This window comes from Aotus nancymaae, unplaced genomic scaffold (genome assembly GCF_030222135.1).
Source record: "Aotus nancymaae isolate 86718 unplaced genomic scaffold, 86718_ANA_hifiasm-v0.15.2.pri h1tg000019l, whole genome shotgun sequence".
Classification (NCBI taxonomy): domain Eukaryota; kingdom Metazoa; phylum Chordata; class Mammalia; order Primates; family Aotidae; genus Aotus; species Aotus nancymaae.
In genome coordinates, this window is record NW_026988431.1 from 42,517,884 (window position 1) to 42,639,653 (window position 121,770).

General features: G+C 38.1%; 2 protein-coding genes across 10 annotated transcripts; one reads left to right on the plus strand and one right to left on the minus strand.

Moving 5' to 3' along the window:
- Window positions 1–9,383: 9,383 nt before the first annotated feature.
- On the plus strand, window positions 9,384–45,385 carry GYG1 (glycogenin 1). 3 transcript variants are annotated; one of them, XM_012437118.2, is made up of 8 exons: window positions 9,384–9,467; window positions 11,978–12,113; window positions 13,883–14,057; window positions 14,312–14,474; window positions 26,711–26,837; window positions 41,625–41,844; window positions 44,195–44,245; window positions 44,507–45,385. In XM_012437118.2, exons 1-8 carry the CDS (start codon window positions 9,461–9,463, stop codon window positions 44,678–44,680), a joined length of 1,053 nt encoding a protein of 350 aa, XP_012292541.2. In that variant the 5' UTR covers window positions 9,384–9,460; the 3' UTR covers window positions 44,681–45,385. The 3 variants fall into 3 exon arrangements, with proteins under 3 accessions (XP_012292541.2, XP_012292542.2, XP_012292543.1); XM_012437119.2 differs by lacking the exon at window positions 44,195–44,245; XM_012437120.2 differs by lacking the exons at window positions 41,625–41,844; window positions 44,195–44,245.
- Window positions 45,386–47,846: 2,461 nt separating this feature from the next.
- HLTF (helicase like transcription factor) lies at window positions 47,847–100,238 on the minus strand. Of its 7 annotated transcripts, none has more exons than XM_012437114.2 (26): window positions 100,015–100,238; window positions 98,357–98,564; window positions 89,903–90,069; window positions 88,212–88,345; window positions 87,206–87,303; window positions 85,598–85,672; window positions 85,251–85,442; window positions 81,336–81,431; window positions 77,869–77,944; window positions 76,427–76,520; window positions 74,333–74,412; window positions 74,197–74,241; window positions 73,326–73,415; window positions 71,796–71,893; window positions 67,038–67,181; window positions 65,699–65,837; window positions 64,905–65,040; window positions 62,937–63,116; window positions 59,283–59,407; window positions 58,609–58,787; window positions 56,877–57,002; window positions 56,432–56,544; window positions 55,862–56,042; window positions 52,423–52,503; window positions 49,913–50,084; window positions 47,847–49,070 (listed from the first exon to the last, which is right to left on the minus strand). In XM_012437114.2, exons 1-25 carry the CDS (start codon window positions 100,032–100,034, stop codon window positions 49,932–49,934), a joined length of 3,030 nt encoding a protein of 1,009 aa, XP_012292537.2. In that variant the 5' UTR covers window positions 100,035–100,238; the 3' UTR covers window positions 47,847–49,070; window positions 49,913–49,931. The 7 variants fall into 7 exon arrangements, with proteins under 7 accessions (XP_012292537.2, XP_021525236.2, XP_021525235.2 ...); XM_021669561.2 differs by having other exon boundaries at window positions 58,609–58,799; XM_021669560.2 differs by having other exon boundaries at window positions 47,847–49,109; window positions 58,609–58,799.
- Window positions 100,239–121,770: the final 21,532 nt, after the last annotated feature.

Sequence of the window (121,770 nt, forward strand, 5' to 3'; positions counted from 1 at the left end):
CATTCCACCATGGAAGAAGACAGAGAGAAGGCAACATCTATGGACCAGGAAAGCAGCCCTCACCAAACTATCTCTGTTAATTCTTTAATCTTCAACTTCCCAGCCTCCCGAACTAAGAGAAATAAATTTCTGTTGTTTATAAGCTATTCAGCTTATCATATTTTGTTATAGCAGCATGAACAGACTGAGACACTATTCATGAACATGAAATATCTCTCCATTTAATTATTCTTTGACATCTTTTATCGAGTTTTTTCTGATATAGATCTTGTACATATTTCATTAGATTTAAATCCAAGTATTCTATTTTTGGAGGTGTTAATATAAATGGCACTTTATTTTTTGGACGGCGTTTCACTCTTGTTGCCCAGGCTGGAGTGCAATGGCATGATCTCAGCTCACTGCAACCTCCACCTCCCAGGATTCAAATGATTCTCCTGCTTCAGCCTCCCAAGTAGCTGGGATTACAGGTGCCCACCACCATGCCCAGCTAATTTTGTATTTTTAGTAGAGACAGAGTTGGGATTACAGGCATGAGCCACCATGCCCAGCGGCATTATGTTTTTAATTTCAAATTCTACTTGTTCATTGTTGATATATAGTAAAGCGATTAATTTTTATATATTAGCCTTGTATCCTACAACCTTGCTGTAATTGCTTATTAGTTCTAGGAGACTTTTTTGTCTATTCTTTTAAATTTTCTGTATAGATAATCCTATCATTTTTGAACAAAAACAATTTTACTTATTTCTTCCCAATCTGCATACCTTTCGTTTTCTTGTTTTGTTGCTAGGACTTTCAGGACAATGTTGAAAGGCAGTGTTGAGAGAAAACAGCCTTGCCTTATTTCTGATCATAGCAGTAAAGCTTCCAATTTGTCACTATTAAGTATGATGTTAGCTGTAGGTCTTTTTTGTAGATGTCCTTTGTTGAGTTGAGGAAGTTCCCCTCTATTTCTAGTCTGTCGAGGGTACCTTATTTTTTTCTTTTACAATATAGTTTGGAGAATGTTCTATCATAGACATTAAGAGCAGCCTTATTATTATTATTGTTTTCTACAGATGCATAGCACAGTATTTTATTGCATGGATCTATTACAGTTTATTTAACCTGACCCCTATTGATGGTTATTTAGGTTATTTGCGTATCTTCTATTAGCACAAACAGTGCTGCAAATGTCCATCTTCTGGCAAATGAATAAATACATTGTGATATATGCACACAAAATAATTCTGCTCAGTAATAAAAACGGATAAACCATTGGTACACTCAACAACATGAATAAATCTCAAAAGCATTATGCTGAGTAAAAGAAACCAGGTACAAAGGACTACATACTCTGTGATTACATTTGTATTAAATTCTAGAAAAGGCAAATCTATATGGACAGAAATCAGAGCTATGTTTGCCAGGGGCCAGGGAATGGGATTAACCATAAAGGCAGAGAGGGAAATCTTGGGAATGATTGTGGAGATGGTTGTACCTGTGGTGATAGTTTATATCTATCACAGCTCATTGAATTTTATACCTTTGAAAAGTGACTTTTATTGTATATAAATTTTATTTCAATAAAACTGATTTTAAAGAAAAAATAATTGTCAAATGATTTAACCCATGAACTAAAAGATCACAAATATAATAACCAAAGTTTGAAAGGTGAAATACATTTGAAAATTGAGAGTTAGAGATCCTGGACAATCTTATCCTTCTTTTTCACTACTATCATGCTGTTATTACATTACTGGCAGAATATGTAATAAAAGTAAGATTAAAAGATCAAGCATTCACTATATTTTTCTTATTTTTTTAGAGACAAGGTTTTGCTCTCTGTTGCCCAAGCTAGAGGACAATGGCACTATCTATCATAGCTCACTATAACCTCAAGCTCCTGGGCTCAAAAAAAATCTTCCCACCTCAGCCTCTTCCTAGGAATTACAGGCACCCACCATCACACCACACCACAGCAGCCTATATTTTATTTTTTGTAGAGTCAGGGTCTCGCAGTGTCACCCAGACTGGACTCGAGCAATTCTCCTGCCTTGGTCTCCCAAAGTGCTGGGATTAGAGGTGCGGGCCTATGGGCCCAGCCTAAGATTTTAACTAATTACAGAAGATTATTCCCAAGTCTGGATCAATAACTGTGCCTCTTTAATTTATGAAATATTCATTTTACTGGCAAATCACTACAAAAACCTCCAGAGTCACTGAAATTGAACTAAATTTCATCTTCCCTTTTCTACTCCCACTAGAAACCCTCTTATCATTTAATTATTTACTAATTAATTCCCCATTCCCTCCTACTTCCAAAGTTTCTCAAGAAACTTCATAAATAAGTTAGGCAAGTATAATAATGAAGAAAAAGTTAAAGCACAGATAAATGCAGGGTAGAGAGCCTAAATAATGACAAGAAGTGGCTACAAATTTTGCTCTAAGTTTCTAAGGGACCCCCCCAAAAGGGGAAAACACGTATTCTGTATGTTTGATATATTAAATATAAACAACAAAATTTCTATGAAATAAAGATAAATCTAAGTGTTAAGGAAATCCAACATTCTTTTTGATACCATGATCAGGGTGACAATTTTCCCATGGATCCTTCAATAGAGGAAATTGCATAACATAGTGAATATCTTCAATGGCACATTGGAAAAGCCATAGTAGTGAGCTTTCTGAGGCACCCTTAGAGCCACAGAGAAAAGCCAAGAACAGAATGCCACTCTAGGAAAGAGAACCTGGTGGCTGGAAGACAAAGGTGGCAGGGAAGAGTTACTTAACTGTACACATACCCTTTTGAAGCTTTTAAGCAGTGCACACCCCATACATATTACCAAATAGTGCTTAAGTGTACAGACTGGGGAAGCAGTCTGCCTGGTTCAAATCATAGCTGTACAAACTGCCAACTACAGTATGGTGGGCAAGCTCTGTGCCTTACCTCTGAAGTGGGGATAGCAGAATATCTGCCTCATTCAATTATTGGAAAGGTTAAATGTGTTAATATGTATAAGAACCTTAGTATCAGGTTAAGTGGTAGTTATTACTAATGATAATGCCAAAGTGTAGTTTTGTAAAAGTTGTCTTATGAAGGGCCAAAGCAATGTTACTCCATGTATAAAGCTCCATGATAATCAGATTTTAGATAACAGCATAAATTCAGAATATCTGACAGACATGAAAATCAGTTGTCATGCCTGTGAGGTTTATGCAGATAACAGACCCAGTTTGTTTGGGTTTTGTTACCTGTTTCAAAAGGCAATGCACTACAAAGCATTATTGGAAGAAACTGAAGACTATCTCAGTAAATAAAAAGACATCCCATGTTCATGAATTAGAAGACTTAAGCTGTAAGGCTGGGCACTGTGGCTTACACCTGTAATCCCAGCACTTTGAGAGGCTGAGGCGGGAAGATCACCTGAGGTCAGCAGTTCAAGACCAGCCTGGCCAACCTGGTGAAACCCCGTCTCTACTAAAAATACAAGCATTAGCCAGCATGGTGCCAGGTGCTTCTAATCACAGCCACTTGGGAAGCTGAGGCAGGGAGAATTATTTGAACCTGGGAGGCAGAGGTTGTAGTGAGCCTAGAGAACAAGACTCTGTCTCAAAAAAAAAAGAAGGCTTAAGCTGCTAAGTGGGCAAAACTCCCCAAACTGATCTACAAATTCAATGAAATCCCTATCAAAAGCCCACCTTTCTTTGTTGCAGAAATTTATAAACTAACCCTAAAATTCATATGGAAATGCAAGTTACCCAGAATAGCCAAAATGATCTTGAAAAAGGAGAACAGTTTTTTAAGACTTTTTATTTATTTATTTATTTATCTTGAGATGGAGTCTTGCTCTGTTGCCCAGGCTGGAGTGCAGTGGCACAATCTTAGCTCTCTGTAACTTCCGCCTCCTAGGTTCAAGCCATTTTCCTGCGTCACCCTCCAGAGTTGCCACTACACCCAGCAAATTTTTGTATTTTTAGTAGAGACAGTGTTTCACACCTTTAGCCAGGCTGGTCTCAAACTCCTGATCTCAGGTGATCCACCTGCCTTGGCATCCCAAAGTGCTAGGATTACAGACATGAGCCATCGTCCCTGGCCCTCAGAAGAGCAAAACTGATTCATACTTCCAAATTTCAAAGTTACTAGAAAGCTAAGGAAAACCAAGTAAAATCAAGACAATGTGGAACTAACATTACAATAGACATATAAATCAATGAAATAGAATTGATTCCAGAAATCAAATTTAGTCACATTTATGATCAATTGATTTTTGATAAGGGTGCCAAGACAATTCAGTGAAAAAAGAACAGTCTTTTCAACAAATGGTACTGAGCAACTCAATATTCATATGCAAAAGAAAAAAGCTGGACTCCTACTTCACACCATAAAAAACTTAACAAAAATTAACTCAAAATGGACTCTGGACATAATTTTAAAAGCTAAAACTACAAAACTTCTGAAGAAAACACAGGGATAAATTTTCATGACTTTTGGTTAGGCAATAGTTTCCTAGATAGGACACCAAAAACAGAAGCAACAAAAGAAAAATAAATTGGACTATATCAAAATTTAAAACTTTGATAAACAATACTACCAAGAACATGAAGCGTTAACTCACAGAATGAGAGAATATATTTGCAAATCATATAGCTGCTAAAAGATATGCATCTAGACGAACAAACAACTCAATAACAAAGTAAACGCAATTAAAAAGTGAGCAACAGGTTTGAATAGACATTTCCCCAAAGAAGTTGTACAAATGGTTAGTAAGCACATGAAAAGATGCTCAATATCAAAAGTCACTAGAGAAATGCAAATAAGAATCACAATGAGATATCACTTCAGACAATAACAAATGTTGGCTAAGAAATGAAGAGATTTGAGCCATCATACATTGCTGGTGGAAAAAAAATGATACAGACATTCTGGAAAACAGTCTGGCAGTTCCTGAAACGTTAAAGATAGAATTACCATACGATCTAGCAATTCTACTCTTTGTCTATATCTAGGAGAAAGGAAAACATATGCCAATGCAAAAATTTGGAACAAATGTTCATAGCAGCATTATTCATACCAGCCAGAATGGAAACTACCCAAAAGTCCAGCAACATGTTCATCCATAATGAATGGATAAACAAAATGTGGCATACCTATAATGAAATATTATTTGACAATATAAATGAAATACATTCTTTGGCCGGGCGCGGTGGCTCACGCCTGTAAATCCCAGCACTGAGAGGCTGAGGCGGGTGGATTGCCTGAGCTCAGGATTTGAGACAAGCCTGGGCAACAAGGCGAAACCCCGTCTCTATTAATATACAGAAAATTAGCTGGGCGTGGTGGTGTGCGCCCGTAGTCCCAGCTACTTGGGAGGCTGAGGCAGGAGAATTGCAAGAACCCAGGAGGCGGAGGTTGCAGTGAGCCGAGATCACACCACTGCCCGCCAGCCTGGGCGACATAGCGAGACTCCATCTCAAAAAAAAAAAAAAAAAAAAAAAAAAAAAAACCCAAAACGGAGTCTCACTCTGTCGCCCACACGCTGGAGTGCAACGGCACAATCTTGCCTCACTGCAACCTCTGCCTCCCAGGTTCAAGCTATTCTACCTCAGCCTCCTGAGAAGCTGAGATTACAGGTGCATGCCACCATGCCCAGCTAATTTTTGTATTTTTAGTAGAGATGGTGTTTCACCATGTCGGCCAGGCTGGTCTTGAACTCCTGTCCTCAGGTGATCCGCCTGCCTTGGCCCTCCAGAGTGCTGCGATTATAGACGTGAGCCACTGCGCCCGGCCAAGAAATGAAATATTGAAACGTTTCACAACATGGAAGAACCTTGAAAACATTATGCTAAATGAAAGAAAACAGTTACACGAGACTACATATAGGCAAATCTCAATAGACAAATGTATAGACAGAAAGTAGATTAGTAGTTGCCCAGGATTGAGGGAAGGAAGAAGAGCATAAGGAGTGACTGCTAATGGGTACAGATTTCTTTTGGGGTTGATGAAAATGTTCTAAACTTAGACTGTGGTGATAGTTGTACAACTCTGTGAATACACTAAAAACCATTTAGCTATACACTTTATTTTATAAAATGGGAGGTATATCACAATAAGGATTTTTTTTAAAAAGCTATGTAATTAGTCATTAGGCCTGCAACTTTTGGAATTTAGGACTTCAGCTTTCAAGTGAAGAATGGACTACTTTGGGCCTCCAAGGATATTTCTTAAAACTAAGCTTTTGATTTGATTAGATAAGATTGTGATTACCGACAACAATTCCAGGTATAGATTATGTGTGTTATCAATTAAGGGCAAAATTTTAAGTTAGTTGACTAGTTAGTTCCTGTGTCTGGCCAGATGTGGTATACATATTTCATGTATTGTCCATGGGAACTGTTTGATTCTCAGACAAGTAGATTGCCCTCTGCTCTGGAATATATTTCCAGGTCAGTTGCCCCCACCATCAATTAGTGTGTGTGCTCAAAAGAATGCAAACTGATTTCAGCATTATCTTAAACAAAACATAATTAGGAAGGTAAGTATCCTGCCAAAAAATTACATAATGCATTCCAAAGCCAATTTAAAATGAATTTTGGACCAACCATTCTGAATATATGAATTCAGCATAGGTTTAAATGGTTAATAGTCATGCATACTGACGTAGAGTATAACTTATGTTTTTTAACTTAAACCTTTCTTTTAGGATTCAGTAAATTACTAGTTCAAGTTTCACAGGAAAAATATTAACAAGCTAAAGTCTGAAACATTTGCCTCACTATACAATGTTTATCCACTGCCTCTAAGGCCTTACAGTCTGAAATGTTTGAGCACCTCACTATTCAAAGTGGGTCCACAGCCTGGGGACCACGTGAGAGACCCACCCCCAAACTACTGAATCAGAATCTGCATTTTAAAAACATCCTTGGGCATCTGTGTGCACATTAAAGTTTGAGAGGCCTTGCTCTCACACCAGACTGAAGCTCAATGCAGGATAGCCTCAGGAAAAGTAGGCAGTGGGGTCATTATTAGCTATATTAAGATGATGCATAAGAACAGATTGTAGCAATCTCAAAATGTCCCTATTTGATTCAAAGTGGTAAAAGCTGTAAATTTTCTATTTGTGTAAATATACATGAAAGTTGGGAAGGGAGGCTGTGGTAACTGTTCCTTTTACTTAAATGTCCTGGGGGTTGCAACGGAGAGGAGCTTGTTCCTAAGAGAAGCTTTTTCATTTTTCCAGTTGTCCCCAGTTCTACCTCCTGGCTTTGCCCATTCAGCCCCATCACCACATCTCTGGCTAAGTCCAGCCTGAGATAGTTGGGCTGCAAGCAGTAGATGGTTAAGGGTCACTGATGGCAGGAGAGTTCCAGGGTGAAAGATGGAAATCTCTTCCAAGTTCACCTCTCAGTCTGAAAAAGAGCAATCAGACTGAGAAGCACCTCTGTCTGTTTTCCTACTCCCCACTTAGACACAAAAATATAGCCTTTGTATTCCTTAAAGAGCTCCAACTCTTCTAAGTATATATTTTTTTAATAAGTGGAAACCCATCTATTACCCCTTCCACTTTTCTGTTTCCTGCAAAGGAAGTACATAATGCCAAGTAACTGGGAGGACCTCCCACATGGATCAGTGGTCTCCAGGCCATGGTGGGCGTGCGGAGACTAGAAAGAACTCAAGAGAGGCTCCTGGAAAGTGATATTTAAAATACTGATTTTAAGGTTCTACCCTTAAGATTCTTTGTTTGTTTTGTAACCTGTTTTTCTTCAAATAATATATTTTGAACAGCTTTTTAAAAAAAATTTATTTATTTAATTTTTTTTAAAATTTTTTTTTACTAAGACGGGGTTTCACCACGTTAGTTAGGCTGGTCTTGAACTCCCGACCTCAGGTGATCCGCCTGCCTTGGCCTCCAAAGTGCTTGGATTACAGGTGTGAGCCACTACGCCCGGCCTGAACAGCTTTTTATATTAAAATATGTAATGATTATGCTTACAAAGTATTTCATTACACCATAGAAAATACTTATTATGAAAAAACCATGCATGGATTTCAAAATAATTTTACACCAAAATAAACCTACCCTTAAGATTCTGATTCAGGAGGTCTGGGTTTAGGCCCCAAAATCTACGCTTTAACTAGTGCCCCCAAGTGATTCTGATGTAGGCAATCCAGGCCAACACATGAGGAAACAGTGATATAATTGGTTTGAGGACAGCAGTACCACCTTTGCAAATAAATCAGTTATTCTTAAGTATCTATTTTGCTTTTTGAACTGATGTCAACTTCCTGATTGGTTTCCAAATGGCTTTGCAGTATTCACTCAGCATTTACTGAGCAATTATTGTTTGCAGAGAACTGAACTACCTACGGCTTGTGCTGTGTTTGGGCTGGGGATAGGGAGCAGAGAAGGATGTGATCACATTAAAGCTATTTCTCAACTTCCTAGAAAAATGACAAACGGACCATTTCAAGACTTGTGAAACAGGTTAACCAAAACATTACCTAACCACAGTTACCATAATTTACTAACCTTTTTGGAGCCCCTGTGTACAAGAGGCACCAAGACTTTCTGGGTGGGAAGGTTGATTCTGTAAACAAACTGCCAGGGTTTAAATCATACTTTCTTCACTTATATGACTGTAGAAAAGTTAGCACTTAGGGAGGCTGAGGCTGGCAGATCACTTGAGGACAGGAGTTCGAGACCAGCCTGGCCAACATAGTGAAACCCTGTCTCTACAATAAAAAAAAAAAAAAGAAGAAGAAAAGTAATTTAACTTTTCTGTAAAATGAGTATATTAACACCTCACTGAGTTGGTACAATAATTAAATGAAGCACTTACATGCCTAATTGATGCAGATGGCTCCAAGAATTTAAATAACATTTACCAAAGAGTCACCATATTTTTTAGGTTAAAGCTACAAAACCATTGTGAGTATACTAAAGAATGATTATAAAGGCCGACGGAAATTCTGAAAAGGCGTAATTAAACTTTATTTTTCATTCAAGCAGTTCAGACGCATGATTTTAACAAGAGCGTTTATTTGCTTACTTTTTAAGGTTCCCTAACCCTTGGCTTCTTGGGGAGTTTGATGCCACACTCTTCCCCAAAGTCCCCCTTAAACTCTCAGGCTTAGCGGGGACAGGGGGGCGCGCGGTTGAGGTCAGGAGCCCCGGGGAAGCAGGACCATGGTCGCTGGTGAGCGGCAGCTGCAGCCTAGCCCCGAGGGAGGGAGGAGGGGCCGAGGGGGACTTGGGTGCCGCAGCCCCGCGGGCTACCGCCCCCGTCGGCCGCGCAGCAGGGAGGATGCGGACTGCAGCGAGAGCGTGCGCGGCCACGTGACGGCCGCTATAAGAGCGCACGGGGCAGACGCTCGGCTCCCGCGGTGCCTCCTCGCTGGCCGCGCTACTTCCCGGCGCCGGCTTCTCTGAGCCACCAACCTGCGGCTGCCCCGGCCGCCTGCGCCCCCGGCAGCACCATGACAGGTACCGCCGCGCAGCGCGCCGCCGCCAGCCCCGGGACCCCGGCTCCCCGCCCAGCCGCCGCCTCCCTTCTCCTCCTCCGCCCTCAGCCCCGGGGTGTTCCCGGCTGGACGAGACCGCCGCAAAGTTGCTGGCTAGCTGCAGCCGGGCGTGCTTCTGCCTGCGTCAGCGGCCGCCCCGCCGCCCACAGGGGTGCAGCGATGGGGGCAGCCGGGCGGAGCCCCAGCCCTCGGCCGAAGCCCTCGTTCCTGCTTCCGTCTCCTCGCCCTTCCTCCTGCTCTCACGGCAAAGGGCCGGCGGGCAGAGCAGCTGCGGCAGGGCGGTGTGGGGGTGGGGAGCCGGTTCCACTGGGGGCTCCAGGCGGGAGTCCCGGGGCGCAGCGGCATCGTGGGGAGCCACCCTGGCCTCTGACGGCTCGGAACCCCGGGAAGCGGGGGCCCCAAGGCGGGGATACCGCGGCCTCCGCCCGGCTCCTCAGCCGCCCGCCCCGGCCCCGGCCCCGGCCGCCACGCCGAGCCTATTTTTAGGCCTTTGAGGCCGGGTTGCGGGAAGCCGGGAGTTGGACTAGCGTCCCGGGGTGCGGGCCCCGTCAGGTGGGAGGGAGCAAGCTTTGGCTTCACTTGTTGCGAGGCGTCCGGGCCACTCCACGAGTCAGCCCCAGCACTGGGAAGCTCCGAGTTAGCTGGTCCTTCCGTGTCATTGACACTAAATAGCCAGGGTTATTACAGCAATTGAACTGCCGCAAAGATTGCAGGTGTAACCCAGAGTTCAGCCGTCTTTAGGAAGATTAAACTCCTACCCAGCTGTCATTGGTCTTTCTTGGTCATTTGTAATGTTGGCTAGTCTGGTGTTCTAACCTGTGTGCTAAGCATTTGTTCTGTCCCTTATTTAATTTTGGAAATCATCCATATCCTTGCTTCCTAAAATCCTTGAATCCTGCTCTCCTTATTACATTTTTCTCCATGATCTCCTGGAACCTGGAGTTCCTTTGAGTTAAATGATCATTTATTTTGCCCAGTTTAAGTATCTTTGGTGCAGATTGACTGCAGTGTTACCCATCATAAGATATTATAATGGGCTGAAGATAATAGAAGCAAGTACAGGCAGATGTTGTTGGGCCTGTCAAGGGACAGGTGTCACCATTGTTCAGAGCTTTCCTAGAGTGTGAATGACTGGGAAACCAGTGGCCCTCCGTGGGTTGGGGAACTCGTCTTCCTACAACTTAGTGGTTGGCCTGGCCTGGGAGAGGGCCCCATAAAATGTGTGAAGGTGGCTGTCAAGTCAGCAGCCGAGGGATGCGTTGGTCCACTAGGCAACCCACAACTTCCTCTCACTTCTCAGTGGAATTTCCACCATTTCTAGCCTCCACCTTGGAAAACAGGCAAGGGAGAATGAGGAAATCCAGGACAGAAAGAGAAGGACTTCATGACAAAATGTCCCAAGTCCTGGTAGGCAAATGACTCCTACCAGAGCTTGATCTGAAGTGTCCTAGGCATTTGCTTGCTCACCAACTTGCTAATGTTTCTTGGAGACGGAACGTGGCCCAGAATTGTCCTAGGGAATGACAAGAATCTTGAAGCTTGTCCTAGGGGTCTTAGGAGGGTGGGGACTGTTCAGTAGGAAGAAAAATCCACGTGGCAACTAAGTGATTATTGGAGATTGGGATGCGTGTCAGTTGGGTGGAGGTGGGAAGGGAAAGGGTGCAGAATGGACCTGCACCTTCTTTCTTCTCCAAAGAAAAGCAGGCAATTGGTTAGGAATTCATAGGTGATCTCCAAATCTATCAGTGATTGATCACTATTTACATAGAAGCATCAGGGACGGAAGATCTCTCTGAGGTGCTGATATTTGAGGGGAGAGTCAATGTGATTCTTCAGGGATACTGGGGCAGGGGAGCTTTTGCTCCAGGTTGTGGAAACAGTTATGTATAAGATGTCTGGAATCCGGGTCTGCAGTGAGCTATGATCACACCACTGCACTCCAGCCTGGGTGACAAAAAATAAATGAATGAATAAATAAATAAATGCCTGAAGCATGGCATAAACATAAGCACCAGAATGAAGAATGTACACTCTGCTTTCAGACTGTCTGAATTGAATTTGACAGTTGGTTTTGTGCTTGGCTGAAAACACTGTCTACAGTACCGTGTAGAAGAAACAGAAAATGCATGACTTGATCTCTTCATTACCATCTGTTAACTGCCTGGAGTTCAAACTCTGGGTATTAACCTATTGTTTTGTCTGAGAATTTAGCATGTCAGGACTCTAAATTGGATTTAATTTCAATAGCTTAATCAACCTCTTGAAGGTTGCCATATGTGCCTGCTATGATCTTGAACCATTCTTGAAGTGGGTACTTGGGGTTTTCTTCCAAAGAGGCTACTGCTTTATTCATAGAGAAAGTTGATGTTAGAGGAGCTGGTTTTGCTAAATTACTGTTTGAATGGGTTCCTGGGAAAAAGGCTTTCTCCAGATAATATATTGTGATGAGTGTTTTTTTTTCTTTGTATTAAGATCAGGCCTTTGTGACACTGACCACAAACGATGCCTACGCCAAAGGTGCCCTGGTATTGGGCTCATCTCTGAAACAGCACAGGACCACCAGGAAGCTGGTCGTGCTCGCCACCCCACAGGTCTCAGACTCCATGAGGTGAGGACCTTGCTGCCCCGCCACCATCTACAGGGGCTCTGACATCCTTCTCCCTGTTTCTGGCATCACTGGACATTGAGGCCATGCTCTTTTCAGGAGTTGAGCACTGGGTAGAGAAAAATGAGAGATGCTGAGTGAAGGATTTCTGGACTTGAAACCTCTTCCTATCTTTTGGGAGATACTCCAACTAAATACTTTTCTGGAAGGTGGTGTGCTGGCCCACACTTTCTGATTCCAACTAGGAGTGGAAGGAGTCATCTTCCTTCACTCCATCCTCCCTAGGTGATCTGAAGGACTGTGCCAGGCATTCCTTGCTTATATGCACCTTTATGCAGTCACAATTCATGGACATTCCTTTCCCCAGATGCAGCAGGGGCTGCATTGTTTCATGTTGCAAACTAGGGTAACTCTCAGGTGACTTAGAAAAGTAGCTATTTTCTCCATTGCCAGTTGACATTTGTAAGCTAAAGATCTTTATTTACAATATAATATACTAGAATCTTTACCAAAGGGCTTTCTGAACTAGGTTTTACTAGGGGAACCACACTAAAGGGTATAAACTGCTTCGTGATTGGTTAGTTCACTTTGATCTGATGGAATTAAATTTTGAAGTATCTGGGCTGGGTGCCGTGGCTCACGAGTGGGGCAACAGAGCAAGACTCAGTCTCAGAAAAAAAGAGAGAAAAAAATTGAAGTATCTGAATGAGCTACCTAGTCCCTAGTACTAACTTTAAAAATATCTGGGCACACTAGCAGTTTTGTGATGTGTTTATTTTTGTGGTCTTCTTGCCTCTAGGAAATTGAAAATGCCCCTTTTGTGACTCTTTTTTTTCCAAAAAATGTAAGCACAGGCCAAGGGTCTCTAAAAAGTAGGCATTATATATACATACATGTGTCTTTCACACTAACAACCTTGTTCCTAAATGGTGATTTAGGAAGATGCCAAAAAGGCTGTCTCCTAATGTGTGTACCCTAATTTGTAGTCTATTAGGATATGTCTGAAAAACCAGATCTAGTCTTGCATTTTGCATTTCTCGTCACCACCATCAATTTACTTGGGCCAATGATGCTCCTAACTATTTCTCCTCAAAAATACCAAGTTTACTGTGTGAACTGGAACATATTTTTGCACAGCTTTGGAGACAGAATACAGTATCAGTTTTGTTCCGCATCTGTGATGTTATGCTAAACTTTCAATGATGATACTTTTTCATCCTGTGTTTTTTCTTGTGCTCGACTTAGTGTCTTACCCAAGTCTACTCTACTAATCCACCTGCAAGAACTTTCTAAAATAAAGCCTTACTTAATTGGGACATAGAGAAGTGTTGTACCTCACAAACCAAAGTGAATCTCTCATTATACTTAAACAGAGTGCTCAGCATATAATAAATGCTGGTTATATTGGATTCTATAAAATGGCAACCTAATAAATGGAGCCCTTTACACATTTTTGCAAGCTCTTGCCACAACCTGCCTGCTATTCAGTGATACAGTGAAAAACAATTGCTTCTATAATAATGTTTTAAGACGAGCATTTCATCCTCACCATAAGCAGTTCTTACTACTTTAGTGAAGTTAACTGGACATGCAAATAAACACAATTTGTCCTGGAGTAAAATTAGAGCAGATTTAAGGGTACATATTCTACCAAATCAATACATTCTTCTAGTAATTGATGGAGAGGGTAATAAAGCATCAGTCTTTACACTAGATGGGTCACTTTTTCTGAAAAGATGCTAAGTGCCCTTTTCTGGATTTTGTTTTGACAGAAAAGTTTTAGAGACAGTCTTTGATGAAGTCATCGTGGTAGATGTCTTGGACAGTGGTGATTCTGCTCATCTAACCTTAATGAAGAGGCCAGAGTTGGGTGTCACGCTGACAAAGCTCCACTGCTGGTCACTTACACAGTATTCAAAATGTGTATTCATGGATGCAGATACTCTGGTGAGTGTGGCTTTGAGGGTAGAGAAGGCATATATGGTAATGGAGACCTGTTAGGCATTTGAGGAATGCCGTCAAGACTTGACAGTAAAGTTCAGATAGAACCACTGTCATGAAATGTGTCAGGGGAAGGAGGAGAGGAGGCCCAGCTGCCTTACAGCTGTCATCATCTTTTGTGTTGAATGACATAGGGAGAACTTAAGAAGGGGATGCTCAGCAAAAGCATTTCTCTAATGTTCTGTCTCCCCTTTGATCAGGTCCTAGCAAATATTGATGATCTTTTTGAGAGAGAAGAATTGTCAGCAGCACCAGACCCAGGGTGGCCTGACTGCTTTAATTCCGGAGTTTTCGTTTATCAGCCTTCAGTTGAAACATATAATCAGCTGTTGCATCTTGCTTCTGAGCAAGGTAGTTTTGATGGTATGTATCTGCTATCTTCATATCTGAAAAGCTGCTAATAATTAGTAATTTCTAGGGGCTGTTCTTCTCAGGAATATAATTGCTGTGGTTTCTTCTGCCTGGAAGATACAAGAGGTGGCTCAAGCATTTTAAGTTGTGCTCTTTTGGGAAATTGTGTGTATGTGTATGTGTACATGCATCTTTTTCTATGGATGCATAAGATTAACCTAAACTATGATAGGCAATTTTATAGGATTGCCTTTAAGTTGTCTTCCTGTATCTAATTTGGAGTATGATAAATGTACTATGATGGTTTAAAAATTCAAAAGACTGAAAAACTTTAACATCTATCTTTAAACCTAAGTAAACTTAAGCTCAAGAGAGTTTGACAGCCATTCCAGGAGGATCAAGCATTGTCACTATGGAAACTTGAGGAATAAACCTGATAATTTGGGTCTCATTCTCTCAGGCAACATAAAAATGAAGATAGAAAGTTTATGTGAATAATCTTTGCTTCCAAACTCTCATTCTCTGTAAGGCTGTGTGCCAGAGTGGTATCTGCAAGGCTAAAAAGTAGAATATTGACAAAGTCAGCATCCATTTTATTTAACATATATATGTAATTGTAGTTATATTTATATAACGGTTCTGTCTGTGATATAGGGCCTCACATCTTTTGGAGAAGTTGATCGAATGAAATGCTTTTGTTTAAGGCCAATTGCTGAAATAGTGACAAGCCATGTTTTTAAAAACAAAAACACACAGGACAAAACCAGTAGTTAATATGCAAAAGGAGTTCTTTGAAGAATTATTTTTGATGATTGTTTTGAATAAAGACCCAGAATAGAGAAGAAGAAGGACATTCTCTAAGAAGCCCTCCCAGCAGTGACTTACTATCAGATGTGAACATTGTGGCAGAGCACAGTGCTGTGTGCTATTCACATGGGGATGGGCCAGAGGCCTGAGCTCTGCTGGAGACACAGCGGGGGCTTCTTTCCTCCTCTCCCCTTTCCAAGAGTAGATCTGAGATTTGCAGGAAGTAGATCTTTTGGAAATAGCAGAAACAGATTTTCTCATTTGACAAAAGATTCAGTCCTGGGTGCAGATATGAGGATTCAGTTTCATTAACCAATTAGAAAGTTAAAAATCAAAATGCTAAACTTTAAAAATGAAAACATTAGACCTATACGTTTGTTACCTTGCTGAGGTGAAGATATTGGAAGTTAAAACATTTCAAATTATACATAAAACTGAGATTGGGTCTTCATTGTTGCTATTCACAGAAATTGAATTCTTTTTAGTTATTTGGCTGAGGATTTGGGAATTGTGGCTATTTGAAATGTCATTGAAAATAATAAGGAAATAAGTCTCAGTTTTGTTTTACTATTTAGCTTGTTTATACTCTAAGCTAGTAGTTCTCAAACAAGGGCGATTTTGTCCCCCAAAGTACATTTGGCAATGTCTGGAGACATTTTTGGTTGTTATAACTGAAGTGGGAGGAGGGTGCAAAGGGCATCTGGTGAGTAGAGGCTGGGGTTGCTAAACATCCACAATGCACAAGACGATCTCCTACAACAAAGAATTATCCAGCCCAGCATGTCAGTAGTGCTGAGGCTGCGAAACTCTGCTCTCTACATGCTCTGACACAGAGCAGGAGTATTTGTACCATAATGTATGGCAGCATCTAACAAGAAGCAAAGTCTTGTTTTAAGCAGCCTTAATGTAAGAAAATAATAATATGTTAAATGTTCACCATGGTCCAGGCCAAATGAAACTTCTTCACTTCACTGACATATTTTTAGCTCCTGCTATTTTCCCCTCATAGAAGGAATGAAAGCTTTATTAGTATTTAAGTTCAAAACATGTATTCCTTATTTCTACTGCTTATACTGAAAGTTGCCTTTGCATAAAAGGAAGAGGAGAGTGTTTTTAGCAGAAGTCCATTGTTTGTCTTAACCTTCCAGTGTAGCTCTCTTCACCTCCTCTCCTAATGAAGGAAGTAAGTGTAATCCTGCCAGAAATTCAGTGTAACTCTTCTCAGCTTCAGTAAGTGAATCACATTCTAAAGTACATCTTGTGGCTTGCCAACTGCCTGAAATCCACATGATTTTAATCATGTGAAGAGAATCCAATTTCTAACCTAGAAAACGGTTAGATGTTGTTGAGAGGTAAGACTTTGGATACCAAACAGTAGTGTGCCATGATAAATTATCTAGGTTATAATTTGAGAATATGAAGCTCATTAATTAACCTATTCATTGTTAAAAGAAGCTTGGATGTGTGCAGAGCGCTTGACTAGGAAGCACTTCCTGCTTTTTCAGCCAGAATCTGAAACCACCGTGAGATTCTGTCTGTGCCTCTAGCACATTTCATTATTCAGCAGCAGGTTTCCAGGTGCTGGCCGTCCTCTAAGGTATATTCCATTTACTGGCTCGTTGGTGGTGAAGGACTGAATATTCTGTTAACAGAAATTGAAAGAGTTAAAAAGTCAACTGTGCAGCTGAGAACTTATAATTAGGTCTCAATATGTTGTTTAAATTCAGCAGAAATATAAGTTAGCAGTTCTGAAATCAAAGATTGTTTTCACTTCAAATATGTGTTAAGCTTTACTTAGCAAAGAAAGCTCGCTCTGTACCTCAGGAGCCTGCTTCTCTCTGGAGGGGTTTGCTATCCACTTGAATCAATGTGTGAACCATGTGACATAAAGACATGTTGGACTTATGCTTGATAGCAATAAAATAGTTCTTTATGAACAATGACTTTGTCTAATGGCAGTAACCTTTGCCTCTTGTTTTCAATATGTTGTATAAAAATTATAAATATAGTAAAAGTAAATCTTAAAAATTAAGAATTATATAAAAAATAATTTTGGTTAGGTGTCATGCCATAGGCACTGATGAACATTTTCAGGTGTTTCTTTCACAGTTACCTTCATTTTCTCACAACTGTAGTTTCTCCCTGCACCATCCCATAGTCCGTTTTAAGTCCCAGAATTTTCAGGTCAGACCAGTTTTGTGGACTAACTGTATCTCAGTGTGAATATCTTGCAAGTCCTGCTTTTAACCACTTTCCTGTGTTCAGCAGAAAACTGCTGGGGCCTGGTGTCCACTGACAAGCACACAGGCTGTTGATGGCTGAGCATTTGCAGCTGCTTTTGCAACTCTTCTCATGCAAAAGAATGTGGCTGTCATTCTTCTAATCACCAGCCCTGTACTCATAGCCCCTCCACCTCTCTGCTCTGTGACTCTGGCCAAGAAAATAATCCTAATATGGCAAACTATACTAGATACCTTGACTTCTCTTTCTTCCCCAAATTCTAGAATGTTAGAAGTTAGAACTAGTGACTACATACCTAATTCATGGCTGGTGTCTAATTTTCCATAAAGAAGAATCAATCTTCTATACTGTTGTATTTGTAAACTGTCTTGGCACTTATTTCATCACTATAGTTACATGTTTCACGAAAAGTTAAACAATAGCTGTTGTGAAATAGTTTTACACTAGTATTGTATAGGATGTGACAAGATAAGGTTAGCTTTAGGGCATGTTAGCAGTAAGAGGGGAAGAGAGAGGTCGTAATATTGTAGGCTCTAATCAGCAGTTTTGCTTCTGCCACGTCTGTGAAATGAGGCTGATGAACTTGACTTTTAGTTTGAAGAAATCAACCTGAATGCGAGTTGAGGTTTACTTTCTTTTCTCCCTGTCTATCTTAAGAGTGCATGTGTAGTTGAAGAGTTAAGTGCTTAAAAATTGTTGTCTGTTTCATCTGTACATGTTAGTTTCAAAAACCTAAGTCAGAGGAATTTATATTTTCTAATTTAGAATATCCTTAAAAAAATCTTGTACTCATTTTGATTACTGCAATGTAAATATTCTAAACTTTTGATTGGTGTACTGGAATTTTGGTCTTCAGTGGAATTTCTAGAAAGAAGAGAAAATAGGAAAGAATAAATTAGTGGCAGAATATTAGGTATGGTTTTATTTAAGGAGAATCTGGGATTTGTGTTGAGGTCATTATATTTGTGTGTTCCAAATTCTAAGTGGTCGTTGAGTCCCATAAGCAGAGTACAGTAATGTTTATCAATAATGTTTAACAGAAATGATTTGGTGCTACATTCTATTAAAGTGTAAAATTGACCCCAGATCTACCTTTTAAAATCTTTGTAGTTAATTAGGCTTCATGTTGGACCTGCCCAAAAAAAGAATGAAGGACTGAGACATTTCAAGATAGTACTTGTCCAAACCAAATGAGTTCAGAAATTTTGGTGTGCTTCACTTGGTTCCCTGACTTGATAGGTCAGCCTGGACAGTTATCTTTCCATGGTGACTTCCCCCAGCTCCCCCAGGCACTGGGCTGCTTGTTCTCCTCAGTAATTTATCAGTTGTTTTGGAAATGACTCTGTTCTCTTGCATTTATGTCATTTTGTTGATAGTTTAGATAATAAGTATCTTGAGGAAAAGCAAAAGCCATAACGTAATGGCAAAATTAATGAGCACACGTAAATTTTGTTCTTAAGAGCTATTTTTATCTCATTCTACCTGTGGATATATTTTTTTAACTTAGCCATCTGTCTCCAGCTTTGTAACTATCAGAGATCATGAACACTGTGAAATAGAGGAAGAAGGGACTAATATGTTATGTGTGTGCATGGTCATTTTACCTACTTTTTCACTTATTTCTCAACGGTCCTGTAAGGTAGGCATTCATGCATCCAGTCATATAACAAATATTCATTGAGAGCCTGCTGTGTAGCTAGCACTGGGGACTGCCATTGTTGCAGTTCCGGACAGCAGCTTGCCTGACGCCCCTGAGCTAAGGCAAAGTCAGGTCTGAACCAGGGTCCTTCTTAACTCTGGTTGGGTTATGTGTTGGAACGGGGTGGTGGTGGTGGTGGTTTTTTCCATTCCCAATTCTCTCATATGGCAGCATTCTTGAGTATGTATCTTCAGAATGATAGAGGATGGAGGAAAATCCCTATTACTTTGGCTTTATGACAGATTAATTAAGTCGTTTCTGTGAGTAGACAGAGCAGCTGGTATATTATTCCTCATTTTACAAATGAGGGAATGGAGGCACAATTTTTCTATCTCTATTGCTACTATTCCTCCTGTCTGATCCAGAATACCTAAAAATACATTGTCATTTAAAATCAGCAATATAGTTCATAGTCGTACATTGTTTTATGGAGTCTGGAAGTATTCTTGGAAGTGTTACTCTCACCTATATTTCTGTAGTAGGTCCATTCAATTTTTCAAACATCATTTTAATTTTTAATCTGGACAAAATCCTAAGTTTAAGGGCCAAAAAGAGACTAGTAAAATAATGCAGATTTTATTCCTGCCTCTATAAAATTTATATTGTGAGACGTTGCAGACATTTAACAACTAATACACAGTTATATAATCATGATTCTAGTAAGTTCAGAGTACTAACAGTCCAGACTAGAAGGACCTGCCCTAGACTGAGAAACTGAAATTTAAGCCAAGAATAAATGTTTCCTTGCATGTATGTAATAATTAATAGCTTGATATTTAAAATCTTAAAAACAGTGAAAAACAAAAGCTATAACATGAAATAGTAAAACAATCAGTTGTTCTTGGCTTAAATGGGTTGAGGCCAGTGAGATAGAGTGATGCTGGGGCCCAAGCTCCAAGAGCCTGGATTTCCATAAGCCACCTTGGGTTAATCAAATGATCCTCAGTAAATCTCATAAAAATATCCCCAAGAGCTGGGCTTTCATAAGCTGTAATTTATTAATCCTTAGCATGCTCACTATAGGCAGTAATGATTATATCCGCCAAGCATTTTGTAGGAAGTTAGTTTTACAAAGAAGTGGCCTGGCACAGTGGCTTACGCCTATAATCCCAACACTTTGGGAGGCCGAGGCAGGTGGATCACTTGAGGTCAGGAGTTCCAGACCAGCCTGGCCAACATGGTGAAACCCCGTCTCTACTAAAAATGCAAAAATTAGCTGGTGGTGGCACATGCCTGAAGTCTCAGCTACTTGGGAGGCTGAGGTAGGGGAATCACTTGAACCCTGGAGGCAGAGGTTGCAGTGAGCTGAGGTCATACCACTGCGCTCCAGCCTGGGTGACAGAGCGAGACTCTGTCTCAAACAATAAATAAATAGAAGTGAGTCATGTGTTCGTGTCAGTCCTTGTCTCTAACTCAAATATAATATAAAGCATACTTTGAGGGTTTTGTTGTTGTTGTTACGGAGTTTCACACTTGTTGCCTAGGCTGGAGTGCAATGGTGCGATCTTGGCTCACTGCAGCCTCTGCCTCCTGGGTTCAAGTGATTCTCTTGCCTCATCCTCCCAAGTAGCTGGGATTACGGGCACCCACCACCATGCCCAGCTAATTTTTGCATTTTTAGTAGAGACTGGGTTTCACCATGTTGGCCAGGCTGGTCTCGAACCCCTGGCCTCAGGTGATCCACCCACCTCAGCCTCACAAAGTGCTGGGATTACAGGTGTGAGTCACCACACCTGGTCTTTTACTTTAAATTATTTACTTTATCTGTCCATCTGTCCTTTTTTGGATTTCGAAGCTTTTGAGAGTTGGAACCTATCTTAATCTTCCTATTACGTGAATACCAAATTTATATAATGTTAGACATTTTTTATAGAAATGAGCTACTCAGGAGGCTGAGGCAGGAGAATTGCCTGAACCCAGGAGGCGGAGGTTGCGGTGAGCTGAGATCGCGCCATTGCACTCCAGCCTGGGTAACAAGAGCGAAACTCTGTCTCGGAAAAAAAAAAAAAAGAAATGACATTTTTAAGAGTTGTTATTATCCTTTGTATAATAAAGGAGTCATTCTTAAAAGACTCCAATGCGTCTCGAATTTTAATATGCAAACAAATACCCCAGGGATTAAAATGTGGATTCTGATTATGTAGGTCTGAGGTGGGGCTCAACAGTCGACATTTCTGTCAAGCTCCCAGGTGATGCCGGGGCTGCTGGTACCCGGACCACAGTTTAAGTAGCATTATCATAGGGGGAACATTCCGGCTGAGATGCTGGGGTTCATGTATAAACCAGAATTAAGTCACTGCCCTGTTATCCACAGTAGACAGGCCAGCTGCCAGCAAACTGTGGGAGAGCACGCAAAGTACACAAGCATTGAACAAATGCACAGGTTTCAAAGATACCACTTAACTCTGTTTCTGTCTTAGGAAACAAATAGGTCCCGTTTCTGATAAATACTGTGGTGTGTCCATGGTTACAAGGTATGTGACCCTGCTCAAAAGACCTAGAAACTACCAAGTTTGTAGTTGCAAGGTGATTATGTAGCATTTGGGCAGCTGGGTGGAAGGATGATCCAGAATGAGATACTGGCTTTTGTTCCTTGTTCCGTTTCCTTTCTCCCTGTCTCTCACGTGTGTTACCACACCCTGGCCTACCGGATCACAGCTGCTGGTGATGCCTGCTAATCATGTTTGTTGGTTCTGAGATGAGTGAGATTAAAAGTATCTTAACCTGTCAGATTAAATAAAGCTGCCTCTGGAAGTGTAAAATGTATTGGACAAACATACTAGGGTTTTGTTGTGGAAATTCATCAGTCTTTAGGGCATCCTTATATGTTCTGTCACACAGACGTGCCTAGGTTTGCATTCTGCTTTGAACTGTCCTCTCATTTAAAGATTTTTTTCTAAAGAGAGGGTATTGATAACACCATACATAGATTTTTCTGATGAAGTTAAAACATTTGCCTGATCTTGAAATGTTGAACTGTGCATTTGGGAAAAGGTGGTTATGATTTCCAGACCACCGAATTAAAAAATTCAGCTACGGACTTGTAGATGGCATTTAATTTATTTTTAATCTACAATTTTGGACTAAATGGTAACCCTTTGTCATCATGTGAGGTCAGTGGCCATGGGAGTTTTACGACCTGTGTTGTCCCCTCTGGCGCCAAGGTTCTTGTTGAGTGTTTCAGGGTTTGCCAGTTTAACAGGCACCATTAGTTCACCAGTTCTGCTTCAGTGCTTCTTCTCCTCCTTGCTTGTTTTCTGTACAACAAGTGCTTTCCAGCCTCCCTGTGGCACACAGCTGATGGGCTGATGATGTTTGTCGGGTACCTGAGGGTAAACAGAAACGGCCTTTTGTGGCCAAAGGCAGGCAGCCAGGGACTTTGAGGGATCAGCAGCTCTGACTCCTGTTTCCCAGGCTCACGCAGGTCAGATTTGGAAGTTCTACTTTACAACTACTATTTAGGCCTCCATGGAATGAGATTTCTTTACTGCATTATGGGTAGCTGTTAGTCATTTTAAGTGGAATTGCTTAAGTTAAAGAAAGTTTTATCATGTCCAAGTTCTCAAATTGGATAAATATGTAGAGTTTTTTTATTAATATCCTTTATAACCTACACATATATTTTTCTTTTGGTGTATCATGCTTCATAATAAAAATTAAAAGTGAAGAATATTTAGAAAGAAAAGATCTAAGCACAGTTCTCATTCTTGCCCCCAGTTGTATTACTAATATTTTAGAATAACAAAAATAATATATTAAGAAAAAGGGGGGGAAGGACATCTATTACACCATTCCCCTAATGTAATTACTGTTGTTTTATTTACTCTCTAGTAATATAAATGTTTATTGATGTTTATGTTCTTAGTTATAATCACAATGTAAGTAGCTATATATCTTTATATGACACAGTGTATGGATGTTGTTTTTATAGACAATAGTTTTAATTGCTGAATAATATTTCATGAGTAGTTAGTATTACAATATACTAACTATTCCTATATGTTAAAATATGCAAGTCATTTACATTTTTCTGCTGTTACAGGGTATCTTCAAGATTCTTGCATTCATTCCATAAATAATTTGCCTATGTGTAAGGCATTCTGCTGCATGTTAGCATTGTAATAGTAAGTGAAAAGCCATAATCCCAGTTCTTGTGGAATTTAGCATCTAATTCTGGATTGTATTTTGCACATTAATCGTAAGAGTTTTTTAAAAACCTGTTCATTTTGAGAGAACTGTAGATTTCTATGCAACTGTAAGAAATAATACAGAAAGATCCCATATAAGCTTCATCTGGTTTCCCCCAGTGATAATATCTTATATAATTAAAATGTATCACCTCAACCAGGAGATTAACATTGGAACAATCCACCAACCTTACTCAGATTTGACCAGTATTATATGTATTCTCCTTTCTGTGTGTATATGTGTGTATGCACTTTTGGTTTTCATGCAGCTTTATCACATGTGTAGATTGGTGTGACCACCACCATAGTCGAGATGCAGAATAGTACTATCACACAGATCCCTCATATTCTTTCACAACCACAACTGCATCTCTCATTCTTTCCCTCTCCCCTGGCAGCCATTAATTTGTTTCCTATCTATACTTTTATTATTTGATATTATATAATGAAATTACATAGTGTGTAACTTTGTGAGATCGGAATTTTTCACTTAGTGTAATTACTTTGAGATTGATTCAGGTTGTTGTGTGTGTGTCTAGTTTGTTTTGTCTTATAGCTGAGTAATATTCCACATGGATGTACCACATCCATACACCTGTTGAATGACATTTGAGCTGTTTTCAGTTTGTACAATTATGAATAAAGCTGCTATGAACATTTCCTTGGCCCTTTTTTCTGTTCCCATGGAACTGATTGGCAGTACTTTGATGATTATGTATAAAAGGAAATTAGTTAAGACTTTGGGCCTCTGTATCTCAGCCACTAGTGTCTAGTCCCACATTTGGGGTATCTTTGTAGAATCAAAAATGATCCTTTAATGAATGGCATGATGTTTTGGTTTTGATAGTTTGTGCCTCAAAATACATTGATTTACTTATATAGCTAAAATTGTCTTTTGTTCTCATGTCTGTCTGTTGTCTTAGTCTATTCAGGCTGCTATAATAAAATACCATAGATTAAATGGCTTATAAACAACAGAAATAGATTTCTTACAGTTTTAGAGGCTGGAAATTCCAAGATTAAGGTGCCAGCAGGTTCAGTATCTGGAGAGGTCCCATTTCCTGGGTCATAGACAGCTTTTTTATTTCTGTGTTTTCGTTATAACTGCTGCATGTGGTGGAAGAGGTGAGGGACCTCTCTTGGGCCTCTTTTTTAAGAGCACAAATCCTATGCATGAGGCCAGAGCCCTCATGACCTAATCAGCTTCAAAGGCCCCACTCCAGATACTATCAACTTTGGGGTTAGGATTTCAGTGTAGGAATTTGGGGGTATCTAAACATTCAGTCCATTGCATTTTTGTAACAGTGAAGCATATTCTGTTGCCATCTTTATTGTCCTTTAGAACTTAGAAGAGTGAGACTGATTTTCTGTTGTTCATCCCTTGAGGAATAGAGACCTGTCAGGGGTGCTGTTTAGGGAGGGGTTTCCTCATAGACAATAAGTCAGTGCCTTTGGTTCTTAGAGTTGATTGAAGGTACTTGGAAATGATAGAATACGCAGATGGTGGATAAGGTACACTTGGACCTTAAACCTAAAATACTGACCTTACTGCCTAACTCCAAAAATTAAACATCTCCAGATTTTTGAAGTCTCCTTCAAAACTAAGGAAAACTGAATAGTAGTGACAGCCAACTGGACTTGCTGTATGTTGAGAAAGGAACTTGGTGAGCACCTGTTCTGCTGCTTGGAGACTGTGGTTCTGAGCGTGTTTTTTGAAATCTCATGAGTCTAAAATAAAATAGAAAGCACATGAAATACATGGTAGAATGTGCCTTGAGGTGGTTTAGTGACCTGTTTGGCTACTTATGAGCTTATGATTTATTTCAGACACTTAGCTGTTTAGATTTTTATTGTTTTTATTTCTTTTGAATGAATGGCCATGGTCCCCACTTTCTGAGAAAAATATGAAGTCCAGGAACCCCAGGGGCTGAGCAGACACTTTGTTGTATCATTGTAGCTGATGTTGGCCACAGTTATGACTGACCGGGATCTGCCAGAGACTTTTGGTCAGTGGAAGGGAGTGCACCACAGGGGGAATGTGGCCTTCTGGACCCTCTGTTGATGAGCCAGTAGTTGTGGGTCCTGGAAAACAACTCCATTGTTCCAGTTTGCTCTTTTACTTTTTGCTCCATTACACTCAGGGTAGAGTCTGAAATCTTTAGCTGGAAATAAAGAGTAAAATCTGATCCCCATGTGATCTGGTCCCTGCTGCCCTCTCTGAGACTCACGTGGTGCCTTGCAACTCATTCCTGCTAAGTCCAGTTACACAGGCCACCTACCAGGCCTTCTTTCCATAGCCTCATGCTCCTGCCCGCCAAAGGTCTGTGGCGTGTGCTGTTTTTGTTCTGCTTGGAATGCTGTCTGCCCTCTCTCCCCCATCTGCATTTGTCAGGTGCACCCCTCAGATACTGGCTTAAACACAGCTTCCTCGTGGAAGCCTTGCTTCACCCATCAGATGTAGCTTGAGCCACTTCCACATGTGCTTATAGTGTCATGTAAATTTCCTTCACTGCATTCATCTCCCTCTGTGTGATGTTTGTTGACTCTTGATTTGCTGCTATCAGTGTCTCCCACACAATCCTTGTAAAGACAGTGACCACATCTCTTGTGCACTGTTGACTCTGCAATGCCTAGTACAGTATCTGGTACATAGTAGCTGCTCAATAGATATTTGTTGAATTAATGAGTTACATCAGGAAAATGGCCACTCCCTAAAGTGTTTTTAATATGTCAAGGAACTTATTTAAGAATGGGAGCGGACTGGGTGTGGTGGCTTACGCCTATAATCCCAGCACTTTGGGAGGCTGAGGCAGGCAGATCATGAGGTCAGGAGTTCGAGGCCACCCTGGCCAACACAGTAAAACCCAGTCTATCCTAAAAATACAAAAAAAAAAAAAAAAAAAAAAAAAATGGGGACTGGGTGTGGTGGCTCACGCCTGTAATCCCAGCACTTTGGGAGGCCGAGGCAGGCGGATCTCTTGAGATCAGGAGTTCAAGACCAGCCTGGCCTCACAGTGAAATCCCATCTTTATTAAAAATACAAAAATTAGCCTGGCGTGGTGGCATGTGCCCATAGTCCCAGCTACTTGGGATGCTGAGACAGGAGAATCACTTGAACCTGGGAGGCAGAGGTTGCAGTGAACTGAGATTGTACCACTGCACTCCAGCCTGGGTGACAGAGTGGGACTCCATCTCAAAAAATTAAAATAAAAATGGAATTAGTGTCTATTTTTAAAGCATCAGCATGTGCTCCTTTAAAATTATTAAACTGCCCTAGAGATCTGTTAACTAATTTATATGTTTTTTTCTTTTAGGTGGGGACCAAGGCATACTGAACACATTTTTTAGCAGCTGGGCGACAACAGATATCAGAAAACACCTGCCGTTTATTTATAACCTAAGCAGCATCTCTATATATTCCTACCTCCCAGCATTTAAAGTGTAAGTGCAAATGGTTTAACTGTTGTTGGAGATGTTGAGGGCAGAGAAGCAGGGCATAATATTTTGGGGCTGCCTTATTATCATTCTGAGGGAAATAACAGGTAGAGACTTTGAGGAAAGTTTCTCTTGTAAGAACCGTAGCTGCAAATGGGGAGAGGCCTTCATGTTATCAGTTGCCTCTTGCTTGACACTAGGATACTTCGCCGCCTTTGGGACAAGGTTCCCATCAGTTCCTGGGGCACATGGCCTTCTGGTAAGTTATTCATATGTCATGGTCAAAAACATAGACTCTTAAGCTCTGCACACTTACAACTTGGAGGAGTTGAGTTTAAACTCAACGTCTTCCCCGTACTAGCTGCTGAGCTTTGGTTTCTCTCGCCTGCAAAAAGGTATTAGAAGGTCCCTCATAGTCGTTGTGGAGATTAAGCCAGATTCAGACAGCAGTGTGTTGCTGCAGCTAAGAGTAAGGGCTCTGGAGCTGGATGACATCAGTTCACATCCTGCAGTGACCACTTCCTGGGTGGTAACCTTGGCTTACTTACTGAACTTCTCTCTGCCTCAGCGTCTTCATAGGTTTATTATGGGTAGTAAGGGAGGTAATCATGTAGCATGGTTAGAAGAGGGCCTGGTCTACCCAAGTGCTCAGTACATGTTAGATTGTTAGTCATTTTTGTTTGATAGGCAGTATAGTGCTCAGAGTAATTTCCTAAACCAGAAAGGCAGGGAATGTGTCCTCACTCATTTATCTGCTACATAACTTAAGACTTTGTGCCTCAGTTCCTCCATATGTATAACGAGGAGGAAAATAGTACCTACCTCATAGGGTTGTCAGGAGGATGAAGTGAGTTAATAAACATAAAGTGCTCAGTGGACATTTGTTGTTTTAGGTAATGTGCTTGTTTAGCCCTGTCCCTGGTGTAGTTTCATTTGTTTGTTTGTTTTGAGAAGAAGTCTTGCTCTGATGTCCAGGCTGGAGTGCAGTGGTGTGATCTTGGCTCACTGCAACCTCTACCTCCAGGTTCAAGTGATTCTCCTGCGTCAGCCTCCCTAATAGCTGGGATTACAGGCACGCACCGCTACGCATGGCTAATTTTTGTATTTTTAGTAGAGATGGGGTTTCACCACGTTGGCCAGGCTGGTCTTGAACTCCTGGCCTCAGGTAATCGCTCACTTCACCCTCCCAAAGTGCTGGGATTACAGACTTGAGCCACTGCTCCCAGCCCCTGGTGTACTTCTGATAAACCTTACAGCTAATACATCCATGTTGCAATGTTTATCTCACTGTTAGGGACAGGATCCTATTATTTAGCCTCTGACTCATTTGTGTTTAACTAAGAAGATGATTTAGATTTCTTGAACAGGGGCCTGGCTGTCAGGTTGATCCTGAGATAGTCGTGAGCAGCAAAGCCCTTCACTGAGTTGGGCTTGTCTCTTCAATCTCTGTCCCATACGGACATTCCTGAGTTAGTGGAAAACAAAGGGCCTTTCACTCCTCAAATTTCATTATCCAAAGTCCTTTCCATAAGTCTTGCACCATAGTAATGAGCATGTCTGGCTTTTTGTAGCAGCAGTGTTTCCTTTTCTGTTCTTTTCTGGGAAGACTCTGTCAACATCCCCCAGATAAGTATTAGAAGCATCTCGTGTTCTTTCCTCCCTAACTGTTCTCTTGGCATATGTCTCCAACATACTACATTCTCTCCCCTTTGTACACTAGAAGCAAGCAGACTCTTAAGCACAGCAACTGTGTTTTGAGTACAGCAAACAACAGGATTCACTGTCAAGGGAGGAATAGGAGAGGCATTATTCTCACCTCTCAGTCCTTGGCCTTGTAAAATACAAAACTGTCTCACATGGAAATGTGAACCTGATGCATTTTAATCCTTACTTTTATAACACTGCCAGTTTAAATAGTGTTTCTGCAAACCATGACAGTGTGACCCCTAGAGCTGAATTTGTCTATAATAGGGCATTTGCTTATAGTTTAATTGACTAAATTCAGTTTAGTAAGCAAAAAGATGAGAGTGCAGAGGAGAAAGTGTTTTGAATAGTGTGACCGTTTCACTCAGTCCTGCACAGTTAGCATGTGGTTCTGTTTGACTCCATCTGATTTCTACCTTACCATTATTGAGCATGTTCCTTTCGAGGATAGCCTGGTTTATGCAGCACTGCTTGAAGTACTTTTATTTTAACACACAAGAAGGAGACAGAGCAGAGTTAAGTTTTGGGGAGTAAGACGGACTTAATTTGCTAGAACCTTGGCCCTTTTCTCTCAAGAACCCAGTCAATTTTATATCCTCCAAATGAATTGCCCCCAGAAAACCAGTTTGAGATCTAAATTACTGAAATAGGATTGTTTTCTTTTTCCTGGCTCAGTGAGTGAGTGCTGATTTTGGAAATCCCTTGAGTTTGTTGTAACCATAGAGAATATGACACAATGGGAAAGTTTGGAGCAACTCCGTCCATTAACCAGATCTCAGCTGGCCCCTGGGCTGACGGGAGATGCTGCTGCTTCTGTGCAGCTGGTTCTTAGGTGGGGTCAGCTCTACATTTCTGCGATAAGGCTGCTCAGAGCCATGCTTTGTGACACCCATTGTTGCCTATTGAGGAATGTTGAAAGCAGATCAAAGAACTCATTTTCCCTTGCCTCTGCCAGAAAAATATTTTTGCTTTTCCTGTGGAGACCCATCTCCAGAGACATTTTTCCTTACATTTTTTTTTTTTAATATATTTGGGGAAGGCTGAAAAGGCACAGGTAGTTACGTTTCTTTTTTTATTATAAGTTAATGTAAAATTGTGGTCCAAATATTTTTTAAATGAAAGTAACCCATTACAAGCATTTTGGTCATCATTGCTACTCTCCAAAGATCCCTGTGAATTTGAAGGCCCACCCTTGGGTTCAGAATAACCTTGGTGGTCTCCAGTACTAAGTATAACCCTACAGTATGCTGTCCTTTCCTAGGACAGCATAGGTGGTGGCAGGTGGAATCGGAGACCATGGAGTGGTCTGGAGCAACTTCGGCTTCATGGAAGGAGGAATCGAGTGTTTGTCTCACCAACTCCAGACAAGCATGCACTAGGATGTCCCCAAAGCAGCAGACACCCAGAATCATAGAGACTTAGATATTTAGAACATTGTGGCCTTTGGGCTTATATGAAACTTTAGCTAAAGAATGCCCTAATATAAGCAAACTTAACATGAATTTAAGCCACGAAATAGCCTATCTAGTGCCTTTCTCTCTGTACCATTTGGTTAGAACAAAAGATAAAGGAAACAAACATTAATAGTTTTATCACTTTGAATGACTACTCAAAATATAACTTCTGAAAAACAGAATTAGTAATTTTTTTGTAAGGAAGTTCCTCTTTAACACAGCATAATTTGAAAACTAAAATGCTTGATTTAGTAATTTTTAAGTTAGTTTTTAGTATTGCATTGGAAAACAAGTCATAAATGCATTTCATTTTTTTGAGAGGGGGTTTTGCTCTGTTGCCTAGGCTAGAGGGCAGTGGCACAATCACAGCTCACAATAGTCTCAATCTCCTGAGGCTTAAGAGGTCCTTTTGCCTCAGTCTCCTGATGAGTAGCTGGGACTCCAGGCACGTGCCACCATGCTCTCTGTGTGTGTGTGTGTGTGTGTGTGTGTGTGTGTGTGTTATAGAGAGAGTTTTGCCATGTTGCCCAGACTGGTCTTGAACTCCAAGGTTCAAGTGATCCTCCCACTTCAGTCTCCTAAAGTGCTGGGATTATAGGCATGAGCCACTGCGCCTAGCCCATAAATGCATTTATTAATGAAATAATATTTTTGAAAGTGCCTAGCATAATGTTCGGGATATATAGTAGGTTTCTTAGGCTTTTAATGAGTTAAGTTTTTTTTTCAAAGTTTTCTCTAACTGAAGGTTTTGTTTCATCCAGATAGCATATAGTTTGGTTTGTGCATAGTGCTGCAAAAAATCTTATTAGTCTTTTAAAAATCATTTAGTTCCATTTTTACTTTCTATTATATCCAGTAACTAAAAGCTCTCTAGGCATCTTATGCTATATAAAACACACCTAAAGCAGAGAGGCAGAATTCTCTGGTGTTGCTTCAAACCATTACACAAATTAATTGGCCAAATTGATTGAGTACAAAGCCTCATTGACCAAATACTTTTCATATAAATATTTTGTTTTACCTTTTACTTGAGTTTAAACATGACCAGAGACCTGACTTAGTGAGAATTAATTTTTTTTCCATTTATTTTACTGCTTTAAACTTTTCTGAGGATATTCATATTTCTTTTCTAAGAATCAGACTCATTCACTAAGACCTTGTCAAACCTATTTCAATATTTTCCCCAAAGAAATTCAACCTTTAGTGTAGTGAATTCTGTTGTCCCTGTGTGTTTCTGATTTGGTTATTTTTCTTTGCTCCCTGAGACCCCTTCTTGGCTCTAGCTCTCCACAGAACTATTGTTATTGGAAGCCATAGTCTATTCTCATTTCTTTTCGCACTCGTACACCTTCACTCAACTCTGAGGCTGACTCAAAAAGAGTTTGGGTCTTTCTTTTTTTTTCCAGCCATTTGTTGGCCTGCTGACCATTCATTGGGTTGGCTAACCTGGAGCATGTACCTTGTGCCACACTTTCAGCTCACTCAAGCCCTCAAAGATGAATAAGGGAGCTTGGAGTCTAATCTACTTAGCCGCGGCTTAGGTGTAGAGTTTCTATATGGCGCCTGGCATAGTCTGTCATGGTTCAAGTGTTAAGAAAAAGAATCAAGCAGTGCTTGCATAGATGTCTTGTTCCCCCTTTCTGGGTGATATTGATGCCTGTTGGGGCCCCATTTCTCAGCGTGGCTATCTGGTCATTCTGACCTTATCTTAAGCGTTTATTTCTGTCAGATTATCTGTCCTTAGATCTCACTGCTGCATATTCTGTTGCCCTACCTGAGTCTTCATCACCAAGAGAAAAGCTTCCATATCAGACCCAACCCAGCCTTTAGAGGCTGCTCTGACAATAGGACAAAGGGCACAAGGAGTGAGATCGCATGGGCAGGAGTCAGCGAATGCCATCTCAGTCGAAGACGGAGCTCATGGGAGGTTAAAAGCATGGAGATTGAGTGGAAGAAGATATAACTTCTTTGGGAGGCCAAGGAGGGTGGATCTCTTGAGGCCAGGAGTTTGAGAGCAGCCTGGCTAATATGCTGAAACCCAACTCTACTAAAAGAAAACACACAAAAAAAATAGAAAAATTAGCTGGGCATGGTGGTGCATGCCTGTAATTCCAGCTACTCAGGAGGCTGAGGCACGAGAATGGCTTGAACCAGGGAAGCAGAGGTTGCAGTGAGCTGAGATCACACCCCTACACTCCAGCCTGGGTGACAGAGCAGAACTGTCTCCAAAAACAAAAAGACATAACTTCCTCAGAAGTCTCAAATCTGTGGGCCACAGACTGTATTTATCACATAAGTATATTTTGTTTCTGCTACACAGAAACAAAATTATTTTTTTTAATTGTCAATGCTTTAAAAATTAGGGAATTTCACATAAAATCCAGGTTTCTAATTTGGAAAAATCAGGTATGTTCAATGTACTGTTACAGGTGTGTGGTCTAAGTGACTGGAATGATAGAGTTGCCATTTCCTGAAATGGGAAAGAACATGGGGGAGGCAAGTTTGTGGGGGTAGGAATTTGTCAGAAATGAACGGAATGTATTAGGTTTTAGATACATGAAGTTTGAGGTGCATATTAGCATCCTAGTGAAAATATGAAACAGCTAAGTAGATAGAAAAGTCAAGAGTTCCGGAGAGAAGTCTGGGTAAGACATAACCGTGAGAGTTGTCAGCGTATCAACGATACTCACAGTCACAAGTCAAGATGATGTAGCCAAGGAATTGATTATCAGTCAAAGAGAATTGTAAGGAACCCAAAGGCAGGAAGACAATAGGGACAAGAGAATAGAAGAATAGGAACAAGAGGCAGCAAGGTGAGAGGGAACCCAGGGAAGTGTATTGCAGAAGCCAAGCAAGGAAAATGTTTCAAGGAGGAAGGAGTGATCCGTGTCCGTGTCAGATGCTCACAGATACGAGGACAGATATGAGGTCAGCTGCGAAGACAACTGAGAATTGGCACTGGATGTGGAGTGTGGAGGTTCCTGGTGACTTTGACAAGAGGACATCTGGTGGAGTGGTGGGGGAGAAAGCCTGACTGAAGTGGGTCCAGGAGAATGAAAGAGGAGAATTAGAGGCAATGAATGTAGACAGCTCTTCTGAGGCATCTGCTTTAATGGGGTGGCAGCTGGATGGGGATGTAGGTTCAAGAGAGAGTGGTGGTGATGGTTGTGTAAAGACAGATATCACCACAGCATGTTTTTATATTGCTTAGAATTATGTGGGGTGTTGGGGGTGGTGACATTAACAATGCAGAAAACTCCGGACAGACACTAGAGTGATATCCTTGGATAGGTGAAAGGGGATGGCACCTAGAACACAAGTGGAGAGATTGGCTTCAGATAAATGCCAGGACAATTCATGCTTGGCAGTTTCATTGAAGGAAGGTGAAGTGTGTGGGCACAGATGCTGGTAGGCAGGTGTTATGTTTTGGCTGAATGAATGAATGAGCAGTCAACCAATAGACACTAAGAATGCCATGCTACCTCCACGAGAGTCTCCCTAGTGGCCTGTTGTTGTTAAGTCCTTCCTGACCTTGTCTATGAAGAGAGGCTAGCCTGGAAGATAATGCAGTTGACTAGGTCCTAATCTAGGTTATTAAAGTCTGGGTTTGAATGCTGACATTGTTCTGATTTCCAGGATATTATTGGGAGGATTAGTTTTCAAGGCAAAGAACTTGGGTGGGTGTCCGGTCAGTTGTTTGCTGGGGATAGTACCTATCTTCCAGTGGTGTGATATGCATCCTCTTGTGTTCCACAGGCCCCACCTCAGCAAGTCCACTCCTCCTCCCCATGATTAGCCCCACTCCTTGGTCACTTGGGTTTGTGACTCCTGACTTAGATTGTGAGTGGGTGAGACAGAAGGTGTCCAGTTGGTTGTGGGAGAAGGGCTTGTGTGTGGCTCTGTCCATGTGTGCGAGTGAGTCTGAAAAGGTGCATGAGTGAGTCTCAACAGAGAACATGAGCCACAGAAGTGGGCAAGAGGATGCTTAGCACTGCTGCCATGATTCCCAGAGAAATGTCCCACAAGTCGTGCTGTCTTTCTTGGTATCTGCTTGAACATTGCACGTAAAGAGCTTAGTGAGAACTAAAATTGCTCCTGTGTGTACTGTCATGAATTAGTTCCTTTCCTGTTCTAAACAGTTCTGTAGTCTCATCCACATGTTACTGGCTGTTTCTCAACTACTAAACTAGTCATGAAAATTCTATCTGATCTTTTGGTAACATCAGGTCACAGGGATAATTTTAACGGCTAACATAAGCAGTATTATTGCTGGCTTGTGTTCAAACTATGTCTTGTGATCTGGACGACCCTTTTGAGATTCTATCAAGTTAAAATTAGAACACTTATTTTAAGAAATGTATGCAAGCTGAGACAAATCCCCATTACTAGGTCAGAATGAATGGCTCTCGGTAATTTAGAGACAATTGTGACATGTACTCAACTTTTTTTTTTTTTAATTCCTGGCTGGTAGTTTGGTAAGTCAGGGAGTGAGTCAGTGAACCTTATGGTTATCCTTCCTCTGGGTTGATGTCAGTTCAACGTTATCTTCTGACACCAACATTTTCCCTTCTTATTCATTGGTGAACTGTTTTGCTTTATTTGTTTAATTTATTTATTTTTTTTTTTGGAGACAGAGTCTCACTCTGTTATCTAGACTGAGCACAGTGGTGTAATATTGGCTCACTGCAACCTCTACCTCCCAGGTTCAAGCAATTCTCCTGCCTCAGCCTCCCAAGTAGCTGGGACTATAGGGGCATGCCACCATGCCAGGCTAATTTTTTTTGTATTTTAGTAGAGACGGGGTTTTACCATGTTGCCCAGGGTAGTCTCGAACTCCTGAGCTCAGGCCATCTGCCACCGTTGGCCTCCCAAAGTGCTAGGATTACAGGCATGAGCCACCGTTCCCAGCCCCTATTTTGCTTTTAGCCATGCAGTGTAAATTCTGACTAATACCTGCTTGTTGCCTGTGGTGAGAGAGAGAAAACACTAGAAAAATAGGCTGGGTTACCCCTTTGTAAGATGTTGTCCTAAACTTGCATTTAGGTTAACTTAAGCAAGAAGTAATTTCTCCTTTTACTTACAACATTTGCCCTTACTTCCTTTTGGTATGGTAATTCTGGATTTTCATAAATGACTAAATGGTAAATTGATTATGATAGAAAATGATCTTTTTTTTTTTTTTTTTTTTTTTGAGACGGAGTTTCGCTCTTGTTACCCAGGCTGGAGTGCAATGGTGTGATCTCGGCTCACCGCAACCTCCGCCTTCTGGGTTCAGGCAATTCTCCTGCCTCAGCCTCCTGAGTAGCTGGGATTACAGGCACGCGCCACCATGCCCAGCTAATTTTTTTGTATTTTTAGTAGAGATGGGGTTTCACCATGTTGACCAGGATGGTCTCGATCTCTTGACCTCGTGATCCACCCGCCTCGGCCTCCCAAAGTGCTGGGATTACAGGCGTGAGCCACCGCGCCCAGCCAGAAAATGATCTTTTAAAGCCATTTCTCAGAGAACATGATTGAGACATAAAAATAATTACTTGAAATTCATATCTAGATTGAAACTAGATAGAAAAACAGACTAGCATTCAAGACCTGTTGCTCATCTTTTTTGTGTATGATGTGTCCTATGAAAGCTTATAGAGCAAGCCCTTCAGGTAAATAAGGCTTACACAGTAAGCCTTTGCTGTGTAAATAACTGTTTAGTTGTACAGTTAGGACATAATTGGTGTTAAAAGGACTCCTAAACCGTCATATAAGGTGGCCATTGTTGGTCCAGGCAGAATCCCTCATGTCAAGCCCAGTGCTGCCCTAGATGAGTTCTAAGAACATACTTCTGATATGGCTGCCTTACACAAAATTGCAAAGTCTGGCTTCACTTCCCTCCCACCTTCCTATCCAAGCCCCATTTTTCCTCACTTAACAGCTGCCTTATTTCTCACTTTTCTGCCCTCTTCCCACCCTCAAAGAGCTCTTGGGCTGGCCGAAACCTTCCATGTTCAGTGACTCACCCAGGCCTGCTCTTCTCGTAAAAAGCTGGCCCTCTAAAACCTCCTCCACTCACTACCACTATCCATTTCCATAGATATTAGGTGTGTAGTAGCAGTTTGATTAAAGTAGTGTCAGGCCAGGCACGTAATGTCAGGCTCACACCTGTAATCCCAACACTTTGGGAGGCAGAAGCAGGTGTATCACTTGAGCTTAGGAGTTCAAGACCAACCTGGGCAACACTGTGAAGCCTCATCTCTACAAAACAAACAAACAAAAAAGTACAAAAACTAGCCAGGCATGGTGGCCTGTGCCTATAGTCCCGGATACTTGGGAGGCTGAGGTGGGAGAATTGCTTGAGCTTCGGAGGTTGAAACTGCAGTGACCGGAGATTGCACCACTACACTCCAGCCTGGCGACAGTGTGAGACCTTGTCTTTAAAAAAAAAAAAAAAAAAAAGTAATGTCAATACCTAAAGCATCTAAAAATGTTTTCATTCCTTACTGGACAGAAAGAGGGCTGAGCATAGCGCAAACCCATGATATCTGAATCCTTTGCATGATTTCTGTAAGAAAGATACAGAAATCTTTCTTACCTCCTTTCTCATGCTTCTCTCTGCCTTCACACTTCTGAGTCTGTTTCAAGTTTGCCACTCGATAAACTGGCCCCAACTAATTTTTAAAGAAACCTACTTACATCCTAATATTTTGTGATTTGTTTTGTTGCAGAAATGTGGGTACCTGTTGGTGGCTGCTCACCTCTCATGTCTCTCCCCACTCTCCCCCTGTCTTGCTGGCACTCAAGGAATGTCTTGCCTTAGGGCAGAAAAAGCAGCCTCACCCACATTTAGGACCCCTTAAGATCCCAGTTTCTACTTTAAACAGTCTTACCAAGGGATTTCTTAAAACGAAAACTGCCCTGCCTGTGAAAGGACTATCCAGCAGATACAGTTTTTCACTTTGTTAAGGTAGATTACCTAAAGAAGGTAATTGAGGAAGGAGGATCCTTCCCCTGACCACAGGGAGTAACAGATTTAGAATTAAAGATATATTCAGAGACGTGGATTTGTGAAGGTAGAGATCAGTGCGTGAGCCACGGTGCAATGCAGGGTGTGGACTGTTTCCAAATGGTGTTCCTGTTGACATTCAAGAGGAAGGCCATAGGCCATATGGAGAGGTATTTAACCAGCATGGAGCTGGTATCCAGGAGGGTTGCACAGGCCTCTGAACCAGTTGTGTGGAGGTCCAGAGCTGTGCTGGGATACAGACGGAGGCAGAGGCAGTCTGTGTGCGGTGGGATTGGACCATTGTGTCCTTCCTCTGCATGAGCTCTGACACCCAAGTACAGAGACAGGAGCTGGGAAGACCCTTAAACACTGTCCAGCACAGTCTACTTGTGTGTCACTTGCTGATCCTATGAAAGCACCACCCATTTCTTGTTGTTCTTCCCTTTTTTCCTTAACCTCTATGCAAACTGCATCCTTCTTGAAAGTCTTTCTTCAGTCTTCTTCAATGCTAAGTTGCTTACTTTATAACATGCTTTCCTATTGGTTACTTTCTGTTGCTAGGTCCTTAGCTATACTTGGGGGATTGCCAGGATTCTTAGGCATACCTTTTTCACTTTCAGATTAATTGTCCATAGGCAGGAGTTAATCTGTAAATTAACAAATGTCACTCTCAGACAATGCCCTTATAATTCTGGGAGTGTCTTACAATAGCAGCCTGGTCATGGCTAAGAGCCTTGGCTCTGGAGCCAGACTGCCTGGATGGATTCCCAGCCTTGTCACTCACCACCTATAGGATCCTGGACAAGTTATTTAACTTCTTCATGCCTTGGTTTCCTCACATTGTCATTTTGGAGATTAACTGAGTAAACCAAGCAAATGCTAACCAATGCCTGTGACATATAAATACTTCATGTACTTATAATGAGTATATGAAGTATATTATCACTATTATTATTATTACTGCTCTTATTATTACTATAATAATCATTAGTGAACTGTCATGAGAGCAGGTTAGAAAAGAATACACTATATTCATATTTTAACTTTTTAAAAAATTAGTATCACTATCATGTTATGCCTGTGTTTGACATTTATATTAAGTCTAAGCAAATCATGGGCTGAAGTTTAGCGGTCAATTAATACAAGAGGATCAAACAGTTAATACAAGAGGATCTAAACAGGTGCTATAGCTCCAGGCAGGGAAGTTGAGTCAGGAGGGGTGAATGTCTGAGAAGGTGGAAGGAATACCTCATTCCTAAGGCTGTATTTTAGTCTTAGGCTCATGAGTTTGTATTGCTAGGATGGGGCAATGCCTTCCCTCCACTCTGCCCACAGGTATCAGATCTCTGGGATGGGTGCCCCCCACCCCGCCCCCGCCCCCGCCATCTTACTCTTGCCCATTGTTCTGATGCATTGTCCCTCCCCCAACTTCCTGCACAAAGCCACCTCTGCAAATTCCACCTGCAGTCATTGCTTTGGAATTTCAGTAGCCCTTAATGTCAGTACTGCCCTGATAGCCCCAACTTGTCACCTTGCTTATTTTTATGTAGATGACCCATCTTCCTGTTTGAACAAAAGCCTCTTGGGACCACACACTGAGAATAGTGCCATATGCATAACAGTTGCTTGTTTAATTGATAACTTTATCTGTGCACAAATTTGGGCATTATTATTTTTATCCTTTTAAGGATTAAATAAAGCAAGAGTGTTGTGTGTATTAGATATACTATGTGTACATATAAAGAGTAAGCATGGGGATATCAAATATCCTCTTTGTTTTTCAGAAGAAACAAACCATGAAATGATCAATTAACCTTAAGAGGAAGGAGGTTTACAAATAGACTGTATTTTTCTTGCATGCTTTTAGGAGCAGCAGCAGAGAGGCAAAACCATGACAAATCCCATCTCTGCCACTTAATAGCTGTGTGACCTTGGGCATCTCTCCTCAGTCTCTCATAGCCTCAATTAACACATTAGTAAAATTTACCTTGTAGAAATATTATTCCCAATCTTGTCCTTAAAGAGTTTGTTCTCCAAATATAGTAAACTCTGATGATAGCTTTTTAACCAGTCCCTAACTTTTTTTTTTTCTAATAAACTTTAAGAGTTTCTGTTATTTTGATCAGTATATCACGCTCAAATACCTTGGTTGCCTATAGTATAAATCTATTGAAATCTGACACTTGAGCCCAATACCTGAGGTTCTGTCTTATTTTACTTTTCTTCCTCTACTCAAAGCTTCCTCCTCTTTGCCTCTAGTGGAGGATACTACCTGGTCAAGCACACAGGTGCTCTCACCTGATACCTGGCCATCACCTGGAATTCCCTATGTTATCATCAGCTACCCAGATCACATCTGCTGTATTTAGCTTGAAATCACATCCCACTATCTTAGCACCTCTGCTCCCATTGAAGCTGGATAGAGCCCACCCTGCTGTGGATTCCTGAGCACTCACTCTTCCTGTTTTCCCTTTGGCAGTTGTTACATTCACATTTGTTTTTTGTTTTTAATATACATAGATTTCCTCCCAGCTAGAACAGAATCACACTTTACTCCTCCTCTTTTAAAGATATTCTTTATTGTGAAATGGAGCATCTATACAAAAGAATATATATATTTTTAAAATGCAGTGTTTAAAAATACCACCCAAGTTAAGAAATAGAATACAACCAGTGCCTTAGAAGTCTCTTTTTGTCCCTTCCCAATCATAGCTTCCTCTCTCACCCAGAGGTAACCAGTATCATGAAATTTACATTGATTATAGTTTTCTAATCTTTGAACAGTACCTTTTTTCTTGTTTTGCCTTTTTTTATTTTTTGGACGACGGAGACTCACTGTGTCACCAGGCTGGAGTGCAGTGGCGCGATCTCAGCTCACTGCAACCTCTGACTCACTGGTTCAAGGGATTCTACTGCCTCAGCCTCCTGAGTAGCTGGGATTACAGATGCACCCTCACATAATTTTTGTAGTTTTAGTAGAGATGGGGTTTTGCCATGCTGGCTAGGATGGTTTCGATCTCCTGACCTCATGGACCGCCTGCCTTGGCCTCCCAAAGTGCTAGGATTACAGGTGTGAGCCACCATACCCGGCCTGTTTTGCCTTTATGTAAGTGGAATAATATGTATGTAATTGTTTGACCCGTTGCTTTTTTCAACATAAATATTTTAAAAATTCATCTTTTTACTGCATGATGTGTATAAGTATAGTTCATTCATTTTAGACTGTATTCCATGCTGTGAATATAGCAGAATTTTCCTTTAAAAAAGATTGGAGGCCAGGCATGGTGGCTCACGCCTGTAATCCCAGCACTTTGGGAGGCCGAGGTGGGCGGATCATGAGGTCAGGAGTTTGAGACCAGCGTGACCAACATGGTGAAACCCCGTCTCTACTAAAAAAAAGTATAAAAATTAGCCAGGTATGGTGGGATGTGCCTGTAATCCCAGCTACTCAGGAGGCTGAGGCAGGAAAATTGCTTGAACCTGGGAGGCAGAGGTTGCAAGCCAAGATCGCGCCACTGCACTCCAACCTGGGAGACAGAGCAAGACTGTCTCAAAAAAAAAAAAAAGATTGGATATATAACTATAAAATCTCAGTGATATTCAACAATAAGCAAATATTTCTTATATGTTGGTGAGTTGGCTGGGACAGCTCTGATGATCTCAGCAGGGTTTGGAGCGAGGCTACAGGTTTGGTCCACATCTGTTCCATGTTTTTTTCTGGAACCAGCAAGAACCCAGGGCATGTTCTGCTGGCAGAAGTGTTAATTTCTCAGTGGGTGAACAGAAATAAGCAATGCTTCTGTTAAGGCACACTGTCTTTTCTGCTCACATTGCCTTAATCAAGTCAAGCCACAGGACCATGTCCAACATGAGGTGGGAAAGTGTCCTCCCCCTGAGGAGGCTGGGAGTGATGTGGACTTGCTGAGCAGAAATCTAATATAAAGACATTTGGGTTGTTTTCAGTTTTTGACTATTTCAAACAGTGCTGCTGCTGTAAATATTTTGATTATGTCTCTTGTTGCACATACACAAGAGTTTCTTTAGGGTATGTGCCTAGGAGCCAAGCTGCTGGATTGTACAGCTTGAGCATTTTTAACTTTACTAGGTAATACCAAATACTTTCCAAGTGTTGTGCCTGTTCTGGCCACAATAGATTGGTGCTTCACTGTTGCACTGAACCAATATTACGTTTACATTTTTAATATGTATGTAACACACAACTGAATGAATACTTTTAAAAGTATGTCTCACAATTTCACGGTGAACTCAGTTCGTTTTTGAACCTGTATTGCAGGATGGAAAGTACGCTGTTCAGGCCACAGAACAAGGAGGCCAAGGTGGGAGAAATCACTTCAGGCCAGGAGTTCAAGACCAGGCTGGGTACCTTGTACCCTGTTTCTATTAAAAAAAAAAAAAATTAACATTAGCTAGGTATGGTGGCCTGTGCTACTCAGGAGGCTAAAGTGGGAAGTTCAAGACTGTAGTGAGCTATCATGCTACTGCACTCCAGCCTTGGTGACAGTGAGACCCTGTCTCTTAAAAAAAAGAAAAAAAGCAAGCTACAGAACAAAGTGCTGTTAAGTGCTACTTATCTTTTATTCAGTACTCAGAATCCACTAACTGTTTCAACTTGCGTTCACTTGGCAGGTTTGGTGCAAGTGCGAAAGTTGTGCATTTCCTGGGAAGAGTCAAACCATGGAATTATACTTATGATCCCAAAACAAAAAGTGTCAAAAGTGAGTCCCATGATCCCAACATGACTCATCCAGAGTTTCTTATCTTGTGGTGGAACATCTTTACCACCAACGTTTTACCTCTGCTTCAACAATTTGGCCTTGTCAAAGACACCTGCTCATACGTAAATGTGGTAGGTTCTGTTTCTTTTCTTTAGATCATTTAATGCTGCTTTTAAAACACTTGTTGTATCAATAGAGATGGGGAATATTTAGCAGCATTTTAAACAGAGATAAATAAAATTTTGTGGAAAGAAAACAATAACCGGGAGAAACACTACCAGCAAAGAAGTAGCAGACATAAACTGTGTGGCAGATTTCTTTAGATCTGAGAACATAGTTTTTTAGAATTTTGTATATATACCCATATATTTTAACTCAAAATTCTTAGCCCATTCTCCTCCGAAAAGATTTTGAGATTTATTCCTAAAGTAGTGGTCTATAAAAATAACACCCCATTGGATATTTTAGGAACTGCAAACATTTAGATGTATCTACTTTATATTTGTCATCTGCTTAGAAGAATGTGTTTCCAGTGAAAACCAAAATATGAACATACAGTAAATAACTGTTACATATTAAGATAGAAATAAGAGAACAGAATGGGTGAATTATAATCAGATAATCAGTTAATTATAATCAGATAATCAGTTAATCACCTGACTATAAGAGATTATGTGGGAGATTATTCTCTTCTGTGGTGTAGATTTTAGCCATTTCACTTACGAGCATTTACTAAAATATAGAAAGGAGAAAGTGAGAAAGAACTAACACTTGCATTCTTACTCTGAGTGCTTTATATGGTTCATGACATATTTGTACAGCAGTGGTCCCCAGTGTGTTTTCAGTGAAAACCACAATATGAACATCCAGTAAATAACTGTTAAATATTAAGTAACAGTTTTTTGGCACTTGACACTAGTTTTGTGGAAGACAATTTTTCCATGGGCCAGTGTTGGGGATGGTTTCAGGATAAGGCTGTTCCATCTCAGATCATCGGCATTAGGTTCTCAAAAGGAGCACACAACCTAGATCATTTGCATGCACAGTTCACAATAGGGTTCATGCTTCTATGAGAATCTAATGCCACCACTGATCTGACAAGAGGCAGAGCTCAGGCGGTAATTCTTGCTTGCTTGCCACTCAACTTCTGCTGTGCAGCCCGGTTCCTAACAGGTCATGGACCACTACTGGTCTGTGGCCTGGGGGTTGGACCCCTGTCATACAGTACTTGATACCATCTGGCACATAGTAACCGCTTAATGAAAGTTAGCTATTCTTATTTAATCCTTAAAACCACCATATTAAAGACTATTAGTAAGTACTGTTAAGTATATTAAGTATTAATATTTCCTTTTATAAGTACTGTTAAGTATATTAAGTATTAATTTCTCCTTTTATAGATAAATTAACCGAGGCTTAAAGAAGTTACATAACTTGGCTTAGTTATGTAACAGACTAGTCAAGTAGCAGTATGGGCCTCAAACCCAGGTCTGAGAGACTTATCCTTATGAAAATTTGAGATAGACCATGCTTAAAAGTAGTCATCTACAGCCCAGAATTAAGATAGTACCCTTTATGGCAGGGGAAGGGAGCGTTACACTTTAAATGCTAAACTATTTTAAGTTATGCCCAGTATACTTGGCTTGACCTCAGAGACGTCTCTTTTAGGATGTAAATTCATAGCCCCCCTGTTGTGAACAGAGGACTCTGGAATTGCCTCTCTGTATCATTACTGTTGCCAAGTGCAAGGCAAAGGCAGGACTAATCCAAGGAACGACTTCCTTATGTTGCCTCAACTATAATGCAATCCTGTACCCAAACATCTTAAAGTTCCATTGTATTTAAATACACACCTATATGCTTACATATATATAGTAACAAAAACAGGAAGTCAAAATGTTTTTTCCACCATTTTCTCTGTTAAAAGCAGTACTTGTTTGTATTCATTTACCTTCCTTTTTCTCTGCTAAGATTTCCAGTACCTTTGCACCTTAGCACTTTTTGAAGGATAGCACTGGTATTCTTTTATGGTACATTTGAAGTTGATCACCTATCTTTACGTAATGAGAATCAAATTTAATGTAGGCCAGCTCTGCTCTGTTTGTTGCACATTTACCCTGTTCCTTCTGCAACATGAGGGCTGAGAATGATGAACCAAGGAAAGGTGAAGATGGGAACTGAAAGTTGTTCAAAACTAAGCAAATTAACAGAAGCTACAAGAACAGATGATACTTGGTAATCCAAATGAAAGCTTGAACAAGCAAAGTTTGGTACATAGTCTCAAACCAGTTTAACTTTCCTTATAATGTTACAACTGTATGTGTTGCGGCTCTCTAGTTAGGTTCTTTTTGAAATGTAGCCTGTGGGGTATCATTTTGTTTAAGTTCTCAACCTTTCAGAGCCCACACAGATTGAGAATTTATCTTGAGACTTGTGTTCCCTTGTCCATCCATCTTACACTTTCTAATGAACTGTTTGCAGCTTTCAGACTTGGTCTATACACTGGCTTTCTCTTGTGGCTTCTGTAGAAAGGTATGCAGAACTTAAACATTAACCCTAATTACTTTGTTCTCCCAATGTTTTCACTGAGTCAAGAAGTCTTCATTTCGTTAGGAAAAAATCATATAATCTTTATATTTTTGTGTCTTTTTTGTTTGTTTCATGTAATACTTTTCAGTTTTTGCTACTTTGCATGATGATTCATCCTGGCTTTTCTCACTGTCTTCAATATATTGCATTCTTTAAAATGGTTTGATTTTCAGCTGTCAGAGTCAGTTATGCTTTCCTTTCTAGGAAGATGTCTCAGGAGCCATATCACATCTGTCCCTTGGGGAGATCCCAGCTATGGCACAGCCTTTTGTATCCTCGGAAGAACGGAAGGAGCGGTGGGAACAAGGCCAGGCCGATTATATGGGAGCAGATTCCTTTGACAACATCAAGAGGAAACTTGACACTTACCTCCAGTAGAAACACTGCATTTTCCTATGAACACATCCACTTCACAAGCCTTCTTTCTGATACTTAGTATCTAGAGCTGGGTTGAGAAAAGTCTGTTACAGTTGCTAGAGGTTTTCACTAAAACTTATCAGATGAGAGCTTTTTGTAGGACAGGAGGTGAGAACTGGGCAAAAGTTGTAAAGCAGCAATTCTGTTATATGGACAGTGTTCTGCTTTTTAATCCTATTTAGCTCGTTTCAGAAATTCTTACTTTTGTTGACTGCCAACATACGAAGTAAGGGAAACTCAATATTAAGCTGTTAAGATGGCTATATCATTTCTTAAAATCTGCAGAGCCTGGTTCCAAATCAGTCACTCCCTTCAGAAGCAGACATGGCATCTGTTCCTTGCTTGCTTGTTGGTTGTGCCTACCTTTCACTAGACCTGTATTTTAGAATTGCCCAGTGCTGCCAGAGTGAGTGATTGTAATTCTGCTTTCAGGTAAAGATAGCCTATATTAACACTGCGGAGTGAGTCATAAACTATCAACAAATAGCATTAACCCATTTTATTTCCTGGTCTTAGTGTCTGAAGATGTTCACCAGTTTTCTATGTACAGTAAGGCAGCATGCTAAAATGCTTTTGTTCAGTTCTGTATATTTGAAAATAGCAGTGTGTTCTCTGATGGTTACCTGCAGTGGCACCCCGTACGGAAAATAAAGACTTACAGCCGTATCTTGGTTGTTTAATTAAATTAACAAATCTCACTACACACCCTTGAAAAAACCTATTAGGGAATTTTTCATAATTTTTGGAATTTGTCAGTTTTAAAAAACAGTGTAAAGCTTGACACTGGGATATATGCTTCAAAAACTGGTATCTATGATTTCAATCTAATTGTTTTGCTGTGATGGTGATGGATCTGACAGATCAGAACAAACTTAGATCAAACGTACATAGTGTCATCCATACTGTACCTCCATATTAAATGGGTATTTAGCTATTTAGAATATTTTAACCTTGAAATCATTCATAACTGTCAGAATCAACACTGGGTCCAGTGCCTACTAGTGTTTTATCTATGATTTAAAATGATAGAATGGAAAAGCATATTTATTAATTTATAGACCATTCTAGGTTGTAAGAGATGGCAAGCTAGAGAAGGGTAGGATCCAAGCTGACCTTTTAAAACTAAAACGAGTAGTCAAATGATTCTGTAGAAGAAAAAAAGGACAGTTAACCATGACAGGAAGAAACTTGAGAGGTTTGATTGGGCAGATGATACATAGCTTTTGTGACCTAGCCTTCAAGTTCACCCTCCTTATTCAGACTGATGTGAATTAATACACAACCATATAGACAGCTTAAGTCAAGAATGGTTGGGGCCACCTTGAAGGCTGTTACCATAGGAGCTCAAGAAGAATCTGAGGATTTACCTAGAATTATAGTAAATGAATAAATGATTTCTGAAAATAAACTAGCTAATTGGACTGGTGAAGAATAAGTCACTATTGATCTTCAAGTACAATCAAACATTTACCAAAGATTTAACTGCCTCCATGTGTCAGGTACTGTGGTACAAAGAAGACTTCTCAAAATAATTTTGGCTAGTCAGAAGTCTTTCTGGCTTCCGAGTCCCTGGTTAAGATGAACAGAAACACAGTCTTCAGATAAAAAATGTCTTATTTTTATGGCCATTCAATATGCATTCAACGTTAAGTTTTTTCTATTTACTACTGTTCATTCTCTATTTCTTTTTGGATACAGAGACTCACTCTGTCAGTCACTAGGCTGGCTGGTGTGCAGTGGTGTGATCTCAGCTCACTGCAACCTCTGTCTCCCAGGTTCAAGCGATTCTCCTGCCTCAGCCTCCCTAGTAGCTGAGACTACAGGTGTGCACCACCACACCTGGCTAATTTTTGTATTTTTTTCAGTAGATGGGGTTTCACCATGTTGACCAGGATGGTCTTGATTTCTTGACCTCGTGATCCGCCCACCTTGGCCTCCCAAAGTGCTGAGACTATAGGCATGAGCCACCAAGCCTCATTCTCTATTTTTTACACAGTAGCATATCAGAAAGCTCTAAAGGGAAAAGCTTATATAATTTCAAAATTTTAAGTATTTAGTGAAGGCTATTAACTTTTGGAATCAGAAGCAATACAGGCTTACCATAAGACATAGCATATAATGCTGTCAAGTTATTTGGCTAGAAAGTCACTGAACTAACAGATTCTTTTCCTTCTGTGATCTATGTTTTAAGGTGAGGTATTAACTTTTCATGTAAAGCTATACAAATACTGGGAAATCTTTTCTAGGGAGTCCAGAATACTAAGGGTTACTTAGTAAAATGTATAAAAAGGCAACAGTAACTCAAATTACAAGACATATTTGTGGAGGTGATCCACATATACTTACCGCTTCTAATGGGAGGTATGACCTTTGGTTTTAAGACAAATTTGCCCACAACAGAGATCAAATCCATGCCTTTGGAGATTAGCTCCATGGTGGATGGAGCTATGGTTTACGCATAAAGTAAATGTTTACCTTAATTCTCCTTATGCCCATATTGTCCTGCTATATAACACCTTTTGCAGATATTTTGAAGTTAATGTGTTAACTTGAGGTTAAACATTTGAGTTCTTGTTAAGAGCCAAACATCAAATATGCCCTTATATTTTTAATGAATCTCATCCAAATGCTAATGCATAAACCTTGGCAAGTACTATAAATAAAACAAAAAAAATACAGCAATGTCTTTGCTATTCCCCAAAACAAAGCATACACTGTCTAAGATAATTTTATTAGTACTAAACTGGTAACAAACTACGTAGGATTAGTTTCTTGATTACTATTTCCAGTTCAAAAGCTGTAATTTTAAGAACAAAATGTACAATGATTCAGAGTGCTACCTGTTTATATATAGGTACTATCAAAACTCCTTTTTTTTTCCAGATGAAGAAATTGATTGGAACCAATATTTTTAGATCAAAGTATTTTAAATAACCACTCTGATTTCTGAACAAGAATTTGAACCAGTTAAACTGAGCACAATAAAGGTAGGATATGAGTACATTATTCTGCTACAGTAATCTTCATGTACTCCCAATAAAAAAAAAAGGAAACATAGAAATGTGAGAATTAATGAAATATTTTCTTTGAAGATAAACTCAAAATTAAGGCACTGAGGAACATAATAAACACTTGAAATTTTTATTGATGTTTAAATTTAAAATCCAGTTTGAACCACAAAATTCAGTTTGAATCACAAGTGGTAATACAATGTCTTCAATATTTTTCTAAAGTTATTTTTCTATGTAATAATAAAACAACAGCATAGCATAATAGTAAGTTTTCATTCCAGTGGCTTTTTTAATATCCTTCTTAGGAAGGACAAATTCAATTTTTTTAATTAAACTTTTCAAATCTAACAACATGTAATAGAACTATACAAAACAAAGACTTTTTTTTAAACAATCTGCCAAACTTATGAATGTGTTTTAAAAACAACTTTGTAAATATCTAAGTAATGTGAAGCAAGCTGTCCTCCCTTTAGCTTTGTAGTGAATTTGCAAAGCTTTGTCTTTGAAAGCAGGAAGAGTAGATTGTGTTGTCTTTTGCTGAAAACTGTTTATACTTAATCTCAGTGAAGTATTGTTATACAAAGAACCCATATTCTGATTAACTTGATTTTTTTGTGTGTAATGCTTGATCTACCAGATAACTTCCCTACTGCTCCTAATGCTAGTGGGCTAATCCCAAATTATTACATCGTCATCCCTGCAAAAAGGTCTTGGTTTTGATGAAAAGCAGCCCTTTCCTTACCTGCTACTGCCTCAAAAAGGGACTGGGAAGATACTAGCTGGCTAATTAACTGTTCCTTTTGAGCAAGAAAATAGGGCACAGGGAGGAAAGGACTTAGCTAGTGAGAGATTTGGCGTTTACCTTAAATGTGCACCCTATAACACAGCATTGTCTCCAATCCTTTCTTTCTATCAAATCACTTCCAACACTCTAAGTAAAATCTCAAGTATTCTTAAATCTGTACCATCAAACATGAAGCTTCTCTTGTTAGAGTAATCTCTTCTTTCTTTGGATTAAAGTTTCCCTTTGAAATAAAACCACCTACCTAATCTGACTGCTAAATTTCTAGCTTGTTTATTTTAAATATAACTCAGGAGCCACCCAGAATGCTGCAGCAACTAAGTTTGCTTATTAACAAAAAGGTTAAAAAAAAAAAAAAGACTAATTCTATAGATAGATGTAACGATGAATTACTGAAGTTGAAAATCAAATTCTGATTCTAAACACATAACCAATTTTTACATTCAGGATTAAGATGTCTTTAAGAGTTGAAACGACTTTGGAGATCATCCAGCCCAACTTCCATCCAGATATCACGCCTCTCATATATAGTAGTCTTCTGAATTATAAAAATTTATAAAGTTACTTCCAAAAAAAGCTGCATAAATAATAAAAATTATTTATAGAAATATCTATTTAGCAGTTCCATAATTTAAAATATTCAAATCAAATTGGGTAGGATTGGTTTGCCTCTCACTCCCACAGACTATATTTACATCCTAGACACAGCAAGTTACATTTAAACAATGAGTGTAGTACCACTTGACTAAAATGGAGAAACAGTACTCTTAACATAATCTCTAATTTTTTCATGAACATAAAACTCCAAGTCACTTATGTGAATTATATTTCAATGTACTGTAGAGGAAAAAAAAAAAAAAAACTCTGCTAACCTGGACTTTGGTCTCTTTTAAGATTTGGTTCTGGAATGCAAATATATTTTTTGAAAGCCCAATAAAATTAATTCTTTTATGGTTCATAATATTGTTTACAAGGACTACAAACACTGCATCACAAATTGGAGGCTTTGGTGAATGACTAAGTGTCCAACATAGAAAATAACTATTTGGTCAAAAGTATAAAAGGTATGACCTTATTTGAAATACGAAAAAGCTGAGTACTTGGAAGATATATGAAAATACTCAGCATAGATACTATGAAAAGCTGAATAACAAAGTAACATTTTTCTCAAAAAATTATTTTAGGCCACAGTTTATAACGGAACTTATTGCTACTTGAAGTTTCATTAAAAATATGTTCATATATAGAAGAAATTGTGTCAGTAATACCTCTTCACTAATATAAAACAATATGCCCCTTTTAGAAAACATGTTCTCTAGATCTCATTTCTAAAACTGTGTTTTTCTTATTTCTAAAACTTAAGTATCCAATCAAACTGACCTTACTAACATCCCACAAATTATAAATCAATTAATGTTCTGATTTCATTAATTTTAGCTTGTTTCATTTCATCAGCATTTGGTTTTTTAGTTCCAAAGGCTCCTGCTGCAAGTTCTCTCTTTGTGTTTTGTATTTTCAGCATATTTTCTTCAACAGAGTCCTTTACAATGAACTTTAAAAAGAAAAAAAAAAGTTAAATTGGTTAAGTAGTTTTAAAAACTACGAAAACTAAATGAACTATTATTGAATACTGAGAAGAATGAAGGAAGGATAAACAGGATAACAACACTGCCCGCTAAAAATGGAAAAAGTTAAATTTTGAGATGAGAATGTTAGTCTACCACAAAATAACTTGTACTCTTCCAAGTGTTAATGTAGCTTTTGAGAATGTGCAATAATTAGAAAGTATTTATATCAGCCGGGTGTGATGGCTTACACCTGTAATCCGAGCACTTTGGGAGGCCAAGGCAGGTGGATCACTTCAGGCCAGGAGTTCGAGACTGGCCCAACCAATATGGTGAAACCCCATTTCTACTAAAAATACAAAAGTTAGCCAAGTGTGGTGGCATGCACCTGTAATCTCCTGACCTCATGATCTACACAGTGCTCGGCCTCCCACAGTGCTGGGATTACAGGCATGAGCCATCATGCCCGGCCAAAAACATGATTTTAAAATACCCTAATTAAGCTAGTAATGAATGTCTCAACCTTACATATTTAATGTGAAACATAAAAGTATTCTCAACAAAAACAGAAACAGGTCAAGAATGATCACTATCTGCTACTATTTAACTTTGTTTAAGAAGTTCCAATTACTGCAATAACTAAAGAAGCTGTATAATAAAATTTTACTGAAATACATAAAAGATCTACATAAATGGAGAAGAGATACTATGTTCCTGTATGGAAATACTGCTTATTTATAAAGAAGACAGTTCTCAAAAGTAATAATCAATTCAGTAAGTCTCAAACAAGATATCTTAAATGGGATTTTATAACCAAAATCTAAAGTTCAATTCAAGAATAATAATAACCACCAATATAATTTTCAAAAAGGATAAACAGAACATTTTACCCTATCAGATACCAAAACTTATTTTAGGAAATCATAGTTATTATAAAAGTAATACTGCCCTAAGAAAAGGAAAAGAGATCAGTGGAACAGAATAGTCTAGAAAGATACCCAAGTAATATATACAAATTAGTTTATGATAAAAGTGACATTTCATACTAGTAGGGAAAAAGTTGGAATTTTCAAAGGAAAAAAAAATGATGTGATGTGACATAACAAATCATTCTTCATCTGAAAAAACAGTAAACTTAGACTCATATCACAAATAAAATCTTCCAAAAGAACCAGAAGTAAATACAGAATAGTTGGAAAAATATGAAAATAAAGCCTTCTGTCCTAGGTAAGACCTTAAAACCTAAACATATAAAAAAGGCTGACGTTTTAAATCATTAAAATTTTAAAGCTTTTTTATGACAAAAAAATGCAGTTTAAAGATAAGGAAGAATATGGGATAAACCATTTCCAGCATACATTAAACAAAAGATTTAAAATCAGACTGTGTCAGGGAGTACTTTATACTATAAAATTGTACTATACCATAACTATGAGAACAGGACAGAAAATATAAATAATTCACAGAAAAAATGTTAATGAACAAGATATGTGAAATATACTCAAGGTTTTAGGTAAATGCAAATTAGAACAGCACTTTTTTGGCCACGTAAGCATAAATTAACATAACTTTCATATATTATAATTCCTACTTTGAAACCAACTTAGTTAATAAAAATCCTAAATCCAGAATTCTAGTTTTCTTAACCTATCCCAAAGAAATACTTGCATCTATGCACAAAGATTTATATATAATAATGCTCATTATGGCACTGTTTTTAATAGCAAAAAACGTAATGGGTTAAATACATTATGATGTATCTATATGGTTTTGTAGGGTAGTCAAATTCGGTGAAAGAAAGTAGAATGGTAGTTGCCACGGATTGGGGGGAGGGGAATGGGAAGTTATTATTTAATGAATATACAGTTTCAGTTTGAGATGATGAAAAAGCTCTGGAGATGGGTGATTGTGATGGTTGCACAACAACATGAATGTACTTAATGCATCTGAACTGTACACTTCAAAATGGTAAATTTTATGTTTTACCACTATTTTAAAAAAATGTGTTCACCTAAATGTACTTACAAAATAGTACAGTTTTAAAGGAAACAAATATGTACAGTTTTAAAGGAAACAAATATGTTGTAGAACAATGAAGTATAATGCCACTTACCTTTCAAAGATGTTTTTAAGGAGATGTACACATAAATATAAATGTATATAACTATAGAGAAAGGGCCCTATTGATGGAGGAGGAAAAGTGTGACATATATTTTGCTCTGCATAATTCCAGTTCAATCATTATTATAATGTATTCATTCATTACTTGTTTAATTGTAAAAATCATATCAACCTAGTCTTAAAATAGTTGGTTTAAAAACTCACTTTTGTGATGATAACTTCTTGCTTCTGGCCAAGTCTATGGCATCTGTCAAAGCACTGATCTTCAGCAGCAGGATTCCAGGCCTAACAAGTACATGGATGAGTGTTCTGCATTTGTCCTTTCACTTCACTAGTATTCATTGATCATTTTCTGACTGAAAGTTTTCTGCCTGAAGTCAGGTACTAACATCACAAATACTATGGGAGAAAATCCACCTTCCCAATCACTGTAATGATAGGCATCCTCCCTATACTACTACTTGTAATATCTAATACAGGGCCTGACATATGTGTCAGCACCCAAAATAAGTATTTGTTGGTTAATCAATTTCTGCTTTTTTTTTTTTTCATTTTTAAAAGAATCTCTGTGTACTTAACAGAGGAAAAAGTTTACATATCCTTTTAGATGACTGAATTTATATGAGAAAAGATATGTAATTCTTGGGCCTATTTATAAAAAAAGTTTTCTCCCCTTTTTCTGGTTTTCTTTCACTTTCCTCTGTTCATCAAATAAAAGTACAAAAAGGGTTTCAAAAGTCAGAAGTCCTAAAAATTGTTTTTTTGTTGATGCAGTTTTCTGTTTCAGTATTTGATGTCAATTTGCCTTGAAAGCTGAACTAAAAAAGTACCATTAGCTAATTAACACAGACATGATCATGAGAACTGTCTTAAGCTAAATAATAAAACGGTGAAACAATGAAAAGGGAAGAATAACCAAAAAGATATAGAACTCTGATAAGTGGTTTTTAAATAGTATTGTGAATTGTTTGGATAAGGATCATTAAATTTTAAATAAAAACTATGAGATGACTTTTTAAACTGAAAACGGTATTTTTGAGGAAAGGAACATTTATTTACACAGCAAAACAGCTGAAAATAGAAACAGAATCAGATGCTTATGTAGGATTATAATATGATTTATTTAGGTTGTTATTCTCTTCTTTTTAAAAAAAGTCTCTTGGAATATAGATAAAGGGAAGGTTTTGCTGTTTACTTGCTGTAATTTGAGTTTTAGGTTCTTTTCCAGTACAGAAATTTAGATTTAAGGATATATACTTAGCTTATGATTTTCTAAAACTGACAGATACCATATTTTGTGAATATTTTATATTTCACAATTAGATACATTTTAAAATCTTAATACCAAGAGACAATGCAAAATATATCTTTTTGTTACCTGTATTTTGTCCAGGAACCTAATGACAAGCTGGCAATGCAAGTCTAGTATGGCTACCAGAAATCTAATTTACTTCATCATTACATAAAACTGATAGCTCTCATTTTCACATGTAATTAAAGAAGAAATTAGCTTCACTAGAAGCTCATCATGAATATCAAAATATTACCCCAATTCTTATACAATGTTCATGAAAAGGTAAAAGAAAACGGGGCACAGTCGCATATGCCTATAATCCCAGCTACTCAAGAGGCTGAGGAGGGAGGATTGCTTGCTTGAGCTCAGGAGTTTGACACTAGCCTGGACAAAAGTGGAAGACCCTGTCTCTTAAAAAAAAAAAAAAAAGAGTGAAAGACTTTCATGAGTCAATTATTGTTTTTATCAAATCATTATTTTTCTGGGACCTGATTTTTAAGTTAGAAACAACATTGGAAAGTTTAGTATGTTCAATGAAGAACACTCAACTTACTATAAAACTGCTAAAACATTCTGTAAATTTTTAAAAACTTAACAAATGTAGTCTCTGATCAACTTCATAATACTAATTATTTTGGTATTAACTTCTTTCGTGCTAAGATTATTAGCAAGAAAAATAAAATTTGGGATTTGTTCTAAAAATCACCTTCTAGAATTATCACTGGGTTAGTTAATATTCAACAATCTATAGTTACAAATATCTTATTACGGCCATAAAATACTGCAACAAAGATTTAAAACTTCATCCACAGTACTAAGGCAAGAAAATACAACAGACCATACCATATCCATGACATTCACCCATGGATAGGCCTTCATACCCATGAAGGCCTAAGTATGATGACCCTAATTGTAATCTTACTGAGGTTACCCTAAGTCGAGGGAGGGAAAAAAAGCCTGAGTAAACTAGCCTCACCCGAATAACTATAAAACTTATATCTCAGTAGAATTTCTGTATGTTAAAAATCTTCTGAGTTTCAGGCAACAAGCTACAACCACAAAGTCTGAACACACAGAAACAGCACATGGTTGCCTCTATCCCATAGTACCCAGTGCAAATTAGAAACTGAATTAGTCCAAGGTCCTTTCAGGCCAAACAGCCTCTTTGTACATGCAGAAAAACATACTCCTATGTGAATGCAGGTCCAGGTCACACAGCTTGGTGAGTAAAGTTCAAAGTGAATTTTAGCTTCTGTTCTACCCTTATGCCTGTACTACGCAACCACAGGTGACTGCACTGTATTAGGCCATAAAATGTACTCAGAACATTCCATTAATGATAATTTGTTTCTCAAATTGTGATCCAAGACCACCTGGTACCTGAATCACCTTTGATATAAACTAAAAATGCAGCTTCCTGGGTATAATCCTAGAATTCCTAAGTCTCCAAAGCTGAATGCAAAAGAAACTCCATTTTACCTAATTCTTACGCACATTTAAGCTTAAGACCATTAGCATTATGATGGTAGTCATTTTGTCTATCTTGTTTATAGTTAGATTCCCAGTACCTATAATACCCTGACACAAAGCAGAATCTCATTATTTGTTGGCTGAATGAACCACTACCCTAAAAAGCATTATGGTTAATAGAGACTTATTATCAAGGAAAAGTAGAACAGCATAGCATAATAGTACTTAAATAAATGGACTATGATCCTGGTTTTGCCTGTTACTAACTGTGTGACATTGGGCACATTATTTACTTTTCTTTGGTTCAGTTGCCTCTTCAGTAAAGCAGAAAACTGTTTTCCTTTTCTTTCAGAGACGGGTTCTTGCTCTCTTACCCAGACTGAAGTGCAGTGGCAGAAACATGGCTCACTGCAACTTCAACCTTGCGGGCTCAAGTGATCAATCTTCCTGTCTCAGCGCTGCAAGCAGCTGGGACTACAAGCACACACCACCACACCTGAGTAATTTTTCTGGTACTTTTTTTTTGTAGAGGGGGGTTTTGCCATGTTGCCCAGGCTGCTCTCAAACTCTTGAGCTCAGGCAATCCATTCACCTTCACCTTCCAAAGTGCAGGGATTATAGGCATGAGCCAAAGCGCCTGGCCAAAACAGAGCATTTGATAATGCTATCTACCTCGTAAGAATACTGTGAGGATTTCAGTAAAGTAGCTTAAGAGAAAGCTCTCAATCCACATTTACTAAGTTTTTGTTAACTATTTTTAAAGTTTGCCTAAGAATTTTCACAGTTAATTATAACTATGAAGGTATTTACCATGTAGTTTTTTGTCTTATTTTTTTGAAAGAAGTACTAACATTCTGAAAAACATACAAAACTACTTACTGGATCCATTAAAAACACTCGAGAAGCTGCAGACAGATTCAAACCAACTCCACCTGCTTTTAAAGACAGAAGCATTATAGTTGGAGATCCTGCTTCGGTGTTTTGAAAACACTGAATTGACTCAACTCTTTTCTTTTGGGCCATGGAACCATCCAAACGGGTAAACACAAATCCAGAGGCTCTAATCAGGGTAAGAAAAGACATAAGTAATGAACAAATTATTTAAAATATTATTATAAAAATAAAACAAAGTTAATGCAAATCAACAGGAAGTTGGGGAAAAAAAGTAACTACAAATCTCCTTAGTAAATTCTTTTACTCATTTATTTTAACAAATGTTTACTGAGCTCTTATTAATATGCTAGGCACTGCAGTCAGTCATTTTCTGATAAATTCAGGACTTAATCTTTAAAATCCTGTGTTGCCAGGAAGTATTCTCTATTGTGACTCTTAGTATCTTTTAGATAAAATGACTAAAACTGGCAAAACAAATAGTTACTTTTTTTGCTATCAAAGTCAATACACATATAAAATCCTTTTACTGAAAGTGAAAAACATTGTGGAACTTACTTAAGTGGTATTTCTATTAAAGACAGGAATGTTGTAAACTGAGAAACAACCAAACTTTTTATGTTGGGATTCTTCTTTCTTAAATCAGTCAATGCATGCATTAGCGCATTAATCTGAAAAATATTAAGATGTCCATTAGATTCTATTTTCAATCAGTAAAATTAGCCTAAAATTTTTTATCTTTAAAGGTCCTGACATGTTATTTCCCTAAAATGCAAAAGCAAAAGACTACTCATTAAAAAAAAAAAAAAATTAAGACTGAAAGAACACTATAATAATCTGAACCTATTTCCTCTCAAATTCACCACTAAAAATAAACAAAAAACCAGTGGTCACCAACAGAATACTAAAATGACAGGAATGAAAGCAGAATTACTATTTTGATACACTGTGTATATTTCCTTACATACTCAAATACTCAAATATTTGTACGTGAGTACTTTACCTTTGAACTGGATGTCCATTCCATACTAGACTTTTTCTCACTGTCATGTGCTAATTCTTCTGGAGGACATTCTAATAAATTATCTTCATGTATATCATTTCTGCATAAAGGGCATTTAGCATGTGGCTATATGAGAAAGAACAAAGTATGAGCAACACTTAACAGAAGAACAAATATATATTTGTCTAAAAATTCTTAAATGTATGCTAAAATCTGTATCTCTCATAGCTAACATTTTATTAAACCTTTTAATAGATTTCATCCATTTAAGAGACATCTGAACATGCTGAATTCCAGACATAATGTGGTAAGTAGAATGGGTAAAGGAGGGAGCAAAAGTATATGATCTGGACTAGCTAGAAGCAAGAACAGGAAACTAAATATTATAACATTTGTAAACAAGTTAAAAAAATCCATGAATAACAATTTTTTGAACCTAAATACAATATAGCTACACTATTTAGTACTATTCTTTAAAAAAAAATCCTTCTCAATGGCTTATAAAGCTATTAAGCTTATAAACCTTGTAATAGCTTATAAAGCTACCAGGATCTGTTAAATCCTATCAAGTTCATTCCAAAGCACCATCTGTTGTACACATTTGAACCTGCTAATAAGATTATATCTTAAATAACTAGATGTAAAACACCATTACAATAAAAAAGTTCTGAAGCTAAAATTTTTTAGAAGTCGATACAATGGGGTTACTTTTGGGGAAGAAGTAGAGGGTAAATGATTGGGAGAGGCCACAAGGAGTCCTAAGTAGTAGATACAGAAATATGCTTACTTCATGATAATTCACTAAGCTATATAATCATAAATTTGTACATTTTTTCTACATGTTAAATATCAATTTAAAATGTTTAAAAAAATTCTAACCCAGCTGAATGACTGCTTAACGGACTAGTCCACTTCAAAAAAATTCTACCACACAAAAGAATCTAGACCTACCTAAGCAAGAAACCTACTCGGAGCAAGTCACCAGCCAGGAGCCCTGACCCAGGCTCCCCAGCCTGTCCCTGTGTTGTCTTTTCAATTTTTCCTTATATGGTCTGTCCTTTTTGTGATTTCTGTATAGGACTCTGTATCTTCAGCTGTGGTATTATTTTTGTTTTGTATTTGTCTTTTAAATTAAGCCTCGGTTGAGCCCTTGTGATGTATATTAAATAAATGCATTTTGGTCACTAAAAAGAAAAAAAGAATCTAGACCTACCTTATCCAACACAATAGCCAATAGTTACATGGAGCAATTAAGTCCCTGAAATGTGGCTAAGCCAAACTGAGGTGTGCTATAAGTATATACTACAATCGAATTCTGAAGACAGTTTTTTAAAAAAAAAACCGTATCACATTAATATTTTAAATTTTAGATATATTGAGTTAAATAAAAATGTATTAAAATTAGCTGAATGTTTCTTTTTACTTGTTAAGAATATGGATACTGGAAATTTAAAATTACCTTTATGTCTCACATCATCAATCCATTTGTTAAACAGCAATGATATAAACAGTGAAATTAAGATATTGACTATGAACATCATTTTATGTTAAAGGTGTTGCATTAGGAGAAATATATCACCTATTAAAATAGTGAAATAATTAACTATAAAAGGTGTATTATTAAATCCAAGTGCAAAACTCCATATACTCTCTTGGACTTCAGATTTTATTACATTAAAGACAGGTACACTACTCTGTCAAACACTGAACCTCTTCTGAGCAAAAAACTAACCTGCTCATTCTGAATGACTTGGCAAATACAGGGTTTACAAAATACATGTGCACAATGTGTTATCACAGGAACTGTTAAAGAATCCAGGCAAATTGCACATTCTTCATCTGAACCTGAGCTCAGAATTAACTTCATCTTCCTTATTAACTTCTTTCGCAGTTCTTCAGGTGTATCATTTCCTAGAGAAAAGGCTGAAAAATTAATTTCAGAGCAAAGTTTGTAAATGACAAGTTAAACTATCTTATATAAGGAAAAGTTTCGCTTGCCAGTAGGGATAGTATCTCATCATTTTCTGTCACAGGCAAAAAGCATAATTTAAGTTTGAAATTTTAAAAAACATTCAAAAAATAGTAGCTAACTCACATAATATACCTCATAGAGAAACATCATTATAACATGATATGAACATACCAGCACACAATAAAAGGCAGGTCCAATATTAATCTTTTATCAAAGGGTATCTATCACTGGAAATCCTGGAAAGACCTCATTATAATTCCATTTCATTGGTAAAAAAATTATTGAATATATTTCTAGCTGAGGCTCACACTAAAAAAAAATCTCCATTTGACAGAACAAAATAAACTAAACTTATGCCACATTAGAAAAACTTAGTATTCTTATTTAAGTATCTCTAACAAATACAATGGTATGAAGCGATCACATGTACCTACCTGAGGGGCCACTGGAAGACACTGCATTTGTAAGAAGATAAGTATGACAACAAATTTGCCGCAATCTAAGCAAAAGACCCAGGACATCTGCATAATGTGCCAGGACAGTCCCTTCGTTAAAATATCTAGAGATTAAAATGTCAAATATTATTAAGTCTGCTAAATAATAATGACTTCCTATTCTAAAACAGCAGGGTAAAATGGCATTGTTCTTTTCTTCTCTTGAAATTACTCCAAAACAAGAATGAAAAACAAAAAAGCAAACTCTAATAAAACCAAGAGCGATCTGTAACAATAAGGGACAATATATGGCTGCTAACTGCAGTATAAATCAGATAGGAAGATGCTGAGAGAGATGACTGTAGATCTCAAACAGAGCTGACAAACCACAATTCTTTAAAATGGATGGCATGCCCTAAGGGGAAAATCAATACCTCTCATGTGCAGAAACAGGAACAGGGTACATGCTTGGAGACTTGACCTTCCCTGGAGAAGTTTATACCAAAAAAGAGGGAAGGTAAACTGAATACAAAAACATACAGGTGCACTGTGTTTTCAAAAAAAAAAAAGACTGCAGGCACAGCACTTTACACTGCAAGCACCCCTAAAGTTTCTGATCTCTGTTTATGTGTACTAATAAAACCTAAAGTAACTCAACATGTAACCCTGAGTCTTAAGTAAATTGGGTTATTTCCTGCTGGTCTGGGACATGTTTATGACCTTTTCCTTCATGTGCATATAATCTAGCAAACAGCTAGTAATAAGAACTCAAGATATTCAAGTATAAGTAATAATCAGCAGAGAGCAAAGGTAGGGAACAAATGGCAATGAAAGGAAACTCAGCAGAAAAATGTTGCCACACAGCAAGTAAAAATTATGACCAAAGATACTGTCAGAATTTAACATCACCCAATAAAACAGTTCTTCCCCAAAAAAAGCTTAAAGCAAAGACAAAGAGCTTTGAAAAAAAATGGCAAGACAACATAAAGAGACGAAAGATGAGATGGTATAGCTCAATAAAGTGAAAGAAAACAGTGAATCATCAGAGAAATGAAAGTCACACTGAAACCAATATAAGCCATTATCAAAAACGCTAGTCACTGATAAAAACATAGAAAAGGATGTAGGAAACAGGATTGAGAAAACAAAATTAAACAAAAAAATGTAAAAGATCAGAAATAGGCCAGGCTCGGTGGCTCATGCCTGTAATCCTAGCACTCTGGGAGGCCGAGGCAGGCGGATCACAAGGTCAGGAATTTGAGACAGCCTGGCCAATATGAGGAAACCCTATCTCAATTAAAAATACAAAAATAGCTGGGTATGGTGGCAGGCACCTGTAGTCCCAGCTACTCGGGAGGCTAAGGCAGGAGAATCGCTTGAACCCAGGAGGCAGAGGTTGCAGTGAGCTGAGATCACGCCACTGCACTCTAGCCGGGGTGACAGAGAGAGACTCCATCTCAAAAAATAAAATAAAATAAAATAAAATAAAATGATACCTATGGAATGCAGATAAAAGACATCTAACATACACAGACAGAAATAAAATAATGGAACAGAAAACAATATTAAAGAAAACTTTCCAGGAAAGGGGGAAAAAAAGCCTGGAATCTAAAGATTTAAATAATACCACAGGGAAAGTTAACAGAGAGGTTGCTGAACTTTAGAGGAAAAAAAGACAAAACAAAACCAGGCTTCCCTACAGAAACATTCAATACAAAATACAGTGGTACAATGACAATATAGATTCTGAAGGAAATGGGTGATCCAAAAATTATATAACCAAGCCATCTGAGATATTTAAGTATTTTAAAGCAACAGAAGAAATATAGCCTAATGGCTAAGAGCACAGATTTTTAGAGCTAGCTGGTCATGAATTCAAAACCTGGCTCTGCCAATTTAATTATGTAACCTTGGACAGGTGCTTAACCTATGTCTTGAGCTTCCTCAGTTGTACAGTGGCATTGTAAAAGTGCTTACCTCATAAAACTACTGTTATTTAATTTAATATATGTAAAGTATTTAAAATAGTGCTGGGACTATATTAAGTGCTATACACTGCTGCTAGTGTTAGTCTGCTAATCTGCTGCTAGTATTAGTACCAGTAGTAGTATGGCAACAAATACTTCTGAATATTTAACAATGAAAGGAATAGGCAAAATAATACAAAGGTTAAACTTAGAAGCTCTAAACCAAACTACCAGAGTTTAAATATCAGTCCTGTCATACACAAACTGTGTGACAATAGTACAGATCACCTAAACTGCTCTACCCTTGCCATAGACCTGTCTTGGTAAATGGCAATTCCATCCTTCCAGTTATTTAGGTAAAAAGGCTTGAAGTTATCTTTGACTCCTCTCTTTCACACACCATAGCATATCAACCAGCAAGTTCTGTTGGTTTTACATTCACAATTTAACAGAATCTAATCATTTCTCATTTCCTTTATCCCTACCATGGTAAAAAACCACCATCATCTCTTACTTTGATTGCTACTGGTCTCCCTATTTCTGAATTTATTCCTATTCAAACAACCTAAATCTGAACATAGCAGCCAGAGTGATCTTTTAAAAATATAAATCAAATTATGTCACTCTCCTGGCTCGAAACCCGTTAAGGTTTCCTGTCATAAAAAGTAAAACCCAAAGTCCTTGAAATATGTATTACACAGCCCCATTCCAATACATCTTTGATATCATGACTATTTTCCCTCTTGTTCATACTATCCAGCCATACTTGCCTCTCCGTTCTTCTTCAAGCTTACCAGACATGCTCCCAAATGGGAGCATTTACACTTGCTGTTTCTTCTGGCTGAAACACCCCTTAATCCCAATCTCCTTTAGATCTTTGCCTATATATCATCTTCTCGTGAGGTCTTCCTTAATGCCCTACTAAAATAGCTTTGGCATTCCCCATCCCCTTTCATTGCTTTATTCCATAAAACTTAATCATGTTTTAAAATTCCATTTCTTCCCATTAAAATATAAATTCCTTGGGTGCAGGGATTTTTGTGTTTTATTCTGCTGTATCCCAATCTGTACTGCCTGGCACACAGTGGGCACTTAATAGATTTTTGTTGAAAGAATATGAAAAGAAATAAGATTTTGAACTCAGAAATCTCCTGCTTAGAACAATCTTTCCCAGTCTCTCTAATTCCTATCAAACCTGCTTTGTACCTACCTCACTGAAGTTTTTATGTTTTGAAGATTCCCCTTTCACAGTCCTATTCTGCTTTCACTTGTCTCTTATTCATTCTGTTCCCTATGGGCATTCACATTAAACCTGATCTTGCTTAGACTAGAATTTCACATCTTCTATCAATCCTTAATCTTCTTGTTAAACCTCTTCTATCAGTTCCTATTCCCAGATTTCCACACGATGTTGGAAACAGAAGCAAGCAAGGTCTTCTGGCTAGCAACTAAGAACTTGTCGTTTAATGTAAGCTTTAAATTTCTTCCTAACTTTAGAAATTACTTTCCTGGTGAATGATACTATTATTTCATTCACTTTAACTATTAATTTGTAAAACATACTATAATTCACAGAAGCAAATTATCTTTCAGTATACTTCAAATTTTATTGCTAATATATCTAAATAATGTCATTCAGTGAAACAAAGTAAAAATCATTTTTTAACATGGCTTCCTTTCTCCATACCTTCCAATAGTAGCTCTGCCTTCATTTTTCACAGACTGATAAATCTTTCTTTCTTCATCTGAAAGTGTAATGTGCTGAATAAATACTTTACGTTCCGGTAACTCCAAAACAGGTTTTCCTTTAATTTTGCTTGTCTTTGTTCTTCTAAGTGTAATATTTTTAATTAGGGACTGTAAACGCCTAATCAGGATAAAACAAATAATTATGTAACTTTTAATTTCTATATAAATTGATCCAATAAGAACAAAAAAAGAACATTTTAATTTGTTACTGTTTTATAGCCTCTGTAAAAGTTTTTTTCAAATCCCTTATTTGGGGTTTTAACCAATCTGATAATCACAGAAGTATTTTACAAAAATAAATTAAAACAAATGTAAGGAAATTTCCCCTCAATACCTATCACAGTTTAATGTTCTTATATCCTGCCCTTATTCTCTTAACCTCTGCTCGCCATTTTTATTCTAATCATTGACTCTTTTACTTCTCAACTGTCCTGACAACTCTATCACCCAATAGTCAACACTCAAATTCTAAGTATCTATTACATGCAGGCACTGAATTAAATGTTGTAAGAACACAAATATGGGTAAGATACTACCTTCTGTAATATGAAAATCAAAGGTACATAAATAAGTAATCGTGTAAAGTAATGAGTGTCCCCAAAATAAAAACATAATATGGGAATTCAGAAGACAGAGAAATGCTTTACAGGTTCCACAATCTTTACATTTCCTTTTCAGTATTAGAAAAAAAGAAGTGTATCAATTCTTGTTTTTTTCCCAACATTGAAATATAAATACAATTTCCTGGAGTTTAAATAGTTGGTTTTGAGGAATCAGGTGGACAGTACTGCCAACTAGGTTAGTGGCTCTTGAAGCTTTTCACTATAACTCACAATAAGAAACACATTTTATTCCATCCAGCAAAAATATACAAACACATACAAAAGAAATAAATATTTCACAAAATAATACTTATTATGTCTCATGCACTCTGATATTTACTTATCTCTCCTTCTCTATTTCATTGTCTTTTTAAATGCTGGCTACCACCTTTATAAGGATTTTTTTATCCCACTAATGGAGCTCAAATCCTCAGTCTATAAACTGCTGCTTCGGCCAAAAAGTTGAACCACATTAGTCCAGCAGCATCTTGCAAAATGGCTATCACTGTGTTTTAGTTTATGTTCTCAACTTTTATCTATCTCCACCAGAAACAACCACATAAAAATTTCTTATACAACTTCTGTTGAGGTCACAGTATATCACATCATTCACTATATAAAGCTACATAAGGCTGGGCGCAGTAGCTCATGCCTGTAATCCCAGCACTTTGGGAGGTGGAGGCAGGCAGCTCACCTGAGGTCAGGAGTTCAAGACCAACCTGGCCAACATGGCGAAACCCATCCCTACTAAAAATACAAAAATTAGCTGGGCGTGGTGGCACGAACCTGTAATCCCAGCTACTTGGGAGGCTGAGAAAGGAGAATCACTTGAACCCAGGAGGTAGAGGTTGCAGTGAGCCAAGATCACGCCACTGTCCTCCAGCCTGGGCGACAGAGCAAGACTCCATCTCAAAATAAATAAATGAATAAATAAAAATAAATAAAGCTATATAAGATATGAAAACTTAATGCACATTAGATTCTCAAAGGATATAAAATTTTTCCTGCTAAATCTGTTAATGGTGGTTTTGGGGCTTTGGAGCTTAGCAACACACAAAGAACACAAAGTTATGTCTTTCCCTTAAGTTTAGCCAAAACAGGAGAAGGGTAGTTATCGATAATTAGAAATCTCTGTCTTTCCAAACAAGCATCACTAGGTTCTGAAAGACAAAGGCATTGAGCCATAAACACTTTTTAGAAGGAAAAGTTAAGAGTCAAGTTAAAATAGTAAAGAAAATGCCAACTGGTTCAAGTTGCTAACAGTTATTTGTAACCAATATTAATCATTGTCTGAAATTACTTACCTAAGTCCTCCTTCATCTCCCATTGTGACAGGACGCTGTATTGTTCTATGCCACCATTCTCTATCAATAAATGGTTTAAGTTTTAAAAAGGAAAGAAGAGACCACAAGTCCTTTAAAGAATTCTGGATTGGAGTACCTAAAAATAACAGGAAACTGTTATAACTCTTTGACCAAATTATCCAATAAGACTATCTATTTGGCCCAATCAGAAGACAACAATTGAAAATGGGCAATCTGTAGTAGGCCCATCATTATCAAGAGTTGACTATAATCCTTCATTAAATATATATACATCTCAAGATATAGTTTTGCTCTAATTTTTAGCTCTCACATGCCAAACTAGCCAAGAAAAAGACTGTGGTAAATTCTACTTTCTCCTTATCAAGTACATACGCTTATTTGGTTTTTAAAGCAGCAGCACTAGCAAGAAGGAAAAAGCAACTACTATAAGTTTACATTCTTTTCCTTACTTTCTAGTAAAGGTATTGTGAATACCAAACAGTCTAGAAGATGGGAAACAGAGAAATCAAGATTATGGCTGGATGACTAAAGTGTCTACTCAATCTTCAAGGTTCAAAAATAAGTCTAGTCACTGTTCCATAAGCTAACAAGAATTCAAATGTTGTTATATCATGGGCAATTATGACGAACAATTCAAAACATATGATTAATTTATTTCTATAATTAATTTTGGGGCAAACTTTTACGTCCACTTGAAGTTCACAAAGTTACTAACTTACATAATGATACATTTTAGAGATTTAATTTTTTAATAAGTTTAATGGTATTATTACCTGTCAAAACCCATCTTCTTTCTGATTCTAAGTCAAGTACAGCTTTTGTCTGCTGAGCATTTGGATTTCGTATGGCATGTCCTTCATCCAGGATCACTCTTAGCCACCTTATGCTATGTAATGGACTATCCCCTTTAGTCTGAAATAAATGTCATATATGAATTAAAAACTCAGCAAAGTAAAATAGTACTTAATATGATTTGTTAACTAGTTGCTATCATTATTTAATATCAACACTTACTATGTACTAGGCACTGCTTTACGCACTATGTTAATTATTGAATACTCGTAAGTTTATAAAATAAGTGCATATTAGCACATCTCATGTTACAGATGAGAAAACTGAAGCACAAACTGCTAAGTATTTACTCAAAAGCACCACAGCTAGTGAGTGGCAGAACTAGCATTCATACCCAAGCAGTCTAGCTCTCTGCTGAGTCACTGGTCAATACACTGAACTATTCTACCTCAGATTAAAACAAAGCAATGATATAGAAAATGGCAGTTGTAAGCATTACTTGAATTCAACAACTTTACTTTCTTTTATATAAAAGGTAATATTTTTACCAGAAGACTGAACTTTTGATAGCAAGCTATTTCTCAAAAAGTTTTAACTTTTAAACACCTGGAATTATACAGGTAAACAACAATTAGACTCCTAATTTGAAAAAGTATAAACTGTAACTACAAAAAGAGCATACCTTCAAACTGAGATATTAATCAGATCATTGTGATAGAAAATAATTTTCCAGAATATTAAAAAAGAAAATAAAATTCATTTACAAATTGCTTTATATACTTACAATCCAAATTTAAAATCTTAAGTTAAAATGTTTTAAATGAAAAAACAGGCCAGATATGGTGGCACATGCCTGTAATCCCAGCAATTTGGGAGCCCAAGTGGGTGGAGCCCTGAGGTCAGGAGTTTGAGACTAGCCTGACCAACATGGTGAAACCCTATCTATACTAAATACAAAAAACTAGCTGGGTGTGGTGACGCATGCCTGTAATCCCAGTTACTTGGGAGGCTGAGGCAGGAGAATCACTAGAAACCAGGAGGTGGAGGTTGCAGTGAGCTGAGATTGCACCATTATCCTCCAGCCTGGGCAACAAGAGCAAATATCCATCTCAAAAAAAAAAGAAAAAGGAATTCCTAAATTAGCATCTAAAGAAGATGCAACCCCTTAATGCAAAAAGAAAAAAAAAATTATTTTCTATATATTATTAAGTAGAAAGAAAAAAAAGAGTATAAAGCCTCATTTTTATAACACTCCAGAAACTTGTGGCATATTTCTTACATTCAATCTTTAAAAGATCTCTAAGTATCAGCAATACTTACTCCATAGTCATGAGTTAAAATATTATACGTAGTCAAAACAATATCCTGTTTTGAAAGTAAGGCCGGTTCTCTAATACGATCAGGACCATAATAAACATAAAAATTCAAGTGTACGTCTGATTTTATATGTTGTCCAAACTGGTCCTAAAGGAAAATTAGGAATATTTTTAATAATGAGCAGATTAGTGTCAGGCATAATATATGTATAAAAAAGTAACTGCCCTGGCAGTAGTGTGACAAATCAAACTACTAAAATTGTATGAAATCAAGTTTCCTGCAGTCTAGACCAAAATAGTAGCAATGATAAGAAAAATGACACATACACAGTAATAATAATAGATTATAGAAAATTTACTTGGCCATACTAATCAGCAACTACTTCATTTTTAGGAGGAAAAAAACCAAACTTCTTTAAAACAATGGTGAGTTTTATAAAAATATTTTAATTAGAAAGCTCTTTAATGCTGCAATAGTTAGCAGACTTAATAATATAAAAATTAAACAATAAAAGAACAATAACTAATATTTTCAAGGATGTGGGCAGAGATTTAAGCACTGTAGTCATTTTCTTTCACTCATTTATTAGAGGCCTACTATTTGCTAGGTATCAAATACAATAGTGATGTAGCTAAAAACAAAGAACAAAAAATCATCCCTGACCTTCTTGAGGACATGATCAGTTTTAAAAACGTACTTTTTTCTTTAATTATGAAAACATCAGACCTAGAAGATTTTGGGCAGAAAAAAAAAAAAAAACATGATTAAATTGAAAAGATACCAAGGAGACACAGCTGGGAAGCTATAAGGGGTGAGATGTTAAAGCCCTAAACCAGCATGGTAGAAGTAGGAAGAAGGGAAAGGACAGGTGTGAAAGAAACAAACTGAGACTGATGGGACTTGGGGACTAATTAAATATGGAATATAAGTAATAATAATAAGACTAAGATGCCCTGATACTTCAATGACTGCCTAGAATTGTGTATAAGGAAGTTTTTTTTTTTTTTTTTTAAAAAAAAAGGAAAAGTGGCATCCAAGAGAGTATTTTAGACCTTTATCATTTTTGGTCACTATAGAATACCTGACTGAAGAAGTATACTAGGAAAATGTAAATAATTACCTGTAGGTAAAAGTGAGTGGTATAGATATGGATTTTAAAGTTAACAGCAGACAGTATTTAAAGATGAAAGAATAAATGAAATTTCCTAAAGAGAGCATGTACAGTGAACAAACGTTAGGGACAGAGTCTACAGAATATCAACATTTAAGAAAAAGACTTACGTTTTTATTGGGAGAAATTACATGATGACTGGGGTATAATTAAAAATATTCCAGGCCAGGTGCAGTGGCTTACACCTGTAATCCCAGCACTTTGGGTGGATCACTTGAGGTCAGGAGTTTGAAATCAGCCTGGCCAATACGGCGAAACCCTACCTCTACTAAAAATACAAAACTTATCTTGGCATGGTAGTGGTGCACACCTGTAATTCTAGCTACTCAGGAGGCTAAAGCATGAGAATCACTTGAACCCAGGAGGCAGAGGTTGCAGTGAGCTGAGACTGCACCACTGCACTTCAGCCTGGGTGATGGAATAAGATTCTGTCTTAAAAAATAAAAATAAAAAATAATCCAGCAAAGACAAAGAGGAAAGCACATATATCAGACTTTTGTTAGTTTTTGAATCTTGATGAGTAAATGGAGATCTCATTAAAATTTTTTATAATACTCTTTTTAAAAAATTCCACACTGTAAGGAAACAAAAAAAAAGCAGATTTAATAGGAACCAGAACAAAGACAGAGAAACAGTAAGTTAGGACAACAAACAAAAAGGGTAAAAAGGCCTGGGATCCAACAAATACAGAAGTTTCAAGAAGAAAAACAAGGTGGACTTTTAAATTTGTCCTATGTTCAATCTCATTCTTTACAAAAAGGTTTAGAGATAGCTTATAAAATAAGACATAACAAAAAAGTAATAAATGAGTAACATACTCAAAGCAGGAGAAAAGGGCAGCTCATTGGACATGGCAATGTTGAGGTCTGAACATCTCTGCAAAGGGAGTTTCTATAGTGAGTGGAAGCAAACAGCAGATCATGGACTGAAGAAAGTATTAAACATGAAATAATAAAAGCAAAACATAGAGAAGAGAGGATAAGACATGAAAAAGTAAAGGTAAAAATCCAAAGAATTTCTTAAAGAAATTTGGCAGAAAAGAAAAGGTGATTAGAATCCAGCATGACAAAGATTCCAATATGAGAAAACTGAATCAATGGGTGGGCTTGAAATGGGATGGTACATATTTATAAAAGGATTACACTTGGAATAGAAGAAAACCAGCTTTTCTGGAGAACAAAGGGAGAGAACTATAGCTGCTGCATTTCTAGACAGTGTTAGGCTCTACTGTATATATATGTATATATCATCCTCTCAACAGAAAATGAAATAGGTGTTATTTCATAAGATTACTTTTCTAAATATCCAGAACAAGTATGTGGTAGAAGCAGGATTGGATCCCAGGTCCTACTCCTTTACCTGGATTCTTTGAAGATAAAAAAGGGAATATAAGTCAGTTCTAGCATGCTAGATCCTTTACTTGAGAGCTAGGAAGAGAGAATCTTGTTGAGATTATAAAATTTTAATTATTGATCACTGAGATCAAGATTGTTTGGATGTTCGTCCCCTCCAAACTTCATGTTGAAATGTATCTCCAGTGTTAGAGGTGGGGCCTGGTGGGAGGTGTATGGATCATAGCGGCAGATCCCTCATGAATGGCTTAGTGCTATCCTCTTGGCGATGAGTGAGTTCTCTAAGTTTACAAGAGATCTTGTTGTTTTTAAGTTTGTGGCACCTCTCCACTCTCTCTTGCTCCCACTCTTGCAATGTGATACTAGGTCCCCATCACCTTTGCCATGAGTGTAAGCTTCCTGAGGCTGTGTAAGGTTCCTGAGGCCTCACCAGAAGCAGATGCCAACACCATACTTCCTATAAAGCCTGCAGTATCATGAGCCAATTAATAAACCTCTTAAATTACCCAGCCTCAGGTATTTCTTATATGCAATAACAGACTAACACAACCATGGATCCCGATAGCCAAACCACTCCTCATTCCTTTAAATTCAGAGTGTGCATGATCTCACTTGGCAAGATTTTGCCATGGTTTTCTTTCTGAACTTTGTATTACCTGAACTTTTCTAAATATAAAATTGTAATTAAATACTGATTATTTATTTTAAAAATACATCTCTATACCCCAAGCCCTAAAATAATCACAGTTATATTATTTATACCTCCATTAATACTCTAAACCTCATCCTGAAACTGCCACTTAAGTACCCATGTACTACCCTTCCCATAACAAACAACACATTAAAGAAAGCACAGTTTCGTTGGAATAAAAAAATAGCAACAGAGCATTAACACTCATTCTTCTGGTTCTAAGAGGAAAAATGATATACTAATAAGGACAAGGTGTAATTTCTTTTTTAAAAAATAAACAAACCAAAAACTTATAATAAAAAATGGTAATTCATGTCATGGAAGAAAAGGCTATATAAAGTCAAGAAGAGGCCACTCAATTTGACAATTAGACTATCACAAATAGTCTTTTCCAATGCAATTTAGAGAATAGTAGAAGCCAGATTACAATGAATTAAGGAACTAGTAAGTAAAAGCACAAAGTAGAAATTAACCCCCAAGAGGTATGACAGTGAAGGAAAGCAAAAGAGCAGCAACTTAAATATGCATATCAAGAGAATGTATTTTAAAATGAAAAAGACCTGAGTATGTATCATGAAAGAGCCAGTGGGAAGAGACTGAATAACCAAGTGAGGGGAAAAAAAGAACAGATAATCGAGTGTGGGAAAAGAAAGAATCCAACATAGAGACTAAATACTGGTCTTACAAAGAGTAGGATCTCTTCCTGCTCTGAGATAAGAATGGCCAGGAGAATAAATAGATAAGCAGATAAACTTGGAGGTGGCAAGAATGGTGAGTGTTCCTTATGTTCACAGGTCTTCCAAGAGGGTCATTATTTCACTGTAACAAGAAATTTGAAGCTCAAACTAGGAAGGAAACATAACCAGGTTGTAAATAAACAAATAATCAAGAGGTTCCATTCCAATGTCAATGTTTTAGAACAGAAAAGTAATCTGGCAAAAAAAAATTCTGGTGGGTAGTCTTAAAAGAATAGGCTCTAGATTCAAAATGTTGGAGACTATATCTAAGATCCATCATTTATTAACTGGATGACCTTAGGCAAGTTACTTAACCTCTCTGTGTTTCAGTGTGTTCACCTGGAAAATGAGAATAACAGTTTTGAGAATTAAATCAGAAAAATCCTTAAAAAGAGATTAACGATAAACCAAGTACATAGGAGTTAACTAAATGTTGTTAGTGTTATAAAAGTAAGTTATTATTGGTAGAGCTCTTAGAAAAGAGTTCTAACAGTCAATCTGTAAATATAGTGGAGTCAAACTATACATCTTTCCCACTTTCGGGGACAAAAATAGCAAAGGCAGAAATACAAACCAAATCTTATGTTAGCAGTCGATTATGTTCCTTTACCTTCTCTACTATAAATCTTCAAAGAAATTTTCTTCAATTCAGCAAACATAATCTAATTCACCTAACAATTATTTGAAATTAGATACGAAATGATGACCAAGTATATTCCCCTCAATGAATGACTCTTTAAAAGAATACTTTTTACCTTGTAGAGATAAAATATAAATTATGTTACATTTTTAAAGGGCTTAAAGACTTACAATCCAGTTGCTTAACACAGAAAGTGGACAGATGATCAGTGTTGTTCTTGGTCTCTCCTCAACATCAGTTTTCTTTGACCCCTCCACTGCACATGCTCCTAAAAAATGAATCACTGTTACAACCTTTAGCTGTTTTTTTCTGAAATACATATGTTAATAAGGAGATGGTAATAATGTGCCTCCATGAAAAGATAAATTAGGAACAATTAAAATGAAGCAGATGGACCTTTAACAGGGATTAAATTTTACCTCGTCACTTAAAAAAACTAAAAATCCACATAGTGATTATGAGAAGAGCCAAAGGACTGTAACAGGGAGTGGGCACAAGAAGGAAGTCTCTAGTATTTCCTGATAATTCATCATAGTTATCCATTAAGACAAACATTTGTTTTATGCAGTTTTCTGAATTTGTGTTATATTTAGTTTGGTAGACAGCCAAGATGGCCCCCAGTGAGCTCTACTTCCCAGTATTCATTATCTTGTGTAATCTCCTCCCACACTCCACCAGGACTGGTCTTCGTGACCAACAGAATATAGCAGAAAAGATGGTATGTCACTTCTGAGATAGGTTATAAAAGATGAACCTTCTGTATTGGGTCGAGCTCACTCTCACACTTGTTCTTTCTCCAATCTTTCACTCTGGTGGAGCCAGCTGCCATGCTGTGAGGACACTCAGGCAGCTTATGGAAGGATGCACATGGTGAGGATCTGAAGACTATAGTTAGCCAGCAAGGGTAAAGAATAATCCACCTGACATGCCTATATTTTCTAGTCCTAATTATCCGATTCTTGGGCCAAAAGTGGCTCTTTCTCATGATTCTATGTTAGCTCAAATAACTCCTTCTAAAACAAGCAACTTCAAGTCAATCTACTTCATTATCCTCCTTTATTTTCTTCACGTTACTTGTCATTATTTAAAATTATGTTTACTTGCTTATTGTATGTTTCTCCCATCATTAGATTATATGTTCTATGAAAACAGATAGTCTGCTATATCCCCAACATGTAAAATAATGGAGACCAAGGGGCAGAGATATAACTTGTCCCAGATCTCCTCAACCTTAGTTCAATCTCTTCCCATTTCAAATATTTAGTTTCTTAAGCAGTGATGTTTACCTATGAATTATAAAATATAAAATTATAATAAAGATCACTAACATTTTTAAATGAAAAGCAAATTCTAATACCAAAAATTAAACCTTTAACTTAAATTAATCCAAATTAAGTTAAGCTTTTTAAAGCAGCCACAAATTGCTTTGTGCCTTCACTAGAAGAAATATCTATGCTATTCAGAGGAGTGAGGGCCCCCCATCACATTTTGACCCTAACTAAAACAAATACAATAGGAAAAGGCACCAAAAGGAAAACAAATTATGACGTAGCTTTCTTTTTTTAATGGGTTATATACTTTAAAAATTAGTCTCTATTTTCTAAACTTCTTGTAATATGGTTTTATAAATTTTAAAAATTTTAATTTTTTTCATTCAAAAATAGAAAAAAAAAAGCTAGGAAATCAGGATATTTACTGACCCTTTTTCAACATTTTCTTTTTTGTTGTAGAAACAGATGAGGTTAATGCACAAGCAAATGCCACATCTTCTGTAACCTTAGAAGACCCTGCTGATAAAACAACAAAGAATCTTAAATTTTTTTCAAATTATCTCCTGTGCTAGAGTACAGGTACTTTCTAAGGATAAGAAATAGAATACCATTTTCACCCTCTCTATTGTAAGAGCTTATATTATTAAATTAAAATATTTGTAACCAAAATTGCTACCTCTTACACTAAGCATATCTTTTCAACTTACAGAAATGATGTAGTCATTCATGGTAAGATTTGAGAAGAAGAAATTAAAGTAGGAGCAGTCATCTGCAAAGTGACTGAGCTCTCAGGTGGAGGGAGAATTTTTCGAGGAAACAAATAGTTTGATTTTTAATGATAAGGCTGCCAAATTTTCAGATCAGTCAATATGATCAGTTATTTTCCAAATGAAATACAATTTCTCAATGAATGAGAAATATAGTATGATCTGAATTACAGGAAAATAAATAATGTAAACAATAATAGTACTGCCAGAAAGACATTCTCAACCTAATTTTGTAATTACTATTCATACTACACACATAGGTTTTATAGAACTCATTTAATAGGTAGTAGAAAATTGTTTTAAGGAGAGTTTAAATATTATTATCCCTTAGATTTTAATTTGAAACTATTCATTTTACTCCTTTACAAAAATTAATTTAACACACATGGTAAGCTCCATGAAGTTTCAAATGTAAACGTCAGCCAAGTTTAAGACCTTTTACTAAAATATTCCAACCTAGCGAGATACAAATCAATGAAGTTGTACTTTAATAATCTTGAAGTCTAGATTATAGGTATATAGTATACACATACCTTTCATCCTGCCTTTAGTTTCTGACTGTATGTTTTTCAGTTTGCCTAAAAATAAAACCAAAATAAACATAAAAATCTGCAAAATGGGACATTTGAATATAGGACACATTATCAAATCAAATCTATTACATGTTACCTTTCATTTTCTGTGGCAATTCACTTGTTTCAATTTCCTCTGAATCACTGCTTTCTATGTACTGGACAGCAGTTTTTCTTCTAAAATTAAGTATACACAAAGAAATTTTTGGACCAACCCGAAGCAAAATGAGATATACAAACATGTTTAATAAATGCAATAAAAAACCTTTGTCTTACTCATTTATTTTTTGAAAAATGTTTAAAAGATTTTGACAAAAGTCAAATCTGCTAAAAGCATTCTGCTTTCACAACCAGATAGATGCATTTACTATACAAAATGGAGTACCACTATTATTGTCTTTTGCCAAGGACGCAGTACAGTGACACAATCAGAAGTCACTGCAACCTCATACTCCTGGGCTCAAGTGATCATCCTGCCTTAGTCTCAGGAGTACCCAGGAATATCTATGACTACAGGTGTGTGCCACCACACCCAGCTAATTTCACTATTAAAATAAATTTGAAAAATTCAGTAATTCTAAAAAATTAATAATTTCAATACAAGGTTCAATATTTGGTAGTTCAATTAAAACATATAAAACTAGAACAAAAAAGAACTGGCTCTTGGTTAGGCATGGTGCCTCACGTCTGTGATCCCAGCACTTTGGGAGACGGAGGTGGGCGGATCACCTAAGGTCAGGAGTTTGAGACCAGCCTGGCTAACATGGTGAAACCCCATCTCTAATAAAAATACAAAAATTAGTTGGGTGCAGTGGTGCATGCCTGTAGTTCTAGCTACTCAGTAAGCTGAGGCAGGAGAATTGCTTGAACCCAAGAGGAATAGTTTGCAGTGAGCCAAGATCGTGCCATTGCACTCCAGCCTGGGCGACAAAAGTAAAACTCCATCTCAAAATAAAAAAAAGAAAAAAAAATTGGCTCTTATCAAAGAAAATATAAGCAGCTAAAAGGCAAAAATATAATTCTTTCACAATAGAAAATTTCATAAATTTTGTGTAGAAAGTTTAACAGGGATTAAGTGCCTAAAAGCAATAAACTCTGAAGTCAGACTGCCTAGCTTCAAATCCTCATTGCACTACTAATTTGTTATGTGATTTTAAGTTAATCAACTAATATTCTTCAATACCTCTGTTTCCTCCTAAGAAAAACAGAAATAAAAATATAATCCTTATAGAATATTACTACATGCAAAAGCCCCTAAAAGAGTACCTGTTACACAATAAGCATATCTGTATTAGCTAGTTGTTGTGTTTCTCATGTCCTCACCATTGTTATTTCTATGTCCTTTAATCTGATATGGTCCAATTAACAGTGTTCTGTTACCCAGGTTGATGGTAAATTCAAAGTTGTAACATTTGTCATTTATCTAAATCTGAAGCAATTAGATTTAGAAAACACTGGTGAGTGCTAGGTTTGTGCTTAGTTCAGACAGCTACCAATGATAGAACAATTAACACAGCCACAGTTTCAAAACGTTTGTTGATGAAATGACCAGCAGAGACAGATGTGCGATGACTTGTGTAGATACTGATGGTAGACAATATAATACAACAAAAACCCAGTTTTTAGATCTACTTCAGAGGATAAATGAAGTTTGTAAAGTTAACAGATTCAAGACAAGATCAGAGGGGAATTATGACTTTTATTCAAATTCTCCCTCTAATCTATGTTAATATGATAATGTCCACAAATAACTTTATCATGTCTTAGTTCCACTACATGTGAAGAACTGAAATGAGCAAGAACGCTTTTTTCAAGCCAGCCAATAAAATATTCTTCAGTTTTCATCTCCTTAAATCCATAAAGAAAACTTCTAAAGTCTCAAAAAAAAAAAAAAAAGCAAAAATTCCAGGATCCAGATCTTAGTTCCTTGATAAAATAGAAAAAAAGTAGTAGAAAGATGAGTGATTCTTAAAATTTACCAATTCAGTTCTTTTACAGGTCAGTATCATTTTTTTTCATCTGTAAAATGAGAATATCCTAGCTGCCTAAGCCATAGTGATCTTGGAAGTTTCAAATAAAAGAATGTATTTAAAAGAACTATTTAACAAATAGAATGGTCATCTCTATCTCTCTTATACATAAGAAAACAGTCTAAATAAACCCATGACATAAGCAAACCCTAATTGTTTACCTTTTGGGGCGGGAGCTAGACAATTCTGACATTCGATACTTATTCTTCTCCTTGACATCTGAAATACTGGGTTGTTCACTACATCTAGATGCTTCTATTTCAAAGAAAAATGCAAATATAGCATATTAGTAAGTTGTCTAGGAAACTAGTATTATCCTTCTTAAAACCATGGTTTTCTAATTACTGACTTTCAGTTTTCTTAACATCTTCATTCCTTTCATTACTCTATTTTCTCTACTTTTTTCCTAATCCAGTATTTTCTCATTTCTAATTAGAAAGCACCTTCAAATTTTTATGACCCAGTCTTTCCTCTGTACTCATCCAGCCAATTCCCACACTGGCTGAATTTTTTGCTGTAGCAAGGCAGCTACGAGCCACTGGAAAAAAATAAGCAGATAATAGGTGCTGTTATAAATTTATACGTTCAAATCTCAGCTGTCACCTTGTGTCACTTGAGAACTCTTTTTACTAAACACTGTTCAGCTCCCCTACCCATTCATCAACATGATCCATACCAGAATGATCCATACTACATTGACCCCTTTGCCTAGATTCTAACTACTTTTATTCCAAGATGACCTATTTCACTTTACAAAGAAAATGAGATGGTATCTTCCATAAAAATCTCAATTTTCCTATCTTTTAATCTACTCATTTATCTATACTTTTCCTTAACTGTATTTTTTCCTTCTAACTCATCCACCTATTCTGCTAACTCAACTACCTATTCTACTGATAACTCATCTGCCTATTCTCCTGATCCTATTTCCTCCTACAACCTACTAGTCTCTCTACTAAATCCAAAATCTCATGGATTCCTTTCTTAAAATCACAGAAAATCAAAAACAAAAAACCTCATCTTACCCTTAACTCAGCCACCTTTCTGTTTCTTTCTTATCCCAAACTTAAAGTAAGCAAGAGCAAGCAATTGCTATTTATAATTTTTCACCTACTACTCTTAAAATATTTTTAGTCTGTTCTATCTATCTTTAGAAATTAATTTTATGAAGGTCATTTAACTGCAAAATCCACATATCTCTTTCCATTTCTCCTATGACTTCAGAATTTGGCTCTAAAGCTAGCTTTCTAGCATTATCTGCCATTGTTCATGCATATTACATTTTAAATACCATAAAATTCACTAAGGTCCCAGAATAAAATATGCTCTTTTTAAAGTACTCTTTCATGAGATTTTTTTTACAACCCAAAATGCTCTTCCCCAGTTCTCTAAAAGGTATACTTATCAATTCAATGATCTCCTTGATGAAACCTTTCCTACCAGTACTCAGGGAAGTCCTTTTAAAAAAAGAGATCCTAAATTTTTGTACAGTACAAAGCCAAAACTAGAATTACAATATTAGGCTAAAAAAACTACAAATCAAATATTGGGTCATATTCATTTACCAAATCAAATATTGGGTCATTTCAAAATTCAAATTTACCTTTGCTTAGTCCATCTGCCTTTTCACTGGTATTGTTTCCTCCAAGTTTCACAGAGTCATCATTAACATTACATTCCTGGGTAAATAGGCATATTTCTTAAACAGTATTGCTATCAGGTTCCCCCCCGCCCCACAGAAATGATTAGTAACATGTCATCATGCTATCAGTTTTAAATAACTTTAAACGCACCTTATTTTATATTGCTTTACTTTGCATAATAAAAACTACTTAAACTGCTACCCAATTCTGGAGCAACTGAGGGGGAGGGTGAATAAGTGAAGAAGAAAACATACAAATTGATTTAAAATTTTTTCACGGGTATCTCAAAAAAAGAAAACTAGTTGGTCTTCACCTTTTCAAAACGAATACCAAAAGCAAATCTTAATTATAAATGACATATTAGTTATTGTGAGAAAAATTCAAGAACTTGGATTTACTTTATATTTAAGAATTCTCAGACTTTAAACTTTTCAAACCAATGTTCAATGTTCAGATCTTTAATGAGGCTGCCATTGTCATCCTCTTTTTCTCTGGAATTCTCAGGGCAAATAGCTCTAATATATAATAGCATAGGTCCCAGAGTGTCTTCTCCTCTTATTCCATGGAGTCTTACCTGTCCATTTTCTTTTTCTTTTTCAATGTACCTTTGTTTCAAAATGCATAAATATACATGAGTTGAAAATAATTCTATAAAAGCTGAATTGTTAAGCAAAAAATCCCATTAGAGTTAAGTCTTACTAAAAATGTGGTTGAAAAGATTCATCCCCTATAAAGGTAACAATCTAAATAAATTAAAAATCTGCCAGGCTCAGTGGCTCATGCCAACACTTTGGGAGGCTGAGGAGAGCAGATCACCTGAGGTCAGGAGTTTGAGACTAGACTGGCCAACATGGCAAAACCCTGTCTCTACTAAAAATACAAAAATTAGCTGGGCATGGTGGTGGGTGCCGGTAATCTCAGCTACTTGGGAGGCTGAGGTAGGAGAATTGCTTGAACCCAGGAGGCAGAGGTTGCAGTGAGCCAAGATCACACCACTGCACTCCAGCCTGGGTGACAGAGGGAGACTCTGTCTCAAAAAATAAAATAAAATAAAATAAAATAAATTAATTAAAAATCCAAAATACAATATTTTAGAGATGTAACTAGAAGAGTTATTTTAGTTAACTTCTAAGCATTAGTTCCAAGAAAGAGATAGTAAAAATGCTTTTCATCAAATGTCCTATCAAGTCTTCAGTAATTACTATAACCACTATATTAAAAAGTATGCAAAAATCTAAGTTTATTCAAACACAAAGGATGTCCTTTTTATTATTCTTTCTTTCTTTCTGAGACGGAGTTTCTGCTCTTGTTGCCTAGGCTGGAGTGTAATGGCATGATCTTGGCTCACTGCAACCTCTACCTCTCTGGTTCAAGTGATTCTCCTGCCTCCCAAGTAACTGGGATTACAGGCATGTGCCACCACGCCCAGCTAATTTTGTAATTTTCAGTAAAGACGGGGTTTCACCACGTTGGTCAGGCTGGTCTCAAACTCCTAACCTCAGGTTATGTGCCCGCCTTGGCCTCCCAAAGTACTGGGATTACAGGCGTGAGCCACCACACCTGGCCTTGCATTATTCCTTATATTAAATTATTTTGCTCAGCAAAGTTTTTCTCCATAAAGTTCAAAGATAAATTTTTTATCAAGTCTAACCTGGATGAAACAATAGTATGTTCAAATCTAGGGGACTTTAAATCAATAATATTTCACTCAATTTAAGTTAGGAATATCTAAACCTACTTGAAAGAGTGACAATTTCTTTTTTTAAATAAATACCTGGCTGGAAATCACATCCTCAGCTTCCATTTCAATTACGTAGCAACCCAAATATCCTAAAACCTTCCTACTATACAACACCTTAAATATATAACTGATCTTGGGGAAAAATAAGAGAAATCCTTACTGTTAATTGGTAATTTCTCAATTAATAACTGAGACTAAAGCTGAAGTAGTCTTATGTGCTTCTATCAAATCTGGTAACCTAAAACTTCAGTTTTAATAACCAAATCTAGGAAGAACAAGACATAAAACATCAGGTTGTTCAGGGTAAGGAATTGAATCTGAGACTTTAACTCTCAATAAAAGTAGAAAGAAGGAAATATAACTAAGTGTAGACAATAAAATAAAATCTCAGTAGCAGTGACAGGAAATTGATGTACAGCCTTCTCTGAAAACTAAAAACTAGGAAGAATAGTAATTCAGAAGAGTTCAGAAAAGAAGTATACTGCACACATCTTTTTGCTATTTCCTTCTCTTTAAGTTATCTGAATTTTCAGGTAAGAAAAGAAGTAACTGTTCCTCTCTAATAACATTTATTTTCTTAATAAATTAATTAATTTTTAATTCTTAGAGACCAAATACAAATGCGTTTGTATTATACACACACACACACACACACACACACACACACACAAAGTATCAAGAAAAGTCGCCCTTATTCTCATCACTAGGATATAAATTATTAACATTTTGGTACAGATAGTGTATGTGAATGGACTTAAAACACACATGAATATATTATTTACAAAATGAGGAATCAAACTCCATATAAAGATTTGTACCTATAATTTTTTAACAAAAATCATGAAAGTAATTATTCATCAAAAATAATACTTTGTGATTTCATAATAGTAAATTTTATGGTTATATCATTTAACTGTTCCCTTGTCAAAAGATGTTTCAAATTGTCCACCTTTATTTTATGTTTATTTGTTTTAGAGACAGAGTCTCACAATGTCACTGGAGCTGCACTGCAATAATGCAATCATAGCTGAATATAGGCTCGAATTCCTGGGCTCAAGCAATCCTCCTGCTTCAGCCTCCCAAGAAGGTGGAACTACGGGTGCCAGTCACTATGCCCAGCCTACAAACTGTCCACTTTTAAAACGATGTTGTGAAAAAAAAAACAAACCTGTACTTTCTTTGGAAAAAATGAATTTCTGGTAACTCCCTTCAGATAGTTTCTTAGAAATGGCATTATTGACTGGAAAAATTGTTCAAAGATTATAAACAACTTTAAGGCTCTTGATATAAATTATCATTGCTCTCAAGAATGTGATACGTGCTGATGGCTCACACCTGTAACCTCGGCACTTTGGGAGGCTGAGGCAGGCAGATCACTTGAGCTCATGAGTTTAAGATCAGCCTGGACAAAATGGTGAAATCCCGTGACTTGAGCCCGGGAGGCAGAGGTTGCAGTGAACTGAATTGCGATACTGCACTCCAGCCTGGGCAATAGAGCCAGACCTTGTCTGAAAAACTAAAAAGAATGTGACACAAACTTTCATTCTTATCAGCAACACATGAGAGACAGAGAGACCATTCATCGCATTTCTGGAAATACAATTTCTTGGTATTTTAAATGATGAAATTTAAAGATTTAACAGTAAACTGGAGATTTCATAGAAATCGCACTTACTACTACTTTACCTTCTTCAGTAGATTCTTTTTAATTCTTTCAATAGGAAGAGGTCTGCCATCATGGAAGTTGGTAAGGATTACTGAAATAGCTGTAAGAGTTTTACCCTTGAAAATGTTTTAAAAAGACAAATGGTTAGATTCTGAAACCCAGTTCACCAGAAAAATATTCCCATTTTAAAATCAAGTAATTGAATACCAAATATCATTCAAGGCCACAAAAGTGTATTGTATATACAGGTTAATAAAAAATAAATATTTTATTTAGTTAGAAAATGCTTTCCCCTCACTGCACTATTAGGACCTGTTAAATGATTTACACTATAAAATACTGTAAGTATCTCTGAGAAATGGCATTTTATTGAATGACTGCTATTCTACAATTCTACATTTAACCCTAAACTATTGACTTTTATCATGCAACTATTTATAACTACTCATTTGCCATGAAGTTCAGAGCTAAAGTGATTAGTAATTCCAGTATGCATATAATCATTTTATTAAAATTTGACTTAAAGATAATACCAAGCTTAAGTCACAACTTATCCATAAAACATAAAGGACATATTTGTTATGCATTTTTCTTAAATGGAACCATATAATTTTTCAATATTTACTGCAGCTTAATTGATAGTTGGCAATACAGAAATAAATCTCTGGCAATTTTAAAGCAGTGTAAAACAGCGTTTCAAAGTGTGGTCCACAGGCCACTGGGGATGGGGAGGGTTTCCCAGGAGCCCTTTAGGAAAATGTGAAGTCAAAACTGGTTTTATAATACTACTAAGACAGACTTTATTTCTGTTAACATCTGCACTAATGTTACAAAAAGCCCAAATAGCAATGGTGAAAAAAGTGCCTCAGCATAAAATAAAGCAGTTGGCACTAAGTTATATTAGTAGTCATGATATTCTTAACTGCTACAAACAGTTCAAAAAAAAAAAAAGTTTTCCTTAAGAATGTTCTTGGCCGGGCACAGTGGCTCACACCTGTAATACCAGCTACTTGGGAGTCTGAGGCAGGAGAATCACTTAAACCTGGGAGGCGGAGGTTGCAGTAAGCCAAGACTGCACCATTGCACTCCAGCCTGGACAACAAGAGTGAAACTCCATCTCAAGAAAAAAAAAAAAAAGAATGTTCTCAATGAAGCAGCACACATTAATTTTATTAAATTTCATCACTTAAGTATAAATCTTTTTAATATTCTGTGTAGTGAAATGCAAACGACATATGAACTACTTCTGTTGCATATCAAAATATGAGGGTTAGCTATAGAAAAATCAATCAAGATGGGATTTATAAGCTCAACTAGTCACTTTTTTCATGCAACATCATTTTTCACTTGAATGACAACTATCATTCATGATTGAGTGTCTGAAAGATATTTTCTTGAAAATGAACAAAGTGAGGCTGTCATCTAAAAAGGAAACAACTGAGATTATTTGTCAATGATAAAATTTAAGTTTTCAATAGAAAATTAGAATGCTGGAAAACTTGTGTGTGACACTATGAACTCAGTGCCTTCCCAAAATGTAAATGATTTTCTAATAACATCAGTGGTATATTAATGAATGTAAGTTTTGGATACTGCATATCAAATACATCAACATTTGGTAAGTCTGCCCAACTCAATGAACCAACATTTTCTAAATGAGCAATGCTTGGTGTTATAAAATCAGACATAGGTAAAATATCCATTCAATGGGCAAGATATACAAATAGATTTTAAGGAAACAGGGTATAAAAAGCTCACTGATAAGATTTAGAGTTCCATATGACAACAATTAACCTTTAATAAACTAATACTTGTTGAATTTTGATGTATATATCAAAGAAATCTGCAATTACCTAAAAAGCTACTAAAATACTCTCCCTTTACAACTACATACCATTGTAAGGACAAATTTTCTTCATGTACTTCAACCAAAACAACCTAACAGAATAGACTGAATGAAGAAGCAGATGAGAATTCAGCTGCCATCTATTTGGCCAAACACAGAGATGTGCAAAAATGTAAAACAATGCTAGTTCTCTCACCAAAATTGTTTTTTTTTTATTGCATTTTAGGTTTTGGGGTACATGTGAAGAACATGCAAGATTGTTGTATAGGTGCACACGTGGCAGTGTGATTTGCTGCCTTCCTCCCCTTCACCTATATGTGGTATTTCTCCCCATGCTATCCCTCCCCAACCTCCCACCCCCCGCTGTCCCTCCCCTATTTCCCCCCAACAAACCCCAGTGTGTAGTGCTCCCCTCCCTGTGTCCATGTGTTCCCATTGTTCAACACCCGCCTATGAGTGAGAACATGTGGTGTTTGATTTTGTGTTCCTGTGTCAGTTTGCTGAGAATGATGGCTTCCAGGTTCATCTATGTCCCTACAAAGGACGCGAACTCATCGTTCTTGACGGCTGCATATTTCATGGTGTATATGTGCCACATTTTCCCTGTCCAGTCTATCATTGATGGGCATTTGGGTTGGTTCCAGGTCTTTGCTATTGTAAACTGTGCTGCTATGAACATTCGTGTGCATGTGTCTTTATAGTAGAACAATTTATAATCCTTTGGATATATACCCAGTAATGGGATTGCTGGGTCAAATGGAATTTCTATTTCTAGGTCCTTGAGGAATCGTCACACTATCTTCCACAATGGTTGAACTAATTTACACTCCCACCAACAGTGTAAGAGTGCTCCTATTTCTCCACATCCTCTCCAGCATCTGTTGTCTCCAGGTTTTTTAATGATCGCCATTCTAACTGGCGTGAGATGGTATCTCAATGTAGTTTTGATTTGCATTTCTCTAATGACCAGTGATGATGAGCATTTTTTCATATATTTGTTGGCCTCATGTATGTCTTCTTTTGTAAAGTATCTGTTCATATCCTTCGCCCACTTCTGAATGGGCTTGTTTTTTTCTTGTAAATCTGTTTTAGTTCTTTGTAAATTCTGGATATCAGCCCTTTGTCAGATGGGTAAGTTGCAAAAATTTTTTCCCATTCTGTTGGTTGCTGATTCACTCTAATGGCTCACCAAAATTGTTAGTGTTTTGGCCTACTTTTCATTTAAAAATATGCCATTTATGTTAACAAGTAATGAGTTTGTACTGTTATCTTTAGTTACCATTGCCTAATACTATAAATACTGATAACAGCCCACAAAAACAAAAGCTCTTTGAGACCATCAGTAATTTTTAAGAGTAGAAAGGGTTACTGAGACTGAAAAATACAAAAACTGCTAGTATAAGAACCCATATATATCTATTTAATACTCTGATTACCACAACATTTGTGATGGAATACAATTTCACATAACATTGCTTTGTCTTTACTTTTTAAAAGAAAACTCATGAAAGACAGGTCACCCTAAATTTCAAAGAGCAAAGAAAATTGAGAAACACGGGCAGTCATGGCGGCTCACACCTGTAATCCCAGCACTTTGGGAGGCCAAGGTGGGTGGATCACTTGAAGTCAGGAGTTCAAGACCAGGCTGGCCAACATGGTGAAACCTGTCTCTACAAAAAATAAAAAAATTAGCTGGGCATGGTGGCATGTGCCTGTAATCCCAGTTATTTGGGAGGCTGAGGCAGGAGAACTGCTTAAACCTGGGAGGCTGAGGCTGCAGTGAGCCAAGATCGTGCCACTGCACTCCAGGGGGCAAAACTCCATCTCAAAAAAAAAGAAAAAAGAAAATTGAGAAACACACCTTTATACCACTATTGTTAACTAATTATTTCAATTGTACTTTAACCAAACCAAAAGTTTACCACTATTTTAAGTAAAAACAATAGGAAAAACTGTATTCTACAAAGATAGTAAAATCTAGTCCCAAACTAATACCAGCATATTCCTATCTCTTTTTACTTCAAAATTACTTTCTAGAAAATCATTATCACAAAATTAGATTACATTAACTAAAGAAAAAAATAATTACCAAACCCATATCATCAGCTAAAATTCCTCCATGGACATTTTCTGGTCGGTCTTTCTCAGAAAAATTTGTTATTGTGTTATAGTATAAGTCATTTCGCTGTTCCCAGAATGGTGGAAGTTCTTTGCTATTTTCACGTGACACCATCCATGCTAGAGCTTGTTTTTGATGTGGAAGTAGTGGTGTTTCAATAGCCTACAAATAAAAAGTCATAAAAAGAAATACAGTAAGCCATTCCTTTTTTTACATGCGGAATCTGGAAGAATTGATCCTGTGATTAAACAAAAAGTAGATTATAAGCATATTTAAACATTCTGAATAGTCTTAAATAAAAAATACTGGATTGATACCTCAGCTGGTTCCATTTCATGGGTTTTATCATCTTCTTTTAAATCTTCGAACAATCTGTCAAATTCCGTTTTAAGCTACAATAAAAAGCAACAAGAAACAATGTAAAACAAACTAATTAAAATACTTGTACTTAAGTCAGATTTCAAATCATTTAGTTAATTAACTGATGTTAATGTCAAATGAGCCAGGAGTGGTGGCTCACGCCAATAATCTCAGCACTTTGGGAGACCAAGGTGGGAGAATCACTTGAGCTCAGGAGTTTGAAACCAGCCTGGACAACATAATGAGAGATCCCGTCTCTAAAAAATATTTTTAAAAAATTAGCCAGGCATGGTGGTGCGTGCCTGTAGTTGTGGCTCCTAGGGATGCTGAGGTGGGAAGATCATTTGAGCCCAGAAGGTCAAGGATACAGTGAGCCATGATTATGCCACTGCACTCCAGCCTGGGCAAAAGAGACTCTGTCCCCAAATATTAAAAAATTAAAATTAAATTAAATTAAAAAAAAAAAAACACAAAATAGTCAAATGCCAAAAAGGCATACAAATCAGCTCTGGGATTATACTGCTCACTGAAGACAGAATGAACAGGTGGTTTAGGTGTCAGGAAGTAAAAAAAATATAGAAGAGTTTTAAGCTCTGAGTTTCAGTCACAGTTTTACCACAAGCAAGCTTATCTACGAGTTTTGGCAAAACTTGACCTTTATAGTCCTGTGTCTTATTCCTATAAAATGAAAGGGATGAACTAAATTTATATTATCTCTAAGGTTCTTTCTGCCATAAAGTTCTGTGATGCTATCAGTTGTATTCAAAATATTTTGTCAGTCCTGCCAGGTCAATGACATTTCATTATTACTGCGATAGGGAATTTGCCATGCACTACAGGATAATTTTATTATGCTAAATTAGTTGACTATTTAAACTAGGTCAGTCCAATTTTATACCAACATATATGTAAAACAGACATTTTTGAAAATTAACACATGAACACACAGCAGCAGCTCAGAAGAAATCAGGCCGGGTCTAAAAATCGGAAGTAACCTGGGGTTTACCTACCAGACACAAGCTCAAGTCCTTCTAACAATAAGCAAGGTAAATATGGTAACCACAATTAGTAGATAAAAGGACTAACACTGGTGGGTACAGACATCAAAAAAGTTTTAATGTTATTTTTTAATTGATCTGCATTAACTTATTTTATGATTTTTTTTTCAAAGAAATTCAGCATAACTCATCCTGAATTACAAATTAGACAAAGTTAATGTAAAGAATTTGGCACTGCATTTGCAAACTTACTGAAAGGAGTAAGTTTCAATTTTTTCTTAAAATGACTACTTGAACATTTAAAACATTTCAAATACAAAATATGCCATGCATAAACAATAACATGTGTTTTGTATATTAGGTACAAATGTTCATGTATGGATTTATCCTTTATCAGTATTTTTTATATAAATGTTAACAAATATATATATTTTATTTACTCTATAACATGTTTCATGATAACTTAATATATTTGAAGACCACAAACATATTCATCCTGTTCTTTTAAATACAAATCTTCAACATTTAAAATTCACTTTTAGATTACAAAATAAAAGAGAAGCATACCTGTTCAGTTGTCATCTGTACTGCAGCATGCAATGGCATACTATAGCTTGGTCCAGCTCTTCCAGAGCCCCAACCACTTTCCAAAGTGAATCCGAAAGCTATTATTTACAAAATGAAAAGAATAAGCCATCCAATAAAATGTTTTTATCTTTTAATAATACATAATAAGTAGCTTTGAAAAATGTGCCTAACAGGGCTGGGTGCTGTGGTTCACATCTATAACCCCAGCACTTAGGGAGGCCAATGCAGGCGGTTCGCTTGAACCCAAAAGTTCGAGACTAGCCTGGGCAATATGGTGAAATCCTGTCTCTACAAAAAATACAAAAATTAGTCAAGCACCATGGTGCGCACCTGTTACCCAGCTACTAGGGAGGCTCAGGTGGAGGGACTGCTTGAGCCCAGGAGGTCAAGGTTGCACTGAGTCATTGATCGTGGCCACTGCACTCCAGCCTAGGTGACAGGGGAAGACTCTATCTCAAAATAAATATACAAATAAATAAAATGTGCATAACAAACTTCATTAAAAGCCTGGTATTTTAGAGGTTTTTTTAAAAGCGAAATACTAAATCACTCAAAAACCACAAGCAATTTCACATTATTTGAAAAAACTCTTGCCAAGCAATCCTTTTTGTTCCCTATTAGAAGATTCTTTTTGTCTAAAATTTATCAAAAAGAATGTTTAAAATCAGGGGTTTCCAGATGTTACCATTAGGGAAAATTAGGGGAGGGTATACATGAGACTTCCTTATATATTTTTTTCTCTAATTTTTTATTTAATATCCCCTCACTCTTGTTATTCTGACCATAAATATTTTTATGTGTGAATCTATATTATTTCAATAGAGGCAAAAGGAAAAATCAGAGATTTCCTCAAAAAGACTCTTGATTAAAAGTTGTAACTTGGAGCCTTGAGCACAAATTAGCCAACAAACTCCAAGAGAGAATAAATGTTTTATAATCCCTGCATCTTATATCAGAATAACATTAAGTTAAACTGTAAACTTACTTTTTGGTGCAGGACCCAATTTAAATCCATGTTTCTTCAACTGATCTGAAACTGCTTTTCTATTTTCTTCTTTTCCCCAAAAAGTCATATGCAGAGGCATGGTAAAAGCATTGTTTGCACCAAAAGGAACTACCCTATTATATTTGGGAGAAAAAGAAAGGGAAATTAGAAGCATTACTTTTTATCCCCACTAAGAATCAGTTCAGTATTTTAAGTGTATCATTTACATTTTGCATGGAAGTTAAGAAGGAGTTAGTTAGGCAGATTTTAAAGAGAAAAAGAACAAGGAATAGAATCATAAACAATCAGAAGAAAAGAGTGATTTTTAGAACCAGAGTGCCAGAAAAAATTGAGAAAATGGAATAAAGCAGTTTTAAAATAAATGGATGGCATGTAAACAAGATTGTAAGATAAGTAAAATAAGTTTAAATGAAAGGGTAGAGCTTTGGCTAACAGAACCAGAGGGTAATAAATCATTCTGCTTGGAAAATGGGGAATGCAAGAACTTGTGATTCACTAATAGTTATTCTCAATATCTCCTTTTCCAGTTAATCAGAAAAACCTGATTAACTGAAAAAGGAGAAAACAAAGTGAGACATCACTGAGCATTTATCTTCCAAACTCACCTAGGATTATGATATGAATATCCTAAAAATTAGAATTAGAATATAAAGATCCTAAATATTCCAAATACTTAAATTGAGATCACAAGTACAAATGCCTAAAAGAGAAAAAGTAACTAAAAGACTGAAAGAGTTTTAAAAAAAAAGAAAAAAATAAAGAGGTAGTAAAACTGAGAGTATATGCCCTAGCTAAAAGGAAAGTTACTACTCAGTTCCAGTCAACTTTTGTCATATGGAAGTCACAACTCATCCAGCATTGCCAGATCTTCCTCTTGTCAAGAGAAAAAAAAGTTTTTGTATTTAAGGAAATAAATTAATATGTATAAAATGCTGACTAGCTAGCTATTTCAATATAAATACTAAATGAAAAAATGACTAAAACACTGCAGACAAAATGAAATTCATCTATATCCTATCACAGAATACCAGCTTATAACCTCTGATATAAATGAACACTTCCAGGCCAGGTGTGGTGGCTCATGTCTGCAATCCCAGCACTTTGGGAGGCTGAGGCAGTCAGATCACCTAAGGTCAGGAGTTTGAGACCAGCCTGACCAACATGGTAAAACCCGATCTTTACTAAAAATACAAAAATTAGCTGGGCATGGTGGCAGGCACCTGTAATCCCCGCTACTCAGGAGGCTGAGGCAGGGAGAGTTGGTTGAATCCGAGAGGCAGAGGATGCACTGAGCCGAGATCACACCACTGCACTATAGCCTAGGCAAAAGTGAGACTCCATCTCAAAATAAATAAACGAATGAACACTTCCAAATTCCTAAACCTAGGTACCAAAAGGCTTGGAAAAATGGAATGCAATTCCTAATATTTGAACCAAAGTTTATTTTTCTCCACGGTAATAATTCCGTAGGAAAATGAGAGGACAATTGTTTGATGGCTGGGGTAGTGGAAGTATGCAAAAGAAGAATTAAAACATTTATTTAACACATACCAAAAGAACAGTGATAGAAATTGTTAGTATACCTTTATAGGCTCTAACAAGAAGCCCTAACAAGTTGAAAGATGACTATAATTCACAATTATTAAAATTAAATTCTGAAAGTACATTACCCTTCAACTTGTGCCAATTTGTTGTCCATGATATAGGCCAAAGCACCTGCAAGATCTTTCTTTAAATGGCCAACCTGATTTCCATTCACATTGTTTACTTTAATCGCATTCTTATCATAAGGATTATTCGGCTCTCGTTGTAATGCAACCATTTCATTATTATTAACCTAATAAAAATAATAAACAGATAGTATTATATTATAAATAACAGACAATAACTGTTATACTTTATTTGGGATTTTCCATTCATTACTGCTGTGTACTGCACTTAAGAAAATATATCTTCTTAGACACAAACTACAGAAATAGTAAATAATACATTTTATTGTGATTCTTCAATATTTTTCTAATTTATATTCATTAGGAAGTTAACAAATCCTTAAAATCTAAAAAATACAGTTAAATGTAAACTAGCAAATTCATATTATATAAAATTTTCTACATCATAACTTCTAAAAAATAGCTAACTTTATTGAGTGCTTACTATGTGTCAAGCATTGTTCTAAGTACATTGCATAGACTGACTTTTTAAATCTTCACAACCCTATTGGGAGGTACTATTATTATTCCCATTTTACAAATGAGAAAACTGAAGCACAGAAAAGTTAAGTAACTTGCCCAAGGTGACAAAGCTAAAAGGTATCGGAGCTAGGATCTGAACGCAGACAGGGTGGTTCCTGAGCCTGAATTATCCAGAATACATAAAAGTCAGGGAATAAAGCATTTATAATTCAGGATGGAACTGGGTAAGAAAAATATATCCAGCCTTCAACTCATGCCATTCTGATTTTACTTTATTAAAAACTGTGTAGGTAACTTAAATACAATGATGTGTATTTTTAAAAACTGAAGAACACAACAAAGAATGGTAGAGTAAGGACTTTCAAAAATTCCTCAATAAAAGCAACAAAATAAACTAGATAAATTATCTTCAGAATCAAATGTTTTCAGAATTCTGAGAACTAAATCAAAGGCTTGCAGAAATCTGAGGAACATTTATTCAAGAAAAACAGCGGAATATCAGTACTTTAGTCCCATCCCCAGCTATACTGTAGCTTGCTGGGATGCTAGGTAAAGCCTAGCAGTCACCAGAAAAAAACAGAATGGAGTTATAGTTCTTTCAAAGATTCATTCCCAAAGAATTGTTATTCTCCTAAAGTTCCCCCAGAAGATCCCACTTGCAAGGTTGACTGTATTTAACCTCTGAGCTCACCCAGTACCAAAAAAATCTCCCTTGGGTGGGTGATGTCAAAAACAATTTTACAGGAAAGTATAACTTCATGGCTATCTGAGGCAGTGGATAACAGCTGAAGCAAACAATAGAAAAACAAAAAGGCTTATAAGGAAAAACTAGGGAATGAGATGTCTGTGAAGGCTTTGAAAAGCTCCAGTGTATTTCTGGAAATCTAGAAGGCCAAAAGCAAGCATAGGGCTGGTATGCATGACCAGGGCTGTGCACATTCTCAAGAAAGACCTGAGAAGGCCCTAAACTCTCACCTTTGCCTGAACTTGAGGCATTTAAACAAGCCAGAAGTGAAAGCTAAGGGAAGTTGTCAATTGCCTTAGAGTGTTGAAGGAATGCCCCAACACAGAGATATTCTCAGTAAAGAATGTGTGATTTATATGTTCTAGCACAATCATTAGCTGACTACTAAGCTAACCAAGTACAGACTTCAGTGACTGACCACACACGATAAAGAATAGACATTACAGAATTAATGCAGAAAAGTCACTAGCAAACACACACTAATTACCAAAATCAGCAAAAACAACCCACCCTGGGAAGGGAGGAGAATCTGATTTCCAGAGTTGCCACATTATTTAATATGTCCATTTTTCAAGAAAAAAAGTACAAGACATGCAAAAAAAATAAGAAAGTATGGTCTATACACAGGGAAGAAAAACAATCAATATCAGCTGTCCCCAAGAAAGTACAGACGTTTGACATAGTAGAAAAAGAATTTAATCAGTTATTTTAAGTATGTTGAAAGGGGCTGGGCATGGTGGCTCACACTTGTAATCCCAGCACTTTAGGAGGCTGAAGTGTGAGGATCTCCTGAGGCCAGGAATTTGAGACCAGCCTGGGCAATATAGCAAGATCCCACTTCTAGAAAATAAAAGTAGAAAAATTAGCCAGGTAGGGTGGTACATGCCTCTAGTCCCAGCTACTCAGGAGTCTGAGGTGGAACGACTGCTTGAATCCAGGAGTTCAGTGTTACAGTGAGCTATGATCATGCCATAGCCCTCCAGCCTGGGTAACAGAGGAAGACCCTATCTCTAAAAAAATTAAAAAATTCAAAGACCTAAAGCAAACCATTTCTTTCAACATGAAAATGCATGTCTAAAAGCATGAAAACAGTGTCTCGCCAAATAGCAATTCTAGAGTCAAAAGGTACAATAACTGAAGAAAAAAATTCATCAGAAAGGCTCAACAGCAAATCTGAGCAGGCATAAGAAAGAATCAATGAAGCTTAAGATAGGTCAATTGAGATTATACAATCTGAGGAACAAAAAAATGAGAAACATAATAGAGCCTCAGAGACCTGTAACATCAAGTGTACCAACACACACACATAATAAAAGTACCATAAGGAGAAAAGAGAAAGAGGCAGAAAAAATATTTAAAGAAATAACAGCCAAAAACTACCCCATTTGATGAAAACCAGTAATCTATACACATAAGAAGCTCAACAACTCCAACTAAAATAAATTCAAAAAGATCCACCCCTGGTCACATCACCATTAAACTGTCGAAGAAGTTGGAGACCAGCCTGGGCAACAGAGCAAGAGTCTGTCACTTAAAAAAAAAAATTATTAAAAAAAATTTTTTTAATTTTAAAGTATGATTGTTTTGTAAGTTTTCTATCTAATTAAAAAGTATATAAATTAATTATAATCTTTGTTGATAGGTATACTATATACATATAAAGATATAAATTATATGATAACAGCACAAAGGAAGGCAACAGGATGGAGCTATGAGCAAAGTTTTTTTTTTTTTTTTTTGAGACAGAGTCTCACTCTCTTGCCAGGCTGCAGTGCGGTGGTGCAATCTCGGTTCACTGCAACCTCCAACTCCCTGGTTCAAGCGATTCTCCTGCCTCAGTCTCCCAAGTAGCTGGGATTACAAGCATGTGCCACCCCACCCAGCTAATTTTTGTATTTTTAGTAGAGATGGGGTTTCACTATGTTGGCCAGGATCGTCTCAATCTCTTGACCTCATGATCCACCCACCTCAGCCTCCCAAACTGCTGGGATTATAGGTGTAAGCCACTGCGCCCAGCATCAAAGTTTTTTATATACTATTAAGTTGGCACTAATCCAAACCAGGTTCTCATAAATTAAGTTGTTAATTGTAATCCCTAAGGCAATCATAAGTAACTCAAAATATATAGTAAGACAAACAAGGGAATTAAAACGGTATACCAAAAAAAAAAATCTATTTATCATAAAACGGAGTATTAGAGGCCAGATCCCAATGCTATATATTGTATCATTCCATTTACATGAAATGTGAAGAGGAGGCAAATCCAAATTAACAGGAAGTAGACTGATTCATGGCTGCCAGACACTGAGGGGTAGAGATAACGGGAGTGACTACAAATGGGAATGAGGTTTCTTTTTGGAGTAATAAAAATGTTTTGGAACCAGATTGTAGGGATGGTTGCACATCCTTGTGAATATTCTAAAAACTACTCAATTGTACACTTTAAAATTTTATAAATGTATCTCAACTTTTTTTTTTTTTGAGATGGAGTTTTGTTCTTGTTGCCCAGGCTGGAGTGCAATGGCGCAATCTCTGCTCACCACAACCTCCACCTCCCGGATTCAAGCGATTCTCCTGGCTCAGCCTCTTAAGTAGCTGGGACTACAGGCGCATGCCAATACACCCAGCTAATTTTTGTATTTTTAGTAGAGACGAGGTTTCACCATGTTGACCAGGATGATCTCGATCTCTTAACCTCGTGATCTGCCCACCTTGGCCTCCCAAAGTGCTGGGATTACAGGCATGAGCCGCCGCCACAGGCCGTATCTCAACTTTTAAAAATTCCTTGAAAATATACAGGAAAGCTGCTTCGAAGCTCTCCCAGCATCTGTCTATTGACTCAAGAGATTACAGCCAGAACCACAGTATCAGACAGATATTCATCTCTAGCCCTTTGGAGCTACATCTATGAGGATAGCTCTGTTCTATACCAGTCACCGCCCCTCTGGCACTGCCTACAGGATGACCTTTTTAAAACCAGATTATGCAAATCCTAGAAAATATATAACCAAAAAAGGGCATAAAACTAACAATTTTTGAGGATTTCATCTCAAATAAGGTATTACACAATTGTAATTTATCATAATAAGCTATTATTAATTACAATTAGTTAACTGCCCTTACAAATAACTGATTACTAGAATTTTAAATCAGATACGTATGAGCCAAAATACTGGAGACTATGAAAACAAAGAAAACATGGTCCAAGCAGCAAGAAAAAATAGGACATATATATATTAAAAAGACAAAGACATGCATGTTCTTCACATGGACCCCAAAACCTAAAATGCAATAAAAAAATAAAATAAAATAAATAATAAATAAATAAAAGAAAAACAAATAAAAAAAAGACAAAGAATAACAAAAGGAATTAGAATCAGTATAGTCACGCCCTGCATAATGACATTTCACAAAGACAGACCACACATATTATGCAACAGTTGTTCCACAAGATTATAATGGGGCAGTCCTATAAAAGTGTACCATTTTTTAATTTTTATACAGTATTTTTTCCTGTACCCTTTTCATGTTACATATGCTTAAATACACAAATGTCTTACAACTGCCCACAGTATTCAATAGAGTAACATCCTGTAAACTTCATGATGTTCCCACAAATAAATCACCTAACACATCTCAGAAAGTATCTTCATCATTAAGCAACACATAACTGTATTTTAAAACAGAAAAAAAAAATAAACCACCTTATTATAAAATAAACCCTTTGATGAGTCAGAAAATAAAAAATTTAACCATATGCTTATTGAAAACACACTTTAAAAAAAACTACAACAAAAAATAAAAATAAAATAAAAAAACACCAGAGTTAAAAATAAAGAACACTACTATATAACAAAACTTGGTAGCTAAAGGCAATGCAATACTTAAAACGTTTCAAGGTAAAAGATTTTATTATTAAATGATTCAAATTAAGTGCTCAAATCACAAGTCAAAAAGAAAAAAAAAGAAAATGAACCTAAATAGAAAAACCGAATATAAGAGTAATTATTAAGCCAAGAAACATAAGCATTAAGAAAAATCCAAGAGAGGTTGCCTTGAAAAGAAATAATGTCATAGTTAATCAATAAAAAAGAATGTAAGAATAGACACAAATGTGTAATGCAAAGAATGAAAACACGAATATAACCACTTTTCTAAGTTTTTAAAAAGTTTAATGGAGCTAATAAAGCATACAAATTGTGTTCTGGCAGACTAAAAATGGCACATCTTATCAAAACTTGGCAATTCAGAGTAAAGGGTACTGAAATTAAAGTTCAGAGCACCAACTTAAAACAACCAAAAAAATAGCTACTCAACTTGGAAAGAAGAACTAGAACCACTGAATAAAGGGGAATTTATGTGTTCCTTGATCTCAAAATCCTTCAGGAATATGAGTTACGGCTACTTGTGAGCAACATGTCATACCACTAAACCCCAATTCCAAAAAATTACATTTATAATTTTATAAGGATAAATGATTACTATGCACAACTCTGTGGGAATAAGTTTGAAAACCTAAATAAAATGGATGCTTTTCTTCAAAAATGTAAATAACTAAAACTGACCTAAGAAGTACCTAAATTATGCTGAGTAAAAACACCAGACTTAAAATAGTACCTACTGTATAATTTAATGTATATGAAGTTCTAGAATAGGTAAAACTTATCTATAGTGATAAAACTCAGACTTGTTGCCTAGGGCAGGAGCAGGGAAAAATGACTGCAAGAGGATACAAGATACTTTCAGGGAGATGGATATTATCTATATCTTGATTGGGGTAGTAGTTATCAGGTATATATCTTTTCCAAAATACTAGGCTTGTACATTTAAAATATGTACATTTTATCATATGCAAACCACATCTCAATAAAGTAGAAAAAGTTAAAATAACAAGTATGCAAAGATAATACCTCAATTTTTATTACTTTTTTATAATAGTGATCAACTGAAAAATATCCATCAATAAGGAAACTAAACGTCCAATACAGATGATATTCCTAATATCCAGCTAAGAGAAAAAATAGTGATCATAATAGGGATAATATGATCTCATTTTTATTAATACATAATATGATTCCAATTTACATGCATATGCTCACAGAAACAAGTATAGAAAATCAGTTATGGTTCTGGGTGGTAGACTTTAGAAGGTTTAATGCTTTCTTAGCCATTTAAAAATAATGAACATGGCCGGGTGTGGTGGCTTGCTCCTGTAATCCCAGCACTTTGGAAGGCCAAGGCAAGTGGATCATCTGAGGTCAGAAGTTCAAGACCAGCCTGACCAACAGGGCAAAACCCCGTTACTACTAAAACAAAAAAGTAGCCAGGTGTGATGGCGCATGCCTGTAATCGCAGCTACTTGGGAGGCTGAGGCAGGAGAATCTTGAACCTGGGAGGTGGAGGTTGCAGTGAGCCAAGATTGCGCCATTGCACTCCAGCCTGGCAAAACTCCATCTCAAAAAAAAAATAACTAATGAACATGTATTAATTAAGAAATAAATGATATCTCAACACAGTGTTCCTGGAAAAAAAAAATATTTAAAATATATATGTTTGGCAAAATAAGAAAACTGATGATTACTTTTAGTCAACACACATTAGTTTACTGAGGTGATAGAGATTATTCTAAGATCAACAAATAGTGATTGTTCTAAGATCAATAACTACCATAATCTAGTATTTCACAGTGGTATAAAATAATTATCGAAAACAATGTAAGTTTTGAAAAATTAGCACAAACCTGAAAACACAAAAACTCAGAAATGCATATGAGAGCTAGAGAATATATAGATATGAAATAAGAACTGATAGATTTCAAGAATCTATTAGAAAAAATTAGAGACCAGGCACAGAATCCCAGCATCTGGGGAGGCTGAGGCAGACGGATCACTTGAGCCCAGGAATTCCAGAACAGCCTGGGCAACATGGCAAAACCCTGTCTCTACAAAAAAAAAAAACACAAAAATTAGCAGGGTGTGGTGGCGAAAACCTGCAATCCCAGCTACTTGGGAGGCTGAAGTGGGAGAATCACTTGAGTCTGGGAGGCAGAGGTTGCAGTGAGGCCAGATCAGGCCATTGCACTCCAGCCTGGGTGACAAAATGAGACTCAGTCTCAAAAAAAAAAAAAAAAAGGGTCAGGTACAGTGACTCACGCCTGTAATCCTAGCACTTTGGGAGGCCAAGGCGGGCAGATCACAAGGTCAGGCGTTCGAGACCAGTCTGACCAACATGGTGAAACCCTGTCTCTACTAAAAATACAAAAATTAGCCAGGTGAGGCGGCAGGTGCCTGTAATCCTAGCTACTTGGGAGGCCGAGGCAGGAGAATCGCTTGAACCTGGGAGGATGAAATTGCAGTGAGCCAAGATTGCACTACTGCACTCTAGTCTGGGCAACAGAGCAAGACTCCGTCTCAACTACAACAACAACAACAACAACAGAAACATCCAATTCACTTAAGTTAGAGAAAATCATAGCTGCCTGAGAATTCCATGCTATGCAGCATTAGGATATGGAGAGAAACTATATATGATGAGGATTTTAAATTCAGCCAAACTGTCATTAAGTCCTTCATAACTTTCATTTTATGAAACTATCATTCATAACATGCCACAATTAAGGAAGATACAAAAACTTAGGAACTATCGTTTCTTCCTAAGGAATCTCCTAGACAATACATTTCAGATCATCAAAAAACAATTTGAAAAGTTCCAATGTAAAGAAAATATAGGAGAAAAACAAATCAAGAACATGAAACTCTTTCACAAGGAATCTCCTTCTGAACAAGTTTCAGACACCTCAGCAAAAAAAAAAAAAAAAAGATTTGAAAAGCTTAAACGTAAGAAACACACGGAGGAATGAAATAAAATCCAGAAGATTCCACAAAACAGACCTCCTTTTTGCAACAAATCTATGACATGCCAAGGCACTGGGGTGTGAGGGCAGGGTGCCCATAATAACCAAACATAACGCACTGGGGCAGAGCATGGTGGCTCACTCCTGTAATCCCAATATTCTGGGAGGCTGAGGCGGGAGGATCACTTGAGGTATTTGTTATTTCTTGGGTACGAATATTTAATTTACTTAAAGTAAAATAAAGATTAACCATATATATCACCTGCTAATTAATTCTATCTTAATGCCACAAATAAAATCAAAATTTAACTTAGTTATCTACTATTATACTCACTACTCCCGTGTAATAACGTAGTCCAACCACGTGACCTCTCAAACTTCCAAATAAAACTGAATCTAGTTCTTCATCACTAGTTAGAAAGTCATCTGGAGGGATAACATCTTGAAATTCAAAACGTGGAAAGAAAGTTGGATATGAGAGGCGTGGAAAATTTCCATGAACTCCATATTGGACAGTCTGCAAGTACTTCCAAACAGGATCCCTATTAAAAAAAAAAAAAAAGGCAAAGAAAAACAACATAATATTCAAGTATTTCCAAAGACCATATGAGTAGTTTTCTTGTGCTTTACTTTGGCAAATGAAATCTTACATGAGAATCACACTAAAGATTAATAGTTACTCTGGTTAAAGCAGAAATTGCAGTGAGTGGAGAAGAATTCCAGAAACTCCACCAGATCAATATTGGCTCTTCTACCTGCTCCCCAGGTATTCGAAGTGAAAAGCCCAGTCAGAGCTCACAAATCTCTTTCATAGTGAAAACCGTCTAAATTGAAATGTATATGATGTTAGTAACTACAATTAAGAGTCAGGAGTGGTGACTCACGCCTGTAATCCCAGCACTTTAGAATGCCAAGGTGGGAGGATCACCTAAGGTTAGGAGTTTGAAAACCAGCCTGGCCAACATGGTGAAACCCCTTCTCTACTAAAAACATAAGAATTAGCCAGGTGTGGTGGCGCACATCTGTAATTCCAGCTACTCGGGAGGTTGAGGCAGGAGAATCTCTTGAACCCGCGAGGCTGAACCCGGAAGGCGAAGGTTGCAGTGAGCTGAGACTGTGCCACTGCACTCCAGGCTGAGTGACAGAGCGAGACTCCGTCTCAAATAAATAAATAATAAATAAAATTGTATGTCAACATTTCAATACGGATTGAGCTACAAAAGACTTACAAAAATACAACTATTATTGTACATGATGCTGTTTATAACTTTCCAGAAAATACATCCAGCATCCATTACTGTAACTCCCTCTGAGCAGAACACTTACTTTATTCCTGCATCCAAATCACGCCACCGTGGGAAACTGGCCCCAAGCCTTCCGTACCCAGCTCCCATCGCTGGTTTAAGCCTAACCCCAAACCCGTTACCTGTAACTGTTTGGAAAATAGCCATGAAAACCAATTTGGACAATGAAAAATGAGGGGAAGTCTACCGGAACATTCCAAGAAGTTTCCATTTTCCTAAGAACAGTCGCTTTTCATTGCGATGCGTTTTCCTTGCAAGCGGTGCGCACCTCTATTAGCTCCTCTGCAAATATATATCTCCACGTCTGTGCATACACATAAGCTGTGAGCCACTTGGGGGCAAGGGCTGTCTTACTCGGCCCTCCACCGAGAGCAGTGCTTGGCGCACAGTGGGTATCTAATGGATGTTTTGTTGAATAAAGCACAGGCCGAGAGGCTTTGAGCCCCAGGCCCCCCCACCCCAGTCAGTGACAGAGATTTCCCAAGTCCCTAACACAAGACTCGCCCTAGGAGCCCCTGACTCGCCAGCCAAGACAATGCATTTATTTCCCCCGAGGCCACATATGCGACCAACAGAACGAATACAGCCGTACAAATCGCCAGGGGAACGTGGAGGAACGCGGGGAAGGTCAGGTTCATTTGGGGACGCCTGGTTAACCCCAGCGCCCCACCCCCTCCACCCCCTTCACCTCTTGAACGTCCAGGACATGGCGGTGAGTGAGATGACAAGAGGAGCGCCTCGGCTCTCCTGGATCGTTCTCGGGCCTCCTCGATACGCCTCCTTCCAGGCCCCGCAGCCCTGAAGCCCGGGACGAGTTCCGAGCGCCGGATCCAGAGCGCACCGCTGAAGGATAAATCGCCGCGAGTCCAGTCAGACGTCGACGCCGTCTCCTTCTAGCAACAATCTGAGAGACCAGCGTCGCTCTGTGACTGGCACTGGGAAAACCCAATCACGAAGAGGAAACTGCGGAGCCAAACCAATTAAGGCACAGAAGGGAGGGCAACTCCGCCCCGCTGCCATTCAAAGACGGCGGGGGGTCCCGGCTGCAAGGGCGGTTCCATCCGGGTTCTTCCCCGCCCCCAAGGCGGGCGCGCGGGAAAGCCACGCGGCCGCAGGAGTGTGACTGCGGTGCCGGCGGTGCCGGCATTTTGTTTGATTTCCCTGCCTCAAACTGAGGGAGATGACTTTCCTTTACCTCACAAATCCTAAGACGCAACCCCATTCTTCAGGCTCTACTGTATCCTCCCTCTTATTTTTTCCTCATCTAATGTGACACGTAATAGGGCCTTATACTAAAAGAGCTTGGGAGACTTGGAGCTACCGGCAAGATCCTTTCTTCATTCCCTGTGGTTAACCCTGGGGACTTTCGCTCCAAATTTTCATTTTAAGCCTCAGCTTATGTAGGAGGCACAACGAGTTCGGAAAATCTTAAATGGGACTTAAGGGTCCCCTCCCCACCTCTTTTTGTTATTTTTAAGAAAAATTTTTCTTTCTTGGTGCAGGAAAGCCATCACACGTTTATTACAGCTACGGGGGCGTTTGCTGGAAATGGACTCGGGGCCATTTCCCCCGTGGGCACGTGGCTGCTCCCTCCAAACAGGGGAGACGCTTATTTTCCTCAGGGAACTGCAGAGAGGCGCTCTGAGGCCCTTCGCGGCCCGCTTTCCAGAATCTGAGGTGACTGGAGGGAGAATGCGGGCTTGGGACGGTTCGCCTTGGGACAGCTGCAGCCGAGGCCTGGTAGGGCTGGTCCCTGTGCGTTCGGGGTGGAGAGGACGCTGTTGCCCCAGAAGCTGACCTTTTAACCGCAGAGGGCGGGAGGCTGGTGGTGGCGCCAAGCTGCATAGGCAGCGCCCTGTAACTGCCAGAGAATACTTGCCCGTCACAGAGAGGTCCATGTTACAGGCCGGTCAGCACAGTGTATTAGGTGGTCAGCTTTTTTTTTTTTTTTTTTTAAATTGAGACGGAGTCTTGCCCTGTCACTCTGGCTGGAGTGCAAAGGTGCAATCTTGGCTCACCGCAAACTCCGCCACCAGGGTTCCAGCGATTCTCCTGCTTCACCTCCTGAGTAGCTGAGATTACAGGTGCACTCCACCACGCCCAGCTAAGTTTTGTGTTTTAAGTAGAGACGGGGTTTCACCATGCTGGCCAGACTGGTCTTGAACTCCTGACTTACGGTGATCCTCCAGCCTCGGCCTCCCAAAGTGCTGGAATTACAGGCATGAGCCACCGTGCCAGGCCAGTGGTCAGCTTTTCAAGAAGTATTTGTTCATTATCATAAATAAACTGTAATTATCTGTATTCATGAACCATGGATGAGCAATAGAATTTGAAGCAATGTATTACTTAATTTTACCAAAGGTGATAAAGAAGATAAAGACAATGGCATTTCAAATTATTTTTTAATTGTTTTATGTTCTTCTTGAAGTGTGTTGAGGCAAATGACAATACAGGTTCAGTTTTCGGTGTGCCAGATTTTAAATAAATTCTTGGAAAATATGCCAGAAATTGCTTAAATTGATATTTTATATGTAAGAGTAAGAAAGCCATACTCATTAGACAAAGAAAAAATTCCAAATGTGAGAATATAGCTCTTTCAAGACTTAAGATCAGTTGGGTGCATTGGCTCACACCTATAATCCCAGCACTTTGGGAGGCCGAGTTCAGATCACCTGAGGTCAAGAGTTCAAGACCAGCTTGGCAGAAGAATCGCTTGAACCTGGGAGGTAGAGGTTGCAGTGAACAGAGAGATTGCAGTGAACCAAGACCTAGCCACTGCACTCCAGCCTGAGTGACAAAGTGAGACTCCGTCTCAGAAATAAATTAATTAATTAAATTTAAAAGACCTAATATCTATGAATAATGACTGTCCCATAGTTAAAGAATGTGGCTTGAATGAACTAAAATTTGCTATTTAAAGTTAACAGTTTTCTCCATGTTATCAGTATTTTACATCCCAGAACAAGGAGTAGAACATTCTTTCCCTTAATCATTCTTCATGTGTTTTATTTAAGATCAAGTACAATTTGTACTAGTTTGATTAAAATGTTACAGCAATTGCAATTTCAGAACTACTACACTAGATGTTTTCTGAAAAATTAACTTTTTTGGGCTTTTTCTTGATTTATTCTATTGTAATAACAGCATCACATGTACATAAGAAAAATGAACATTTGTAACTGAAAAATGAACTGTAGGGTGGCTTCTGGGGTTGGGCTGGTGAGTAAGGAGGAGAGTGACATTAAAAGGACGGTAGGGAAGAGAAGAGCCAGATTACATAGGAACTTAAAGTCTCCAGTAAAGTTTGTGTTTTAACTGCAGTGGAAAGCCATTGAATGTTTCGAGCAGGAGAATAATGACTTGATTTAGGCTTTTTAAAATGCTGGCAGCTCTGTGGAGAAGTATAAGAAACAAGAATAGAAGCAACTGATAGGAAATTATTGTGTTCAGGTAAGAGATGGTGGTGGCTTGGAAAGGGAAGATGATGAAGCCAAGAGAACCAAAAGGTTTACTGATAAATCTGGGTAGGAATAGTATGGAAAGAAAAGGAATCCAGAATTTCTCCAGCCAGCCACCTCCCAGTCACAAATACACTTCTCATCAGTACCCCTCAACACACAGACTTTTTATGCAAATTAATCATGTCATTTCACTTCCCTGTTTGATTCAGTGAACCTGAAATCCAAGAGTGGCATATGTGGCTCTTCCTCCCACTGTAGCTTCATCTCTGAGATCACTTCCCAACCCACCCTGCCTATAATGGCCTTCACTAATTTCTCTAAAAACGATGGACCTGGCAAAATTAATAATAAGTCACTTCTTAGTATCTTCTAATAACTAGTTAATAATCAAATTTTCACAGTTGTCTCAAAAAATGTGTGGCTTTTTTCTTCAACTACAGGCACAATGCTACTACCCCCAGGATAATTTTTGTATTTCCTGTAGAGAGGGGGTTTTGCCACATTGGCCAGGCTCATCTCGATCTCCCGAACTCAAGCAATCTGCCTGCCTTGGCCTCCCAAAGTACTGGAATTACAGGCGTGAGCCACTTTTTCTAGGCCTTTTCTAGGCTGAGTGTGGTAGCTCACGCCTGTAACCCCAGCATTTTGGGAGGTTGAGGCAGGCAGATCACTTGAGGCCAGGAGTTCGAGACCAGCCTGGTCAACATGGTGAAACCCCGTCTCTACTAAAAATACAAAAATTAGCAGGGGATGGTGGTACCACACCTGTAGTCCCAGCTACTTGGGAGGCTGAGGCAGGAGAACCACTTGAACTCGGGAGGTGGAGGTTGCAGTGAGTGAGCGGTCATTCCACTGCACTCCAGCCTGGGTGACTGAGTGAGACTCCCTGTCAAAAAAAAAAAAAAGTTTTCTACACTTTTCAAAATAAAATTTTAATTTTAATTTTCTACACTTGGCAAAATAAAATTTTGGCTTCAACACAGAAACTTGTAAGCTTATGTCATAACCCATAGACTGAAGAAAGTAGGATGATGTAAGAGCTTGCTTGTTTGTTTGCTTCTTTCACTCCAAAAGAGATAAAGTTCAATTGAAGAGAATTTTCAAGAATGACAGGCAGGAGGGTTTGCAGAGTAAATCTCTTAAGTGGGTCTTAGAGAGAAGACATGGAATACCATTACACTGGGTCAACCTCCACAAAGGGAAAATGCTAGGAAGTCCAGCAAAGTTTCTGTAGATCATATAAGAAAAAGAAACTATGCCACATTTCCCAGAGTGGTCTCAGTATTCTGCAAATCTCAGAAAGAAACTCAGAGACTAGAAATGTGCCAGGGCAGTAAAGGAGTAAAGGCGGCTGAGGTGGATCTGTTAAGGGGACCCAGGGCAGCCTTGTAAGCCTGTAGCACTGTGAAGGCTGGAGGGCGTTATCAGGATCATGGTTCTAGTAAACAAAAGCAGGATGCTGGTCCCCAGTGATGAAGTGGGATGAGCTACATCTGCAATGGGTGTCTGCAGAGGATGAATGCAGTCCAAACATAACCTCCCTGGCTAGGGAGGGAGAAAGGGAACTAAATCTGAAAGCTGGATTTAAATGACTTTAAATCTTAAAATGACTGAACTATTCAGAAGTGACTAAATTAGGTTACCTGCCATTAGGCAGACTGAAGGTTTAAGAAAAAATTAGGTTCAATAAATATAAAGTTTCACATTTGCAAATATAGTCAGTGATTGAAATTCATACGTGCTATATGTCCATATGCACACATCTAGATGAATATATGCCTAGATATTTATAGTAAATACCTCTACCTGATTACATTAGGGCATTTTCATTTTCTTCTTTTTACTTATATGTATATAAAATATTTGCTATATTAAATGTGTATTTCTTTTTTCCCATAATATAATGAGTAATTTATAAAATAAAGAAATGATGAACTATTCAACTTTATTTTTATTTAATTGTAGATGTATAGAAAATTACAAATTTAGTACAAATTGTTGCCTCATATCCTTTATGCCACTTATTTTAATACCATCCATAACTATAGTACAATGACCAAAATGAAGAGATGAGCATTGGTACAATACTATTTCTGAATCATTTTTTAAAATAACCAAAGACAATGCAGTGAAAATGATAGAAAATAAAATATTTTGTGACTTATTAAATCTTCTTACAGTTAATCAGATTTCTCTAGATTTTGGGCAAAATCCAGAGTAAAACCATAGCTGACAGGGCCAAAGTGATATAAAATTAATGCCAAGTAAAAATCTTCTTAATTAAATAATATAATGAATATGAAGTGCTGCCCTGGAGTAAGCACTCAATAAATGCTCTTATTGTTGTAATAGAGTTACTGTCTAATGAGTCCCCTAGCACTCAAGAAATATGGTTGATTGAGGCCTATTTCCTGATTGAGGCTTAATCAGCAGCATTGTTCCTAAATATCAGAATAACACTGCTTCCAGAAGCCAGTCATTTTTCCAGGTGCATGTCCTTGAAGTAGACTGAATTGTTTCATCAAGCACCAGGAGACACTCTAATCTCAACTCCCACTCTGAGAAATCTATGGTGTTCCAGATTATACAGCTCTTTCCCAGGAGATAATTGTTCCCTCCTCCTTTAGGCCTTGACTCACTAAATGCTCTTATGTGGCCCAAGCCCAAGGTTGCTTAAGGCACCAGGCTGACCGGGGATCTGCCCCCTCCTTTGCTTCCTGCCCAGGGTCCTTTCCCCAGCTTCAGGGAAGTACCACTCTAGGCCCTGGAATGATTTAGGGTTTCTGTCATGCCATGCCAAGGTAATCTTTTTATTTTAATGAATATTGCAAGGATTAGTAAACATTTTTTCTGCCTCCCTTTTGTTTTAAGACAGGGTCTTGTTCTGATGCCCAGGCTGGAGTGCAGTGGCACAAACAAGCTCATTGCAGCCTTAACCTTCTGGACTCAATGGATCCTCCTACCTCAGTCTCCTGAGTAGCTGGGACTACAGGCACACATTGCCAAGCCTAGCTAATTTTTTTTTTTTTTTTTTTTTTTTTATAGAGACAGGGTCTCCCTATGTTGTCCAGGCTGGTCTTGAACTCCTGGGCTCAAGTGATCCTTCTACCCTGGCCTCCCAAAGTGCTGGGATTACAGGTATGAACCACATGCCTAGCCTTTCTGCCTCCTTTATGGCTAGAAAATTAAAACCTCAACTCTAAATGAACTTTTGATATAATAAATAAATACTTTTTTTTTTTTGACAGTCTTGCTCTGTTGCCCAGACTGAAGTACAGTGGCGTGAGTGGCTCACTACAACCTATGCCACCTAGGTTTAAGCAGTTCTCATGCCTCAGCCTCCTTTGTAACTGGGACCATAGGCACACACCACCACTGGCTAATTTTTGTATTTTTTGTAGAGATGAGTTTTCGTCATATTGCCCAGGCTGATCTGAAACTCATGAGCTCAAGCGATCTGCCCACCTCAGCTTCCCAAACTGCTGGAGTTACAGGCGTGAGCTACTGCAACCAGCCTAGAAAGTGAGCAATTATATTGTAGTAGTAATTTACTGTTTTCTTTTGTCTTAGAAAGTGGGTTTCACTATGTTGCCTAAACTAGAGTCAACTCAGGCTGTCCTCCCACCTCAGCCTCCCAAGTTGCTGGGACTAAAGACATGGGCCATCTCACCTGGCCGTAAATCGCTTTTTAAAATTATTATCATAAATCACCAAACTATTGCATCCTATAGCAATACTTATGCTAACCCCAAAATTAAGGTTTAACTTGCTAACTCGCTATTTCAAATAACCTTTTAGAAAGTTAAGAAAAAACTGCCAAAAAAAAAATTCTCAAATTTGAAGGAAAAAAGCGGGGTGCTGTGGCTCAAACTTGTAATCCAGGCATTTTGGGAGGCCAAGGTAGGAGGATCACTTGAGCCCAGGAGTTTCAGACCAGCCTGGGTAACATTGCAAGACCCCATCTCTACCAAAAAAAAAAAAAAAAAAAAAACATAAAAATTAGCCAGGCATGGTGGCAAGCACCTATAGTCCCAGCCACTTGGGAGGCTGAGGAGAAAGGATGGCCTGAGCTCAGGAGGTAGAGGCTGCAGTGAACTCTGTTTGTGCCACTGCACTCAGCCTGGATGACAGAGCGAGACCCTGTCTCAAAAAAGAAAAAATGAATAAAGCGTTCCAATAGATCTTTAGAGGAACTTCATCTGATCCCATAGAGCAACTCAAGTTAATGAACTGACAAAGTTTTAGGGTTATGATATCCTGTGGGGGGATTGGGGAGGGCTAACATTAAGGAGAAATACCTAATGTAGATGATGGGGGCATGGATACAGCAAACCACCATGGCACATGTATACCTATGTAACAAACATGCACGTTTTGCATATGTACCCCAGAACTGAAAGTATAAAAAATATATATATAGGTATCCTATTGCTATAATTAATACATATTAAATTAGCAAATACATATTAATTATCTCAACTAATATTGAATTGGTAGCTTTGTAACATTTACAAGTAAAATTTCTAGCTGGATGTGATGGCTCATGCCTATAATCCTAGCACTTTGGGAAACTAAGGTGGGAGGATTGCTTGAGGCCAGGAGTTCAAGGCTGCAGTGGGCTATGACCACTCCGCTCCAGCCTGGGCAATGGAGAGACTCTATCGCCAATAAATAAATAAACAAACAAATAAATAAAATTTCCATTTATCAAACATTTTCAGGTAAGGCATTGGGTTAAAGAGGAGTAAGGTGGGATGTCCCCCAAGAGAAACATTAAAGCACCATAACCTAAGTTAATGTGTTAAAGTCTGTACAGCTGGCCATAAATATTCAGAAAATTCAGCTTATCAGGAAACATCAATAGTTGACTAAATTAGAAATCTATGAAAAAGAAGGATAATCAACAGAAGGACAAGACATATTTTTACTCTCCCCCTTTCCATAGTGAGAAGAGGGAAAAGAGTAGAACAAGGAGTTCAATCTGTAACTGACTGTGACCAATCAACTGAAATAACTCACTAACTTCAGACCAGCTAACTTTAGATTTTTTTTCTTTTTTGAGACAGAGTCTTGCTTTGTCGCCAGGCTGGAGTGCAGTGGTGCAATTTCAGCTCACTGCAACCTCCACCTCCCAAGGTTCAAGTGATTCTCTTGTCTCAGCCTCCTGAGTAGCTGGGACTACAGGCACACGCCACCATGCTCAGCTAATTTTTGTATTTTTAGTAGAGAGGGGTGTTTCATCATGTTGTCCAGGGTGGTCTTACTCTCTTGACTTTGTGATCCGCCTGCCTTGGCCTCTCAAAGTGCTGGGATTACAGGCCTGAGCCACCACGCCCAGCCTAGATATTTTAAAAGAATGAGAAACACAGCTAGCCTGGTAGTTTAGAAGACTTCTTCAAGATATCTCTGGTAGAAGATAAATGAGGATGCACTTGTTTAAAATTTGCTATTTGCTTGAACAAAAATTTGGATTTAGAAAAGAAATGGCAAAATTGGGATGCAGTCCAGGTGTGATGGCTCATGCCTGAAATCCAGCACTTTGGGAGGTGAGACAGGAAGATCACTTGAGTTCAGGACCTTGAGACCAGCCTTGGCAACATGGCCCTATGTCTACAAAAAATAGAAAAATTAGCTGGGTGTGGTGGTGTGCACCTGTAGTGTAGCCCCAGCAACTCACGCCACTGAGATGGAAAGATCGCTTGAGCCTGGCAGGTCCAGGCTGCAGTGACCTATGATCATGTCATTGTACTACAGCCTGGGCAATAGAGCAAGATCCTGTCTAAAAAAACAAACCAGAACCTGGTGCATAATTTTTTTTAAACTAGGTACCAAATAGAATGGTTCCCAATCTTTTCACCAAGTACCCCTTTATTGTAGAAAGATCATCTAAAACTTGATCAGTTTGTCTGGTTTTTAATCAAGACATTTTAAGAGCCAATCAAAGCTTCTAATTAGCACTAACAAACTTGAAATGAATAATTTTAGTAAAAACAATTTCAAAGGCTTTGTTTAACCTATACATTCTAATTAATAACATATATTTAATCATATTTAACATCAAAAGTAGGTAATGAATATTCTGTCAGGGGTTCCTGGCCTTAGGCTGGGATTTACAGATGACACTATATACACACACAAACAAAAATACATGGCCATTAAGTATAAAAGGTAAGCAAAGAGGCCTGGCATCGTGGCTTACGCCTGTAAATAACAGCACTTTGCGAGGCTGAGGTGGGCAGATCACTTGAGGTCCGGAGATCAAAACCAGCCTGGCCAACATGGTGAAACCCCATCTCTACTAAAAATACAAAAATTAGCTGGGCATGGTCGCACACATCTGTAATTCCAGTTATTCAGGAGGCTGAGGCAGGAAAATCGCTTGAACCCGGGAGATGGAGCTTGCAGTGAGCCAAACTTGTGCCACTGCAGTCCAGCCTGGGCAACACAGTGAGACTATGTCTCTGAATGAATGAATCAATGAATCAATGAATGAATAAATGGTAAGTAATGAATCATCCCTAAATACACAAAGGGAAATAATGTTTGTCTTTCATGAGCTTATAAAATAGAAAGGGGCACAAAAAGAGACAAAAAAGTCACTAAACTACAAGAAGGAGTAACAAAGTGCAGTATAAAGATAAAAAGTATTATGCTCTGGGAACAAGGCAAAGGGTATTTTGAGCTTCAAGGACTAGGTGACAGCTAAGAGAAACCAGGAATGATGAGTGGATTTCAAAGCCTGTGTTGCAAATGGGTCTTCAAAGCTAAGTCACAGAGCCCACTGAAAAAATGATGGATGGATGGAGTGTTTATTTTGAGTAGAAGGACATCTAATGAAAGACTATAAAACAGTGAAATGAAAACTCCATCCAACTAAAGCCAGAAATAGTGCAGTTTTAAATTTCTCAATATCAATTCAGAATAGGATCTGACGTGGCTAATGAAAATAAAAAGGGTAAATATTTTCCTAAGCAGTAAGGCTTCTTCTTGTGGTCGGTTTGCTGAGTGGCTGTCCTGATGGCTACCACCTACTCCAACAATCAATACTGCCTATTAGCAAAAATCTTCCTTAGAAAATTTATTTCAGAAACAAAATAAAACAAAAACAAAACAAAACAGAGACTATCACAGCAAGCTTTAACTCCTTATAATTGGCCTATGTCCCCAACATAGTTCCACTCCTACCATCCCCCAAATCATTAAACATCACCCAAAAAAAATAAATAAATAAAGGTCCACATAAATCTAAGGATCCTACTGTAATATACTGCATAACTAGGATCTTGTTATAACTAGGATCCTTCTACCTATTTACAAAATATCCTCATTCGGAGAGCTAAGGAATCATTACAAATATTGCTGCTTTAGATTTCTATCCTTGAGATAGGTCAAAGTCCTGGAATAAAAACAGTAAAATGACATATTTTTCTATTCCACCACTGAAGAGTAAAGGCTTACCACCAAAATCCTCATTTCCTTACACCCAGGCCAGTAGAATGTTTTTCCTCCAATCATGCAATTTAATCTAACAACTGAATATGTACATGGAGATTAAAAACACAAAAATCACAAGTTAAATAAAAAGCAAAAAATATTCCACTAAAAACAATCTAAAAGTGGCACCATACTAACAAATTAAACAAAGATCCAAAATTTACCTTTTTTTAAGCCAAAGCTATAGTATTTTAGAAAGTACTTGAGAAACTAAGTTTATAAAAATAGGGTAAGGCCAGTCGTGGTGACTCACACCTGTAATCTCAACACTTTGGGAAGCCAAGGTGGGTGGATCACCTGAACTTAGGAGTTCGAGACCAGCCTGGCCAACATGATGAAATCCTGTCTCTATTAAAAATACAAACAGTAGCTGGGCATAATGGCGGGCATCTGTAATCCCAGCTACTTGGGAGGCTGAGGCAGGAGAATCGCCTGAACCCAGGAGGTAGAGTTTGCAGGGAGCTAAGATCCTACCACTGCAGTCCAGCCTAGGTGATAGAGTGAGTTGTGAGACTCTGCCTCAAAAAACAAACAAAAAAACAAACAAACAAAAAAACAGGGTAAAAATGTGCTGAAAACTAAAATTGTCAAATACTTTGGCAGAGTCTTCCTGCAAAATGTTTTGTCTGCAAAAATTAATGTCTTCTGAAACTCTATTCTCAGGCTGAATCATACACAAGATAATTTTCAAGCCAATTCACTTTGTACTTTTCTTCAAGCTTGCTTCACAGGTGCAGGGATATTAGCAGAAGCCTGTTCCAGATACACCAAGTACTCTTGAGGAATTTTTGAAGTCTTTTGTGCTGCCTGTTGATGTTGTCCAGCACCTGCCTTTGTTTTATCAAATACTTCTTGACCAAAATATCTTTCCATTTTAATTCGTTCCTTAATTCCAACACATCCTTTTGGATGCCTTGCTTGGTTTTCTGAAAGATAACTGTAGTATTTTTTGGTAGGAAAAAAGTTCTGTCTTGCAACACCTAGAAACCTCTGGATACACTTCTCAACACCAGTTTGAATTTCTCCCTGATTAGTGCCATTGACAGTCATAAAAAATTAGTCCAAGGCAAGTGATATCATCTTAAGCAAATGACATGGAAGTTGCACACCTCACTAATGTTTCATATTCCACTGAAAAAGTTTAGCCAATGGAGTAGCCACTCCTGCAGCAAGGGAGGCTAGGTAGTGATGTGCCCAGCTGGAAGTTTATTATCATGGAAGAGAGAACAGATTTAGGATTACAACTAGTGATCTTTGACAAATCCTAATGTTCAATAACATAGCTTTTGACAAGTATACAAGATGAAATGAAAAAGTGTTTTTAATGGTAAAATGCTTTTGTTACTGAATCAAAGTAACAGAAAAGATGCAAAATTAGAATCAGGAGTAGTCTCTCTCTCTCTCTCTCTCTCTCTCTCTCTCTCTCTCCCCATCTGCACATATAGCAAGAAGTCCATGTGAGCAAACAGCAAAGCAGCTAGCTGCACACCAGAAGGAGAACTCTCACAGAACCCAATCATGTTAGTACCCTGATCTCAGACTTCCAGCCTCCAGAATAGTGAGAAAGTACATTTATGTTGTTTCAGCCACCCAGTGTATTTTGTTATACAGTCGAACCTGACAAATAAATATGGGTTTGTCTCTTTATTTTTTCTGTAGATTTTAAGTACCATTTTTAAAAGCAAAAGTGTATTAGTAGAAGCTAGATAGTATTTACCATGTAGAAGAGTTACTATGCAGAAATATTTCATATGAACATATTTGAAAGTCTTAATGCTGTTATATAAAACAAATTAAATTTCTACACAAATACAAGAAACCAAAAGAAATGTAATTCAACATCAACTCTTATCCAAATATCTAGAACAACATTGTCCAATAGAACTTTCTACAATTATAGGCATATTCTATATCTATGCTTTCAATAGGGTAGTCACAAACTATGTGTGGTGGCTGAGTTCTTGCAATGTGGTTAGTGCAACTATGTAATGATTTTTTTGTTTTTATTTTGAGATGGGGTCTGGCTCTGTTGCCCCAGCTGGAGTGCAATGATATGATTTCAGCTCACTGTGACCACCACCTCCCAGGCTCATGTGATCCTCTCACCTCAGCCTCCCAACTAGCTGGGACTGCAGGTGCACACCACTATGCCCAGCTACTTTTTTTGTATTTTTGGTAGAGATTGGTTTCACCATGTTCCCCAGGTTGGTCTCAAACTCCTGACCTCAAGTGATCTCCCTGCTTTGGCCTCCCAAAGTGCTGGGATTATAGGGGTGAGCCACCACGCATGGCTGGAACTGATTTTTAAATTTAAGTTTAAATATAATTAACCACATGTAGCTAGTGACTACCATATTGGATAGCACAGATCTACAAGCTACAACATTATAAAATTTCCCAGCCAGATCCAGCCAAAATTTGCAAGTTCTACTACAGTATATCAGCCAAAAGACGCTAAGCAGCTTGCACAAGAACTCACCATGGAGAGGAACAGACCCTGAGATGTATAAAGGGAAGAGTGAGGGGGCAAGGACCCAGTTTATGTGTCATTCCAGGTCTAACACAACTTCTGCATTTATGTCTATCAGTGCATTGCATGTTATGTGTTTTCACATGCATATGCTGTGCAAATGACTGGAAATGTCCTTCAGTTTATTTATTTGAATGAGATAGTTTCTAAATAAGGGCATCCTGTGTAAGAAGAATGGGCAACACGTGTGTGAATTTCTCTATCCAGTGAATGGCACCCACCCTACCCCCAAGGAAGCCCAAAGTAATCTACCATCCCTACCCCAGTCAATGACCCCCTTTTTCCCCAGCCTGTCTCCTAAATATATCTAATTGCCATAATATCGTCTCCTCTCCATCTCCACTGCTCCTAATCTAGCCCAGATCACTATCACTTCTTCACATGAATTCCTGGCCCCAATGTCAGTCATTCCAATCTACCATCCACAATGGAACTGGATTGTTTTAAAATCCAATTTCGAGTAGATAAAACCTTTGCCTAGAGCTCTAATGTCTCCATACTGTCCTAGGCACACAGTCCAAGTTGCTCAATCTGACTTTGGGTGGTCCTTCTCCCTACTCCCACCTCTCTCTCCATTACCCCTTTACTCTCCCCACCAAAGGTTTAAGTTCTGTTAACTCCTCCCTGGTCCCTGGGCCTGTTGATACCTCTCCCAGGCCTGCCTGTACGCCTTGCCAGCTTCCGGCTGACAGGCGCCCCAGATTTCTGCTCAAACTTCAGTTCCTTTGGGAAACTTTCCCACCCACGCGCTTCTGCCCAAGGTAACAATTTTAGCACACGATGTTTTGTCGGTTTCCTTATTAGCCCTTTCCAGAATGTGAGCTCTGGATACACTAAGTCCCATGCCACAGTAAAGTCTTAGCGACCCTCGACAGAGAGGCAAACGGAAGGGTAACAGTCGCACCCACCGACCTCTGGTGGTAACAGGCGGCGCCTGACAAGTGCCCACTAAGTGCAAGATCAGGCCCCTGCCTCGAGCGCAGCGCAGAAGCCGAGCAGGTCAGGAGCATCCGGAGCGCAAAAGCTACTATTCCCAGAGTGCTTCTGAAATCCACCCTCTTCATTCAGGACTACACTTCCCAGAAAGTTCCGCAGGGCTTTGCGCTGGGTTTGAAAGCTTTTCTTTCATCCAGACTACAGAGGACAGCATTAACCCTTGTCTTTCCCTTTTCTGTGGGAACCAGGATAGCCTCTGGCTTTCTCCTGGATAAGGTGTCTGTGAAGCCTCTCTTAGATGTGACAGTTTGGCAGCTCATGGTGTCAATAAAAGTTCCAAGAAATTGAGACTTTGGAGGGAGTGAAAAGGATAGGACTCTCCACTGCTGCCGCTGGATTCTCCTGTGTCAAGCAGAGGCAGGTGACTAGAAAGGGATAGAGAACCCTATCTATCCTCCAGGTCTTCTTTTGTTCACACTGGCTTGAAAGGTCTCTTGTTCTTTAGGGGTTCCACGCTTGGGCATCTGCTGCACAAAATGAGGTAGGAGCAGTGCAGCTCTGGCTATTCTCAGTCTGTCTCTAGAAAGGACACCTATATGGGGCCCCAGGCTTCCCTTTTCTCCTGCTCCTGGATCTTCAGTCCTCAAATCCTGCTCAGTTCCTGCTTCAGGAACTCATTCCCCCAGTCTAGGTTCAAGGATCCCTCCCCTCCACCCTGAATCTTTAACCTCTGCCCTCCAACTCCGTTATCCTAGCTTCTTTCAGACTACTTTTCCTTTGGACTCTGGCATCATCCATTATTACTTCATATTGAGAATGTCACACCTCTGGTGTCCCATTAGCGTTGGTGCTACAGGTCAGCCAGGGGCTTTCAGAAGCCTACCTGGAAAGCACAGTTCTGTATTTGGGTCTTAGTTTCCCCACCTGGTATGAGGCCCTTGGATTCAGGACAGAGATAAGGAATGTGTGGAGATAAATGGTCTTGACAATTTACGTTCATTGGGCCTTAGTCCTCTAATTTGTTAAATGGGAACTGTCATCCTTAACCAGAAAAATCAGCCTGTATCTTGTCCCCGTCCATCAGATTTTCCTACCTAACAGTGCAACTTTTTCCTTCTACCCCAGACGGAAAATCAAAACCCTGGGGTACAGAGGAGAGGGACCACCATTACTCTCCAGACACTCTGGCTGAGGTCAGTCACGTGGCTGTGTTTGGCAGTTGCAGGTATCAACCAGGGTCATGCTTGGGAGCTAGAAAAAGAACATGGAAGCTATTAGTGAACGCTGGTTTTACTTATAATGGGAAGATGAGAAGATGAGGCTACTCTCGGGGAGGATGCCCTTGAGAGGAAGGAGAGGTATGTGGACCAGTCAGGCTCCAGTTCCACAACTATCGATTACTCTCTGGGTCTCTGTTTCCCCTTCTGTATAATATCTGTATGTAGGGGAGGGGTGTGTTGGGGGAGTGGTCATTGGCAGCTTTTTCCTGTGTTAGGAGTGGTCCTACACCAAAAAATTATTAGTTTATGTTCTCATCAGACCGCCAGAGGTCGCTACTGACCAACAGTATTCATCTGAAGCACAATCTAGTTTGTTTAGAACTTGAGGACATACTTTCATGGTTTTATACACATTAGTGAGAAAAATGAAACAACATCTCAGAGTAAGGGCTTCTATTTAATCGGTGCTCTAAGCACAGCCAAAAAAGGTGTCTATAAACTCAGTGTTTCCTAAACTTTGTTGCATATTGGAATCTATAAAAAAATACTGACTTCTGTGTCCAGGCATTCTGAGAGGGGTTCCGTGTCTAGGATGCAATGAAAGCTAGTGGTAGGGTATGAGGTTGGAGAGAGACACAGGCCAGATGCTGCAGGGCCTCACAGGTCAACCTAAGACATTTTTCTTTTAATCTCAGTATCATGGGAAGCCACTGGAATGTTCTGAGTAGGGAAGTGGCACTATCTCTTTCTCCCTCTCTCTCACATATGAAATTCTTGAACAAATATTTAGTATCTCCTATGTAGTTGAAGTAATATAGTGAGCTTTACCTTTAAGTATCAGTATAACTTGGAATAATTTTCTTAGTCATATGTCTTGTGGTCTTTTTTAAAAAATCCACATATTTTAAGTATATAATGTAATATTTCAACATATGCATATCTCTATAAACCCATAATTGAAATCAAGATATTGAACATATCCATCACCCCAAAAGTTTATTTGTGCTCCTTTATAAACTCTCCCCCTCTCTCACACCCACACCCCCCATTTCAGACCCAGGCAAACTACTGCTTTCTGTCACTATAGTTTATATTTTCTAGAATTTCATATAAATGGAATTATACGGGATGAACTATTTTTGTCTGGCTTTTTTCACTTAGCATAATTATTCTGTGATCCTTTCATGTTGTCGTGTATATCAATAGTTCATTCCTTTTTATTGCTGAGTAGTATGTCGTTGTAGGGGTAAAACACAATTTGTTTATCCATTCGTCTGTTGATGGTCATTTGAGTTGTGCTGTATTCAGGAGATCCATCTCATGTGCAAAGACACACATAGACTTAAAATAAAGGGACAGAGAAAGATTTACCAAACAAATGGAAAGAAAAAAAAAAAGCAGGGGTTGTAATCCTAGCCTCTGATTAAACAGACTTTTAACCAACAAAGATCAAAAGAGACAAAGAAGGACATTACATAATGACAAAGGGATCAATGCAACCAGATTTTTTCTTTTTAAAATCATCTCCCCCATTCTGAGATCTAGTTTCTTAAGGTAGAATCTGAGGTCATTAATTTGAACTCGTTCATCTTTTATAATATATGTATTATGTTTTTTTGTTTTTATTTTCATTCAGTTCAAAATATTTTCTAATTTTCCATTTGGTTAATTTTTTGACCTATGGCTTCTTTAGAAGTATGCTATTTAGTTCTCACATATTTGGAGATTTTCCAGACATTTTTCTGTCATTCGTTTGTAATTTAATTCATCATAGCATCTTCCTCAAATTGCATTGGTCTGATGTTTTCCTCATGATTAAATTCAGCTTATGCAATTTTAATGAAAGATCTCAGAAATGATGCTGTATTCTTACTGCTTCCCATCACATGATACACAATTTCCATTTTTCCTATTATTGACTATTTCTGATTTTCTCCTTTTGGTAATTATACTGTCCTTTCCTTTGCTGGCAGTGAGAAACTTGCTTCCCACTCTTCATATACTGTATTTACCAAATAGATCAACCCTCCATGCCAGGCTGCCCCTCCCACAAGAACATCCTCCTCACCCTGCACTGGCTTTGACATCTCATCCTGGGCCACCCCTTCCCCCTGCAGGGACATTCTCTGCATCCTGCTCAGGCTCTAACACCTCATGTGCGGATGCCTTCCTTGTCTTGCATGAGTGCTTTCCTCACTAATAAGGCTCTGACACACCATGGCGATGCCCTCTTCACCCTTTTTGGGATCTGACTCCCTACACTAGGCTGTACCACCCCATCGTGGATGCCCTTTTTATTCCATTTGGGCTCTGCCTCTTCACTTGCATGGCTTCCTCCTCCCCTTACTATGGTGGTCTTACTTTACCCCATCTAATAGTTTTAAGATGAATTTTTTGGGTGATAGAGAAAAGGAGGAGAGGGAAAAGAAGGTACAGTACTTTTTAAAAAGGTCTCTGGCTGCTCTATGGAGAACACACTAGAGGGGCATAAGGGTACAGGAGAGAAACCAGTTAGAAGGCATTTGCTTAGGTAAGAAATGATGGTGACATGAACTGGGATAGTATCGGTGATATGGTGAAAAATGGTCAGATTCTAAAGGCAGAATGGACAGGATTGGCTGATGGATTGGATGTAGAGTATGAGAGAAAATGATGGGTCAATGATATTCCTGGGCTTTTGGCCTAAGTGACTGGTGCCAGTTACCTAGTTAGTTAAGGTAAGAGGTGGATGCAGGGTGTGAAGGAATCAGAAGTTTAGTTTTGGACATCTGAAGTCTGAAAATGACTCTTAGGCAATACAGGTGTTAAATTGGTGATATGGTTTGGATCCCCCACCTAAATCTCATGTTGAATTGCAATCTCCAGTGTTGGAGGTGGGGTCTGGTGGGAGGTGCTTGGACCATGGGGGTGGATTTCTCATGCATAGTTTACTACCATCTCCTTGCTACTATCCTCATGATAGGGAGTGAGTTCTTGAGAGAGCTAGCTATTTAAAAGTGTGTGGCCCCTCTCCTCTCTCTCTCTTGTTCCTGCTTTGGTCATGTGATGTGTCTGCTCCCCCTTAACCTTCTGCCATGACTGTAAGTTTCTTGAGGCTTCCCCAGAAGCTGAGCAGATGCCAGCATCATGCTTCCTATGCAGCCTGCAAAGCTGTCAGCTAAGCTTATTTTCTTTATACATCACCCAGTCTTGGGTATTTCTTCATAGCAGTGTGAGAACAGCCTAACACAATTGGATATTCAAGGTCAAAGCTCAAGGAAACTGAGAGCTAGAGATATAAATTCAGGGGTTCTTAGTATTTAGATAATTTTTAAAGGATTGGTTGATTTCACTGAAAGAGTGAGTATAGATGGAGAGAACATGTCCAAGGACATCTAATTTTAGAGGTCAGAGGGATAGGATCCAGTAAAGAAGACAGAGGAGGAAAATCTGAAGGGGACTATCAGACGCCCAGAGAAGAGAATGATTTAAGAAGAGTGAGTGATACAATGCTGCCGATGGGTCAAGATGAGAGTATTAGTTTTGGGAATGTGGGGGATCTTACAGGCAAATGTGAGAAACCCTCTAAATGCAGCAAGCCAGGAAAACTACAGAAGTGGCCTGCCTGTGCCACTCTGGCAAAAAAAAAAAATAAATAAATAAAAAATAAAAATTAGGGAAGAGAGGAGAGAGAAGAGGAGGCTAGGGAAGAGAGAAGGAGGGCCATTTGGAGCTGTAGTTTGCAGCTCCTTACACCCCACCAGCTGCTCTATCTGAAGGCCAAGGGCTGGACACCTCAGTGCTAGGGCTTGATTTCCCCACATGCCTTGGGCTTCTCTGACAGTCATGATGGTGTTGTTTAGCGGTGCGGAAACCACTTCACCCATTGCTCTGAGAGAGTCACATTCTCTTCTTCAGGAAGCATGCTTACACCACCAACCTAATTTAAAAAAAAATCTTTCTGAGGCTCTTTTTTTTTTTTTTTAAGAGGCAAAAACAATGGAGCCACCTATGCAATAGTGATCAGCTACCTTTTGGGAATTCCTATACACTTTCCTTGTTCAATTTTTGTGACTTTTCCAGAGAGAACTTTGAGAACATATAGTAATAAAAAGTGAGAAGTAAATGACATTTTGTGAGTGACTTTCTCAACAAATTCTCTAAGATTAATGTAGATATCCTGAGGTACCTCACAGATGGGATAGGGAATCGGTGCTCCAGAGATCCAGAATCCTTCTTTTCTAGGCTGGTTGTGTAGAGCCCTTTGTCCATGCTGTTGCAGAACCATTTGTAGCCATCCCCAGAAGTGTTGTCACCCAGAATAAACCAGGGGGAGCATTTTACCCATATAGTACCCTAAATCCTCCCAGCAAAAACAGCTTAAAGAAGTTCTAGGGCCAGATGCAGTGGCTCATGCCTGTAATCCTAGCACTTTTGGAGGCTGTGGGAAGAGTATCGCTTGAGTCCAGGAGTTCAAGATCAGCCTGGGCAATATAGTGAGACTCTATCTCTACAAAAAAATTTAAAAATTAGCCAGGTGTGGTGGTATGCACCTGTAGTCCCTGCTAATCTGGAGGCAGAGGTGGGAGGACTGCTTGAGCCCAGGTGGTCAAGGCTACAGGGGAGCGATGATCACACCACTGCACTCCAGCCTGGGTGACACAGCGAAACCCCATCTCTTTAAAAAAGAAAGAAAAGAAAGAGAAGAAGGATGGAAGGAAGGAAGGATAGAAGGAAGGAAGGAAGAAAGGAAGGAAGTTCTCAAGACAACCCTTTTCAACAGAGCACTACCCTAAATGCATGTGTTGTGAGCTAAATTACATCTTTCCCCCAAAATTCATATGTTGAAGCCATAATCTCCAGTACCTCAGAATGTGACTGTACATAGAGACAGGGCCTTTAGAAATAATTAAGGTTGGCCGGGTGCGGTGGCTCATGCCTGTAATCCGAGCACTTTGAGAGGCTGAGGTGGGCAGATCATGAGGTCAAGAGATTGAGACCATCCTGGCCAACATGGTGAAACCCCATCTACTAAAAATACAAAAATTAGCTGGCCGTGGTGGTGGACACCTGTAGTCCCAGCTACTCATGAGGCTGAGGCATGAGAATCGCTTGAACCCAGGAGGCAGAATTGCAGTGAGTCAAGGTCGCAGTGAGCTGAGATCACGCCACTGCACTCCAGCCTGGCGACAGAGTGAGACTCCGTTAAAAAAAAAAGAAAGAATTAAGGTTAAATAAGATCATAAGGGTGACCCTATTCTAATGTGGCTGGTATCTTTATAAGGAAGGAGAGAGACAACAGGGATGCAGGCACACAGAAGAAAGACCATATGAGCACATAATAAAAAGGTATTTATCTTCAAGCCGAGGAGAGGGGCTTCAGGAGAAACCAGACCTGCTGACATCTTGATCTCAGACTTCTAGACTCCAGGCCTATGAAAATGAAATGTCTATTGTTTAAACCACCCAGACTGTGGTGGTATGCGCCTGTAGTCCCTGCTAATCTGGAGGCAGCCCTTGCAAACAAATACAACTTCCCATGAGGAATTATGTGCCATTGCTGCCCCCGCATTTGTGACAGGAATACAAGTGGGCAGCTCCTGCTCACAGCTCCTGACAAACATGGAAACCAGATACATGCCCCACCTTCCATTGAGTAGATCTTTTCCCAAAAAATCTTAGACGAGTCAGGTGCAGTGATTATAATAAGGGAAAGACCTTATCTCTAGGAAGGACTGGGGTTCCAGGCTTTGAGCAAATCTCATTGCTTTCTCCAAAATAGATATTCTTTTTATGCAGGTGAAATTACATTAAAGTTAATATCAGTCTTCATTAGGAGAAAATCGAATTAGGAGAATTCAGTCTTGAAGGAGAAAATTAACCCAAAAAGAATAATATGGCAGATATTTGTGGAAAGAAATCTTTTTTGCTACTGATTGTAATATTCGCTTGCAAGTGTTGTATCTAGAACAAATAACTTGTGGACTATAGTCTGGTTGTTTTCCATAGGTGCCTTCTGTGATTTTTCAGCCCTAGTTCCTAACCTGAGCTACCTCCATGTCTACTTCTCTGTCTCACTGACTTTGACGAACCTGTTGTCTCTCATTACTTAGAGGTACTTTATTCATCTGAAGGGCCTAGGAAAGGGAGGTAAGTTTAACTTCAATCCAATTGCACCTAATTTACAAATTCTTGAAATAAAGGGCTCACGAGGGTGATTGAACTGGAAACTGACTGAAGAAAATTTTGCACTTTCATTTATGTCCCTGTGTGCCGAAATAAAACAGCATCCCTCAATCCATGCTAACACATATATTTTCTAGGTGAATTGGAAAAAGTTATACTACTTGTTATATCTAAATCTGTTTAAAACAAGAGGGAAAGTGTTGCAATTGTGAACTCCACGTTGAGAAGTCAGGAATAGATCATTTACTGCATAGTCTTAGGAGCACTGGACTGAGAGCCAGGGGATTTCCCTCCTAGTTCTTCTGTCCTCTGGGGTTCAAACTAATCTTTTGTCAAATGCCTACAAGATGATGTCCACGGATTCTTTCATTCAACAAATATGGCTTTTTGCCAAGGACGTTCAAGGCATTGCTCTTTCCAGCCAAACTATTCTATAATTTCCAGTATTTCTGAGCAACTCTTAGTGTTTAGCCTCGAGTTGCACCCCATTTCAGTTTTTGCAACCCTATCCTCCAGAAGCTCGGGCTACTGAAGAGACACGAATGACGCTCCTAAAAGTAAGTACGAAATGTTACAAGATAGATGATGAATTGTCAGAACGTACTCAAAAGCCAAAACATCCCGCCTGGCCCGAAGCA

Bases quoted from the DNA above. Each gene is read 5' to 3' on its own strand.
- GYG1 (XM_012437118.2), top strand. The intron at 41,845-44,194 runs GTAGGTTCTGTT...AACTGTTTGCAG, and splicing joins CCTGCTCATACGTAAATGTG to CTTTCAGACTTGGTCTATAC. The intron at 44,246-44,506 runs GTATGCAGAACT...TTTCCTTTCTAG, and splicing joins CTTGTGGCTTCTGTAGAAAG to GAAGATGTCTCAGGAGCCAT.
- HLTF (XM_021669561.2), bottom strand. From the start codon at position 100,034: ATGTCCTGGACGTTCAAGAG. The intron at 67,182-71,795 runs GTAAGTCTTTAA...ATTTTCCTTTAG, and splicing joins CTGTGTTAAGCAACTGGATT to GACCAGTTTGGACAACATAT. The intron at 63,117-64,904 runs GTAAGTAATTTC...TATCCTGATTAG, and splicing joins GGAGATGAAGGAGGACTTAG to GCGTTTACAGTCCCTAATTA.